This window comes from Amblyomma maculatum, chromosome 11 (assembly GCF_055883805.1).
Source record: "Amblyomma maculatum isolate TAMU_Amacu chromosome 11, ASM5588380v1, whole genome shotgun sequence".
NCBI lineage: Eukaryota > Metazoa > Arthropoda > Arachnida > Ixodida > Ixodidae > Amblyomma > Amblyomma maculatum.
The window spans coordinates 124,935,658-125,079,836 of NC_139354.1; the positions used below are offsets into that span (position 1 = coordinate 124,935,658).

A 144,179-nucleotide genomic window follows, 5' to 3' on the forward strand; every position below is an offset into this window, starting at 1 on the left:
TGGCAGCAGCAGCATTCACTGGTATTGGCTGTGGTGCATGGGGTGGCGTAGTAGGATTGGAGACGAGGTCCACATTCGTGAATTCTTGGCGGACGACAGCCTGTATCATAGCTATTGTTGGCTCTGGAGGAGGTGATGTAAGTGTAGCAGGAGTCAAGGCCTCTATTTCCCTACGGACGATAGTAGTGAGGTTGTTCTGACTTGAAGGCTGCTGCAAAGTGGGCAGATCGTCACATGAGGATGTAGTCGACGTGCTGGGAAGGCGCTGAAACCGATGGACGATGTGGCACCGCTTCGCCTGTTCGAAACGGAGACAGACTTGTAGGACTGAGTCCACCGTAGAGCAGTCTTTGCAGAGAAGTATGTTGAATGCAGCATCAGCGATACCCTTATGTATATGGCCCCCTTTATCATCTTCGGTCAGAGGGGTTCACCTTTCGACACAGGGCGAGAATGTCCTGTATGTAGGCGAGGTATGATTCGGTTGACGATTGAGCACGAGTTGCCAGGTCTTTTTTGGCTGCTAGAGCTCGCCCAATCGGCTTGCCGAACAAGTCCTAAGTCTTTGCAGATGTCACAAGTAGGCATCTCCTGTTCATGGTTGGTAAACCAGGTCTTCGCCGTTCCCGCTAGGTAGAAGATGAGGTTGGCAAGCATTATGCTAGCATCCCACCTCCACCAAAATGTTACGGGGGTAGTTCAGCTTGAGGTTTGAGAGAGCGGAGACGGGAGACAAGGCTTTCACAGAACAGGCCTTTCCTGCAGGCACCAGCCGACACTGCTCGAACGTCGTCGTCTTCGCCCAAAACTACTCAGATTCTTCTTTTTACTTCTTATGCGCATATCAGCGCATGCATCGCCTAAGATTAATAGTAATAAAAAGTGAAATCATATTTGGCCGTCACATGACACAGCAAGCGGTGGTATTTAGCATCAGTTTCTACCCTACGGCTTTGATTGAAATAGCGGTTTCTGCCTGTTGAGACGACTGAGGAAGGTGCTACGAAGAACGCGGAACATTCGGACCACTTCGCTCTGCGGACGAGTACGAGTACCAGTCGCCACTCGTCGGCATGGAACGAAACCACATAACTACAAGACAAAAAAAAGTGCGGGCACCAGCAGCAGTGCTCCCGCGGTGTCCGCGGGAAGATCAGAAGGTAATGGGTTGGTTGTGACGCCAACAAGGAACGGCGTTATAGTTACGCTTTCGCTTTGCATATTGAAAAATCTCAACCGGCTTTCACAGAAAAGGCTCACTGAACGAGAGAGAACAGGCTTTTCAAAAGAATCACCGTTCCAGCTATCTAGCAGATCTTCATCCATAGAAGAAAAGCAAAAGAACCACCTCACTCGCTCTCCAAAAGAGCAGCGCACTCCGCTCAAAAGACAGCTGAGGGCGAAGACATTACCGCCAATCTTGCGAAAAACGGCAGGAGGTTTCTTTCTAGCATCTGTAATAGATGGCGCGGAAGTCGCACCCATCTGTGACAGAAGGGTTCACTGAACGCGAGAACAAGCAACCAGCTCTCCGAAAGATCCGACTGCTGCGATGGCTCTGACCGCTCCGGCTCTTACCGCTCCGGCTCCGGCGGATCCGGCTCCGACTTTGGGGTGCCAAATGGCTCACCAGCTCTTTGAAAGCAGCGGCGCCGATGATCCGACTCGATCCGGAGTGACCAATACCTCTTAATGAGGCTTGGGAATAATATAGGTAAAGCAAATGTCCTGTCAAAAATTAAAAAAAATGTGTATCAGTTTAAAAAGAACCTTCTTGTGCACCTTAATCGAGATGCAGGCTATATACACCACCGCATGTTAGGCTATACTATAGCTTCCGTTTATTAATTACTATTAAAAGGGACTCCGATCAAGACATTCGCGAATAAATCGCAGGATTGTTCTTATCATTTTGTTTCAGAAAATCGAATACAATTGGCTCAGGAGGCCACTCAGTAAAAATCGAGAAGAGCCGAACCAGGATATGCTACTAATGAGAGCGTAGGCATCATTTCTTTACACAAGGTCACGATAGGAAGATAACCCAAACAAAGTTCAACAAGAAAAATGCATTAGGACAGACTGTCTTTGATACAAAAGTAATCTTTTTAACAGACTAGAAAGAGTTAACTCTTTTCCGCTTATTAATAGAAAAGAAATTTCGTCCGTAGTGCAAAACTGTGTTTTAAACGCAAATGTTTTACGGAAAAAAAAACACCACGAAAATACAACATAGACAATACACGTCCATAATGCAATGCGAACTATATATAATACATCATTATCTGTTCAGTTCAGTCGTTCAGTCGTGTCCGACTATTCGTGACCCTATGGACCATATCACGCCACGTTTTCCGGTCTCTCACGATTTTCCTAACATCACGTAACTTCATCTGCAGTGCCTCCAGGATGCCATCTAACCATCGCGTTCGCTGCCTACCCCTTGTCTGGTGACCCTCAACCTTTCCCAACATCAAATCTTTCTCCACCAACACCTCTCTTCTCATCACATCACCAAATAAATTGAGCTTTAACTTTAAAATTTGACCCTCCAATGAGCAGTCAGGGTTTTATGGTCGACAATATTGACTAATTTGATCTTCTGGCAGTCCAAGGAACTCTTAAGAGCCTCCACCAGCACCACAGTTCAAACGCGTCAGTTATTCGGCGGTCAACCTTCTTCGCAGTCCAACCCTCGCATCCATACAATACAACTGGAAAGACCGTAGAACGAGTTATACGGATCTTGGTAGGCAGTCAAGTGTCTATGCTCTTTACTAGGTGGTCAAGGATAGCCATTGCTCTCTTTCCCAGAAGCAGGCGTCTCCTAATTTTATGGCTGCACTCTCCTTCCAGGGTAATCTTGGAGCCCAAGAAAAGAAGATATGTGACAGCTTCCACTTATCCTTTGATTCTCTAGGACTTGATAGGGCGAGACGCCATGATCTTTGTCTTTTTAATGTTCAGTTTAAGCCCAAACTTCTCACTTTCTTCTTGCACGCGCATCGGAAGTCTCTTGAGTTCCTCTTCACTTTCTGCCATTAAAGTGGTATCATCCGCATATCTAAGGTTGTTGATACGTTTTCCAGCATTCTTCACTTCAGCTGAAGACTCGTCTAGACCAGCCTTCCTCATGATGCCATCAGCATATAGGTTAAATGGGCAGGACGACAGTATGCAGCCTTGTCTCACTCCTTTCTTAATTGGAAACCAATCAGTAAGACCATGCCCAGTTCTGACTGTGGCTTCTTGCCCTCCATACAGGTTTCTGAGGAGAGAGATGAGGTGAATTGGAACTCCCGTCTCTTGGAGAGCTTGTCAAGAGGTTTTTTTTTTTTTTTTCGGAAAACCTCTTGCTTTTTCCGTGATCCAGCTAAGGTTGGCAATCTGGTCTCTAGTTCCTCTGCCCTTCCGAAACCCAGCTTGCACGTCCGGAAGCTCCCGATCAACATACTGCTGCAGCCTACTTTTGAGGATTTTCAACGCCACCTTGTTAGCATGCGAAATAAGCGCAATCGTGTGGTAGTTGGAACAATCTTTGGCACTGCGATGGGGATGTAAACTGACCTTCTCCCATCCTGTGGCCACTGCAGGGTTGTCCAAATTTGCTGACATAATGTATACAGAACGTTAACAGCGTCATAATTAAGATTTTGAAGCAACTCAGCTGGAATGCCATCAATTCCGCTAGGTTTGTTCTTAGCAAGGCTGGTTAATGCCCTTTCAACTCCACTCTTCAGGATGCCCGGCTCGAGATCAGTAATCACAACCGCCTTAGGTTGGGTTTGCACATCTGAGTCCCTCTTGTACAGTTCTTCTGTGTATTCCTGCCACCTCTTCTTTATCCCTGAGGCTTCAGTGAGGTCCCTTCCTCGTTTGTCCTTTATCACGCCCAGCTTAGCACAGAAGCTTCCTTTGAGATATTTGATAGTCTACGGAGCTCTCGTGTTCCTGAATTGGCTGTTGTCCTCAAGTGCTTGGCACTGTAAATTCAGGAAGGCATTCTTATCTCTCCTTGCTATTTTCTGAAAATCTGCAATGAGAACCTTCTCTTTCCCCATAACTTTTGCCATCCTCCTTTCCTCAGCTATTTGCAAAGCCTCTTCAGATAACCAGTTTACTTTCTTGCATTTCTTTTGCTTTAGAACTACCTTAGTAGCAGCTTCATGTATTATATCACGAGCAACAGCCCACATCTCTTCAGGCTCTCTGTCTTCTAGATCTAATCTTCAAATCGATTCCTCACTTCCACGGCATAGTCTGATGGGATTTGATCAAGATCATTCCTGAAAGGCCTTCTAGTTTTCTGCGTTTTCCTCAATCGAAGCCTAAATTTTGCAACAAGAAACTGGTGCTGGGTGCCAGAATCGGCCCCAGGCCTTGTTTTTACTGCTTGTATAGCGCTTCTGCGCTTCTCCATTTCTGCCGGCAGAGAGCATAATCGGCCTGATTCCTGTACAGACCTTCCGGTGAAGCCCATGTGTACAGGCGCCTCTTTTGCTGTTGAAAATGAGCATTCGCTGTGGTCAGGTAGTTTTCTTGAGAAGACTCTACTAGCCTTTTCCCAGCTTCATTTGGCTCTCCAAGACCTAACTTGGCTGTGATTCCGGATATTTCTTCAATCCCGAACTTAGAATTCCAGGCTCCTATGAGAAAAAGAATGTCTGATAGTGGAGTGTGGTCTAAAAGGCATTGCAGGCCAGCATAAAATCTATCAACACCAGCTTCTTCAGCAGCAGTGTTTGGTACATAGACTTGGATAACTGTTATGTTGAAAGGGTGACCTTGAATCCAAAGTGAAATCATTCGGTCGTTTTTGGGGTTGTACCCTAGGACTGCTTTGCCCATTCTTCTGTTTGCTATGAGAGCGACCCCATTCCTTTTTCTGGATTAGTGCCCACAATAAAAGACACAATGGCCGCCGGAATTGAAATAATAAGTAAATCTTGTCTCCACCGGGATAAGAGCTTCCACCCCTTTTATACACAGCCGAAAGCTTTAACGTGTGTCACGCCCCATTTTTTTCTTTATTACCTGTTAAGAATGAAAAATAGAGTCACGCAAAGTCAAAGTGTATTACCAAGGAGAGCTTTAGCAGAACGTAAGGCTTCAAAAAGTTTCAAAAGCGCTTTAGGTTAGCCAGCTCGATGAAAAGTGGCATCCATCAGGTTTCTCACTTTGGGCAATATAGATGGAGTTGAGGTAGTTAAAACTTTCAATGAAATACTCCCGCGCGGAGTGAGCATCCAGGTCCGCGCGTATCCGTCGGAGCGGTATCAGCGGCCGTATCTGGCCGCAATAATAGGAATACTGCTGCAATGACAGACGATTATCGGATTATTCTGCCAAGTTTGTCTTCAGGTCAGTTGATTATGAACACGTTGTTATAGGACACGACTGTGAGAGCTAGGCCTTATAGAAAGAAGGTTTCAGGGATGCGCTGGCGAGTGTGAATCTGCTTCCGGAGGTGTTGGCCGCGGGAGCACATCAAATGAACCATATGTGCGGGCAATTAATTTTATAAATTCCGATGAACTAAAGCGATTGTTTGGCTGTGAGTAACTGAAGGTGAAAAATCGACGCTGTGTTGTTATAGACCCGTCAAACAAAGACGTGTGTCTCAAGATGTATTGCCTTTTGCACAATGTGCCCGATGACGACGTGCGGGCCGCGTTTCTCCCATTTGGAAAAGTGACTGAGGTGGCCAAGGAACGCTGCACGTGCATAGTGTGTCAGACAAACGATCCATAACACGCATGGTGATTCTGCAGCTAAAGACGGGTGTGAATAACCATGACGTTCTCACGAGGTGAGAGTCGCAAGGGAGCTAGCCCTCGTGTTTGTGACCGGTAGAGCACCGCCCTCCCTGCGCTGCCACAACACGCATATTCGGCGGGGTTGCCGTCTTCCACGCTGTGCAGTCTGTCGCCGTTTCGGGCATGAAGAAACGCAGTGTGTGCGCAGCTGCGCAAGCGTTATAGGGTCCTTGAAGAGTCACGACTCGTTAAAGCTCCTGTTAAATAAGGCCGATGCGGAGGAAGCACCAACTCCAGGCCTGGAGACGCTCTTGACGAACGTGGCTTCGGCAGCGGAAATCAGTGTAACTATGCCGCTCCCTTTTTCGCACGGCGATGCAAGTGGACACTCATGGGCCTCCTGTGGAATCTGGTGGGACGGCAGCGGTCGCCCAGAGGAAGCGCCTCTACAACTCGGGTGACGCAAGCAGCCAGGCCAGCGTGCTGTACTCGCCTGCTAATAATGGCCCTTCGGCCGACGACGATGGGTTCGTGCCGGCGCTTAGCAAGAACGCAAAACGAAGACTAATCCGACGACAAGATTTGTCCTCATCAAGCACGTCCCCGGTCATGAATACGTGAGGCCCTCCGACACACACTGTCTTGTTTGATCCAGAGACGCCAACAGATAATCTGAATCAACTCAATAGGCAAGTCACATCTGTGTTCCTTGAAAGCCTCGTCCCTGGAAAGATAAAATACGTTAGAGTGAATCCTCACAAAAACATAATTGCCATTGATGTCATGGAGCGGAGCGCATTGAAGGGATTGACCGCCGTCAACAAACTCGCTGACATCAGTGTGCGCTCCCATATTCTTCAGGACAGGGGCAGTCCAACCTTCACATACTATCGCATGTGAAGGTTGGACATTTTCGACATCCGGTCCGGCCTTTTGTGCTCAAGCCACTTCAATGCAGAAAGTGTATGAAGATCGGGCACCTAAGTGCGGTCTGCATAAATTCTGTGGTGTGTCCTAGATGCTCCGAGTCGCATAGCGGCGACATTTGCCGTGCGATTGTTTCAAGTGCACCAACTGCCATGGCCCTCATGACTCCTCCTCAAAAGACTACCCCCGCTTAAAGACAGAACGGGCAGCGCTGAACGAAATGGTGCGTGATCAATCTACACACAGAGAGGCCGCTGCTAAGGTGCGACGGCGTCGTTCGCGTCGCCGAAGATCATCGAAGAAAGGAGTTAATTTCAATAACAAGGCCTCGAGTACTCCTGCATCTTGTCCTACTCATATGGCTGCAGTTTTAAATCAAGGGCCCTCGACGTGCGGCGAATCTGGAGGCGGTGCCTCAGACGTTAACTGGCCACCGCTACCAAAACCTTCCACATCCGCTGGGGCAGGAAACTTGCCGCGAACCGAATGTCCTGCTCTTACTGCCGAACTGGAGAAAAGCATGATATATTTCATCAATTCCTCACTGCTGTTCTGTAATTTCTGTTCCTTGCCTTGAACATTACTATAAGAATAGTCACTTTATTTTCTTTGTTTGCCATGTTGAGTGCATACTGTAGATGATTGTTGGCCGCTAATTAACTGTTCTAGTTTTTAATTTGCTGTTTCCTTTGTATATTTGGGCTCTTTCTGTGCTTCATAAATTTCATGTTTTTTATATAAGCCTGTTCGCCTTGATCTCACACGTCTTGTTGCTCTGCTTTTACTGGGCCTCGGGCGTCGTTGTAGCTGTCGTTGTAGCTTTTCGCCCGAGGCCCATTTCGTGCATATTACTGGAAATATATGTTTTTCATTTATTTTTTTTTTTTCAAAAAAAAAAATTCAGGCTCTTCCTTAGAGCCACCGTTTCGAAACACGCTCACATGTTTACACATCTACGTGCTGTGATAGGTGGACAAACGCCTAGCACTAAGACAAGTAAAATCATTGTTATTCAATGAAGTTGTCCACAAAATCCTCAACGCATAGGTAGCGTATGTCCTTGCTTTTCAGTAGGCCATATTTCAAGAATTTTTTTACGATTGTTCCAACACAATATCATACCAAGGTGGAAGCCACTTTATTCAAAGACACAAAAAAAAAACATTTTTTTTTTATAAAATGGCACCTCACAGAGCGTGGCTTCTATTTTGTACATTTAGACACCCGAGCATTCAGGATATCCGAGAAAGAATATTTTTAGCTGCCAGTTGTTTTAGGTTAATAGTTGCTATCTATATTTTGCTTTAAAAATAGGAATAAAAATTTAAACATTTTCATTTTCACCATTTCGGAATTTTAGCGCTCATGTCAGGCAAGAACTTCAAAAGTTTCGTTTTTACCCATCTGATAAATTCAGCTCGCGTGTCAAACACGGGTGGTCAACTTATGTAACAAACTAAGAATACTGAGGGAAAAGTAGGAACCGATCGTGTCATAACCATTTTTACCGAAATGTGAATGAAGAAAGCAATGTATAAAATACAAAACAGTTCGAAAGTCGCTGAAGTACACTTTGTAGGTTCCAGATTGTGCAAACAAAAAAAATATCAGATTCTCCTTAGCGTCTATTTTATGCACAGTTGATAACAATACAACAGTCAAAAGTAACAAACTAGTGCGTTTTTCGCGGTAAAATTTGAAAACATCCCACTGCTACGCTGTTTTTTCTTCCTCAGTGGTTCTTACTGAATTACACGCATCTCAACGCAGCTGGAAATTGGCGTTCAAAATTAAACAAGACAACGGTGCTTGTTCATAAGAAAACCTCGGCTGCTGAAGTATTTAACCTCGTCCTATATTTAGTTTATTGGTTTGCACCAGAAAATTATAGAAGCGGCTAAGTGAATTCGATAATGGAGCGCATGAAGAGTTAGCCTTATGACTACTTTCAAGCAAGCACATAACTGTGCAGCAATTATCAACCCATGCTTGCTTGCCTTGTTCTTTTGGGAACAGTGTAAACAAAGATGTTTATTATAGATTATCAGATCCCGGAACAGAACATATATCACTTAGGAAGGAAAAAGCGGACCTGGATTGAGCTACCTGCGCGCTAAGCCGTGACGAGGGCGAAGTGATCGCACTCGCGTGAGGTGTGCTCGAGCTGTCTCTGGTCTGGGTGATTAACCCTCGGCTGTTCTACGCTACCCCTCTACATCTACGACTGCGCTTCGTCTAGTTTGTGACATCTGGTGGAAGTCACCTGGGTATCCTCGGATGATGTTCGATTCTTCCTCAGAGAGCCGAGGCACAAGTCCAGTGCCTGTTGTGAGAACCGCCGATCATCGTGTCAGCCGCAGGCGCCGCAGCTATTCTCAGGAATCGACACTCCTGCCACAAGGAAGTGAACCCATGGCTGTGCCACGGCAGAAAGGTCAAACAGCATCCTGTGCAATCCTGCTTCTTTTATGAGCCGGCAATACCCCCGGATACAGAAGCGTTTTCTCACCGCCTACTCTGAGGATGCCCAAGACTGGCTTGATCAGTTCGAGCGCGTCGCGCGGTTCGATGGAAGGAATGCCAGTTCTTAGATGCGGAACGTATACTTCAGCTTAGAAGATTCCGGTCAGATGTGGTATGAAAACTGCCAGGCGAGTTTTCTGACGTAGCTACACTTTCGTCGCAAGCTGTTGTAGACTTACACCAGCAGCGACCGCCTTGAACGGACAGAGCATGAATTGAGCGCTCGCATTCAGCGCCCAATTGAGAACGTTGAAGAAGTGATGCTCCTCCGTATCCGAGCGGACCCGACCATGACTGAGGAGAAAAAGCTTAGACAGCTGATGAGAGGCAAGAAAGAGCAGTTATACGGCGGTCTTGTATAAACCTCGACCTTAACAGTTGCTGAGGTTCTCTCCAAGGCATGGTAAGGCGCTCAAGCAGCGGTACAATTTCTACGACCGGCAGCTGAATCCTTACACGCATCTGCACCCCCTGGGTCCTGTTTCAGGGGCCAACACACTCTTCATTCGGGACCTAGTGCGTTCTGTGTTCCGTGGGGAGCTTCAGAAACCTCATGGGAGGTTTCCTGTGAAATCTCAGGCCAGCGTGATTTTGGGATAATTTTAGCAGGGGCTCGGACCACCCGTTGCTCAAGTAGAGCCAGCAACGTATGCGGATAGGGTGCGCCGTCCGGCTCATCTCCCCTGCGCCGCTCACCTACGCACCATTGCATGCTTCTTCGGTAGTCGCAGTGCACTCCAGTGGCCGGTTCCCTACTGGAATGCTCGACGGCATGTACCTAGGAAGACTGATATTTGGCGTGTGCAAGATATACGTCCCCGGTGTTACCAATGCGGCGAGGCCTCGCACATACTCCGGCAGTGCCCATATCGGCCCTTCGGGTACAGGGCTTTTCGGCGAATAGTCCCCGTTAACGGCTTGGCGACCAACCTCAGGAGATTGAGGAATACGTCGCCCGCCAGCGTAGTTCACCACCTCCTCCACGACGACATTCACAATCGCCTTCAGCCCGCCATTCTTTGCCTCGTGAGCACAGCGTGGGGTCCCGAGACCGCACCGATAAAACTAGAACAGGCTACCTTTGAGGTGAGGCCGCTGATGTATTACTGAGAAGCTTCCATCGACGCACCAACCCACCATTTCCGAGTCGACCACGATGCTGGTGACGCCGATGACGAAGGTGATGACGACGACGAAGATGGCGCCGGCGAAGATCAGGACGATAATGCCGGCGAATGAGACGACGACGCTGGCGACTGGGTCTGGCAAGACTAAGGTTCCTCTTTACATTCCCTTGATGATGACTCTAAAGAGGTTAGCTTATTATTAGGTAATGGTGCCTACAACTTGATCATTTGCAGTAAGTGGCTAAGGTGTAGAAGAAAGTTATAATGTTGTGGGCAGGGGCGCAGATACTTTCGGCTGGTGGCCACGTGGTTACGTTGCTCGGTATGTGTACGGCCAATATTACAGTGAGCTCATGCACGTTCGTGGCATCGATTCCAATTCGGCCTGAATGCTCAAGAGACCTCATTCTCGGTTTTGACTTTGTTCAGAAATTGGTGCGACTATAGACGTTAGACATCTATTTAATATATTTTCAACTTAATTCGCTGAAGACACTATAACAGTGCCTCCACGGACGAGCATTGTGGTTTGGGTAACTTGCGATGCGCCACATTGCGGAACATGTTGCTGAGACAAATATCTCTCTTTTGCTCATCGTGAGTATTTGCCTAGAAGAGGGCTCGCGTTTTTGTGACGGTCGTACTCAAGCCCTCCTCCATAATTTTAGTATTAAACACCGCCATTTATTTTGGGTGCCGCCATAGCGCACTTTGACCCTCAGTGAGAGGTGGCTGAGTGTTTTGCATCTGTAGAAAACACGCCTGGTAGAGTCGACGAAGAGGCCGTACGCACCGTCCACATAAACGAACGTCTCCCGCCCACAGAAAGGCAACAATTTCAAAATTGTTGCTGCAGTTTAAGGTATGATTTACCTCGTCTCCTAATGTATCTCAGACGCTCATTATTAAGCAGTGGATAATTATGCACGATGGAGCACACACAGTACATCTGCAGCCTCATCGCGTATCTCCCAGACAGAGGGAGGCCATCCAAAGGCAAGTGAAGAAAATGCTCAATGATGACATAATCCAGCTATAAAATAGTCTCTTGTCGACATCTATGGTTATTGTAAAAAGGATGGCACGCGGCGATTCAGTGTGGATTACAAGAAATTTACCAATGTAACAAAAAGATGTTTATTCGCTACCACGTATAGATGACTCGCTCCATGGACTGCGCCAAGCAATTTACTTCCCTGCAGGTAGACCTGCGCAATGGATATTGGCAAATTGAAGTTGACGAGAGGGACCGAGAGAAAACTGCCTTTGGCAGTCCGAATGACCGTAATGAAGTTCGTGTGGTCCCCTTCGGACTCTTCTGTGCTCCGAAAACGTCCCAGAGAATGATAGAGACCCTGATCAGCGGTCTTGAATGCCAAAATGTTCGGGATACCTCGACGATTTAATCACTTTTTCAACCAAGTTGGCGGAAAATCTACAGTGGCTGAGAATAGCGTTAAAAGCCATCCGTCAGCTCATTTTCTATGAAGCCGCAAAATGCCATTTTGGTCTTACTAAATTGAAATTTCTCGGGCACATTGTCAGCGCTGAGGGAATTCAGACAGGCCTGAAGAAAAGTGCCGTTGAAGTCTTTCCGGTTTCCATTGATAAGAAAGCCATTCAACAATTTCTAAGCCTTTGTTCGTATTACCGGCATTTCATAATAAATTTGCGAAGCTGACCAGTCCTCTGAAGCACTTGCCTCGAGTTGAGGAACCATTTATGGGGCACCAAGCAGCAAACTTTTTTTTTTACCCAAGCTTGCCTTAAGGCATATCATAGAAACTCGTGTAAATTACTTTCGGTAAGCAACTGAAGCAGTCTCCCACTCTTGGCGTTGTCGGTGAGCCATTTAGAAAAGTCCTCTTTCCTTGTTGTGGTTAGTCCCACTTCGAGCAAAATCTGTGTCTTGATGCCCTTGTCCCTGCACAAGTCCACAGCAGGTGGCGAACATCCACTTCTGCAGCTGGTATGGAACACTTCGGGCATGTGCTTGGTCCGATGTCTGCTTGAGATTCCCATCGGCATGTTACCGACGGGGTAAGAGCCGCCCCAGCTCTTATCCTTCTAAGGGAAACCTCCTACAATCTCGTTAAGTTACGAGGGAGTGGGAATGTACACGGGGGAATGACGGAATGTGTACTTTTCCTTAAAGAGGATGCCAAGATGGGAACAGCGGAGCGGGCACCAAAATGGAGCCTGGTTGGGGGCGTATTAGTCTTTGGAACTTCGTGTGTGAGATTGTTAACTTTTCTCTAGTCAGCGTTCTCAGCATCGCCTTGTGTCCAATGTATCTGGATGCGTACCTTTGTCTTTTTATTTAGTGCGTGGATTTCCTGGGTTACACATTTCGCCTTTTTTACTTTCCTCAGTTGTTTTATGGCGGCTAAGGAGTCTGTATAGATGTGGGCTTCTGTTATGGAATCTATTTTATTTATGGCCTCCATAGCATCACGGATTGCATAGAGTTCCATCCCAAGCCGGTCCGGGTATTCTGAAACATATTCTTTATGTACCTTTAGGTCACTGTGTGTTGGACTAGTAGCTGCTGTTCTATCGCCATTTTCTATAATTGATGCTTCCGTATATGCAATGCAGGTACCGGGACGTGCATCAACCAGAGGTCGAGATGCCAGCTTTTCTTTGCGACGAAGCCGAGTGGTCTTGTTCGTGGTTCGTGGTAATAGTCGTGAGTTCCCATGGAGGGGGGGGGGTCAGCCACTGCTGTTGTTTGAACTGCCACTTCGTTTTACAAGGATACTATGGGCATAACGTACTTTTGCTTCATATCCCTTGTTGCCTGTCGTTGTTTGCTGTTCAATTATTGAGCAGCAAACAGCTTTTGATGATCTACAATGTCGGCTACAGTAATCTCCCTTACTAGCCTATTTCGATGATTATGTCGCCATCGCAATTTACGTGGTTGCCAGCAATGTCGGTATTGGAGCGGTTGTTGTTTAGCGTGCGTACGTTGTTGAAAAAGTGATCGATTATGTCAGCCGTGCACTTTCACACGCAGAGTGTAGCTTGGGAATAAATGTTTGGCCGTAATATGGGGGGCCACCACAAAATTGCGCCCCTATCTGTACAGCAGGCAGTTCCAGATTATTACACAACAGCACTAATTGTGCTGGTTGACAATCTTGAAGGACCCATGTGTCCTGGTAGCACGTTGGGCTTTACCTTTATATGAATTTGACTTCACCATAGTTTATAAGTGTGGTCGCAAAAATAGTGATGTTGAAAGCTTGTGGTGTGCAGCTGTACAACCTTACAAAGACAACGCAGAAAACGATGCATTCCTTGGTACGGTCACATTGTCTGACATCATCGTCGAAAAACGTGCGGACAAGCAGTTAAAGCTGCTCACAGAGCTTCTAGAAGGTTAAGATCCATCGATACCCTCCCAACTGGCTCGCGGGCTGCCATCCCTCTGTTTTTGAGAAAACTCCGCCTCCAGTGGTAAGAGTTACCTACTAGTAATAGCCACCATCCACAAGAAGATCCTCATTGGCTGCCACGGCTAGCTCACCTTCGTGCACCTTTTAATCACACGAACACTTGCAGAGCCTGGCGGAATCACTATTGGTACAAGCTTGCTTCATGTGTGAAGCAATACGATCGGACCTGTCGTGAGTGCCAGCGTCGGAAGACGCCGCCTCTCAAACTGCCTGGCATGTTGCAGTCAATATTGGCTTCTCAAACACCATTCAACAAGGAACATGCACCTTCTTGCACCACTTCCTATGACGCCGGGAGAAATCAAATGAGTATAGTTAACGACGGTTTATCTGACGCTTTACGCCAAAACGCAGGCTCTCCCTCAAGGCACAACATTCGCGTTCGAAGTTATGCCCTTCTCTATACGAGGACCTGTGCTGTGACACGGTGCTCCGTCGTCATGATTACTGATCTGTGCAAGACATTCACATATCAGCTTGTCCATGACCTCTTCGAGGTGAATCAAACCAGCCATCGAGCTACCACGGCATACTATCCCAAAAAGAGAGGGCTCATGAACGACTGAATGAAACACTGGCCAACGTAATTTTGATGTACGTGAATGTGGAGCACAAAACATTGGACAAAACTCTCTTACGTCACATTCGCGTACAGCATTGTGGTTCAGTTAATAACCAGCTTTCCTTCATTTCGACTAGTCTGTGGAAGAGAAGTGCGGATGATGCTGGACGTCATGATCCCGTGCGCGAAGGATGACACCAAACATAGGTTCCTTCATCGAAACAGCGTGGCCTGCACATCTGAACTTAAAAGGCGCGGACTCCAGATGTTACATCCTGCACATCATGGAAGCTACCTTCAATCCAGGCGATAGTGTGTGGATGTGGACCCCGTCCATAAAAAATGATTGTCCGAAAAACTGCTACAGCGATATGTCGGGCTTCGTGAGGCACTCTGTGTTGTTGCCAACGTAGAATATGAAGTTACAAGTGGAGCTGTGGCTCTAAGTCATCGGCAACCAGAGAGTGACATTGTGCATGTAATGCTTCTTAAGCCACGTGAGAGCTATGACGCTCCACTTTAAACTGCATTCGAGTTCTGCGTTTTATTTTATTTTTGCTTTTTACCACTGTAATCGTGCTCATGCTCTTCGTGCACTGTATAACGTGGCATTCTCTTTAATATTTCTACATTTTGTTTCTTTTTGAGTATTTCTTTGCCCGATTAAACCTCGGACGTTTTACTGTGGCCCTCTAGGTTTTTACTGCACAAACGAGGACGGGAAGACGGGTGTTGGAAAGACTGGCATATAGCACACACCTACAGGATTATAACAAGACAACAGAGGTATTGCGGGAAGTCAGAAATTGGTACCGAGTTCGGCCCATACCAAGAAACATGGACCCCCGCCTACACCCGGGAAGGAGACAGGCACGGGCAGAGTATTATGAAAAAAACAATCGGCCAACAAGAAACGTCAAGGTTCACCGACGCAGCCTTATACGAAACCAACGCAAAGAGGGTGATAGCCACGGTCACAGACTGCGAAGGACGGGAGGTAGTTAGCGCCTCGATCCAAAACTGTACGGTCACGGAGGCAGAGGAAGCGGCTATCGCACTGGCCATTAGGGAAGGAAGAGAAACGGGAGAGAGTCTGACGATACTGTCGGACTCTCAATCCGCGTGCAGAAATTTTCAACGGGGTAAATTATCTAAGGTAGCGCACCAAATCCTTACTTCCACAAGCGAGCCAAGAAAACAATACACTCAAACACTAGTGTGGATTCCGGGGCATTCAGGGATCACGGGAAATTTGTACGCAGAAAGGGTAGCCCGAGGATATTCAACCTACCGTGCGCCCAACAGTCTCGCGGCAGAGGACTTGATTCCGCTTGACCCTGACTACACCACAATACTACAACACTACAGAGGCTTGCGGAATGTATATCCGGAGCCGCATAAAAAGCTCAGCAACGAGGAGGCCATATATCTGAGGCGGCTACAGACGGGCACCTTCCTTAATTTACACATATTACAGATGATGCATCCCACGACATTCAGAGACGAGTGCCCGTGGTGCGGGAAGACCCCTAGCATGTACCACATAACATGGGAATGCAGCTCACATCAACTACAAAAAATTGAAAACCCAAATGAAAGACAGCGGGAGGCTTTGCTGGCCAGCTCTGACCCGGAGGCTCAGCTCTACCTGGTCACAAGAGCTCGCGAACTGGCGAAAGCCAGTGGTGCCCTGGACTGGGGGCGCCAACCGCTCGTCAGCCTCGGCTGAAGAGGCGAAGAAAAAGATCCCCGAGCTGGTAATAAAGTTCACTCACTCACTCACTCACTCACTCACTCACTCACTCACTCACTCACTCACTCATTCTGGTCTGTGATAAAACTCACTGTGTAGGCATCTATCAAAACGTAATCGCCACAATACCATATTGAAGGACGTATCCCTTGGCTATTTGGTTATATTTCACCGTTAAAGAACAAACAGCAAACAGCCTAGATTAAACACGCAGATTATGAAGAAAGCGACCAATATAGGGTTTTAATAATATTTGTATAGAACACCAGAATTATAGCATAATAATGCAGCACTATTATTATATCAGTGTTATGTAGGAGAGCTAAGAATAATTTCGATCGTCGTATTTACACGAACTTTGCATTCTACTTAAGTGCTAGAATGCTTAATAATGAACCTTACCTCTGGAATAACAAGTGCTGTGAATAGAAGATCAAAAATGCAAGGCGCGAAACCTTACTCACAAGACCACAACATAAAGGTATGAAAAGGGGGGTTTTGTGGTTCCTTGTATACTTTAATGGTATAGCATGCTTGAAAATTATTTATTTATTGGAATAAATTGAAACATAAATAAGCGCGATCGCACTGGCATGTATCAGCGAAAAAAAAAACGCGCTTCGTATGTCAAGACGTAAATTAACCACGAGGCAAGCTAAGAAACTCAAATACCTGAAACATTACCTCCCTTCTCATAGCACTTCGTGAGAATGCGTAGGCCGTAAGTTAGTGAATTCTGTTGGTGCTTGGTATGAAATTAAATTTGGCACTAAAGTAAAATTAAAGCTTTCGGCAATGTTGATTAGACAATTAGACAAGCGTTTTGGTTTATCCATCATGTCTTCAGAAACAGATTTATGGCTGAGATGTTGTGCAGAGGAAATAAATTTTCCCTATTATTCTGAATATAAATTTAAATACATAGACTACAGCTGCGTAAGAGGTAGTGCCAGCCTGTTCAGAAATGGTTGTGTCGGCAAACTGTCTCGAAGGGGTATCGCTGATGCTGGTGCTTCTGACGTGGCTACGAACAAATTATGGAGGAAGGATCAATAACGAAGTTCACATGCCGGAAGGAAGTCTTGCCACAGTTTGAATCACAGTGTTTAGAGGCAGCAACCGTGTGTTCCGCCTGATGCGGTGACTGCTGCAAAAACAAGAACATGGAATACCTGATTGCTTATAGAAAATCGTAAAGTGTATTTCGTACAATAGCTGCTGAAGCCGGCACAAAAGGCGTGCTCCGAAGAAAAAGCAACATATTATGTAATATTCACTTCGGCTACATCAATAAAAGGGCTACCTGCTGTTTTATCGAAACAAAATTTCAGTAATGATGTGCCGTTTCTCTGCACGCTCACGCAGTGGAATTAATGTAGTATGATAACATTAGGAAAGGTGAAAGCAATGTGATCATACAACATGGAACAATCGTGCTTGTGTCCTGAGATTGCTTTTGCATACAGACTTTTATTGATATTTTAAAATGGTATGAAACTTCGCGTTTGTCGAATTACGCCTGATTTTAGGCAAATTTGAGCCATGACACAAAGCGCAAAGCAGCCATATTTATTTACAAAGGGAATAAAATACTATTTTTGCTGCTGCACAGGTTTCTTCTTTTTAGTTCTAAATACTGCTTTCAGCATCTTCACAATGCATTTTTCTCTCGCAGTGTCCACGGCAGCACCAGCCAAGCGGTCGTTCTTCGTCTTCTAACCTCTAGAATTAAAACAATGGTATTAAAACTTAGTTTCTCATCCTAAATATGCAATAAAGTTGTATAGTTCTCATTGGATGAGTGCTTATTGCCTGTTTTATCAAAAGAGATAAGAGATAATTCGGAATTTGCTTTAGCTGTTTCCCGTTTTGTGAAGCGTTAGGTGTACTGCAAAGAAACTGCTTATATTATCCTCTACATATCGTAAAGCCCTGTAGAGATGTAATCGACCTTAATCACTGTAACCGTCGGCCATGTTAAGTGTGCTGTATATAAAACCCACTCGAAAGAATCACTGAATTGTATTAAACGTTAGGACAAAATATTCACTAGTTCTTTCATTGACGTCTGAAGTTTTCATTGTATTGTATCTTCCCGTCGTCCTATGGCCTTCTCTGCAGCACTTTTTAGTAATCTGCAGTCCTGTAGTACTCTTCTGTTGCAACTACTGAAAATTTTCTGGTTAATATAGACATTTGTGTTGTCAAGACAGGTTAACTGCCAAAAACAGCATAAAAATTCTATCATTTTGACAGAAATTTTTTCTTGCTACATGGACCGGTCGAACACTGTATTTTCAATATATTGAGTGGAAGTATAAACGAAGGTTACAAGTTGAAGAAAAAGAATTCAAGTATTAAGAAGAACATGTAAAATAAAATAACGGATCAGCTCAATTATCTTTGCATAGCTACTGAAGAGAGGAAACGTATCCTAAATTTAATAATATATATATATATATATATATATATATACAATAATCACACAATTATAAAGTAAAATTAAGGTCTCGTTATTATAGAATTTAAATGGGGCAGCAGTCTACGAGTATGTATATATATATATATATATATATATATAAATGTATATGAAGGAAAGAAGCCAACAGTCGGGGATGCCAAGGAAAGCGTTCAGGATGGTACTTTGTCTTTTCTTTTCATTTTTTTATGTTTACTTGAATAATCACAGAAATTGGTAATGTAAACTGTTTAGGGGAACGATAGTTAAACACGAAGCAGAAGAAAAAACAACGTGTTGATGGTGGGAACCGAACCCACGACCTCCGAATATCGCGTCTGGTGCTCTTCCAACTGAGCTACATCGTCCGCTGTCCCCCTGCTACTTTCTTGAGTATTAATGTTGTCTGTATACGAACCTCGAGAGTGTTCACCAGCGCCACCCTCAATCACAGCAGCAGACATGGAACGTCCTTTGTTACCGCCAGCGTCATACAGAACGTGATCAAGAGCGAGGGCGAAAGCTGTGCTAGAACCCACTTACGCTACCTATGGCTTCAAGACTGCCAGAACCGAGACCCCCGTAAGCTACAAGCAAATCAATTAAGGGGAAATGAGGGTACTCGTTATAATACATGAAGGAAAGAAGCCAACAGTCGGCGAGGCCAAGGAAAGTTTCGAGGATGGTACTTTGTCTTTTTTTAATGTTTACTTGAATAATCACAGAAATTGGTAATGTAATCTGTTTAGGGGGAAGATAATTTAACACAAAGTAGAAGAAAAGACAACGTGCCGATGGTGGGAACCGAACCCACGACCTCCGAATATATATATATATATATATATATATTGTAAAACAGGTATTGGGCTCCGATATGTTCAGCGTCTGATGCTTTGAAGACAACGACAATCATGTTCAACGCGCGTGACGGTCAGGAAAGAAGACAAAAACGAAGCTCTCTCTCCGACGCTCGGGCGTGCGCTTACAGAAGTGCAACGACTGATCGCAGAACGTTCCATTGACTGTTGACGGCGTAGCGCCCTCTTTAAGGACTCCTATTACAAGTGATGGAGGTGACAGCAATCCCCTCAACCTGGAGCTTCGCAGCCGAGCGTTGCCTACCACTTCCGCGATGCTTGAGACCGCCAACCAACCGCCAACCCCATCGCCTGTCATCTGTCCCGGTGCAGCGCGTCAGCGCGACCCAGCAATCTTCAGCGGCACCGATGACACGGATGTAGAAGACTGGTTGGCGTCGTATGAGCGCGTAAGTGCGTACAACAAATGGGACGACAACGTGAAGCTCACAAACGTCATTTTTTATTTGAGCGATGTGGCCAATGTATGGTTTCGCAACCATGAGAGTGACATCCCTACCTGGGCGGCTCTCAAGACCAGCCTGACAGAAGTTTTTGGCCGTCCCGCTATACGTAAGCTTCGAGCCGAGCAACGCTTGCAAAGTCGGGCACGACAAACCGGCGAGAACTTCACCAGTTTCATAGAAGATGTCGTCGACCTCTGCAAGCGCGTCAACCCTACCATGAGCGACGCCGAGAAGATCGGGCACAGTATGCAAGGTATTGATGATGACGCCTTCCATATGCTCGTCGCCAAAAATTCCCAAACTGTGTCCGATGTAATCAACATCATCATCATCATCAGCCTGATTATACCCACTGCAGGGCGAAGGCCTCTCCCATATTTCTCCACTTAACCCGGTTCTGTGCTAGCTGCATCGACTTGACCCCTGCGAACTATTTAATGTCATCCGCCCACCTAACTTTCTGCCTCCCCCTGCTACGCTTTCCTTCCCTTGGAATCCAGTTTGTTACCCTAAGCGACCATCGGTTATCCTCTCTTCGCACTACATGTCCTGGCCATGTCCATTTCTTCTTCTTAATTTCCACTAGAATGTCGGTAACTTGAGTTATTTCTCTGACCCACTCTGCACGCTTTCGATCTCTTAATGTTCCTCCTACCATTTTTCGTTCCATAGCCCTCTGGGTTGTCCTCAACTAAAGTAGAACTCTCTTGGTTAGCCTCCACATTTCAGCCCCATAGGTGAGTACAGGCAAGATGCAACTGTTGTATACTTTCCTCTTGAGCGATACCGGTAAGCTGCTAGTGATAATCTGCGAGTGCTTCCCAAATGCGCTCCATCCCAATCTTATTCTTCTTGATATTTCCTTTTCATGGTCCGGATCTGCGGTTACTACCTGCCCTAAGTAGATATATTCGCCTACTATTTCCAGTATTTCGCTACCTAATGTAAACTGCTGTTCCTTCCCGAGGCGGTTGAACATTACCTTAGTCTTCTGCATATTGATTTTCAAGCCTACCTTTCTACTTTTTCTGTCTAGGTCATCAATCATTATTTGCAGTTCATCCCCCGAGTTGCTTAGCAAGGCAATGTCATCAGCAAATCGCAGATTGCTGAGGTATTGTCCATCTACCCTTATCCCTAACTGCTCTCATTCCAAGGCTCTGAATACTTCCTCTAAACAAGCTGCGAATAGTACTGGGGAGATTGTGTCTCCTTGCCTAACACCTTTCTTTATGGGAATTTTGTTGCTTTCTTTATGTAGAACTATGGTTGCTGTGCAGCCACTATATATATCTTCCAGCACTTTCACGTACGGATCGTCTACCCCCTGATTTCGTAATGCCTGCATCACCGCCGAGGTTTCAACTGAGTCAAATGCTTTTTCGCAATCAATGAATGCTATGTATAAGGGCTGGTTATATTCCGAGCATTTTTCTATCGCCTAATTGATGGTATGGATATGATCGATAGTAGAGTACCGATCATATTCATACCATCAATCGGCTTTTGCCAAAGCTTCAATGAGCTGCACAAAAGGCGGCTTTCCACACGACGTGCTGGCCTTCAGCAGGCCACCCTTTCCAGCTTGGCTCTCTCCGGGTACGGTGCCCTGGATTATCAGTCGCTCATTCAGCAGATTCAACAGTTTGTGCGTGAAGAAGTCGCACGCCAGCTTTCTTTGTCTGCCTGCCCCCCAGCACCTGCACCTGCGGCGCCGCTCAATTCCACCCTGCAGCGTGTTATACAAGACCAGGTCGCTGAGGTTCTGCCTTCATCTCCTCAGCAGCCCCTGGTGGCGGCTCCTCTCACGTACGCTGATGTTTTGGTGCGGCCACCACCCCCTGTCACCCCTGTATATAGCCGGCCTCCCCTCCTATACGAGCCTCAGGGACATCAGCAACCTCAGCAGCCTACAATCCCCCCTTATCGTCCGGTTCTCCGCCGTCGATTACAGCCACAGCCTTCCAACCCCTGGCGCACACAAGACAACCGACCCATTTGCTACGCCTGTGGAGTCGCCGGTCATGTGGCTCGTTTGTGCCCCAATCGTAGCCCTCGTCCCTACAACTATACACGTGAGCCGATGTACAATCTTACCCCGTCCCCCCGCCCGTGTTCCTTGAGCCTCCTCCGCAGTCCTCTTCAAATTACGATCGCCGATCCCACCGCTCGCCTTCTCCAGGCCGTCGTTCCCGTTCTCCAATGCTTCGCCGCCAATCAGCCGGTCACACGGAAAACTAACGGCCGCAGTTCCTGAGGCAAGAACTGCGCCATCAGGGACTAACACAAGACCTGTTTCATTACCAGCCAACATTATTACCGTATTCATTGAGGGCGTTCCTGTCGAAGCATTTGTAGACACTGGCGCAGCCGTACCAGTTCTTAATTACGCCCTCTGTCGCAAGCTCAAAAAGGTAATGACTCCGCTGCCTGCTGTTTCTCTTCGCACCGCCAGCGCTCAGGACATTCGACAATTAGCCGCCTGCACCGCCCGCCTTGTCATCGACGACGTTCAATACACAATAGAATTCCTCGTCCTTGCCCGCTCATCACACGACGTCATCCTTGGTTGGGACTTCCTCTCCAATCATAACGCCATAATAGACTGCGCCCGTGCTCAAGTTGAGTCATCACCCCTCAGTGAAACTTCTTTCGACGCGTCCGCTGCTGCTGCCGCTACCGTGCACGTTGCAGAGGACACCGACGTTCCGCCTTTCTCCTCAGTGCTCGTGCCTCTTTATTGTTCTGTTCTTTCCGACGCCACTGTTATCTACACACCCTCGTTACGATGCGCTGACCAAAAAGCCGTGTTGCTGCCCCATGCTGTGCTAACAATTTTTCGCAGCTCAAGTGCTATTTTTGTTTGTAACCCGTGCGCCTGCCCAACTACTTTGCTCCGTGGCCAGTCACTGGGTAGCGTTGCTTTGCTCGATTCCACTCCCACCTATCCCTTCGTCGATAACACTGCCGGCCTTCACATCAGCGCCATAACGCCTCTTCCTGTCGCCACCCCATCTTCCCTCGAAGTTTCCACCGGTCCATCGACGCTGGCCTGACGCCCTTACAACGAGCCCAGCTTGTCGCCATCCTACAACGTTTCGCGGCTCCGTTCGACTCCCAGCAACCTTCGTTGGGGCGCACAACTGCCGTTACTCACCACATTGATACCGGCATGCATGCCCCTTTGCGCCAGCGTCCGTACCGTGTTTCAGCCGCCGAGCGCCGCATTATTGACGAACAGGTGACTGACATGCTCCAGCGCAACGTGATTCAACAGTCGTACAGCCCTTGGGCGTCTCCGGTCGTCCTGGTCAAGAAAAAAGACGGTTCCATCCGATTCTGTATAGACTACCGCCGACTGGACAAGATTACGCGCAAGGACGTTTATCCTCTCCCTCGTATCGATGACGCTCTTGACTGCCTACAGGGAGCTGAGTTCTTTTCTTCAATAGACCTGCGTTCCGGCTATTGGCAGGTGCCGATGGTAGAGGCCGATCGCCCAAAAAGCGCTTTCGTCACACCCGATGGGCTCTATGAGTTTAATGTCATGCCATTCGGACTATGCAATGCCCCACCACATTCGAACGCATGATGGACAACCTACTTAGAGGGCTCAAATGGCACACTTGCCTTTGTTACCTGGACGACGTTGTCATCTTTTCCCCAGATTTTCCATCTCAGCTCCAGCGCCTTGAGACAGTTCTGCGATGCCTGACCGACGCTGGCCTCCAATTAAATTTAAAGAAGTGTCGTTTCGGAGCACGACAGCTAACAATTCTCGGGCATGTCGTCTCCAAGGACGGCGTTCTTCCCGATCCGGCAAAACTGTGCGCTGTGGCAGAATTTCCCAAGCCAACTAATGTGAAAGAACTCCGCAGCTTCGTCGGCCTCTGCTCGTACTTCCGCCGCTTCGTTCGCAATTTCGCCACAATCATCAACCCTCTCACCAAGCTTCTGTCCAGCCACGATCTTTCAGCCTGGTCACCACGCTGTGATGATGCCTTCGCGACAATCCGCCACCTTCTGACGACTCCGCAAATCCTGCGTCATTTCGACCCTTTTTCTCCCACGGAAATCCACACTGATGCCTCGGCGCAGTACTTGCTCAGCGGAAGTCTGGCTTTGGTGAGTACGTTGTCGCTTACGCCAGTCGGACCCTAACAAAAGCTGAAGCAAACTATTCCGTCACCGAGAAAGAGTGTCTCGCTATCATCTGGGCAATAGCAAAATTTCGCCCCTACTTGTATGGCCGTTCTTTTGATGTCGTCACCGATCATCACTCCCTCGGCTGGCTGTCTTCTCTGAAAGATCCTTCTGGTCGACTGGCCCGTTGGGCTCTGAGGCTCCAAGAATACAATATTAACGTCATCTATCGCTCTGGCCGTAAACATGTCGATGCTGATGCTCTCTCACGTTCTCCATTGCCGTCTGAAGCCACTCCTGCTATATCCGTCCTACATCCCACCGACATGCCCACCGATATGCCCACCGATATGACTTCCGAGCAACGCAAATACGCATGGATCGCTTCACTCCTGGATGTTTTACCTGGCCGCGCTTCACGTTCTCCTTGCCGCGCTCTCCGTCGCCAGTCTCACCATTTCGCCATCAGAGACGAGCTCCTCTACCGTAGGAATTACCTTCCGGATGGTAGAAAGTGGCTTCTTGTAATTCCGACCCATCTGCGCTCTGTGATTTGCTCCCATTACCACGACAATCCCCAGTGTACCCACGCAGGCTTCCTTCACTCGCCTGCGACAGCGGTACTAATGGCGTGGGATGTACCGTTATGTTCGTCGGTTCGTCCAGTCCTGCCAAGAGTGTCAGCGCCGAAAACACTCACCTCGCCAGCCCGCCGCTCCTCTGCAGCCGCTGACCTGCCCAGCTCATCCCTTCGAGCGCGTTGGAATCGACCTGTACGGCCCGCTTCCTAGCACATCAACAGGCAATCGCTGGATCATCGTTGCAATTGATCATCTCACACGCTACGCCGAAACGGCGTCTTTGCCATCTGCTACAGCCCAAGACATTGCCTCCTTCATCCTCAATAACATCATTCTTCGCCACGGGGCTCCCAAAGAATTGCTAAGTGACAGAGGTCCTGCCTTCCTTTCTGAAGTTGTCGAAGCTGTTCTGAGAGAATGCAAAATCGTTCATCGCGACACCTCCGCGTACCATCCGCAAACAAATGGAATGGTTGAGCGTTTCAACCGCACCATGGGCGACACGCTGGCAATGTATGTCGCTTCCGACCACTCCAACTGGGACCGCGTTCTTCCATTTATCACATTCGCTTATAACTCGGCCACTCAAGCAACCACAGGATTCTCGCCATACTTCCTTCTCTACGGTCGTGAGCCCTCTTGTACCATGGACACCATTCTCCCTTACCGACCGGATTCTTCCGAATTCACGACTGTTTCACAAGCTGCAACTTATGCCGAAGAATGCCGCCAGCTTGCCCGGTCCTTCACTTCTAACGCCCAGCAACTGCAGAAAACCACCCGAGATCAATCTGCACTTCTTCCTACTTACCGTACAGACTCTTTGGTCTGGCTATGGGTGCCTTCCTCCAGTCCCAGCCTTTCATCCAAACTTCTGAGCAAGTATCAGGGCCCCTACCGTATTGTCAAGCAAACATCCCCCGTCAACTACCTCATCGAACCCCTTACGCCATCCACTGACCACCGTCACCGCAATCGTGAAATAGTACACAGTAACCGCCTGAAGCCTTACTACGACCCTGCCATCGTCACATCGCCATAATCCGCCAGGATGGCGTCTTTTCGCCCGGGGGAAGTTGTAAAACAGGTATCGGGCTCCGATATGTTCAGCGCCTGATGCTTTGAAGACAACGACAATCATGTTCAACGCGCGTGACGGTCAGGAAAGAAGACAACAACGAAGCTCTCTCTCCGACGCTCGGGCGTGCGCGTACAGAAGTGCAACGACTGATCGCAGAACGTTCCATTGACTGTTGACGGCGTAGCGCCCTGTTTATGGACTCCTATTACAATATATATATATATATATATATATATATATATATATATATATATATATATATATTAATATAAACCTACTTGAAGGAGAAAGTATAATAGCGACAAAATAGTTATTTTACCGCCTTCTCAGTTACGCTGGACGCTTGAAAGAAATCTTTTGTCTATATAGCCAATGCTGAAAGTGAAGGGCGGGAAAATGCTGTATATCAATACATGATCTCGAGAGATTTACCAAACGCTTCATCACAAGTCCAGGAGACATACTATCAGACTATCTAGACTTTAAATGGCTTTGTTCAGTAGAGCAACTATTTAGCGTTCAAATATGTTACACTGCTAAATATTTGACCAATATGTTACACAGTGCCGTCTATTTCTGGATATCTTCTTACGAAGACAATATAGTGTTATAAAACCATAATGATTGCCAAACTATGCAAAACAGAGCTTGCGCTTGATAAACAAGGGTTGGTCGTGCTGTGCCCTAAAAATATTTCAGTTCTATTCTCTAGGTCAAGTTCACAAAAATTAATGCCGTTAAGGTACATGCTCAGATGCTAGGAAATAAGCTTTGAATGTCGCGGCAATCATCTGTCTTTCTACTGAGGCCTTTCATATCAATAATACATTTTCTGTTCGTCAGCAGTAGGTAAGCTTCTACTTTACAAACGAGGCAGAGCAGAATAACATGTATTCTACTGCGCTCACATTCATCCGCAATGACACGACGGCTCGAAGAGCTATGACATGATTCTTTTCAACAAAAACGCGTGGAGAGCTGCATGCATCTGCACCGGCATACTGTGTGGCTTATTTGCACGCTGCTGCTTTGATTTGACGACAGTTTTGATGGTGAACTTTACTACATATTATAACACAATGTTTCCAATCTCCCATTAGTCATGCCATCGCCAGCCGCGCCAAACGAAATGTTTAATTTTGGTTCACGCGTGGAAATTGAATGTACTTTCTGGCTGCAGAAAAAATCTAATACGGGAATGATTTTAATATGAACACTTTCAAGAAGGAGTCAGCGATCGTTGGCTCTTTAGCGTTTGCATGCCGTAAAGTACACCTCATTTTCTTACAACAGAAGGCTTAGTAGTATAATGGTGGCCATAGTTTTGCCAATCTTGAGGCCACAGAGAGCGTAAACGTCAAGCCGCAGTGCTTCTGCCCACCTCAGTACCACCGCATGTGACATCAGTAGGATTACAGGATTTGCGGCACATGCAGATATGGGGAGTTTGCAGGAGGTGATGATTCTCAAGGTTAGGATATACGAAATAAAATACCTAGCATTGATAGCTCAGTTTGTAGAGCACCGGCAGAGAAATATGAAATAAAATCGTAGGTGCAGAGTCCCACAAAGGTATGTGATTTACTTATAATATATATATATATATATATATATACACATATACATAGAGAGTAATTGCTTCACAGGAAAGGAAAGGCGCGGTATCTCTCGCACATCATACATATATATATATATATATATATATATATATATATATATATATATATATATATATATATATGAAGGAAAGAAGCCAACAGTCGGCGAGGACAAGGAAAGCGTTGGGGATGGTACTTTTGTCTTTTTTTTTTAATGTTTGCTTAGATAATCACGGAAATTAGTAATGTAATCTGTTTAGGGGCAAAGATAATTAAACACAAAGTAGAAGAAAAAACAACGTGCCGATGGTGGGGACCGAACCCACGGCCTCCGAATATCGCATCCGGTGCTCTTCCAACAGAGCTACATCGGCCGCTGTCCCCCCTGCTACTTGCTTGGGTATTTATGTTGTCTGTATACGAACCTTGAGAGTGTTCACCAGCGCCGCCCTCAGCCATAGCGGCGGACGTAGCACGTCCTTTGTTACCGACTGTTGGCTTCTTTCCTTCATGTATTATAACGAGCACCCTCATTTCCCCTTAATTGATCTGCCTATATATATATATATATATATATATATAGATATTTTATTAGACTCGACGTTTCGATCGGAGACCGATCTTTCGGTCTCCGATCGAAACGTCGAGTCTAATAAAATGTTTCTTGAAATGAAGCGTACCCTTCGCTCTATTATTTTTTAAGCGGCCAAGTACGTTAAATGTTCTCGCATCCTATATATATATATATATATATATATATATATATATATATATATATATAGTAGAATTGGTTCACAGAAAAGAAAGGCGCGGTATCTCTCGCCCTTGTTCTGTAGACAACTGAACCGCGCCGTAAGGAAAAGAAGGAAGGTGGTGGAAGTGATAGCGGAAAGAGAACAAGGCGTGCCATAGTGGAGGGCACCGGAGTAATTTCGGCCACTTTAAGATCTTTAACGCGCACTGACATCGCACAGCACACGGATGCCACTTCGTTTTTGCTCCATCAAAACGCAGTCGCCTGTGGTCGGGATCGAACATGGGTACTCTGGCACAGTAGTCGGGCGGCTTACCACTGCACCACCGCGTATCTTTAACAATGGCCAGCTTTCATTTCGCAAACAATTACACGAACACACTAGATGCGCATCGCGCATACATAATAGCAAAAAACTTCGAGCATATTTCATATGGTGCCGCTGGCCAATGCCTCTCCTCCTATGATCAAGTTTAAATAATTTCATGCTTTATACGGTTCGAAACTATGGAACTATAACTTCCTACTTAAAGGTAACAAAAGTTGGGCAGTATTTCCTTTGTTGAAACGACCAGAATGTGGGTAGAACTCTTACTGATATATATTGTCACAGAGTTTGGTTAGAATAAACCAGCGAACAACTATGTATGTTCTGTTTTATGTTCACTCACCTCGGTTACATATAGGCAAACTTGAGCTGATTTTTTTTTGCATGCAACAATAAATTCTAAGTTGCATTGCAGGATTTTCTAATGCTGGCTGACACAGGTGGCCTCTGCAATAAATCCCTGCAATTTTGTTCAGATACATGCAATCTTAATAACTGCCAGTATAATTATGTTGTTGCCCAAAATAATGTATCTCTATCTTCCCTCAGGGCACAGGTTTGCTATAATCTGTAAATGCCTTTGCAGCGCATTTAGATAAAGCTCTAACATACTTTCTTGTTGGTAGAAACAATTCATATCTTTTCAGTAAACTTAAGCGCATTGTGCCTACAGCAGTTATTCCGTTATTTTAAATCTAAGTACTTACGTGACAAGAAGTGTTGCTCGTGTAATAACCATAGAACCATGTGTTGCCTCTCTGACAGTAATAATTGCAATAAAACAGCACCATTTTCTGCAAACAAAAACGGCAGAAATATTTCGAATTGGTTAATATTTTACAATACTCTCATAATAATTCAGTTGCCCGTAAGGCTGCATTAGCGGAAATTATGTGAAGAAGGAAGTCAGATTTGTGTGTTACGTTCCGTGAGAGGATTGCTTATCTAATTTATTCTGTAATTTTGTGTCGTTATTTGTTGTCCAAATAAATTTGAGAGTTAAAATCTTTTTCCGAGGTACAGGAAAAGCGTCATGTTACACATGAAGTTCTGATATGCATTTATCAAATTGCAGTTTTTAGTGGACATTTTATTGCTGGTGCCTCAATAAATGTAGTCAAAAGCGCAGTGGAGATGGCTGCGCTGGTTACACGGTGTTCCAAACTTCGAGTTGCGGACTTCTCTACACCGGCCTTTTTTCTGTGCAGAAGGTCCAAAAATACTGTGGCCAAATTATCTAGACGAGTTTACATAACCGAGGATGCGATAAACTGCTGTGAGCTTTCCTGGCCTTAACTGAGTTCCGGGATCAGCCAGGGAGGCCAATTCAGTGGGCAGCTAAGCTTCAAACTTTTCAAATTGTTTTCTGAGATTCAGCTTTAAATATTCGGGGAGGGGCATCGCACTGCATGCATTTGTAGTACCCACGCCATTGCCGAACTTGATAGCCAGATGGCACACGTTAAGGTAAGAAGTGCTGCCACGTGGTGAATAAAGAAACAGGAGAGAGGGTTGCCGGCGGGCTTTCAAATTAACCCCCACAAACGTCGTAAACAGTGCAAACGGTGTGTACCTGAAGAAACATTATTTCCAACGGCGCTGCCTTCTACCGTTTTCCCAGTATCATGTGACCTGATTAAAATACCCGCTCACATATATATAAGGCTTTATTAGGATCAGGGAATTCTCACTCATATCAGAATTTTCAGTCAGCTGTTAGAACTAATTTTAATGATATCGGAAACTATAAGCGTTGTTTTGCCAACTGGATACACAAAAAAATGCAATTTTAAACTTAAACGGCTTTCAAATAGAATCTTTTATCTTGCATTTGGCGCATTTTTTTACCTGCCAAACCAAGCAAACAATACGTTCATGCGGACTACAGTTCTTAACGTATTTACGCACGCTCCCAAAACATTGGGAATGGTAATTTGTGTTAAACTGATTATAATGACAGAGAACAGGATTTTGCACCTTGCCTGCTCTAACTTGAAGTAAATTCTGTTTTCACATTATAATTGATACAAACGTTTTGCGGTTATGCGCTCACAGGACTGCGTTACACCTCTTCATGGAGCGCAATCCTGAAGCAGCAGTGTCAATCTGCGAAGCGTTAAGTCTATTTGCCCTTACTTATAATTGGCGAAAGCATTACTCGCTGTGGGCCATCCTCTGAGATGCTCGGATATCAAGCCTGAATAACCGGGATGAAATCTCAGTGGTTGGAATCCCCGCGGATGATTTTTTTGTAATATGAAAGCACTACCGTTCTCTCATCGGGGCCACAATTTTTTGTATTGGCTGGCAAGTTTAAAAGAAAAGTCGGAGAGACTCGCATTGTAAAGCCACCTTATCGCAGATAGTTTGAATTACGTTCGTGAAATCACATTCTTGTGACTTCAAGAAGCAGTTTAACCAATCAGAGCCACGCCACAAACAACATCGCAGATTATTTTTGATGGGCGATTGGAAGCGTATGAGTGCTTTTGTACTGAAGTGAGCGCAGTCTCTTGCTTAGGTGACAACGTGACAGTTGCTAGCCAATATAATTAAAAATCGTTCAGCGCTGACGGTTTTCTTTTAGAAATATCCGTAGCAAACTTTCTTCTCGATCCCTTGAACCCCCCGTACAACCTTCAGTGTCGTGGCTGTGAAACAAGTCACCTTAGTCACCTTAAGGTCTATCATGACTACATCATGTTATCTATGCCTTTGAGCGCAGGGATGGCTCATTTCTCTGCAGTTTCCATTACAACATGATGCTTGTATACGCAGCGCAGCAAAGCTGCAACTGATCGCCAGCTTCTGGTACTTTAGGGAATGGCGCCCGCTTTCAGTGAAATTCTCTGAGAACTGATCTAAGAATATAATCTTACCTGAATAATTATGTACTACAATACCCCTGCTTGCAGCCTCCTGTATGATGCCAGGGAAGGAACGCTCCAATTTTTCCACCTCGTAAGAACATTCAGAAGGGCCCTTCACAGAATTGCTTAATTTATGTGTCCCTAAGCGCAAAATATGTCATTCCAGAAGCACCGCGTAACCATGAGAGTTGCTCTTTCAAGTAGACCACTAGGTGAAGATAGCCAATTATAGAGCAGAAATAATTGAGTAGTTGCAAAGTTTGAAGGGTGTTCGAGAAACAATTTTAGAGAATTCAGAAACGTGTAACTAAATTTGCAATAAAAAAGTGTTAAATCATTATAAACCGCTTCCGTGGAGTCATATGCCTACAAAAAGACGAGTTTTGGTGAATTTATTGCATCGTATCCCATACAGTGTGTTTATGAGTGTGGAAGCGCGAGGAAAATGTGTTTTGAGGAATCTTTGACAAAGTCCCAAGTTTAGAGATATATAGCGACTACTTAAACTTCCTTTAAGAAATTTGTGGATGTTTCTCTGATGTGCTGAAGTGCAATAATTGCAAATGTTATGAAAACTCAAAACAGTTTGATCATCCTAGCTCCATTTGTAGATCACTTATGGTCATACTGTTATACCTCGAACATTCGTCTTAGATAGAAGAGGAGAGTGACCTGCTATTTTCAAGCGACGGTTTAAGAATTATTTCTCCAGAGAAGATAATGTTCTGGGAAGTTTCAATGGAAGCTCTACGGCTGATTTTTCTATCCGTGCATGCCTCACTAGACGTACGCTCCAGTGTCACAATTCAAATAGTTATGGCTACATATATCATTTCCCCAAAACTGTTCCTTTTAATATACGCAAAAGCTACGACGGCACTAAGCGAATAAATAGTGTTCTGTTTATTCAGTCATTGCAAATGTTGTGGAAAAGATGCCTGATCTTTTCTGTCACAGTTGTGCGGCAACGTGCCTTTCATTTGAAGCAAGTGAAATGTCGGGGATAAAAGAACCAAAAATAAAATTCTCACCCCGAAGAACGGTTTTTCAGGGCACTTGTTGTATTTAGCCGAAAAAAAGGACTGCTGTGCTTGTATTTGGTACCGTGTCGTCATCTGTAAAATAAATTTATCAAACTGAATGTGTTGTAATGTGTAAGAAAACAAATTATCCATCTCAGTAGCACTGTTCATATGAAGGCTTTCACGGATTATAGCTGCTCTATGGAATCTAATTTATGTACCGTATTCATTACCCTGCTTATTGCCTCAAATATTTGTTTTATTTTTGTGAAACCAAAAAATGCCTTTTACACCTTAATCAGCAGGTCATGGTCATGAACACGCCATCAAAATGGTTGTTGGTTGCTTTGTGGTGTTTAATGTCCCAAAGCGACTCAGGCTATAGAGATGTAGAGGAGGACTCCAGAAAGTTCGCCAAAATAAGGTTCTTTAACATGCTATGGCATGGCACAGCAAAAAGGCACCTTGCTTTTTGATTCATCGAAAAGTGGCAGCCACGGCCGTTTTTCGATCCTCATCCTTCGGTACAGCAGTGGAGCACACAAACCAGTGTAGTACTACGTCAGGCTATATGAAAATCTGTACAATCATATGATTTCCGCTTACACAACGGAGCCCACCCGAGCTTCATATAAAAGTGTTTCTGAGTAAGTAAGAAATAAGAGTTACTTCATCAAATATGACCACAAGATAAACGAAGGTTGGTATTTGCGAAGCTTTCTGTATTTTTTGTCGATGTTGAAAGCTACCAGAAGGCATCTAAAATATTTGCTTCCACATTATGGCGGGTTGTTTCTTTTTCTTTTCATTGTCGTGTCCTCTAGCTTGAAATGCAGCGCTGTCCAAAGTTTGTTGATGCAGAGGAGACCTATTAAGTGCTCATTCTTTTCTCAGGTTCTTCTCTACGACATTTTACCCGAGAAAAGTTTCCCTGGGTCGCTGCACGGTAAATAGTGTAGCGATCTATTAAATACGTGCTTAAGTAAAGGACGGGCGTTTGCAATTCTGCAAGGATTTATGCGAAGAGTTTCTATTAACGTTTTTATAGCATAGCCTTCATAGCACTCTAATTCACAGCACTCTTTATTGGGCTGACTTGCTCCCGCAAAAGAACTAAGGAACTCGACGACGGTGATTAACAGCCAATCTGCAAGCTGGTCATGGAACTGAGAATGCCCGTTTTATTCGTCAGCAGCTAATTTAAAAGCACATTAAAGAACATCTCAATAAAATTACTGACAGTGCCTAGCATAAGCTGGAACATTGCAGAAACACAAGCGCGTGGCAGGAATACTTCGAGATACATCGCGAAGTATCCCCATCAAAAAAGATCATTGGAACCAATTGTAAATTTGCAATTGGAACCATTTGGTTTTCCAACTGGAACCAATTGTGTTTTCAGACACAACCCATTGCAGCCAATTGGTGAGACCAACTGCACACAGTTTGATCTATGGTTCACGCCAACTGCGTGTAATGGGTCCAATAGGATATACCAATGGGATCCAATTGGCCACACCCATTGCATAAAAAGGGTCCAATACTGATTGGGACAAAAGGAAGACTTACTGACGATTTGCATCTTCACTAGGAATGTGGAAACTGATAATTACATGCCGGATGAAAATGAAGAAGTACAGGCAAGCACACATCTCACGTAAGAACGTTGCTGCACAGTAATACACTACATACACCCAGCAAACACACTTCTGCTCCTTCTTATATACACTACTCATCCTAATGCTGGGGCCAGTGACTTTTGTCATTTGGGCGCAATTATTTTATTGAATTTTGGTTGCAGCGATAGTGCAAATGATGAATTTAGTTTAACAGGTTAAGCTGCTCGTAGTTGTCATAGTGAACAGAACATTACATTTGCTTTCTTGCTGAAATTTGCGAATGTTCCCATGGATGCACACAGTGCAGTTGGACAGACAAATTGGACTCAATTGGTGAGACCTATTGAAAGCAATAATTTGACCAATTGGGCTATGCAGTTGGAAAAAATTCGTTGAACTGAGTTTTCATTTAGAACATGAACTTATTAGTAGTATAGTTATGCACGAATGACACTCTTCGGAGTTTGCACAAGTAGCAGATCTAATTGGCTTGTCCAGTTGGAACCAATTGGACTGTTAGAATTCCAAATGGAACCAACTGAACTATTCATTTGGAATAATACTTCCAAATGGACTTTCCAATGGGTTCCAGGATTCCAATCAGAACCCATTGGAGAGTCCAATTGCACTACCCATTTGGAAAGAAAGTTTCAAATGAAACCCACCGAATCCAATTGGTACGCATTGAGATTTGGTTCAAATGGCTTTTTTTACTGTGATCTACCGGCACAAAATAATAATAAAGCCATGCCTCGCGACAACGAGCATGAGCGAAAAATATGGAATTTGATCCGTGCACTAGAATCAAAGTCATAAGGCTGTACGCCGGCGGCCGTCTAAAAATGCAAAATAAGCATTTGAATGGTTAACGGCATAACTCTTTCCTTACAAAAACGTCCCCTCGATGTTCCAAAATAAACAAAGAAAGGTAAACAAACTTTACAAACTTCAAACATCACAGATCATTAACGTGCATAATAAGGCTTACAATGCGTATGATTTCTTGGAGCACGCGTCGCAGTTATGATGCTGTCGTACCATTGGAAAAGATTTCACAGTCCAGTTGTTCGACATGCGAAGCATTTTGTACCACCAAATGTACGGACGTAGGAAATTTTTACTTAGTTCGCGACGGTGAATTGGCGTCCATACCGAGACCTGGTCTCCCGGCTTGTACTCTGCGTCGCCTCGTCGCAGGTTGTATTGTCGGGCGTCAGTGTGTTGACCTTTAATGCACAGCCATACCAGTCGTCGAGTTCCTCTTCACCCTGAAGGTAAGGGGACGAATTTCATGTTCTTCTCGTCTCTTGCGTGCGACAAACCTCCGTCGAGCGTGGTAATAGAATCAATGTCATACACAAGCTAGGACGGTGTCGCCCTGGTCGTCTCCTGGATGGCTGTGGTATGCGCGAAAGTCATGTAAGGCAGGATTGAGTCCCACGTCTTTTGTTCAGCAGTGACGTACATGGTGATTTATGTCTAAAATATTTTTTATTAGATGCTCGGTAAGTCCTTTTATTTGGGAGTGGTATGCAGTTTTAAGTGGATGGTTTATACGACTATAACTCAAGATAGATTGTGTCAGCTGTGCCATAAATACTGTTCCCCTGTCCGTGGTAAGCACTTTTGGGGCGCCGTGTCCAAAGAGAGTTGTTCGACAAAAACCGAAGACTTGCGCTGCTGAACCGTTCAGCATGTCTTTTGCTTCAACGTAGATCGTCATGTAGTCAGTGGCCACATTGATCAACTTGTTTCCCGTCGATGTAGTTAGGAAGGGTCCGAAGAGCTCCATCCCGATTTGTTGAAAGGGCGTGGTAGAAGGTGGTATCGGGATCAGTATCGCGGCAGGCGTCGTCTGGAATGCCTTGTGTCGCTGGAACTCGCGGCACGTTTTGACGTACGAGAAGACGTCGGCAAGCTAACCGTGGCCAATAATGCGTATTCCGAATTCGGTGAAACGTGCGTGCAAAAGCCGAGAAGTCCTGCCGTTGGCTCATTGTGAAGCGCCTGTAGAATTTAATTTCTGAGGTTTGCAGATAAAACAAGATGGTGTGCTATCCTGTTGGATGGAAAGTTCTTCACAATTAAGTCATTGTCTTACGCGAAGAATGAGACCTAACGCCTGGACACAGCAGAAGGCGACGCAATATTTCGTTCTAGGTAATCGACCAGATTTCGCAATACAGTGTCCGAACCTTGCTCTTGTGCGAACATGTTGGCGCTTACCGATCCCAAGAAGGCGTCATCGTCGTTTTCGTTTGTGCAAGCACCGATGGAGGCTCGGAATGAGTTGTCTACATCGGAATTCTTGCAGCCAGATTTGGACATCACCGTGATGTCAAATTCTTGAAGACGCATGCACCATCGCGCAAGGCGAACAGAGGGGCTTTCAAAGTGTCGAGCCAGCACAGTGCGTGGTTACCAGACGTATGAAATTTTACTATTCAGTAGACGGGTGCCGTTTAGAAGAACCGGTTTCTGTGGACTTGGACGTAAGGGACAAAGCTCTATATGTTGCTGTAGTGATTACATCAGGGCCTCGTGACAGCGTGCAAACATTTCAGTAACCTATAATATTCGCTGCAAACATGACATGATGCGTGTACGAAGTTCATGAAAACAAGGCGCAAAATTTTAAATACAGGTCACCACATGCGTAATTAATTCTGCTTTTAGAGCGAATAGTTTGGCGCAATTAAAATATTTTAGGAGGTGTCTGATCACGCGACACACTGGTTACAAGAGGGATTCACACTAAATCATCACACTTTGTGCACTGTAAAAAAGGATCTAATTTACGTAAAAACCAGCCGGTAATGCGTTGCCGAAAAAATTTTCGTATGCGAATTACGAACCATATGTCAAGAACATACGACAATTCCTGTGTGGTTGGTAATGAGAGGTTTCGTGTAGGGCTCACGGAACGAAATTGTTTCTCCGAAGACCGATGCTTCAATTTTGTTTCGTATGACGATTTCTGTATGCTTGGTACTGAAATGCTTTGTACAGCATGCAATAGAGAAACTGTTTTTCTGCAGACAGATGCTTCGGTTTTCTGGTTAATGAAGATTACATAATGTGTATGTGTATTACCTCCGTAACAGTCATTTGAGCTGAAGCAGGAATGACCCGAGTATTAACATGCTCACTACATAGTTGGCCACCAGTGAGTCACATAATTTATTCATGCTTTGTAGCCACAAATACACGGTATTATAATTAGTATGTAGGAGATTTTATCGATAGGTATACGAAAGGACCTCAATACATTCTGCCAAAAGCTTCATCATATGATCAAGTATTGTGGCAACATGTCATCAGTAAATGACGTAACCCACCAATGGCCCAAGATGCAGTGCAGATGTTAAAATGCAGGCCGTTTCTGGCACAGCTCAAATCACTTTATTACAGATGCAATACACATGCATTGTGAAAAAGGCTGACCGCCGAAGAATTGACACGTTTGAATTGTGGTGCTGGCGAAGACTCTTGAGAGTTCCTTGGACTGCCAGAAGATCAAATCAGTCGATATTGTCAACCATAAACCCTGACTGCTCATTGGAGGGTCAAATTCTAAAGTTAAAGCTCAGCTACTTTGGTCATTTGATGAGAAGAGAGGAGTCGCTGGAGAAAGATTTGATGTTGGGAAAAGTTGAGGGTCGCCGGAGAAGGGGTAGGCAGCGAACGCGATGGTTAGATGGCATCCTCGAGGCACTGCAGATGAAGTTATGTGATGTTAGGAAGATAGTGAGAGACCGGAAAGCGTGGCGTGACATGGTCCATAGGGTCACGAAGAGTCGGACACGACTGAACGACTGAACTGAATATACATACACATTATGTAACCTCCAGCAACTAAGAGGAAGCACCTGTCCTTCCAAAAGATGCGTGTACAGGATAAGTATCACATGGCATATCCAAGAGCATGCAAATGAGGAATAACATGGTGAAATTGTGAAATAACAAACGTATTTATTACTAAAGACGGCATGCAATAGATGTCTGTTGTGTACGTCTTGTACTCTTCCACATTGCCAGGCTAGAAAAGAGCAGAAAAAATGCTATTGTTGGTTTCATGATTCCATAAATGCATTGTAAAAACAGTGCTATGATATCCAGGGCAATAAAAACTAGCACATATAACTCACTAGGTAAATATGAAAGAGTCCTCACTATGTGACCGTTTAAACCCTCTATATCAATATGGCTTGAAGGCATATTTGGATATTGCACCAATACATATAGTAGGGAGTATGTCATTCTCTACACAAGGAGTGTATTATTAGCAGACAATAAGAGAAATGAATCCATGATAATGCCTGACCAAAGCACATATCAAAGCTTAGCTAAAGTCAATCAAGAACATGGCTAACAGGTTTTGCGAAATAAATGTAAAGAATATCAATCCGCAATGAAAAATTAAGGTGGGAAACTTGTGAATGTTTTTGAACAGCAGGTAACGAATTAGTATTCTGTAACAAATTTTTGGTAGATAATCAAGTCCTCGTTGCATCACACTAAATGAATAATTGGGGCACATATATACTAAAAGTGGCATTTTATTCCTGAAGGACTGTTCGTTAACACTACCTACCGCTGTTGACCGAGGCCAACAGATGTTGCACTCGGAAAATCTGCTATTGTTATTTCCCAAATAATTTGCTTGCAGCTCCCAAAGTACTTTGTGGTCACAACATTGGCATGGGTGTGGAAATATTGAACAGCATTGTATTGTGGCCTCTTAAGCCTTCGCATTCAAACTTATCTAGAAAACGTTTGACTGTGAGGCAAGAACAGGCTCGGCAGATTTCATGCCCCTAGTTGGCATGCAACCTTTTCTTGGCAGTTGGCAACCTAGTTGGCATGCAGTATACAAAGCAAGGCATAAGCCGCTGTAAAAGCATATAGTACAGCAATGACAGCAGTCACACGTGCTCATCTGAGGAGGCTAATTTGTTTCAGACAAAACACATTTATCCTAAGAATTCATTATATCAAAAGCTTCGATCATTTGTGGTCAAGGTTAGCTTTGGCACCAGCCAGAATTCTAGGCTTTGTACAGAGGTTTTTTTTCTTTTTTAGGAAGTGCCAGCTCATATTTTTATTGCCTAGTCATGTTCATACAGCCTGCCGCTGATGCACTTGCCTATTTGTACAATGTGTATACAACCGTAGCTCAAAAAATACTGTGCACAAATTTATTGATGTATTTCAACCTACCATTTTTCTGTTCACATATATCTCGTTTCTTTGTCAAAATGGGACAGATTACCAGCAGTTTAGTAGTTGACGAAAGCACCTTGACATTATATCTATTGTGCATCTTCATATTACGGGATATTTGATGCAGATAAAGATTTATTTCACGCACTGTCTTCAGACTGCAAGGCTAAGATCAGGTTGGTTTCTTTTATCTTTTAGAGAAGACATGTTGCCACTGCAGATGACGTTGGAGCGTAACCTGCTTCCTCGAGAAGTTCAAGCTGGCCTTCAAAGCTTATTCAAGGAATGTGAACAAAAAAGCCATGTGTATGACAGCTTCCAATAAAACAAGATAAAATGTAGAACAGTTGCCAATTTTCTTTCCACAATGCTGACCAAAACCTTTCTACATATGAATGACAATTTCAAAACCAGAATAAATATCTGCTGAAAAAAAGTTTATCCTGGTCTTTCAAGAAAACACATCTTCTGCAATGTCAGTGTGTCTACAGCAGAAGGTATAAGAAACCAACAAGGAGGGTCCAAACAATGCATCTGTAAGACGCTGCACGAAACTAGTATTTATCTGTATTACATTTCCGACAACATAAAGATGAGCCACAGATGGTGTCTTTTTTCCACATCTAATCAGCTGTTTAGAATTCCTACCCTCGTACACAAGAAGTGAGAGATGTGAAAAGGAAATTAGGAACTGTACATTGAATGCTCTGCCAATTTTGTGCACAAACTTGTTCTTACCTGTGGCTGCATATACATTCGACAAATGAGAAGGTAAATTTGACAGCAGACTGCATGCACGCGAAAGAATAAAAACATTGAAAGACAGCACCTTCTATAATGGGTATTCAGGTGACGTCACAGTTGACGTCAGCAAGCAGTTGACGCCATATTTGCGTCCTGTTCTGACTAGTAGTACTAGTACGGGGCGGCGGTTAGCTTAGCTGTTCGTGCGCGTCCGTTTGCTTCTCATGACAGCACCATTGTTATAAAAACTCAATCGGTATTATGAGTGACTGTTTGATTTATCGGCAAAGTGTGCGCGATGCGGACAGACACCTGTACGAAACAAAACTCTTGTACCGACCCGTGTGCAGTCGATATGCGCAACTGCACGGTAAGCGTCGGCCTGTGCCCACGCATAGATATGTGCGCCATTCATTAATTCCTTGCCCTACGGACGAGCTTCGTCACAAGAAACCAATCGCAACCTACTGACCACTCGAAAAATGGAACTACGTTACAAGCGGCTGGGTTAAGAGCCGCGGTTGTAGCAGACGAACTCGCTCTTTGTGCAATTACGTGCGTGCCATCCAGCGTTTATACCAACTAAACCGCTGAGTGTTTGTAGCTGATATTCTGCATAGAAATGGCGTTTGGTAGTCAGTATATTTTATACAAAACTTGCGTGGTGTACTTGCCTCAAGCGATCAGAGGAAGTCGGATGTTTGCATCATCTGTGGCGGTAAGGAAGCAAAAAAAAAACCGCTGCTACAGGCCACAGCGATGACACCGGGGGCGCCAACTCGTTGCCTTGCGGGCTCGAAATAACTTTTCGCAACAAAACTCTTGAAATACTGCGCAGTTTTAGCCAAGCTAAACTTGATTTGTTATTAGAGATAAATAAGTTTGTAAAGTTCTTCAAACCTTCTGCAAAACAACTCTGCCCGCCTACGTTCCTTCGCGAATCTGCATGCGGTCTGCTTTGATTAGCAGCCGACACAGACGATGCGAACATCCGACTTCTTCTGATTGAATGAGGCAAGTACGACGAACACAAAGTTTAGCGAGCCCTCTAGAAAATATTTTTTTGCAGCAAAACACGACGAGGAGGTGTTGGCGGCGCGCTGCATGCATGCGCATGACTGGAAGCGATACAGCGCTGCTCTTGTACCGGGAAGGTATCTTCCGAGTGCGTGAAGGATAGTCGTGCATGGATAGTGACAAGAGCTGGCTGCTAGGGCACACCCGGAAGATTCCAGTCCAGCCCATTTTGACATACATTTCTCATATTCCATGATACTTGTGTGGTTGAGCCCCGTGCCAGCCATACGAGACGTCGCATCTCGGTGAGGTATCTCGTTCGAGTGTTGTTCGTGTGTACTTCCTGACCCTAAAATGCCGAGGTCGTTCGCGCAGCTCTTCAACTTCCGTTGTTTACACTGTGCACGCGTCTATTACAGTCTATGATAGCTCAATACACAACATACAACTGCGGATGCCGCTGCTTGTAGAACCGCACGACAGCACCTGATACGTACGTTCGCCCTGTTCTTTGTGTGGACACAAAAATGGGCGACCGTGCCTCAATTACCCACAATGCACCGCGCATAGCGCGTCAGTGAATACCCCCTATACAGAGGCTAAAATTCTGCCACATGGAAAAAAAAGCTTTAGCAAGAACTAGTTGAGATCATATAACGAAATGTCGTGAGAAATTCAGCACTGCTTCAGCTATACTTCTGAGCGAAGACCTGAGAGAGCCACACTTGACCTTACTGAAGTCGCTCCGCGTTCCAACCGCTCAATTACTGAGGGCACGCAGAATAAATACCTAAGTAAATATGCGTTTGCATTGACCTTTTTAACGTTTGTTTTGCTTGACACAGCTTCAGCGTAAGCTACTTTTCAATTTATCTTGCTGGGACACTTTTTAGCCAGCTGAAGGCAATTTTCTTGTTGCCACTTTTGAATAATTTTTTTTTCGCACTTTCTGATAGCAATTCTGCTAGAATGGCCATTCCATATTTTACTGTCACCGGCTTTTTGGGTAGTTCCTGAATTTTTAAATAATGCTGCCGCTCCTTAATTTGGGGTATCTTATCTCAAACAGATTGTATCCAGGTTTTTTGCACCCAGCAACAGGCTGCCAATTTTAATGAACCAGGAGATCATCTTTTGCCATATTTGTGACTTGTGTGCTCCAGTAAAGTAGCTGCTTCCTAAGAAAAATATAATTGAAATCTGTGCTTTGCATGTGCAACATGTGTCTCGTTGTCCTTGCCTTTTTTGCAGTAGTATCGAGCTTCTAGAAAGAATGGATGGGCTAAAAGAAAAACCATATTTTCAAATCTGTGGAAGATATATTAGGAATCGTTAAGCTAGGATCATTCTGTATGAAACGTAGCTGCAAATAAAGGTTTTTAGATGGACTTAAGGGAGCTGTCTTTCGAGTTCATGGTTTCAGTTGGCTGTCCCATGACAGCTCAACCAAGAGACATACGGCATGTCCACCAACGCAATAAAGGCATGAGAGTCGGGAAAATCTGTGGTAACATCAGAATGGCCATAGACACAAGACATTAAAGCCACAAATTGGATTACTAATCTGAACGCAACTGGAGCAAGGTAGGTAACAAACCTATGTTAAAGAAGTCTACTGCATGGCCACATTCATTGTAGGGGCATACCCCATTAGTCCCAGAAGAGCGCTAGCTTGTGTAGGTGGGGCAGACTCCAAGCGGTGAATCTGGTTGCAGGGAATGCATTCCACCTTCAGATGCTTTGTCGATGGCCACTGGGAGCAGCAAAGCAGCCATACCGAGATAAGTGGCGGTGAGGTTAAGGGTGCTAACCAGCTGCAGCTAGGCGAGGCTTCAAAGCAGAACCTGCATCCAAAAGGATGACTGCATCTTGCCTCAAAGTAGAATACGTTTATAAAGAGCTGCTATTTAGTCACATTTTAAACAATTAGTTATACATTTATCCTTAGACACAGCACAAGATATTAGGCATCGTAGATAACAGGTGGTCAGGACCATGCTAAAATTAGTCATTCAGGACATGATGTTATAGTATATCACACACACGCGTCTTTTTTTGTTTTGCTTTTTAATGTTTTGTAAATTTTTATTTTAAAATTTTTTATTTCTACAGCAATACTTACATAACCAAACATTTTCTTTCTATTCTGTGACGATGATGACTTTGAAAGCATTTTTCATTTATTCAATGATTTCTTTTGTCAATTACTAAATTTTATTAATAGCACCATCAAGCATAGCTTCTCATTCCATAAATTTTGACACCTCTGAACTCTCTTTATTTTCAACTTAATTCAGCAATTATTTAGAATGATTTCATTACCTTGTTATCAACGACAAAACAAAATGTAATCAATTTACTAGGACCACAAATTGCCATGATATGGTTTTTTACGCAACGCCCGATAATTTCTGACGTACTACACCGACCACTACTGCACGCTGACGGCTTTTCGATGAACAGAGCAGTTTCAGCAGTCGCCTAAAATACCATTTGCTGTATTCGTCTATAAGGAAGCAATTTGCACTAGTGAAAAAACTTCTAAAAAGGGCTTTGACCCAACCTTTTTCCTTTAATTATTTAGCCGCAAGCCCTTTGAAGCCACCATGAGCAATAATAAAGGTAGAGGCACATTCATAATTCCCCAAAATTGCAGGCCTTTGTGTATTGACAGAAAAGATAATTGCTAAATATGTGTTGAAAACTTCCTGTGCACAAGAAAGTGGGTCTCATGAAACATATGCCATAAATCGGAGAAGAATGAATGGTGTGCAGTTATGCATCTACTGACCAAGAAAATAAAAAGAGTAGCAAGGAAACGCTAACTGAATATGTAAGTCATTCGCAGTCCCAGGATATGTCTACCATCTCTAAAATCTGCCACTGGAGCTGTAATCAAGGCTGCTTCTGGTGTGAAAGATAATGAACATTAATTCGTTTACCCTTATATCTGGACGTGGCAGTAAGTGATTCTCTTTTCAGATGTTTTGCATGCATACAAAACCATTCTCCTTCGCATACTATTCATGAGTAAATTGATAAACCTCAGTTTCAACTCTGTGATCTTCTTTGTTTTCTGGCTTCGCACGTCTTTGTTCACACTTTTATAAGCCTTAAGAGCATCAAGGGGGTCAAATTACAAATGTATTAGGCCTTGCTGCTATGCATCGGAAGTCCATAAATAGCAGTCTTACAGCCAATGTTATCATTGAAGGGTACGTTAACAAGAGGAATAACAATGTTTTGCAGAAACACATGTACTATGTATAAATATTTCAAAAAATAAATCCAGGTAGCGATTTCTAGTTAGAAAAGCAAAATGTGTGGTGAGCCAGCGGTTAAGTTTCCAAAGGAAAAAAGTTCAGACGCATCTTTTGAGTTTGCAAAGTGATTCATAATTGCAGGTAAGCGGCTTCCTCTTACTGAACTGCTGACAGAAAACCACAGCGGAACGTTTCTTATGCTTAGTTCTTGCCCGCAAAAAAGTTAGAGAAATGAAAAGAATAAAATGGAGAGTTCCTTTTATCTGCGATTCGCTTTGCTCTGCATAATTGAAAACCAACTTAACTGGTATACTATTGATCACAGGCGATATGTCGGCACCCACAGTTACTACAAAATGGGTAACGAAGAAAGCTTTTCTCAAAAAGAAAGCAACATTAAGCCTCATGAAACGCTGTCAAAAACAGCTTCAAATTATTGTGAATGCCCAAGCCTGTTCACTTCGAACTGAAGTTTAAGTATAAAAGCAACCACTGTGTTTTGCTATAATCATGGCAAGTCTGATTTGGTATTACGGTGGCATAAAGAAGAAAAACAGTATTTTTTAATAATTGAAAACGGGAACAATACTTAAAAGTTATCTCACTTGTCCACTCTTTCATAGATCTACCTGTGAGCTGAATGACAGGCCCCACATCGCAGCTTTAAACTGTTTAAGGGCACAAGGTGACACCTATGTACAATAGATTCAATGTGTTTTGTTGAAACAACACCACACAATGCAACCTCACGCATGCACATATTTGACACTTTCGTTAAATTTAACGTCTATATGGCCACATATAGTGAAACTTATTACCATAATTTGGCCTCCAGATAAAAGAAAGTATAGAGGGCTGAAGCTATTTCAACAGCATCAATCAATAGTATGTACTGCCTAGCATATTGGTTCTTGATAAAGAAGAATACAGCACAGTAGCAGCAGGGACAAGAAAGACAGATGCAAACACAGGCGCTCACTAATACCGCTGTCATACGTGCAGTTTCCATGCCCATTGAATTGATGAAGATTGAACTCAATGGGGATCGGCCACTTCCACACGGCGGTTTTCAATGACGCTTGAACGCAATCAGTATTAACTCGAGTTTCAAGAATAACCACTCGAATGCCAAGGAACTGTTAGAGCAGCCCCGCACTAACCCTAAGATGAAAAACAAATGACAAAATTATTAAAAATCAAAATGTTTTCTGGAATCATTTATTGACACTAGAATAAACACTTCGTCAGCTAGTTTTTCGGGAGTCAAAACAATCGCTCTAAATAATGTACGGTGTTCACGTGTAAAGTGACGATTTTCGTATATGGAGCGTGGCACACTGCAACATTTCGCTCATGTTCGCCTTTTAACATGCTTTGCGACAGCTAAGACCAAGAAGAGCCCCATATGTGCCTTCAACGGTACCAAATGCAAATGCAGCGAAGACAACCACCGAGCTGAGTCAGCATCCTGGCACAAAACGGATGAGGCAAATGCAAATTTTTCGTCGTCGTTCCGGCATTGCTCGTCTGCAGTGCATAAGGGTTATGCGGTGCTGTGAGGTATTTACCTACCCTTCTTTGAATTAACGTTAATTTAAATAAAGCACTTAGTGGGATATCCGCCTTGTTTTATACTGTTTCACTTCATAATTTTACTAAATGTTGTTACCCACGGCTCGATTTGTCGGATAACACGCTCACTACGCTATGACCACTAAAATTCGCTGTGTTTAAGTGGTGCATCTCAATGACCAAGGAAAATGTCAATCGCCATTCACTCAATGGACAGTGAGATTGCCTGTGCGACAGAGGTATACCATGTGTGTCAGCAGGAATTCTTTCTTGGGGCAGGGGGGCTGCTTTGGTTCAAATGTGTGGGGGAGGAGGGGGGCAAACGCCCCTTTTGCACCCTTCTGTGGACGCCCACAGGTGCTCAGAAACAACTCTTCTCCTCAGGTGCAAGGATGATGTGCTGACACACTTATCAAAGAAATTTGAAAAGGCCTGAGCTTTTGCTTATTACTCATGTGGGGCTATCACAGCACTTGTACAGAACAGCTGTTCTTCCAAAGGCAAGTGTGCAGTTCTTACACATGCGGTAAATTTGGCTGAGCTCACCCAAGATGACCTCTTTCAGATCCTTCTAGTCTCCTGCAGCCTGGTCTTTAGACACCTTCCTCTGGCTGGTATGGATATTTCCACATGACAAGAGAATGAAATACACTTTTTTTGCAGTTTAGCTGATATGGGAAACGTTTGGCCACACAGACGGGTTGTAAATTACCTTTTTTGGACATTAGTTCATGCTTTCTTTCCAATTCTTTTTAGGCTGTGTGATACAGTATGGAGACACAGTAAGAAAGAGTACTGATTGGGTTGGAAGGACAGCCTCAGTTCGCAAGCCGAGCCAACATTTCGACAAGAAGGCTTGTCTTCATCTGCACCCAGACGAAGAAAAGGCCTCTTGTCAAAACGTTGGCTCGGCTTGCAAACTGAGGCTTCTCCTCAACCACTGTTCAGTTATTTTTTTTTACTGTGTAGGCATCTTCTTTCATTCTGCCCAGTCTGTATATACAATATCATAGACACCTTCCTTTGACCGTGCTTTCCTTTGGGTTGCTTTCTGATAGCAGAGAGCTCTATTCTAGAGCAATTAAAACGTTCACTAGATACATGGCTTCTTTAAAATGGCGCGGTTGGCTCTGAAACGCATCTTCTTGTTTGCGTGCGCATGATGTTTCATTACAACTCATGAAACAAGAACTTATTATCGGTCTCTTTACTAATTTTCAATGTGCCGAGCCATGCACAAGAACTGGCTTCTTGCCCCTTAGCTCCTAGGCTCAGCATACATGTTTGGGACCGAAATGCAAGCACAAACCCAGAAACCTAATGTGGCCATCAGCTTTGCACTGGATAGTTACTTTTAACGTTTGAATGCAGAAGTGAACACGGTTACAACGTGGGGCACTGATGTCTCAAAACAACCTTTGATATCATTCAGAACTGCAAGGACGGCCTCAATAACCCTAACGACCATGGCACACATCGCACTCGGTGCACTGATCCTGAAACTTGCAGTATCGGAGAGGCATATATATGACTCAGCAGTGGCGCGACACATGAACTAATACAAGTTCCACTTCGCTGAGAGAAAATAAGACGTTCACACTGTATGAACAAAGATAGAGATTTTTCAGAGTTGCTATCAACATACATGAACTCCACCTTTGAGAAGTGAGGTTTCGAAGAACCGAATATCTATTACTCAAGAAACCTCAGATGCCGATCGAAACTCAGGTGAGGTAAGCAAACACTGCTGCAAGTGTAAGAACTGAACACCAGCCGTTTAAAAAACAGCTGTTCTGCACTAATGTTGTGACACCAACATAAGACTGATGGCAGAAGCTCAGGCGATGTCAAAAGTTTCAAGTGTATTACCATGCCGTCTATGTATTTAGTGGAAAAGGGTTATTCCTAAATGTCTATGAACCTGTTCATTTATTACAGGGAAGGATTGGGGGAAACAAATAATCATAAAACATTTGCAATACGTGTTTCCTGTTTCTTCTCTTTGTATTGTCTTCGAACTGGTGGCTCTATAAGCTTGTTTAAGTCTACAAACAGCATCGTTAGATGTTTTGTTCGCATCAGTCTTCCTGGCCTCTATCACTACTGCACTGTATTATTCTGTATCAAGAAAACATTTTAAGAAAAAGAGAAAGGTAACTCAACATTTTATGCGACCCATAAAAACAAAGGTAGAACAAAAGAAATGAGATGTCTACCGCATGAAAGAGCTTTAAGCAACGGTTGTAGGGGAGCCTGAGTTCGCAAGCCGAGTCAGCATTTCGACAATGGCGACTTGTCTTAGTTTTGGCAGCATGATCATCATGCTGAGCAAAATCTCTCAATGCCTGTCCAAAACCACAGTAAGCACAAAATCGGTAACCAAGCCGGCGCAATCAAATTGTCAGAACCTACAGTCCAGGCAACCGGACACAAGATGAGCATAAAAGAAGTGCTCATGCGATGAAAAACATAAATCCAGACGCAGAGAAATGTACCTTTCTTTGTAATAGCAACAGGATCGCAATCCTAGCTTGGAAGGATCCAGCAGTCAAATAAGACTGCTAATAACGTGCATGCATTTAAAGTTCTCTGAGTACCTATGTCTACAAAGTACTAAAGTTATCTTGATCACCAACTATAAATTGAAGCTAGAACAGGTGTACATGTACCCATACGAACGAATATACAAGAATAACGGAACTAGCACGTGCCGAAATGCGTAGAACAAGAAACAGACTTGAGCAAAGTACTGCATAACTTCAAGCATTTCAATTTAAAAAACAAATCTGCCTCTTGCTGAAGGTGAAGTCACAAAAAGCATTGCACACACACGGTAGCATTTTTTTAATACAAAACGACGGGGTCTATACTAATGCTGCAGCCTTTCTGCACGACGCATTCTCGCATCAAATCGCCGAGACTTTAACCCACAGCTCACTTGACCCCTCTACGGCAGTTGAAATGAAGCGCCTACAACAGTATCTAGAGGCTGTAAAGACACATCAGCCGTACGATACAATAAGTTGACTCTCTAACTTGTCTTACTTCGCAATCTGCACAAGTACTTTAAATTGAGATTGTAAACATTGCTTACCACTATAGACAAGTGCGTAGTCATGCAGACAGCAGTTCGCCTTTATCCAGGTTCAGCAAAAATACTGCTGCATATCTGGCAGATGCAACTTGCAGACGCATTAAATAGAACTGTCCAGGCCTCCTCCTTCCTATCCTTTCAAACTGGGCACAGGGCTCCTATCCTTTAGCCAGAGCACAGCACAATGAAGCACACACACTGAGAAGTTAGTAAAACTAGAAATGGCCCTTTACGTGCAATATCGCATTACGAGAGCACTACACGAGCGAACGTCCTACTACAGTTGTGCTCGCAGGCTGAACACAGCACATCTTCATTACGGTTCATAATTTAATAAGCGGTTCGAACAAACATTGAAGTTCGTAACATCCGGCACAGCGATCAATGGTAAATACGAGGCATTGAATAAAGTGACGGGGCCCAGCACTTCAACAACGGCATTGAAGAAATGAAAAACACAAAGTTCATGTAGTTTCGGTTCCGATTTCACTGGGATAAAATACATTCAGACAATTTGCTTTACATTATACCTTTACACTTGGGAAGAATATCGCATCAATGCATATAAGAGCCCCACTGATTACAACCTATGCTTACCAGGATCGTCAGTGCATGACGCTTTTCGCAGTACGCCGCGGTTATAGCCTCTTCGCAAATGGCCCCGTCACATCTTGTAGATACTTCACTGCGCGAAAAATTAAGTTACGACCGTGCGGTGAAGCTTCCTAAAGAATGCCCCTTTTGCACCCTTCTGCCGGCGCCCAAGATGAATAACAGCCCCTTCATCCCAGTCTAACATATCCTGCTCACTGGTGTTTAAAACAACTGTTCTCCTCAGGTGCTCGGGCGGTGTGCTGACTTGATTATCAAGAAAATTTGAAAAGGCCTGAGGTTTTTCTATTACTCTTGTGGGGGTGTCATAGCACTTGTACAGAACAGCCGTTCTTTCAAGGGCAAGTGTGCAGATCTTACACATGCTGCAAGTTTGTCTGAGCCCACGAAGTTGACTTCTTTCAGATCCTTCTAGTCTCTTGCAGCCTAGTGTTTAGACACCTTCCTCTGGCTGATATAGATATTTCCACATGACAAGGGAACAAACATTTTTTTGCAGGTTAGCTGACACGGGCACTGTATGGATACACAGACGGGTTCTATAATTGTCTCAGGAATATCTTTTCTGGACAGCATCAGTTCATGCTTTCTTTCCATTCTTTTTTAGGTGGTGTGATACAGTATGTAGACACAATATGTAAGCAGTGAACAAGGTTTGAGGGAGAGCCTCAGTTCGCAATTCGAGCCAACATTTCGATAAGAAGACTTGTCTTCATCTGCATCCAGACGAATACAAGTCCTCTTGTCAAAACGTTGCTTCGTCTTGCGAACTGAGGCTTCTCCTCAACCCCTGTTTAGAGCTTTTTTTACTGTGTGGCCATTTTCTTTCTCTCGTTCTGCCCAGCTTGTAAAGACGGTATCATAGACACCTTCACTTGACACTTATTTGCTTTGAGTTGCTTCCTGATAGCAGAACACTCTCTGCTACACATTTAAAAGTTTCGCTGTTTACCTGGCTCCTTTTAAAACGGCCCATTTGGCTCTGAAATCCATCTTCCTGTTGGTGTGCGCATGATTTTTCAAGACTGCTCATGAAACAAGAACTTACTAACGGTGTATTTACTAATTTCGAATGTGACGAGAAATGCACAAGAACAGGCTTGTTGCCCCTTAGCTCTTAGGCTCAGCATAAATATTTATGGCTGAAATGCATGCACAAAACCAGACAATGTGGAAATGTGGGCACTGTGGGCACTGAATGATTACTTTTGCCTTTTGAAGGTAGAGAGTAAACATGTCTCGAAACACCCTCTTATTTCTCAAAGTGTCTCTTATGTTCATATTTAACCAGCCAAAGGACGAGACACAGGAAAGAAGAGGACAGGACAAGGCTGAACGTTTCGGAAGGAGTACTCGTTGTTTCCTTCTGTTCAATAAACATTCAGTTGCTAGTTCAGCCTTGTGCTGCCCTCTTCTTTCCTGTTTCTCGTTCTCTGGCTGGTGAAATAGGAACCATTAACAACATGTTCAGTCGTCAACCTTGTCTCTTATATGTCACACATTTATGTCTCAAAGCACCCTCTGACATTATTCAGAACTGCAAGGATGGCATCCATAAACCTAAAGACCCTGGCTTATATCACAGTCGGTTCACTAATCCTGAAACTTGCAGTCTCAAACATATTGCCGTGACACCTTCAAAACAGTATTTGTTGTTTTTTAACGGCCCCCGTCATACAGCCTTATCGCTCTGATTCTGGATCGCGTAGCAGTTCCGTATTCTTTGTTTGTCAATGCTCGATGTCGCGAGTCACACCTTTATCAGTTTTGTTGTAGCGCAAGATGCACCGAGATATATCCCGAAGATTCCGGGCACTCGTGTATCTTTCTACAATGTTTCAGCCTCTGCTGGTAGCTGTTTGCAACGTTATCTAGATTGTTCTGAGCAGCCTTTAAATTGAGCGTTGACGAGTGCGACGGGCATTCTTTGTTCGACGATCGACCAGCACGTTTGTTGCTATCGCCGCCGCCGAGTTGCTTAGTTCTTTTGCGGGCGCAAGTCAGCCCAATAAAGAGTTTCTTTAGTGCAATCATCGACCCTTCATTTGTGTCGTCGACCTCGTCACCACTACGTGACATCTTGTGGAGGACTGCCTTTGATCCTTTAAGCGAAGACCCAAGTCGTGTTCCTGTCGCCTTTGAAGACCAGCCTACAGGTCACCGAGCCAGCCGCCGACTTCATGGCCTACAAACCGAACGCGGTCTGCTGCCTGACCCCATTCGATGTCGGAAAGCATCGACGCTGACAATCGCCCAGCCTACTACAGCAGCGGTTGTTTTTGTTCAACCCGGTGAGCCCCCCTGCTTCCACGGATGACCGGATGAAGAGGCTGGAGACTGGATGGACCTTTTCGACCGTGTGGCAGAATTCAACGGTTGGAACGACGCTGCGAACCTCAGGCAGGTCTATTTTGTTCAAGGGCATGGCCGAGTTTGGTTTGAAAATCGGGAGCCTTCTTTTAGGGATTGGGGGATATTCGGAGCACAGTTCTTGATGGCCTTTATAGGTTCTGTCCGAAAGGAAAGAGCTCACGCCCTCCTTCAGTCAAGACTTCAACTTACTGACGAGCCTGTCCTGGCATACGTTGAGGAGATGAAGCGCCTCTTTCGCCGCACCGACCCTAACATGACCGAAGGTGAGAGAGTAAAATTTTTAATGCGTGGCGTCAAAGAATCGCTTTTTGCAAGTCTTGTCTGAAATCCGCCAACAACCGTGGCGGAATTTGAAACGAAGGCGTCTACTATCGAGAAGACGTTGGCCACCCGGATGCGCCACTACGAGCGACCACTTCAGCCGGACTGCTCAACCCACTACCCCAACGCATCTGCAAGCGGAGAGAACATTCGTGACCTCATCCAGGAGATCGTGCGAGAGGAGCTCCGCCGAATGCTACCATCATCGCAACAACCCCAAGTGGCGACGCTCGCGGACGTCGTCCGTGAAGAAGTTCAGCGTGCGCTGGGCGTTCCTAAGGGTACAACTCCGACGGCTCCATAGCATGAATCAGTAGCGATGACTATGCAGCTGCATTATGTCGTCCTGCACCCCGACGGGACCTCCCAAGCCGACGCGACCTGCCAAGCCCTCGTCGCTGCCGTCCTGCTTCCGAGGGCCGCCCCTTGGCCACCGCCCCTCAGGTCTACCAACGATCTCCGGGCCCCAGGGGATGCGACGCCTGGAGGACATCTAACGGCCGACCGCTCTGATTCCATTGTGGTGAGGCAGGACACATCCGCCGTCACTGCCTGTACAGGCGGATCGGCCTCCATGGTTTCGCTGTCGATCCAAGACCCCGTCCTGGCGAGCGACCACAGGAAATCAATGACCTCCTGCGTAGCGGAGAGCACTCGTCGCCAAAGCGTCTGTCACGCTCCCCATCACCGTACAATGCCCGATTTGCGTCGCCTGGCCGCGGTTACGTGCAAGGACGGTCTCCTAGCCCCCGTAGGGGAAACTAAAGGCAGCAACCTTTGGAGGTAAGGTTGCTCAACAGCGAAAAGAAGATCCTCCGCCGCCGACGACAACTAACAACGACGCAACCATTTCATCGCCGCTCCACACGATGAAATCGGCGACAACACGACTAGAGTGCAAGCCGACACCGCCGCCCAGCAAAGTAACAACGGTATGTCCCGGCCATGACCTGAAGAAACGACGGAGCCGAGATCGGACACCAAGGCCCACGTGCAATGCGATGACAACCTTGACGTCGCCGCCTACTTGCAACGTGCAGAGGAAGCCCGACGACTCGCACGGCTGCGTATCAAATACCAACAGCGCACCAACAACCGACGAAACACTTACGAAGGCGCTACGCAGGTGCAATCCAGGAGAACAAGTGTGGGTTTCGACACCAATTCGCCGTCGCGGACTTAGTGAAAAGTTGTTGCGTCGATACTTTCGGCCGTACAAAATCATTCGCCGCGTCTTACCACTGGACTATGAGGTCATTCCCGACGAAACGTCAGCATCACAACGGCAACGCGCACGCCCAGAAATTGTACATGCTGTACGACTGAGGCCATATTACGTGCGTTAAAGAATCTGTGGTGTTTAAACTTCGGAGTGTTTATGTTTAAGTTGCTTTGTTTTGGAACATCGAGGCGATGTTTTTTTTTTATTAAGGGGGGAGTAATGCCGCGAAACCTTCAAAACAGTATTTGTTGTTTTTAACGGCCGCCGGCATACGGCCTTATCACTCTGATTCTAGGTCGCGTAGCAGGTCGTATTCTTTGTTTGTTAAATGCTGTGACACCAACACAAGATTGATGGCAGAAGCTCAGACCATTTCAAATTTTTAAAGTGTATTACCATTCCGACCATGCACTTGAGAGGAAAAGGGTTGTTCCAAATGCCCATGAAACGGTTAAACATTACAGGGAAAGTCTGGAGCAACACATTATTCATGTAACAGTTGGATGACATGTTTGTTCTTTCTTTTCTTCGTATTGTCTTGGAACTGGTGGCTCTATAAGCCGGTTCAAGTCTATAAACAGCCTTATTAGTTGTTTTGTTCGCATCAGTCTTTCTTGCTCCTATCACTGCTGCATTATATTAATCTCTTTCAAACAATAATTTTAACAAAAAGGGAAAGGTAAATCAACATTTTATGTGATCCATTAAAAGAAATAGATAAATGAAAGGGAAATCAGGGTGCTCGTTATAATACATGAAGAAAAAAGCCAGCAGTCGGCGAGGCCAAGTAAATCATTGGGGATTGTAATTTATGTCTTTTTTTATTTTTACTTCGATAATCACATAAATTAGTAACCTAATCTGTCCATCCTAGCATATCTTTCACGCGCACATATTCCAGACAGCTATCCCTCTACGAATGCGGTTTCATAATCACCGAGCTGATGTCCGCTCTTTGCCCAACCTTCCTTTTTTCAAAACATATCAACCAGAAACAGCACTCATTCGACTCAGTCAAACTAACAGTTCTTCAGGGGGGATTCAATAATACACGGGAGCGGGAGCAGCGAGAGTCATACTTTATTTACAAGTTTAGGACAATTAATACTGGGATAAATGAAAACATTGGGGCAATGTCGTCCTTACGAGCCTTGCAAGTTTAATGCTATGCACATATATCAATCATTATCCCTTTACAGTTTTTCCTCGTTTTTTTTTCCTTCCCCTTCTTCCCCATTTTTTTTTCCGCTTCTTTGATACCCTCCACATCCCACTTCTTGTAAAAAACTTCTTCAAGCTGGGCGCTCACATCTTTTAGCGAAAACCTCAAAGTATTTCACCATTCTACTGTCCCACATATTAATTTTTTTTTCTTCTTATTCTTTCTTTGAGGTTCATCTCTCGTCGCGAGTTGCTCGAACTTTACTCGCCGCTGTCAGGTTCTTCTAACCAGCAATGTCCACCTGGTTCTTTCATCACGCTGGGCGCTCCCATCTTTTAGTGAGAACAAGAAAAATAATTTTCTCACCATCTGCAGCAAACACGTTCTCCCTCCTTTTTTCTTCTTCTTCTTCTTCTTCTTTCTTTCTTTTTTTTTTCAAGGTTGTTGCGCGGCTGCCTGTATTGTGTATTGTATACAGATGACTCCCGGCGGCCGGTGCCTTGGGTTGATGACCCTTTGGGCCTAGCCTGCTCGCCGCACCTGTGTGTGTATGTGTGTGTTGTGCGTGTCCAGCTGATTCACCTGTATGTGCCCATATTCTGTTTGTATCACCCCTTGCCAACGCTATAAGAAAACGAACAAGAATCATGTAACCTCAGTCTTGAGAAAGGCAGGGCTCCTGCCCAAACGTCGACTACAAATAAACTTGGAAACAGTATGAAGCGATTTTTCACTTGTATGTAACCTCTAGCAACCAAGTACGTCTATTTACTTATGCTATATATATATATATATATATATATATATATATATATATATATATATATATATATATATATATATATATATATATATACACGCACACATACATTAGGCAGAATATCACGCTTACCTATGTCATCGTTACGTTCGCATTCTCCATTGATGCAAAAACCGGCGACTCCTGGCTTGTTTCCGTTGTAAAATGTCTGCAAACGTGAGGTAGTTGTTAAATATACAATTTACTATCGCTCAAAATACTCTCAGTTCATAGGTTTACTTGCAGTGAGTGCTGAAACAGCCGATATCTGGAGTCTGCGACTGAAAGATTTTATCCGTGAGATGCATGAAGAAAGCTTCATACACAAATGCAAAGTATCGTCGTCCAATATTTTGAAATTTGTAGGCTTATTGCGTTGGCCAGAAACCTATAAAAAGCAGCAAGGGGAGTAACCGACTACGCTAATAATTTATGGTTTGAATGCATGAATTGTAAGATAATAAGAGCAGGGATAGTACCTGAATGTATGCTATTAGTCTTATATGACACTGTTGGAAAGGTATATTTTCCAATAATAAAAAGCTGGGAATGACTCTAGGGGTGGATGAAAAAGCACTCACTGAGACATATTTTGTTCACCAAAATTAGGTACATGTCGTCATACAAGCCATACGGTAGCTCGAAAATTCATGTTTTGGCCACTCCACGAACCCCAAATAATGGTATACTGGGATTTCTGTGTGGCCTTCAGCAGTAACTATTACAATTTATTAAATCGGAAAGCACTATCGTCGCAGTTACCACAACAATAATCTGCAAAAATGTATCTCAAAATACGGCATTCAATAGAATAAATTTTCGGGGCTCCATCCAAGGCCTTCTTCAAGACATGCGGACGCGCAATGCGTATCCTTGGTACCAATATTTTTCTCGCACATAGTATTTATAACATCCGGTTATGTGCAAAAAGGGTATATGTGAGACTATCATAAAGCATCACTTGAATCTTAGTAGCACCGAGACTTTGTTACTTATGGTTCAATAAAAACATAAGCACCGAAGAGCCATTGGTAACAAGCAAATGAAATGAAGAAGATACATTAATACATCTAAAATGTATCGAACGAGGGGGCGGACTCGGCGAGGAGCCGGTACATAATTTCGAATTTGAATTTGAAGGAAGATATACATAACATTCATTATCTGTGAGTGCGCTGAAAAGAGCCCGACGATGTAAAACATACAAATTTGATTACGAATTGAAAAGAATAAATTTAAAAAAAGGAACGATGAGCGGAGTAAATTTGACTCTCAGCACCTAAATACATCCCAAACTTTATTCCGTCGCATTCCTCAATATGACAGTTTTTGGTAAACTTGGCACGGTCTTTTGAAACCAATCAGAGGGCCTGAGCAGAGTTTAGTCGCTGACTCAATACTGGGTGAACGCATGATCACAGAAACATAAATATTAGAGGCAGTGACTAATTTACCACGTAATCGTTCCAAAATGTCCAGGCGCTCGCTTCAAGCCTCAATTAAATGTGGGAATGCACTTTCCAAATCAAGTGTTTCGATAAGCGTCATCTATCTCAAAAACGTAAAGGCGCTCGCATGCGAGTCTCCTCGTTCTAAATCACTCCGGTGGCATCTTGCGTTCAGCGCTTAAGCAACATTTAGCACATGACCAGGGTGGTCAGCTTGCGTTTAATCATCCGAAAGAGAGAGCCGTACGTGCATTACGTTGTTCACCAAAAACGATGAAGATTTCAGAGCAAGTTTGTTGTTCATTTTGTTTTGGTCTCTAGGGTATAAATGCAGTGAAGCGACGTAAGCTTCGAGGGAATGGCTGTGAAAGTTTTGACAACCTAGTCGTCTGTAACGCGCACTATTACAAGGCAGTGAGTTGGCTTCTTGCGTTTCGTCTTGAAAAAAAATGCGCACACCCCTGCTGGGATGAAAAGAGAGAAACACTCCTGGTATGATTTTTCGGGTCATCACAATTCAAATTTCAATGGTGTCGTCAGTGCCACAATTGCTCATTCCACTCTACCTTTGAGGTGAAGTGATTCAAGAAGCAGCACGCGTCATACAAGAGCACGACTGTATTGCTCTAGTAAATTTTGACTACTCTAGTCGTGTTGCCTGACACACACACACAATATAAATTAGGATACAACTTAAATATTTCACGCTAACTGAAATTCCTGTGTAATGGGACAGCGCCCAAGTGAAGTAAGGTATATTCTAACTGCGATGCTGCTTACTCATAATGAAGTTCGTTTTTGAAATTCTGGTTGTGGCAAATTTTAAAATTATTGTCAGGGCATGCGTTCACTCATGTGTTTTTCGCTGAAATATTTTCTGGACATTTCAGCTACGAAGCGTTCCGTGAGATGGAGAAGTACTCACAATGCAAGGCGTGTAGTTCCTGTAGGACATTTCTTTATGAGAACCATCCGGGCATTTTGGACGGCAACTGGGAGCATATCCTTCCTTAAAATAAGCGACACTTTATGACATTGCAGAGTTCAGAGTATGCAAAATAATATAATTTAAAGAACTACGATATGAGATCGTTTTAAGCATGTTTTACACGTGTACCAAATTTAATAATCTGCATTTATATATGCCATTACAATAAGCACGTTCCGAATAAATCAACTTAATAATACGAGATTGTTGGTAAACGCGTTATGTGAAAGCCAAAATTTATAAATTTACGAGTCTCCGTATATCCGGTACTTCATAAAGTCGAACTAACAACTCGCTGTGTCACCTTGTTCAATGAACGCGTTGAAATTCGCGCAATGTCTCCAGTGACTTCGGCATGCAATGTGATATTAATGAAGGTGGAAGAAGATGTGTTAGATTTCTAGAATAATGGTGGTGCCTAATTGAGGAAAGATGCTGTGCAGTGGAATACTGAGCTAGTCTGTCTGCATTTTCAATGAGCAAGATTTACTTATGTGGGATGACAGAAGCGTTTTGTGGTGCATGTTAATGTTGTGCAAGAAAAATAAAACAGCCAATAAAATTGGTCGTAGAAAAGAGAGGCGTATTCGCTACAACTTGTACTTGGCTTAACATATCCGATTAAAAACGCATCTACTTGGTGCCCCTTATGCCTAAAAGAAGTCATTGCGAGACATGTAATCCGCTACTAATTTTTTAAGGATTGATAGCCACGGAGTGTTAAGCCCGTCGTATAAAACTTATTCGCAAAAAGCAACGGCTTTTTGTTTTTACAGATTAGGTTGTTATTGCAGCACAGCCCGAGTCCACCACCCGCTGGTAGTCCTCAAAACTCACCAATCTAAGATCCTGAAACTTTGCCTTCAGACATAAGTGCAACAACATGCTCAAGGGAGCCGCAATTCTACTTGCACAAAAGAATCCCCAGGTCAGACGGGAGTTATGAGCAGCATTTTAAATTATTTATCGACTGATAACGGTCGGTTTAAGCGTCCTATCGGTATTCTTCTCCGATAGGAAATGTTGGGCCATTTGTACAGATAGGAGGAGTGATTTGACGCCTGTGAGACGCTTGGTAAGCTGCTAGGCGTTTTTGTTGTCTTTCACTTTTAACTGCAATATTATATTCTGGTTATGTATGTAGACAAGGACCTAAACGAACATGCAGCTTACAGAAATGAAAAATAACTGAAAATTTGAACGTTTCGCCTAGTGTACCTTTTGTATTTGTTAGCGCAGCCTTAGACTATAACCTCTTGAGGAATAATGGTAAACTGTAAGTCTCCACTTCGGAGTACCTGCGTGCTTGATGTACCAACTCTTAATTGGTCCGTTGAACTCAGGGCGATTATTGGAGCATTTCTGTGTTTTCTCATATTTACCAGTAACCCCCAGAACATGCAACAAACATCCTTCTTAAACAATTCGATATCATCCAGCAAATCCAGAGTTTATACAGTGATAACCAATGCACACCCTGTATTGGTCGCAGACGCGTAAAGAACATATGTAACTACATAATTCACTTCATAGATTACATAGCGCTAAAATTGGTTATCGCGCCTGAAGTAAAGGCCCTGCAAAGCTTGAAAACACGTGGAGTCCATGTGTTTCGCAAAAAGCACTACATCAGCGTTGCAGCATTCAATCAATAACTGCGACGGCGACTCCTTAAACAATATATACCTTCCAAAATGGCGCATCAATAAAAGCAATACATAAGACGGGCTAAGGCGAACCTCCTTCGGTTCAACAGCCACAGCGCCCATAGGAAGTTCCTTCCAAATGTTCCATTATGAAAGCATGTAATTCTAATGAAGCACTCGTAAATGCAAATATTTTTCAAGGAGACTTGCAAAAGACTCGTGAACGTGAACAGCGTAAATTTCATTTTATTCACATATTTAATACTGCTCATGAAAGCCCTAACGAGAACCCTTTACTTCAAATATTTTCCCCAAACCGAACAACCAGTTTTGAAATAGTCTGCCGCCTGTTATTTACTTATTTTTATGACCGTGCCTAACTACCAATACTCGTGACCTTTAACTCAACCTCTATTGCAGAGGACATTTGGAATCCTTTCAATGGTCTACGCTGCAACGGCTGTACACTTTGGTACATTATTTTCCTTTCAAAGAACAGAGACAGAAAGGCGGCGATGGGAGGGTGAGTTTTGAAAATTACACACATCGTCGCAGCAAACACATTCTGTGGTCCACTCTTATTTTGAAGACCTGTTTAAAGATAGGAAACAGGACAGCTTCACAATTCGCGCGACTTGGATGGGGCATATTCACAAAAACTGACTGCCGAGGTAGCAATCGCTGCTATCTGAAATCACTGATGCCTATTTACTGTGTTAACGCGCTATGAAGCTATCCTTTTCTTTCATGCATAGGCCGCATTCCGTACAACAATTGTTTGATCTTATGCACCAACCGGGGAAGAGACATCCTCATTTGTGTTCGTTTCCTTTTATCTTGTCCATATATTTGCCTCAAGGGCGTGCCTCAGTCGATAACCCCAGCTTCCTGCCACTTTGTGTTTGTTCCTTTCTTAAGAAACCCCTATTTGCAGCCTCCTCTATTGTTTTGTAGGTTTTGTATGTCTCACTACTTAAAAAGGCAATCCTCAGCTATGAAAGCCAGTCTTGATGAAAATCGATCTGTTCGAAGCGTCGGCAATAAATGTGGTCTCTAAGGAGTGCTAGTCTCTCCTAAATATAAGCATATATATTATTTGTACTTTTGTTATTGGTTCGGTGTAGGTTTTGTTCACATTTGATAGTAAAAATAATAAGACACCTCACTCTTGAATATCTGACTTGGTCCAAACTTTGGCGGATAATTTAGGAAAGCCCCCCTTAGCAGACGGGTGGGTTCGCTTATCGAAAGCTCATTGGTCTTTCTTTATTACCTAAAATGAACCTGGACTTGCTTTACCAGCTTCAGAATTTCCTTGTTTATTGTGACATGATTTTCTTCTTAGACACTGAGCGGAGGCCGTAGTGACGTTCATTTTACCTGAGCTGCGTGTCGCCGAATAGGAAGACATAGTACTTGTTACAATAAATGGCAGTTTAATAAAATAAGCTGTATTACCTTTCAATTCTGTTTTATAAATGTGCTATATTTGTTTAAACAAATCATTACCAACATTAAAAAAAAGGATAGAGCTTTCTCAAATTTTCTCGTTACCGGATTTAGAAATTTTGTCCTGTTGTGTAAGAGAAAGCGTGTTTAGCAACCTCTGACTTTGAGTGCATTGCCACCAGCGATTCCATTTAGGAGTAAAATCGGCTCGGTTCATCTGAAATAGCCTTGGATATTATCCTCATTGTACGACTATTATTCTTACGTCTGTGGCAACTTGATGTTAGGTTATTAGGCGAACGTGATTGCGCTTGGCACACGTAGCAGGAAACGCGGGGATATGTGGAAGAATAGTTGTCGACCTGGAGCGCAATCGGTTACTGTTCCGTGCCCCCTACTCTCCCCAGTGCATGGGTTTCAGTTATCGTATGTCGCACATAACTCTTGGGTTTCCCAAAAGGCAGGCAAATTTCGGATTTGTTCAGTGACTTATGATCACTTTGATGTGTTCGTGTGTTTCCACGTACATCGCCACCTGTCCGGAGCCATCGGTGCCGCACTATTCGGGTTTTTTTTTTTGTGATTGTCCGAACCCAGGGACACTCCAGCTGTCAACGCTAGGCAACTGTCACGATTTCGTTATATTCGCGCCATCTTCTTGTAGATCGCGGGGCACAGTCGATGCGGTAGAACGTGCAGGAAGGAGAGAACAGGGCCACTGCGGAGAGTGAGACCTGTTCGAATATAAAGACTTTGTTACTTTCTGGTTTTTAGTTACTTTCTGTTTTTGTTTACTGCCGTTGGTTTTAGGCGCCACACCATCATGATTTGAGAATTAAATTTCTTTTCAATAACACGATTGGATCCCACGCATTCATCGCCCCTACTTCTTTATTCTGGAAAATTTTAAAAAGGCAGGAAAAAGCCGGAATGTGAAGATTGCGACCAGACCAGATGCGCTCTAGTGAAATGTTAGTTGCAGAGGAGTTGTTGGGGTACGCGGAGTCTCTGGCTAAGCTTCGGGCATTTTAGGCGGCGTTTTTGACCATCATGAAATTGTAGATACGCTGTGTAAATAGCAGTATAAATATTTCGACCTTCCTGCTAGTGTCGTGCTAGGTGTTGTCACCGACATCCACCACTACTGAGCAGGACTTCATCCTTATAGTTATTTTTAAACTTGAAACTCACCTCTCTATACACATCGTCGCATGGTGTATATGGCTTGCGGGTAGAAGAAGCTACAGATGGCAGAAAAGTAGGAAGTATAGAACAATGTAAAAATGCGTATAACAAATTGCTGCATTATTCGTTTAGCATATTTCGTATCATGCTGTGACTGCCATTACCCGTGAAACAGAAAATATTATTTTCTAAGAATTGTAAACTTTTTCAGCAAGGAGTCAGTGTTACTTTTTGAGTCCTTTATCTCTTTTGCAAATTCTTAACCTCATTTTCCCGTAGCTGTGAAGGCTATGATGCATATAATAGTAAATCTTAAAGTTTCTTTAGTGTAATACGCGCGCTCTAGGTGCCCGATTTTACGATATATCCAAACAACAGATCCTTAAAGCAATCCTCAGTATTAGATAGCTTTAGTATACCATCACAAGATAACGCGCACTCTGCAGAAATGCGTAAGCGCGCAACAAATAAATATCAGAATTCATCTAGATTACTGTTGCACGGCCGTTAAACCTCGTATTACTTCTAAAGTGTTGTAACATAGTCGCTGCTGCAGCATATATATATATATGTTGTCGACCGGACGCCACGCACTTTCGGCCCACGGACGGAATTCGCGAGACCCTCTCCGGGGTCCCGCCTCGGACTCGACGGGGGGTGCACACCCTCTCCCACAGACATCTGGTGGGAGAGGGTGTGCCGAGAGGGACCGAGTGGACCGTGCCGCCACCGAAACGGACCCTTTTCGGGCAGTGTGTGTTCTGTACGCCGTGCGAGCGAGTGTTGTAAACGAAGGGACAATAAATCTGTTCCGTTGTTTTGTTTTTGACGACTGTGTCGACTACAGAACTTTTCTCAGAAGTGGGATTTCAACCAACTACCTTCCTCAACGAGTGCCTCTAAATTTATTCGACCACGAATAGCCACGATGATGCTACGTTCGAAGACAACGAATGGAGGACTGCAGAGCGAGGTATCACGACCGGCTCACTCGACGAACGAGAGCGTACAGAACGAAGGCGAGACACAGCCCAACGTCGAAAGGGGATCCATGAACGCTGCGACGGCAAGCAGCCACGACTTGGACAGCCCCAACGAAGCAGTGCCCGTTCCCAGTACCTTCGAATTCTAGGCGCTGATGCAGGCGGCGATCCAGACGGCGGTAGGAGAGGAATCGCAGTGAGCAGCCAAACTAATGCAATCGGCTCAATCGCCACCACACCACCCGTCGGCAAGTGCATCGGGCGTCGCGGATGGACGATTTGCGACGGCGAGCGCGCAACTGGTGCCAATATTCGATCCATCTTTGCAGAATCAGCCAACGGTCGAGACGTGGCTCAACAAAGTGGACAATCTGGCTGCAGCCTACAGTTGGAGCGACTAGCAGACCACTTGCTTCGCCCTCACGAAGCTCCAGGGCGTCGCAAAAACGTGGTGTGATGGGCTCACAGATGTCCAACGAACTTGGGCCGACTGGAAAGCTGAAATGAACAGGGCGTTTCCTTCGGCATCCAGTTTCCAACGCACATTCCGGGACATGGAATCACGAACGAAGGAGCGACACGAAAGTGTTGAAGCGTACTTCTACGACAAGCTGGCCAAAGCAAGGCGTTGCAACATCGGTGAAGCGGCTTGAATCGAGTACGTCATCACTGGACTCTACGATGAAGATCTGGTGCGGACCCTCAGCGTTCTAGACTACGCAAGCCCAGATGAGTTGCTCCAGTGCGTGAAACTGCTCTGCGATAGAACGGACACCATGAAGCAGACGAGACCCAAGACGCCTTATCAGCCGTTGGATGCTCGACGGTCACACCGCGTCCAAGAGGGCAACGACTGCATAGCGGCAACTGCTCAATGTCCACCTCGCACCAGAGGCAAAGCGGCAAAGGCATCCGGATGGAAATATAACGAAAAAGGCGAGCCACTTCGTTTTAATTGCTCTTCATACGGACATTTATCGGCAGCATGCCCAAAACCTCAACGCAAACCGCGATGCACAAATTGTGGAAAATCAGGCCACGAGACCAAAGATTGCTATTCAAAGAAAGTCTCGACAACTAGCAACGGGTGAAACCAGCAATCCTTGCGCAAGAGAGCAACGATACAGTGGGCAGCATGGTGCCAAATCAGAAGTATGTCATGAGTGCCAACGGGAACGGGAAGCCGATTAAAGCATACGTCGACATGGGAAGCCAGTGCATAACGATGCGGGAGAGCGAAGCAGAAAAGTTGAAACTCTCATACGAACCTCTAAGCCGTCCCTTTACGATCAGCGGGTACGGATTGGGAAAAACGACGCCAATGGGCAGTTTTGAAGCGAAATTGATGGTGGACCAGGCTACAGCCGACGTCCAGATCCACATTGTCCAGGACGATGTACAAGCTGTCCCACTGCTTGTCGGGCAACCCTTTACCGAACAGCCGCACATAACGGTGGTGCGCCGCAAAAATACAGTGCGCATTTTCGAGGAGCATGACGAATCGGAGGATGAGGACGGGACTCTGGCCAACTAAGCTGTACCAGCCATACCACCGCGCCGAGTGAACTTGTTGGCAAAGGAGGCTGTTGTCATAACTCCGAATTACGTCGGCTTCGTTGCACTGGGCACTGACAACGTTACTCACAGTGACATCTTCGTCCACGGAAAGCTGTACGAGCCACGCGGCCAATACGTACCAAGCTGTGTGCTGAGGGAAAACGAAGGATGCGAGCTATACCTACCTGTAGCGAATGTCTCAGAGTCTCCGCTGATCATCGCGCAAAACCGGAAAGTCGCAAGGGGAACATTGTGCATGAAAGAAGAATATTCGGAACTCTTCGTTCTCGTAAGCTGCAACGAAAAAAAGCCGACAAAGGCAATCGCTGGAGCTTCAATGCGCCATGTTGATGCACTAAGCAGGGCGCAAACCTCGGAAGCAGAAGCGATTGATGTTGCGAGAAGCATTACTATCTTTGTAACGGAGCTCACCGACGACGACTGGTTGACGCTTGCACAGAAAACGGACTCAAAGTTACAGTCTATCGCAGACACCATGAAGGGATCCTCGAAGACGAATGAAGCGCACCGCATAAGAAAGGAGTATGCCCTGGTAGAAGGCGTGCTATTCAGATCATCCAAGGAGCGCTTGTTATGGGTGGTGGCACGAGCGGCACGTTGGCAAATTGTGAGACGGTGTCACGACGATGTGGGACACTTCGCAGTTTACAAAACTATTGCCTTGCTAGAAAGCAAATATTGGTTCCCAAGGATGCTACATTACGTAAAACGGCACATCTCATGCCGCTTGGAATGTTTGTATCGAAAAGCTCCTTCCGGAAGAAAAGCCGGGAAGGCTGCACAGCATCGAAAAAGTGGCCGTGCCTTTCGATACGACCCATATGGACCACTTGGGCCCATTTATCCGCAGCACTAGCCGCAATACGCACGTCGTTGTGGCAGTGGATGGCTTTACGAAGTTTGTGACCATTCGCGCTGTGAGAACCACCGCGTAAAGCTATGCAAATGGTTTTCTCCGAGACCTTGTTGCCACTTTCGGGGCTCAACGAAGACTGATCACCGACCAGAGAACCGCTTACACCAGCCGACAGTTCGGGAAGTACTGCAAGTCACTCAACATAATTCACGTGAAGAACGAAACGTGCACGCCTAGAGCCAACGGGCAGGTCGAGAGGTACAACCGAATGATAACGCCCGCCATTGCCAGTCTATCAAAACGAGGTGACGGAAAGGACTAGGACGAAACTCTAACGTAGGTGCAATGGGGAATCAACAACACCGTAAATCGAGCTACGAAAGCGACGCCATTCAGTCTGCTTTTCAACTTCCACCCACGAAACGTGATAAGAGACCCAGTTGATGACGCCATCGCACTGGAGCTTGACGCCAGCCTACTTAGGCTAAGGAAGACGGCAACTGACAATATTCGTCAGGACCAGAAGAAATAGAGAGAGAGTTTCAACAAGCGATGAAAGACAGCGCCCAGCTACCAACCAGGCGCATGATGTTGATCGAGAGGGAGCCAGTTTCAACGGGAGTGTCGCGCAAGCTCTGCCCAAAGTACAGGGGACCGTACATGCTCGTGGAAACGCTTCCGAACGACCGATACAAAGTGCAAGACTTCCCCGAAGTACAGCGTATCCGCCGATTCTACGAAGGCGTCGTGGCGGCGGACCGGATGAGGCGCTTCACAATGGGAACCGCGGCCAGCGGCGATTCCTCTTCAGAGGACACCGAAAGCGACGAGGGCCAAGCGGCCTACGAGTAAAAAAAAAAGAGAAAACGCAAGACCCCATTCCAACCGAGGGTGGTTGAGAAGAAAAGTATGGCCGAATGTTGTCGACCAGACGCCACGCACTTTCGGCCCACGGAAGGAATTCGCGCAGACCCTCTCCGGGGTCCCGCCTCGGACACGACGGGGGGTGCTCTCCTCTGCGCTGCGAAGTAGCTCTCTGGTTACTCGGCCTTTCCGACCCCGGACATCTGGTAGGAGAGGGTGTGCCGAGAGGGACCGAGTGGACCGTACCGCCACCGAAACGGACCCTTTTCGGGCAGTGTGTGTTCTGTACGCCGTGCGAGCGAGTGTTGTAAACGAAGGGACAATAAATCTGTTCCGTTGTTTTGTTTTTGACGACTGTGTCGACTATATATATATATATATATATATATATATATATATATATATATATATATTGTAAGGTCGGGCTTCGCGGATAAGGTTTTGTTCCAGACCTGGAGCCCTGTTCGCACACTGTAGCGAACCACACTCCGCGATGCGATGACGAAAGGCATCTACAAGAGAGAGCAGGATGAAGATGGAGTAGCACGTTCACCCGTGTAAAAGATGAATCACCACACAGTGCTCACACTATTTCACCCGCGCAGTTGAAGCGGCAAGCTTGGCAGCAATTAGTCCACAGCATTTCGGCGAATAAAAGTCTTCATACGTGAAACGGGGACCACTTCAGTGCCACAGTAACGACGTTCAGGAAGACGGTAAACAGGGAAACACGATAGTTGACCTGGGAGGTTTTTGTAAGAAGAGAGTAAGGACCAATGTAACGAGGCTGGAACTTATCACAAAAGCCAGGAGTGCGCAATTGGTCCGAATTAACATCTCGTCGCCTGGACGAAACGAAACTTGGCGATGGGTCGCATCATAGCGGCACTTGCGGTCTTCCTGGCCAGCTGCAAATAATGATTGATGACCTAGGCAGAAAAAGTAGAAAGGTAGGCTTGAAAATCAATATGCAGAAGATTAAGGTAATGTTCAACAGCCTCGGGAAGGAACAGCAGTTTACATTAGGTAGAGAAATACTGGAAGTAGTAGGCGATTATGTCTACTTAGGACAGGTAGTAACCGCAGATCCGGACCATGAAAAGGAAATAACAAGAAGAATAAGATTGGGATGGAGCGCATTTGGCAAGCACTCGCAGATTATGACTAGCAGCTTACCGGTATCGCTCAAGAGGAAAGTATACAATAGTTGCATTTTGCCTGTACTCACTTATGTGGCTGAAACGTGGAGGCTAACCAAGAGAGTTCTACTTAAGAGTAGGACAACCCAGAGGGCTATGGAACGAGAAATGGTAGGGGTAACATTAAGAGATAGAAAGCGTGCAGAGTGGGTCAGAGAAATAACTCAAGTTACCGACAATCTTGTGGAAATTAAGAAGAAATGGACATGGGCAGGACATGTAGTGCGAAGCGAGGATAACCGATGGTCGCTGAGGGTAACAAACTGGATTCCAAGGGAAGGAAAGCGTAGCAGGGGGCAGCAGAAAGTTAGGTGGGCGGATGAGGTTAAGACGTTCGCAGGGGTCAAGTGGATGCAGCTAGCACAGAACCGGGTTAAGTGGAGAAATATGGCAGAGGCCTTCGCCCTGCAGTGGGTATAATCAGGCTGAGGATGATGATGATGATGGCCAGCTGCAGTGTTAATGCGAGCAAGCCGGCGAGGTGCGGCCACTCGGAAAATGAACTGGTCAGGAAGAGAGGATGAGGAACTGGTATGTGTAGGAAGGAAAGAAGCATCAAGAAGGGTAGCGGTACAACGGCAGTAAATGCGAAAAACCGGGGTGTAACTTCTGGTGCGCTGTACTGCCATATTGTAGGCGAATGTAGCAAAAGAAATTATTACGTCTGTTTCGGTAGTTCTGGTCGAAGTACATAAACAACATGTCATAAAGCGTGCGGTGTAACCGCTCCCTGCAGATGATAACTTATGGTCAATTTGTGATGTATGGTTGAGGCCTCAAGAACATCAGCTACAATTGTCGACAGAAATGCCCGACCACGGTCACTGAGAAGCGCTTGAGGAGCCCCATGGCGCAGTACGAGGGATTCCAACACGAAGGTCGCAACCTCAGATGCTGAGCCATTAGGCAGGGCAGCGGTCTTAGCGTACCGTGATAGGTGGCCGACGGCGGTGACAATCCAGCAATTACATCGTGCGGACAATGGAAGTTGCCTTTATAAGTATATGCCAACAACGGCGAAAGAAGTAGCAGGGCAGGTTAGCGGCTGTAGCGGGCTAGCAGGAGGTGAAGTCGGCCCTTTGCAGCGCTGGTATGGCAGACAAAAGGCGACGTAGTTTGCCACGCTTGAGGCGAGGTCTGGCCAGAAGAAACGGGTTTTCACGGTGTGCTAAGTTTTGTGAAAGCCTAAGTAATCGGCTGTAACATCACCGGGAAGAGCCGCCAGGATATGGGTGCGAAGCGCTCTCAGGTAACGGGGCCCAACGTGTGCGCGACGGATGGGGCGTAGGCACTCCAAATCAGGGTGCAAGGACGAGACCTGGGCGTACGTTGACACATGACAGGTGGAAGGAGCATTCGGTGTTGCGGGGGGGGGGGGGGGGGGGGAGAAGCCATTTAGTCCAGCTCTTTCTTGACAATGCTACGCAGGCCGGCACTTGAAGAATGTGGCTCAGATGCAGGGTGGCACAAATTACCTTGAGCTGAAAGCTCATCACCATTTATTGTGCGAATAAGCGCATGGAGGCCAGAGTAGGCAGTGGAACCAGAGGAAGTGGGATCAGCCTGCAGGCGTATTGACTGTAGCTCGTTAAGACGTTGACAAGTCTATATGAGGGCGTCGACGGTGGTAGGGTTCTGCACAGCCAGGACGGTAAAGTCGAGTGGCCCAATACCTTTAAGGACGTGCCGAACCCGCTCAGCCTCTGGCATGGTGTCATTTATGCGCCGGCAAACTGCAACAACGTCTTCTATATAAGCAGTATAGGTCTCATTGGACCGCTGAAGTAGGGCTTCTAGCTTCTTCTTGGCGGATTTCGTGAGAACAGTAGGAGCGCGGAAAATCTGTCGTAACTTTAGTTTAAAGGTATCCCAGTCCGGAATCGTCGATTCATGGTTTAAAAACCACGCTTTGGCCACATCCGTCAAGTAAAACGTCGCATTATTAGTTTAAAAGAATAGTCCCACCGGTTGAAATGGCTGACTCGGTCGTAGCTGTCCAGCCAGTAATCAGCGTCGTCGCCGAGGAGACTGGCGAACATCTGCGGGTCGCGCTGACGGCTGCTGACAGTCCAAGTGGCCAGGGGAGCTGGGGTGGAGTTTGAAAAACCCGGAACAGCAGCGTGGCCCTCTTGCGTCATGACGATGGGGGTCGGGGTCAAACGGCGGCCAGAAGGGAGCGCCAGGTAGATGCGAGTGACGAAGCAGCGAGGAAATTAGGGCGCACCCCCACCTATATATATATATATATATATATATATATATATATATATATATATATATATATATATATATATATATATATATATATATGAATAGAAGTTGTACATGAGATTGCAAAATGCATTGACGAAAGAATACACGTAGATATCATCTTTGCCGATTTTAGGAGAGCGTTTGACAGAATATCCCACCGAAAGGTATTGTTAAAACTTAGCAACCTGTTTAAAAATATTATGGTAATAAAATGGGCTGGGGCATACCTAACCTACAGAAAGCAGTTTGTTTCTCTTGATAATGTAGCCAGCGCTTGTACAAATGTAAGATCAGGCGTTCCGCAAGGGTCTGTGATACGTCCTTTGCTTTTTTCTTTGTTTATCTGCAATATGAGCGTCGTTTTTTAACCAGATATAAGGATTAAACACTATGCAGACGATACTATTGTCGCGGACAACATGGCAACACGTGAACGACAGGGCTAAGCTGTAGGAGCAGGCAGCGTTGAGAACACAGCGCGCGAGCCGACTTTAGTGTTCTCTTCCAGGCGCAGCAAGTACATAGGGACATCAGGTGCCATTACTCCACCTCTTAAAAAAAATCGGAGGCGGAGCGCGAGCGATGGGCAATGCTAGCAAATACAAAGATCAGCACATGGACAGAATAGATAGCGGAGGCGGGTAAGGTGTCCTGCGCGAGAACGAAACAAGAGCATAGCACACTACCGCGTGAAATAGGGCTTCATGCGGGCAACGTGCGCGACCTCGGAGCGTGGTTGCCTACGCGAGGGCTGCACAGTACCCACTGGAAGAACTTCGCATGTCACTTCCGTGACACGGCGCAGAACTACGTAAGGTCCGAAGTAACGGGAAATCAGTTTGTCACACAAGCCGGGCCGAAGCACCGTGGTCCACACCCAAACTTTCTCTCAGGATGGTATGTGACGGGTCGATGACGGAGGTGTCAGCGGTGTGCAACCGTGCCCTGCTGTTGTTTAATGTGAGTGCGGGCAAGTTGACGTGTTTCCGCAGCCCGCTGAGCAAACTGCTCGGCATCTGGCGTGAGTGGATGATTATTTGTGCATGCAGCTCGGAAGCATGGCATCCAACATCGTCTGAACGTCACGTCCGTAGACAAGGCGAAATGGTGTAAAACGCATCTTCTCTTTGGTGGCCTAGTTGAAGGCATATGTGATGTAGGGGAGAATCTCATCCCACGTTTTGTGCTGCTAGTTTATGTACAGCCTTTGTCCTTTGGCCCAGGGGGTCTGCTTTCGAGCTGTATAGTGGTGCTGACTTAGCATTAGTGGCGGTCGTTCCCACTGCAGAGGAAAGGACAAAAAGACTTCTTACCATAATAATATTGGGAACACTGGAAATGCATTAAAAGTCGCAAAAGTGGCTCAGAAGCAGACCCCTTGAGCTCTACGCTTCTGACAAAGACTACATTGCGATCATGTCGGCGATGGCTTTGTTGAGTCGCTCCATAAGGCCATTCTTCTGCGGGTAGTATGCAGTAATTTTCGGTGGTTGGTGTGAAGCTCGAACACGTCGTGCATCAGCTCTGGCGTAAACGCGATACCTTTATCGGTGACGAATAGGGACGGTGGGCCATGACGCAATACGATTTGCTGCATAAAGAACTGAGCGATCTCAACTGATGTGCCACGCTGCATTGCCTTGGTTTCCGCATACCGTGTGGAATAGTCGGTGGCTAATATATTCCATTTGTTAACCGTCGATGACAGCCGAAATGGCCCCAGGGGTCAAACTTGGTCAAACTGTGTCCGAGGTGGATTTATAGGTTGTAGCCAGCCCACAGGCTTGAGAGGAGGCCCCTTTCGACGTTGACACTCGTGGCAGCCTCTGGCGTAGCGATGGACATCGTCAAAAGGTTTGGGCCAATAATATTCTTGACCAACTCGAGCGAGTGTGCGTGCAAAGCCTAAGATGCCGGAGATGGGCTCATCGTGGCACGCAAAAAGGATATCGGCTAGAAGTTCAGCCGGCATGATGAGGAGGTGCGCTCGGTCAACAGTGCTGGAGTTTGTCTTGAATATAACGCCATTCCGAAGACAGAATGCAGACAGGTTCCTTCCAAACTGGTGGGGACGTCAGCAGCGCGACTCTCCAGGTGGTCAATGACAGGTTGAAGGTCTGGGTCATCTCGCTGTCGGAGCATTATGTCTAAGGCATTCAATAGTCCAAGAAAACATCTGTCACTCATGACGTTATCGACAAATCTGACGGCTGCCGTCAGCATCTTCGTACTTCTGAGCAATTTTGTACACAATGGAGTAATCAAATTCTTGGAGGCGAAGGCTCCATCGTGCTAGGCGCCCCACTTGGTCGCGGAGATTGGCCAGCCAGCACAAAGAATGGTAGTCAGTAAAGACTTTAGCGCGCAGCCACATAGGTAAGTCCTCAATGTTATAGTTGCCAAGACAACACCGAGGAATTCCTTTTCTGTAGGGGAATATTTGGTTTCAGTGCGGGAGAGCGTGCGGCTGGCATACGCGATGACCCTTTCTACGCCAGCTTGGTGTTGAACGAGCACAGCGCTAAGGCTGATGTTGCTGGCGTCGGTGTGGACTTCGATGGCAGCGTCTTCCTCAAAGTGCTCAAGAACAGGGGTAGTTTTCAGTCGTCTGCTTAGCTCCGCAAAAGCTTCCTGTTGCTCGGCTGCCCGCACGAACTGTGCTACGCTCCAGCCACATTTTAGCGCATGATGGACCACATCCTCCACGGGCTGAAATGGCAGATATGTATCTGCTACCTAGATGATGATGTCATCTTATCGAAGGACTTTCCATCTCGTCTTCGCTCCGAAAGTGGTCTTCGATGTCTGAGCGACACAGGCGTGCAGCTAAACTTGAAGAAGTGTCGATTTGGTTTTCGTCAGCGGGTGATACTCGGCCTCGTCGTGTCCAAGGACAGAGTCCTGCCGGACCCTGCCCAAATTCGTGCAGTTACGGAATTTCCCAGGCCAAGCTCATTGAATGAACTGAGCAGCTTTATTGGGCTTTTCTCGCATTTTCGCCGCTTCGTCACACCTTTTGCCGAAATTATTCTCCGCTTGACCCAGCTTCTTGCTTGAAGCCCCGACTTGTCGGCTTTATCTCTTTAATGTTATGAAGCTTTTACTACGATCTGCCGATTTTTGACATCCCCACAGATACTACGTCACTTCGACTCGTGAGCTCCTACCAAGCTCCACACGTACACCAGAGGCATCGGTATCGGTCTCGTTCTCGCTCAGCGCAAATCTGGTTTCACTGAGTACGTCGTAGATTGCGCCACTCTTGCACCTGACCAAAGCAGAGACCAACTATACAGTAACAGAAAAAGAATGTCTGGTGATTGTTTGGGGATATCACTAACTTTCGTCCTTACATGGTCGGCCATTCAATGCCATCACCGATCATCACGCTCTGTGCTGGATTCCGTCTCTAAAAGATCCTTCCAGCTGTCTCGTCCACTGGGCGCTCTGTTTACAAGACTATGACATTTGTGTCCTTTTTCGCTTTGGGCACGAGCATTCCGACGCAGGCGCCCTTTCACGCGCCCCTGTCACTTCTGACCCTGAACCACACGCTGTCGCCGGTCTCGCTCCTTTCTCCATTGAAACCATGAATATGGCGTCTGAGCAGCCCAAATAAAGATCCCCGGATTCTTTCACTCATGAACGTTCTGGCCAACCAATCACAGTGCCACTCGTTTCGAGCTCTGCGACGTCAAGCCCATAACTTTACTGTCCTTTACATCCTCTTTTACCACAGAAACTAACTCCCTTATGTCCGAAAATGGCTGCTCGTTATTGCCCGACATCTTCGATCTTTCATTTGCGTGAGCTTCCACAATATTCTATAGTGCGCCCATGCTGGATTCCCGAAAAAATATACTAGTCTGCGTCATCCCTACTTCTGGCACGGTATGCATCATTTTATTAGCCCGAACGTGCGCTCTTGTATCAACTGTCAGCGTCGCAAGTATCCACCGCTTCCTCCAGCTCCCCTGCAGCCTCTACTGTGTCCACTTCGGCCATTTGCACATGTTGGAATCGACATTTACGAGCCTATTCTTTCCTCTTCTGCCGGCAACAGGTGGATCATTGTTACCTTCGACCACCTCACCATGAAACTGCCACTTTACCAGCTAGCTGCAACTGCTCTTTACGTCGGTGGTTTCATCCTTGAGAACCTTATCCTGCGTCATGGTGCGCCGCAGGAATTACTTAGTGACCGTGGTCGCGTATTTATGTCTGATTGTCGTAGAAGCCCTTCTTCAGGCGTGCAGTGTTGTTCATCGTACGACGTCTTCCCACTATCCCATGGCAAACAGAATGGTCGAGCGATTTAATCGCACCCTTGGAGACATGATGGCTATGTATGTTTCATCCACCCACTCAAATTGGGATCATGTGTTACCATTCATAACCTACGCCTACAATTCTCCTATGCAAGCGACTTCTGTATTTTCTGTATTTCTGTACGGCCGCGAACCTTCTTTCACAATCGACACGATCATACCCTACCGTCCTGACGTCTCCAAATTGATACCCTTTTCTCAAGCCGCTACCTATGCTGAAGAGTGTCGTCAGAAGTCACGTCAAATCACAACTCGAAACCAGTAATGCTAGAAAAACAACGCACCCGATCCTCATTTCTGCCGCCTGCCTATCATCCAGAATCGTTGTTGTGGCTATGGGTGCCCTCTTCTAATTCAGGCCAGTCGCCCAAGTTTCTGAGTCGATATCAAGAACCTATCGTGTGCTTAAGCAAACGTCTCTGGTTAAATACCTTATCGAGACCCTCACACCATCACCAGACCACCGCGAATGAGGACATGACATTGTCCACCTCGACCACAAACCGCCTCAAACCGTACCGTGAGACTGCCTTCGTGACCTCCGCTTAATCCGCCAGGATGGCGTCTTTTATTTATTTATTTATTTAATTATTTGAGCATGCTGCAAGCCAACGTTGGCTCAAGCAGGAGGGGCATAGAGCTAAAAATAAACCTATAAAAGCATCAGCCATGACAGCCGCAAGTCAATAACAGGAAACAAAATCAGCAGGCTCTAAAAAACAATACTAGGAAACATACAATCAATTCTCCAGCTCATTTACAAAACGCTTTGATGTATGTAGACCCGAATGAAGACTATTCCATTCCGCGACAGTGGTCGGGGAAAAATGCCTAAATCCACTAGTTCTTGCGAAAATTGGAGCTAATGAACCCTCATGTACATGTCGTGTTCTCCTAGTGCTCGCCAATTTCACACAATCAGGAAGATCTACCTTCAGATTTCCAGTCAAGTAATTATGGAGCAATATTAGGCGGGCAATGTTTCTTCGTTTTGCTAAGAACTGTAAACTACTCTTGTGAATTAATGCAGTTGGAGAGTCTTTCCTTCTATATTTGGCGTAAATAAAACGAACTGCTTTCCGCTTGACACGTTCCGGTTGAGCAATGTCTTTCTTGTTATGCGGGCCCCAAACGGCTACCGCATATTCAAGCCGGGACTTAACAGATGCCTTGTTTGCAGTGATTCTTGTTAAGGGGGAGTATTGTAAGAGAGATCCTTCACCTATGAAAAAGCCGCATAAGAGGAAAACCGAGACGTCGCGCAAAAGAGGATGAAGTTATGAAGACAAAAAAGCGGACGACGCTCGAGCTGTCGCTGTTAACGCTGGCCTTAATAGCAACCAAGATAAGATATATTGCTGTGCGAACCATCTAAACCGCTTCATACAATATATATATATATAATTTCGTTATGCTCATTCCGCTGCGTCGCGTTGCGGTGTGCATGTGAAAGAGAAGAACAAAGTGGATGCGCGAGGACTAGTTCTGGGAACAATCTTACTGTGACTGTTCCTGACTTTCATGCATTCCCCGCATATTTTTTAGATATTACAGCCATTCTCCGTAACAACCTGCTGGAGGTGCGGGTAGTCCTGCACGGGGTCGAACATGGAAGAAACAGACACTTGGCAGGGGTCCTGTCTGGCATAGCAGCCATGGCAAGCCACCACAGAAAAGGTCCCTCTTCGCTCAACTGGAGCTGCAACTCAGGCCGCGAGCATCAAATACCCGCCAGTTCCTGGTCGTATCAGCGTGACCCCCCGAACATTTTCTAATTTGGCCGATGAGAATGTAGATGACTGGTTGACACACTACAAGCGAGTCAGCAAGTAGAATGATGCAATTCGGCCATTGAACTCGTGATTGTTGTCTTTTTTTGCCCGGCACAGGTCTTTGGTTCGAGAACCATGAAGACGATCTCTTTACATGAGACGTTTGTGGTAGAGGTAAGAAACTGTTTCGGAGGATCCGCATTGAAAAGCCGCTAGGCGGAACAGATCATTTCCCTACGATCACTGTTGCCTGGAGAAACCTGCAGGACATGCGCCGAAGAAATCCTGAAGTTCTGCCGCATCATGAACAGACGCATGCCTAAGGAAGATAATGTTGGCCATGTTTTAAAGGGGTTCGCTGAAGATGTTTATCATTTTCTTATCACAAAATAAAGCTAGATAATATCTTGGAAGTTATTCATTACTGCTGTACACTTGAAGCACAAAAATGCGGTGTATTTTACCTATATTCAGACTCCTCGCTAACGTCCCAACAGGATCCAGCGTTGCCTACTGCGTCCATGACGATCTCGGCTCTCTGTTCAGCAGACCTGTAAGTGAGGAGCTGGCCAAGCACCTGTAAGGCGTCGACATTCGAGTTTCATATTCAGAATGCACGGTTCAGCCATAACAGGCTGACCACTCAGCCTCGTGGGCGTGGCAACCAGAACTTCCGCGTTACTCCTACGGTAATTAGCGCACCTCTGCACCTCTTGAGCACCCGGTTTTCTCCACATTCGCAAGTGCGTTATGCAGCTCCCATTGTCTATCAACCACCGTCGAATTCCCCCTTCCTCCGACCCCTTCACTTTTCGTGAGTCGCCCGTTTGTGACAACCGCAGCAGCTATGGGCACATTGTGCGGTTTTGTCAGTGCCGGCGACAGCAGACCTTACGTTCTTGGACCTGCGCTTGGACAGGTTTCCCGGGGAATGACATCATTAAGTGGAGTCAAGCTAGACAACAACTACCTCGTTCTGGTGCCTTTTGCAGTGTCTCTCCGGCTTCTGAGCGCAGCTTTACACCACTACCCCCACGCCAAGAGCGGCCCCTGACACCACGTCGACGGTCGCCTGGCATAATTCGGCAAAACTAGCAGGAGAGGCCGATAGAGGTGAGGTCGCGGAACGGCCATCCTAGCAAATTCCTCTGTCTGCTGTGATGTTGAAAAACAAAGTGCGTGATACTGTATATGGTGTAAATACGTTTGCTTTAGTGGATACTGGTGCCACAATGTCAGTTTTGAGACTCCGTTTCAAAACTCGCTTGGATCGACAGTAATGTTTGCTTGGGACCGAAGTTCTAGCTTTCGCGCTGTTGGGGGAGAACATTTGCATCCTGTGGGTCTTTGCCGCGTGTCAGTTGCCACTGCTGGGGAAACGCTTCGAGTGGAATTTGCAGTGTTAGCACGAGCCACATTTGATGTTATTCTCAGCATTGATTTCCTGCTTGATTCTGAAACAACGGTCGATTGCGCAGCATTCGGTATTTCTCTGCGCTGCAATATTCTGCCTGCTTTTGTAGAGGACACACCTAACCGTAGTGACGGCGCATTTTGTCTCTAACGATATAGCGGCCTGTAAGGCTGCAATGTTTTGTGCCGGTTCACAGCTCATCCGAGCCAGCAGGCATCCATTCTTTGTTTGTTGAAGCTTTCATGAACAATGCCGCAAAGAAACGATTATTAATATCCGTGCCGTCATTGAGCTCGTAGATGGTTGTGCCCACTTGTAGACCGTGAACAATTCTTCAAAACCCATTTTTTACTATTCGTCTTCTAGTTGGTTGCATTTGACGGCCACAAGTTCTTTACTACTTGGTCTGTGTCTCCTCAACCGCACTAGCGGGCGGATCCTGGCTACAGCAACAATATAATACGGGTGGCAAACAAATCACATTCTTCATCCGACCCAGAAGAGTTATGTCAAGTTCTGGAACCTTACGCCTCTGTGTTTGGCTTTGCCCAAAAAGTTGAGTTTTCTGTTCCGCCAACTCACGCTTGTCACATACTTTTCAAACTGGTAAGACGATCCTGATAATACGAACGCCCTAGTGAGTATTTCCAACCGAGCGCAGAGAAAGTAACGAGCAGGTGCAGGACATCTGCAAGGAAGGTGTGTAAGGGATTCCTTAAGTTGACGGATAGCCCCGTCATCTTTGTGAAGCACACCTCGTCAAGCGTTTGTGTTGACTGTAGTCGGTTAAAGGCACTTTAAAAAAACACGGACGCTTACCCTATTCTACGTATCGACAATTCATTTGATTGCCTTCAGACCGCCTTAAATTTCTACTCACTGCGCTCTGGCTATTGGCGCATCCGGATGCATCCATTGGACAGAGAGAAGACTGCGTTTGTGAAATCGGACAGACTTTATGAATTTAATGTGATGCTCTTTATACTCTGAAATACAGCAGTGACGTTCAAGCTACGTACGGGTGCAATTCGGCGTGGTTTAAAGTGGGCGATTTGCATGAGCTACCTAGAGGACGTCATCATTTTTGGCTGGATATTTTGGGAGTATAATCAGCGGCTTATTCTTGTTCTGGATTGTATTCGAAACGCCGGACTAAATTCGAGCTCCAAAAGTCTCACTTCGGTGAACGGCAAACATTGTTGATTGGATATTTAGTGCATCACAAAGATATTTGTCCCTACCCCAATAAGATTGCTGCTTCGCACGCTATGTTCATATTTCCAGCGTTTCATTTCCTGCGAAAAGACTCTTCATTTGTTTTGTCCACGGCAAAGGGAGACATCATTCCAACAGCTGAAGTTTCTACTCTCATCTCGCCCTATTTTACGCCGTTTCGATCCGCTATTTGTAACGCCGCAGCTTCAACGTAAATACTGACCATTACTCCCTGTTTTGGCTTGTGTGGCTGTGCGACCGCTTCAGTCAACTAGCACGATCCTCAATGCGTCTACAGGCATATGACTTTCTGTGTCCTATAGGAACGGTGACTGTTCGCCCAGATTTCCTCATCCATGCACGGCAATAGGTGATGATGATCTCGACAACTGCCTGGCCTATATTTCCACGAGAAATGTCAACACCACACACTTACTCCGTTGTTGGACAAGGCGCGCAAGTCAGCAACTACATCTTTTGTTATTCGAGATGGTCTACACTTCAGAAAAAAAACTACTCCACTGATGGTGCCCGTCTGCTGCTTGCCGTCCCGACTTCTCTTCGCAGTGCCGTCCTATATTCGATGCATGACGACGTCACTTCAGGTTATCTTAATTTTTCCCCCAGTCTCACTAGGGTCCGACAAATTTTATTGACCAAGGTAGTACACGACAGCGAAGCGTTATGTAGCAAATTGTGTCTTATTCCAATGTCTTAAGTGAAGAACAGTGCCACTGGCTGGCCTTCGTCGACCTGCCAAGCCCCCTGGATCTCCTTTCGAGAAAATTGGGATTTGTCTGATTGGTCCTTACCCTGATTGTCTCACGGCCATCGCTGGCATATCAGAGCTATTAAATACTTGACCCGGTATGTGGAGACTTCTGTACTCTTTTTTGCCAAAGCAGCCTACGTGTCGAACATTTTATTGCAAAAATTGTTCCTCACCACGGTGCGCCCTTAGTGATCATCGGTGATAGCGGTTCACAGTTCACTGCTGATATCCTGGAAACACATTTGCAGCTCTGTTGCTCTCAATACCCTCATTCTACTCCCTATCACCCTCAGTCAAACGGCCTCACCAAGCGTTTAAACTGGACTCTCATCAACATGATGTCGATGTACGTAGCATCAGATCACAACAACTGGGACGCCGTGTTGACATTTGCGAGTTACGCCTATAGCACAGCTAAGCATGAAGTGAACGGATACTTTCCTTTTTCCTTCTTTACCCGCTTACTACCACCCTTTCTGGACACCAGTCTTCCATTCTCCATGTACGATGACCTATCGGTATCGCAATCCCTCAGTCTCCCTGAAGAAGTGCGTCGTCCTGCTCGTTTGCAAACCATCACCTCCCAGAAACCATGCAAAGGCCTGATATGATGCAGCGCATGCTGCAGTAACTTACAAGCCCAGAGAATTGGTTTAATTTGGGCACCATTGCGACACCATGGACTGTATTAAAAGTTCCTGTGACAATATGCCGGACCTTTTGTTGTTTTAGCTCAGCTGAGCGAAGTAACCTACGTTGTAGCTAAAGTGTCATCGACAAATCGCTGCTCGCGGAAGGCTCATCTGGCTCACGTGGCCCGATTGAAATGCCGCAATCACAGATCTAATTGAGTTGCTCCAGGATGAGCTTCATTTGTCCCGGGGACAACTGTTATGCCAATTACGCTGCGCCGCGCGGCGTTGTGCATGTGAAATAGAAGAACGATGTGGATGAGCAAGGACTGGTTCTGGTACAAGCCTTACTTTGAGTGTATCTGGCTTTCATACATGTCCTGCATAAATTGCAAATATTACATTCATTCCCCATAACAACTCCCATACCAATATATATATATATGTGCGTGTGTGTGAGACCGAAGTATGGAAATAATAATATTATATACGCGAGCGAAATTGTCTAGCAATATATCTGCTAATAAAAGTAGCTGAATAAAAAGTGCCAACACTCGCGCCATCTGCATAAAAATTGCTAAGTACAAAAGCTCTAGAAAAATTACATTAACAACACATGTATTAGTGATAAATATATAGTTCTTTGAACGAAGACAGCCTTATTGATTATTTAATTACAGAAACAGTGCCAAGTGCATTCAAACCTTATCCTGTTACCACTCCACCGGCACTTCTAGGTTTCTAGCAGTTAGAAAGAGCACCAAGGTGAAGTGGGGCGCAATATGGGGCATCGGCAGGACAGAAAAAAAAGTTTGTGGAAACAGCTCTATTTAAGAGCTTACACACTGCCGGCGTGCGAATATCGAATATAGCGAAAACAGTTGCGTCAGTGTTACGGTAAAAATGCCAACCACTCCCGCGGTGTCACTTTACCGCCATGTTTTGTCGCTAACGCGGCTACCGCAAAGCTTGGTCTAAACAATTGTGTGCGCAAACCCCATTTCTCTGCGGACGTCCTCGGCATGCGCAATTTCCATCTCTTATTCCGCCAAACTCTCTAATCTAGACCATTCTTGTACGATCAGCTGGAGATCATTATTGCGCGATAACCATTGCGCAGCGCTAATATTTTCGGCTTTATGTATTCTATTGATTTCCTTTTCATGTAACTAATATGGGCGTCAATGTTCCCTCGGAAAAAGGTGACATCACCTAGAGTTGATTCTGTTCTCAAGAAAACGGAAACACATTAACACACCGCGCTATGAGAAATTCCTTGGAGTACATCATTATCGGAATGACGCCATACAATTAAACAAAGAAAAGAAACAAAGAAAAGAAAAAGAATTTCGAAGGCTCTTCCACAGAATATTTTAAGATATTTTTTTTTATAGGACCAACACGTGCGATGAAAAAAACGTTATCAAAAGTGCCGAACTTTCACAAAGCAGCTTCAGTGTCACCGCAGTTAACGAAGTGTATTTCATATTTCCTCATGAATGAATGGCACTTTGCTTCCGTGCAACCGGTCAGGAAATGAATGTATCAAAAAATAAAATGTGCATTGTAAGAAAATATTTGAAGCGCACACAGTTGGGACCTCTTTTTGCAACATGCAGATAGCCAATGACCTTTTGTACATTTTAATTTTCGTATATGATGACTAATGTGACCAATATTCATTTGCCTTGGCCACGGCGTGATTCATTCGCAGGGGACATTCGTGAATATTAGCGAATATAATATACATGAGTACATATGCAGTTTTTCTTCCTTCGTAATTTTAACCCCGATGTGGGCAGGGTACACTGCTCTATCAAGCATGTTGATGAAGAAGACCAAACGGAAGATGCATAATATACATGGTCCCTAGAACGTACCGCACCTAAGCTAAATATGGCACTCTGAATATTTCAGATCCTAATATTCTCATGCCTGCTTGCCTTGGATTGTAGTATTTCGCTATAGCTTTTGCTGAAGTTACTTTTATACCTGTTGAAAATGAAATACTATTATATTCTCCGGCATGTTTGCTTTGCTTTTGTAGGCGTTTGATCCTACACTTTTGCTCCACGGGTAAACATTTTTTCAATATACAATTTCTAGGCATCTTGTCAGGCGAACGTGGACTTTTGTGGAAGATTGTACCTTGATGAAGAATATTTTCAGATATCTCAAAACAAGAGAACCATTGAATTAGGGGTACATATGGAATTGATTTGCCTCTTCCTCCTTGTACAAGAATAACTAAACGCAGCAACGAAAGTATGACTGATTTCCTAATTCAAACGTACACATTATCTCTAATGCAAGATTTAGGCATTAAACGAGAAAAAGGTTGAACTGTTATTGCCCTTGCTTTTAATAGTCTTACACTTTACGAAACAACAGCTGAAATGAAGGGCAATGAAACAGTGATAATATATCTTACAAACCATTGTATACACGGCAAACCCCTCCTTTGCACCTTCCTAGAGTACGTATAGCTCGGCCAGTCTGAAAGTACAAAATATTCATAAGTCATTTAACGGGATTATTACAATTCACGGCTTCACAATGTGGGCCTGCTGCAGATTTAGAATAAAGCATATTTCGACAAAGTGCAATTGAGCGCGCTTCGAAAGAATTAATGTTGTGAAGACACAGAATGAGGTCAGAGAAGATATTACAAGTGTTCATAATAAGCAAACGTGCGTTTATTTTTATCAAATATTGAGCGCCCTTCGAAAGAATTAATGTTGTGAAGACACAGAATGAGGTCAGAGAAGATATTACAAGTGTTCATAATAAGCAAACGTGCGTTTATTTTTATCAAATATTACGTAATACTACTACATTGTACATATATTACTTGTTCATGTAAAGCTACGCCCATAATTCTGGGCTTAGGCAGCGAGAGCAATGCGAAATTGAAGATATTCAAATTCACAGCAGAAATGCACGTTTTTCAAGAGCTATTTAGTATAGCTGTTCCTATCTGTGATGTCGCACAATAATGCCGTTCATACTTATCAACTCTGACTATATTCTAAGTTGTTCATCGGAAAATATTTTCCTCATTCTCTCATCGGCCTACCACGCCACGCCATTGCTAACGATATCTTCATTCTCGTCTAGAACACCACTCTTTCCTCTTTCCACGCGTATTGCCTTGCTAAGCGTGAATGTATCGACGCCTTTGATGGCATCGCTGCTACCACATTTTGCCAGAACGTTGTTTCCTTGTGGCCCTGTATGAGCTCTTTTCTCCTATTGTTGCCTATAACCAAGTGGCTTCCTTTTAAGTGAGCACTTATCTGTACTAACCCGATCACCTCAACCAGGGAACTGCTCACATTGCTGTAGCCTCGCAACTCTTCTCACACTTGCTTGCTTTCGCATTCTTGGCTCCAAACTCAAAGTTGTATGCTACAGGTGAAATTAGCCTTTCTCATTCTGCCGGCAATTTCTCCACCGTAGCATCACTTTTGTCTGGTTTTTAATTCTAATAACTGTGAAATTTGCCCCACTATAACCCACAGTTATTTATAATAGTACATATTCGAATCCAGCAGTCCCTATTTATGTACACATTCACTCACAGAATAACATAGTCTACTCCAGAAGTCACCATCCTATGCACACCTTCACTCACAATAAAACACTTCATTCCAGCGGTCACCATCTATACACACATTCACTCCCATTATTACATAGCCCACTCCAGAAGTAACCATTTAGACACACATTCCCCTCACAGTAGAACCTAGTCCATTCCAGTTGTCACTATCTAGAGTCAAGATCAGTGTACTGCAGAAGTTGTAAATGAAGGCGCGAAGCCTCCATTCTGCATGTCTGGTTTCCACTCGGGTGGGAAATGTCTTGAAGTGCACTATGAAAGGTCCCTATCTTCTTGAAAGAAGCGAGCATCACACACCTTTCTGCCTTGTTCTTCGGATAGCACGTAATATATTATTCTATATTACCGCACACACCACATACAGAACATAGCGGAGACGATATCAGGCCCATTGTATGCCTCTAGGCAGGAATGCGAGCAGAGCCCGTGCGAATTCGATGTATTAGAGTTGCTTGATGTCTTCTCAGTCTTTCTGTCACACATGACTGTTGAGGAGCACTACACAGGGTACTAAAATGGCGGTGTAATGTTTCTGTGGAGTCTTTCTCATCTCGTAGGATTTTTTTAAGAAAGTACCTGACAGTGCTTTAAGGGCGAGACTGCCTGCCACCACGTTACCTCCGAAAGCTATATGTGATGGCACCCATTGGAAATTTAAAATAAAGCCCCTGCTGTGCGTATTCTGCACCAAGCATAGAGAGCTTACAGACAAAGCATCAGTACGAAAACAACGCTCTAACCTTTGAACGGCAGATTTTTAATCTGTAAGGATGACAACAGGTTGAGCCGGACAGGACGCTAGCTTCCGTAATGCCACCTCAATAGCAATAAAATCGGCCGTTTTCGTTGATCCGACCTCAGTAAAGCGTGCATACCGCGTATTGTCCATAGAATGTATGTAATAAGCCACTGAGCTGGATTTTCTCTTTGTCTACAGAATCATCAATGAAAACGAGCAGATGGCAGGCATACTCTCTTTCCAAATGTTCAAGTACGAGCGAAGGCGTTGCCGCTACAGGAGAACTGCGCTTCGCGCTCACATGGGGAGGTATGACCTTACAGTCGAGGGTCAGAAATTACCAACGTTGTCTGAATCGTCTCCTTTGCCTTCCAACATTAATTTCCAGGGAAGTAACAGTATTAAGTGCCAAGTAGGATCTCGACTCAGACCTCTTGAGGATCCGTTGAAGAAGGGATTGCCCGGCTACCATCTCTCCGAGGCAGCCAAGTTGCATTAGCAGTCTCTGTTAAGCGACAATGCTAAGAGGTTTTGATATTGACTTATGAAGTACTGCATTGTTCGTTGCCACCTGTTAGAACTCCAATAGCTCTTCTTGGTCCCTTTCTATGCAAACCTTCGAGACGATCAAGCTGTGATGCCGAGGGGGAAATTAAAGGTAATTGGTACAATATGCGGCTGATCACCAGCACTTCATGAAGTTTGAAATTGAAGACAGATAGTTTACCAATTGGTGACTTCAACTTCTACGTCTCATTGAGACGCGAAGATAGAGTTGAGACAATCGTGGTGACAGCTTTTCGCCATTGTAGACGGAGATTGATAATAAACGCGTGCGATAGAACTGCCGAATGGAAGAGTGAGCAAGATCTATCTTCAACCGGGCATGGCGTCTTCCTACACCTGTAAACAGAACAAAGCCATATTTTTATACTGAAAGAGATGTTCCCCACAGCTTGAAGGTAAGCTTGTACCAAAAGTAGAGCCGGTCGAGCTATCAGGGCTAATCGCTTGTGTAGGTAGCCAATTATTCAAATAGAACTGTCGTCAGCATATATTGACATGCGCACTTGCCTGCAATGTTTTGCAATGAATCGGGAAGGCCATCCATTACGACGTTAAAGAACAGACGGCATATTGAAAGTCCATCTCTAGTTTTGTGTCCGGTAGCACTGCCTTTCACACTGCCCCCATTATCGCGTTGACCATACCCATCATGCTCTGCTTTATGCCGAGCGCGTTGCTAAGTATCTCTTCATTGGAGACTGCAGTTTCAATGGGATGGCCATTCGTATATTTACCAGCTCAACGTTTGTCCATAGTTCGGGACCAAGGTAGTAATTGCGGGTGTCCATAGTGAGGTTAAAGTTCTCAGCAGCTGCCATTGCCTGCTTCGAGTCCAGGGACACCAAGGAGTACTGCGTGCGCGTTTTCAGGTTGAACATGGTACTGTCGTCTACTTCGATGTAGAGGTGGGGCTTGTTTTCACGAGCGCAATTTCCAAACGTGCTGGTCTCACCACTGCCGCCACCTATGTGTTCACATGCGGTCCTCTCCCATGGTGAAGATGGCATGCCTAGGTTGCTCACTGAACAAGCAAAAAAATTCTGGCAACCATTGGATGCGAGTTTGCAGGTCAGAACTCCTCTTACCTTTCTTGATTAGGTCTTCTCGCAAGTGACTTTCGTCTCAACCTCTCCTTGTTCAGATCGTTCCAGCAGTTGCGCCAGTAAACGGTAGCTATATCCCTGATCAGCAGAAAGCCAGTGCTTGTCACCTCAGCACCAACGAGGCTGCCAAATACCGGAGCACGATGGTCTTGGCCTGTCGTGCTCTGAGGATGGAGTAGGGGACGAATGCAATGCAGTTGCTCGTGGTGTCCAAAGGGGGTCTGGTGCGTCGTCAAGCAGCAACGAATAGTGGGATGCGCTGAAATGTAAGATGGCCGCATCCAGCTCGTCGTATGGCTGGCATCCATAGGTAGGACAGGCGAGTTGGCAGAGAATGTCGGGCGGTAGAATGTGTCCCAGGACTGCATGTTTAAAAGGCTGGATGGTAATGTCGTTTGAAATCATCGCAACTTCAAATTCAGCGAATGATTCTCCGACGCCTACAGGCCGGAACGCCAGGAAATGCCGGATCAAATGCCGAGTTCAGGCATGGTGTCATCTTTGAGCGCTGCTGGAGAGAAGGCGCGGTTTTCCAGGTCGCCAATTGCAGTGGGCGGTACCCTACTGAAAAATCTGTAAGGGGCAATAACCTCACATTTTCTCACACAATCTCACTCAATTCACATAAGAAATCACGTACAAGTCGCATATAATTGCATAATTTCTCATAATTTCTTGTACATTATCATAAATTATGTACGATATTTTATAATAATGATGTGCACCGTATGAGACTCTATGCGATTAAATGAGATTTTATGAGGTTATTGCCCCGTAGAACTTTTGGTTTTTCAGTAGGGTAGTAAGGGATGACGCGCCTAAATTGATTACTGAGTAGCTGGACCAGCGACGGCGTCGTCAACGTCCCGCATAGGCAAAAATTCAGACCGTTCTCATTTTTTTCTGGTCGGCTCTGCCTTCTCATCGACACGTGGATGGTACTACAATCAACTTCGTTACATCACCAAACTCTCCTCATGGGCCTTTTTCTTCCCTTCAGCTCTATTATGAACCTTCGCGTTGTCACCCAAACTCAGAATAAATGCTCTAATATCCCTTTACCTTCAGTAGGAATCTATAAGACCCACTATGTTAGAACTACTCGTTCTCTTATGCGGATCTATTCAATTCCATTTCCAATGCATAGCGACTGAAAATTGTGGTTTCTTATCGCTCTGTTTCCATGAACATGTTCGACTAGCATGTGGATGAATTGGAAGGTGAATAATGTAGACTCTGCGGCAACGCAGGGGACAAGCACAGTCCGTAAATCTTAGCAGAATGAGTGTTATGCTACTGCAAATAACTTGTTCTCTTTGAACTTTTTACTTCAGTCATTTCCGCCATGTTTAGCCCCCAAATGGTGAATCCCTTTTATAGGAAAAACAAATTATCAGGTTTAAAATTCTGACGTCATGCGTGATATATGAGGTATGTCGTTTTCGAGGATTTCACAAAAACTTAGATCCCGCTTCGTTCTTTGGTGTACCCTGACATTTCGCAGCGTAATGCGCCAACAGCATTTGCTATCATTGAACTAAAACGGCATCCGAATCGAAACTTTGGCCGTCGGGATCAACAGTCGAGTGTGGTATAACATTCTTGTTGCTCTTGTTCTGTGCTGTGTTGTAGAATTGAGCAGGATGACACGGGCTTCAAACAGCCTTAGCCAAAAGCCGCAATTTACGATTTGAAGTTGGTGCGCAAGAGACACGCATGGAAAATAGCGACGCCATAAACCAACTTTACCTTTTGCAAGGCAGCGAAGTGGCAAGAAGTTGCGGCTGTGAAGGAGCATGGATATCCCTACAAAAGGAAGACTGTATCGTAACATGTACCAAGAGCCGACATGACAGCGCTTTTGACATAGTACACCAGAAAACGGACCAGAGGACGGGATGGTTCAGTGGTGACCACGCCGGCAGAGAAATACCCAGAGAGCCATACGAGGGGTACTAAGTTGTATTTTTCTGCGAAATGCGAAACAATCCAGGCAGTCGCTTCAAATCTCTCGCCTGCAAAGGCTATTGCGCTAAAGTAAAACAAACTTTTGTTTTAGGATGCGCCAAACATTTACGCAAATGTCTACTTATACCTTTTCATAACTAAAATGTTGGGTATTTATTTATAAATGTATTGATATATAGTTTGATTGGTAGCTCTTGAGGCGTGGCTGTCCACCTTTCACACAGGAGCACTATTGTGGGCTACAATAGTTCTTTCAAAGGCATTGTCGTAAGCATTGAAAGCTCTACAGGCTGGTGCGGTTACTTTTACGTGACCAAGCGGGTTATATATATATATATATATATATATATATATATATATATATATATATATATATATATATATATATATATATATATATATATATATATATATATACGCGCTACATTCCTTGACAAAGGCCGGACCCCGGCCGAAACGTCGGAATAAAGTGTTGTTTTTATATATATATATATATATATATATATATATATATAAATATATATATATATATATATATATATATATATATATATATATATATATATATATATATTTATATATTTATATATATATATATATATATATATATATATATATATATATATATATATATATATATATATATATATATAAATATATTGCTTTTGAATGTAAGCTCCTTGCTCGCAACAAAATATGGCGCTGCTCTGTCACATCACTGTACGCGCCCATCCTAAGTTTCCGTACGCACGCAGTTGCTCACTGTACGCGTAATCAAAAATAAGAGAGTGCTACCCACCAAAGTCACTTGTCTAAAAATGAATGAGTAGAATTTTGATCCCACTGGCTTGTTGTGGTTGTTTCTATTTTCAATAATATTTGAAATAGAAATGCTTTATCATTTCCTTTCCAAAAAGCGACCAATAGCCTATGTTACCAAAGTGAATAGCGCTACAGATTCTTTGCACAGCACATTTTTGTCCTTTCTCTTTTTTTTTTCGTTTTAGTCTTTAAACATATTGTATGTTCTTGGAAAGCAAAAGCAAGCGAGCGAAATCGAAATTCACACGGCTCAGCATGGGCTTCTTTAGTTCTTCTGCAAACAAGCTTGGTAATTAAGCCGCACGTGCTGTGTGCTCAGAAATCATGACAATATATCTGAATAATTACGGGAAGCTACCATTAATGGATAGTAGTTATATGAAATGACCTTACAATATGATGCGCATAGTAAGGAAACTCCGACGTCAAAGTTTCAGTCCTTCGTCGTCTCAGGATGAGGCAACAAAGGAACAAAAACTCTTTCATGTTTGCAGTGCTTTCGTGGCCTTGCGCATGCAGCGGCCGTGAGATGTACCGCTTGCACCGTTGTAATGTTCTGGTGACGTTGGTAAATAAAATGCCTTACTTGTCACGTGCAGCGAGGAAGAAGTAAGGCTCTTTTTGAATAATTTAGTTACCTATACTTTCACAGTTCGCACTAATCCAATGCTATATATCAGGTAATTTACATTTCTTACTGCATTTGGAGAGTAAAAGCAAGATACCGCATACAAAACAGTATTTCCAACTAGCATGAGGTTTTTCACCAAGCGAAACAATGCGATTGCTTCAAATGTTGGTCAGGCATACTATAGACATTGGTAGATATTGTCCCGTAGTGATGACAACATTGATAACACTAATGCTTTTTTGTTATTGCGCACGTTTGCCTTCGGCATAATGGTATAAATATTTTGATACAGGCCTGCGGCCCCAATGAATTCCAACAGCTGTCGGTGGTTTGGGCCATGTGTCCAAACTCCTGTGTCATGCTGTCTGGTAAGGCCATAAGAGTGCGTTCTAAAGTGTGCCTTACGGGCCACGCGAAGATCAGGACAAGTTGTTAAGAAGTGGTCTAGTGTGGCCTCCATAGCAGGGGCTGGGCAGAATGGACATCTCAGGGGAGCGGTTTGGGTGGTCCAGGAAGATTTTACAGCGGGCGTCAACGCAACACCCACGCGAATTTTACTCAGTGCCACCTCCTAACGGCGCGTTAAAGCACCAGGGAGGTTTGATCCACAAGGTGGAGTTAAGGCACGCATGGTGTGGCGAAGTTCTTTCGCAGGCACTACGGCGTCTCCTGCGGACAACTTTAACATAGGCAGAGGATATGTCACTTTCTGGGAACAGGACGCATAATCAGTTTATTTGAGACGTGGAGCCCAAAGCACACACACAGGGCAAGGAAATGTTTGCACAATATTACAGATATTGTTGATGTTGTCGAAAGTATTAGATATATTCCGTGATGCTCGGACTGCTTGGCTGGATTCTGTATGTAGGATCAAAATGATCGGGGGTGCAGCATATAGGCCGTCTGCTAATGTAGACAAACCGTCGCGAATGGCAACGAGCTCAGCTATTAGAGAAGGAAGTTGCGTCGCTTCTGTTCTATATGAACGTATCTGGTTCATTTCAGGAAGATGTGGTCAAATGAGGGCAGTATGTATAATCTCATAGTCAGTGCTTGCGTTTACATAAGCTTGAAGCGCCCCTGTAGTGTCTGTGTAATGGTCGGGCTCCGATTCTTGCACCAAATGTTGAACTCAGCGCTTTTTTCGAAGCGGACGGTTATTTGTCATCTATGGACGATTTTATGGAGGGTCCGAAGGCGATGCTTCAAGCAGCGTACAAGACGAACGAAAATAATGTACATATGCAGACGCTGCAGGAATTGCTCACGCTTCAGGTAGCGCGCAGCACTACGCGGCTCGACGAGCTCATCAATGGCGTTCAGCTGGGCCTCCGCTTGGAGTGTGAGAATGGCTGTGAGGCGAGGGAGGGTAGTGATGGCTCGCATTACCTCTCTATTAACTGCTTCTAGGCGGTCCCAATCTCGCAATGTGAGACGTTGAAATTGGACCTGATAGACATGCCCAGGCTGTAATACAGAACGCATAAACGTTCGAGACATGTTGCTGCAAGAGCCGCTTGTTTTTCGGGTAATGCGCTTAAATTGAAGCACGTTACTAGCAGCCTTCTGTATAGCAGATCTAACCAATGGCGCTGCTGAACCAGAACTGTTCAGTTCGACACCGAAGTCGCGCATCGACGAAGGGGTAGTGAGCAGATGCCCGTTCAATGACAGCTGTAATGGTGCTTGTAAAAGCCTGCGTCTACCCCAACGCTTTGTGATAGACATAAAGTTTATCTTTTCTACTGTAAGGACTAGGCCAATTTTCGTGCACTACTCACTAGTCTTGTCAGGAGCAGTCTGAAGGCCTAATTCTTGGCGGCTTAGATCCGTGTGTAGTGACCATACCGTGACGTCGTCTGCATACATCAGATAAATTGTCCGTAATGGTTGCTAGTTGCCAGGCCAAAGGTAGGAGAGCCATGTTAAATATTGGTTCTTGAGGCACTCCCCTTTTTACGCTGAAGTGTAAAACACGTTCTTCATCAATCTGTATAGATATAGAACAGTCTTCTAAGAACATCGTCTTTCTTCGTCCTCGTCCCTTGGCTGGTTTTTATTCTCTTCTAAGAATGATCTTACAAAGTTACATACTTGTGAAGAACATGTGTGTGAGTGGGGAGAATTTGATAAAAGACGAAGGAAAACCACGTTTGGAGGAAGAAGAAGAGGAAAACGTGGAGGTTGGCTCGAGGAGCGCGAGGCACTAGCAGGAGAGAACAGGCGAGCAGCGAAGCCGATCGGTTGTGCACGGAGCTCGGAGCGGTGCGTCTTCTGCCAGGACTGACCCGGGGAGCCAGACCTAGGGCCTACCGGCCGCATCCTGTCCTGTTTCTCCTGCTGCCCCAGGCGATCGGGCCCGGGAGCACCACAGCTTCAGCTCATCGCCGCTGCTTTAAAGGTAGTTCGTCACAGGCACGGGCGTTCGGCGCCGTGCTGGACCCAGGCACGCCGGGGAGACTTGCCTCATCGGCCGTAGAACGGCAACCCGAGGCCTCGTGCCTCCACTGGGCCCCGTCCGGTGGCCTAGTCTTCGCTACGCCTGCCGAGGCCCTACGTCAGCGACCCTACAACGCTTAACCAACCGCAGCGTCTACATCGACTTTCCTACCTACCCAACGAACTGGTGACTGTAGACAATTTTGTGTTTAGTCTTCGTCCTACTTACTCGGCCTACTCTCGTCCCCTTCATGTGTGTATATAAAATTATTCGTTGTTAATTGGTCGGTCCGGTCATTTATTTAGATTGCTGTCTCTGAATAAGCCACAGAACAAGGTGGCCAGATGATTTAAAGAAAAGAACCTCACAATTTTGGCGTCCACGGCAGGACCAGGCCGGCCAAGCAGCATTTTCCCGCGGCTAGAAATTGGAGAAAAATGAGTGCACCGGAGTAGCTCGCGGTAGAGGAACGTATAGGTTTGCAGGGAGTCGAGTTGCGCGAGTGGGTTGAGAAAGAATTGCAAAAGGCAAGGGAAGACAAAGCTGCAGAACGCGAAGATAGAGCTGCAGAACGCGAAGAGAGCTGCAGAACGTAAAGCGAAAGCTGCAGAACATGAAAGAACGAAGCAGCGCTTGGAGCAAGAAAACCAGAATTTGCAGCTACGAGTCCGACTTGCGGAATTGGGAAAAAACGCCCCTAGTTTTGGAAGCGCTGAGCACGGTACCGTACCTGCTCCGTCTTTCTCAATTAGTCCTCTTGGATTGATTCCACTGTTTAATGAGGAAAGGGGCGATTTGGACGCGTATTTGAAGCGTTTTGAACATATCGCCATTGGCCAGGGCTGGCCGAAAGAGAAGTGGGCCAAGGCTTTGAGTCAGTGCCTCGGCGGAGAGGCTCTCAGAGTCTTTGGACGACTCTCTCCTGAGGACTCAGTCAATTACGATGTAGCGAAACTTGCCTTACTTCGGAGGTTCCATTTCACGGCTGAGGGCTACAGAGAGAAGTTTCGTTAAAGCAAGCCGCAAGATGGTGAGAGAGCTTCCCAGTACACCACAAGGCTGTTAAGTTTTTTTGACCGCTGGGTTGAGATGCGAGGACAAGGTTGCACGTTTGAAGTGGTTCGGGACATGATAGCGGCTGAGCAGTTTTTAAACAGCTGTCACAATCGTTTAGTTCTCTTCTTGCGAGAACGTGATTGTAAAACGGTGGACGAGATTGCTGAGGCCGCCGATCACTTTCTTGACGCTCAGCGACAGAATAACCTCGCGGTTTTTAAAGATAGAGCTGAGCAGAATTCCGCGAAACCGCAGGACGCAGCCCCAAACTCAAAGACTAGAATTCGATGCTTCATCTGTGAAAAGATCGGACATAGGTCGGTGAATTGCCGTACAAAATCGAAGCCCCCATATTGCACATTATGTCGCAAATCTGGGCATGAAACCCAGTTGTGTCGATACGGAAATTCAAATGACCGGGAGACGTCTGCTTGCTGCACGTCCTCTCAAAATTCCCACCCTGGTCGTCAGCTGGGAAGAATATGCCCATATGTTCGAGGGGACGATTCGGCTCTTAGTCCATCTCAGATTATTACTCATCTCAGAAATAATTTTTTTCTTGCGTTGTTTGCTTGCCCACTCCCCTCTGTAATGCCTCGGCGCTTGAGGGTATCGAAAATAAATAAATAAACATGCCGGTGGAGCATGGAGAAGTGTTCGGACAAGCAGTGTCTCTGCTGCGCGATACTGGTTCTAATAGCATCGTGGTGCGTCAGGCTTTGGTGCCCGAGGCTGCGTATACTGGTGAACGAGCATCTTTACGTTTAGCGGATGGTTCTGACATCGAAGCGCCTGAGGCGGAGGTTATTATGAAGTCGCCATACTTCACAGGCAAAGCTTTTGCTAGGTACCTGCCGAAGCCATTATATGACGTAGTTATCGGCCACGTTCCGGATGCAAGCGCCCTATTCGCCGACGTTCCGACAGTCTTGACAAGCCAGATAAGCATACTTGCCAGTGATGATGGGTCCACTGGTTCTTTCCTGGCTTTGGTGGCATAAGTTTCAGAGACTGGTTTGTGTGCCCCTCAAGCCGCGCTCCAAATACCTCGGCCGGCTTTTCGCAAGAAGCAAGAGGATGATGCCAGTTTAAACGTGTGTAGTCGCAGATTGAACAAAACCTATCCCGGAAAACGGTAGACGGCCTACACCTTCCATCTTGGTGACGGCATTTTGTACCGGACATATCAAGTTTGTCCTGGAAAAATAATCGAACAAGCGGTCGTTCCAAAGGTTTTGCGCCCTCAGGTCCTCGTGCAGGCACAGGAAAGTGCACTTGCAGGCCACCAGTGTGTCAGAAAAACTACTGCAAGAGTGCTTGGTGGCTTTTATTGGCGAGGTGTGCAAGCAGACATTAAGAGGTTTGTGAGGTCGTGCGATGCACGTCAGAGGACTGTCCCGAAAGGAAAGCTGAGCAACGTTCCATTAGGACGCAAGCCAAACATTTAAACAGTCGTGTCATGCGATGGAGCCTGGTATTGCAAGAATATTAATTCCGTGTTGAACACATCAAAGGCTCCAGTAACGTTGGCGCCGACTATTTAAGCCGGTCTTGAACGAATGATGATTCTTGTCCCAACATTCTTCTGACAGGTCTAGTCATTTTTCTTGTTCAAGTTTTAACGGTACTTACCTACATTAATACAGTTTATTTTTCATTTTTTGTGTGCGCGCGACAGACTCTCAGCAGACAATAGCAATGGTGTGTCCACTCTGTGGTGGGTGCAGTGAGGCGTGCAGCAGTGTTGTGGTGTGCGGTCCTCCAAAAAAGTGCATCAATGTCATGGCCCCAAGTTTTTTTTTTCCGAAAAAAGCTTCTCAAACGGGGGGGGGGGGGGGGGCATATTTGTGAAGAACATTTGTGTGAGTGGGGACAATTTGATAAAAGGCGAAGAAGGAAAACCATGTTTGGAGAAAGAAGAAGAGGAAAACGTGGAGGCTGGCTCGAGGAGTGGGAGGCACGAGCAGGAGAGAACAGGCGAGCAGCGAAGCCGATCGGTTGTGCACGGAGCTCGGAGCAGTGCATCTTCTGCCAGGCCTGACCCGGGGATCCAGATCTGGGGCCTACCGGCCGCATCCTGTCCTGTTCCTCCTGCTGTCCCAGGCGATCGGAGCCGGGAGCACCACAGCTTCAGCTCATAGCCGCTGCTTTAAAGGTAGTTCGTCACAGGCACGGGCGTTCGGCGCCGTGCTGGACCCAGACACGCCGGGGAGACTGGCTTCATCGGCCGTGGAACGGCAACCCGAGGCCTCGTGCCTCCACTGGGCCCCGTCCGATGGCCTAGTCTTTCGCAACGCCTGCCGAGGCCCTACGTCAGCGAACCTACAACGCTTTACCAACCGGAGCGTCCATATCGACTTTCCTACCTACCCAACGAACTGGTGACTGTAGACAATTTGGTCGGTCTGGCCATCTATTTAGATTGCTGTCTCTGAATAAGCCACAAAACGAGGTGGCCAGAAGATTTAAAGAAAAGAACCTCACAATACTCTGGATCGAAAACGTAGCCAGCATAGATCGAATGGCTAGAACAGCTGAGTGGCTGACATTGTCGTAACCCTTGTGTAGGTCCATTGTTAAAATAGTAATGATTTTTCAGGATCTTCCTCCTAATAGTACCATACTTGAAAGGTATTCCAACCCATCTTCAGTGCCCAAATGAGAGCGGAAGTCAATCTGAGCTGGATGGTACCGGTTGTATCCTTCAAGCCACTATGACAGGCGCATAGCTAAGATGCGTTCTAGTAGCTTGCAAAGTGTAGATGTAAGTACTATTAGGCGAAGGTTGTTTAACTTAGTAGGAGGCTTCCCGGGCTTAGGGATTGGCACCACCTCAACATGTTTGCAAGGGGTCAGGACATCTCCAGAGGTCCAAATTGTACTCAGGGCCCCCAGCAGCCACTATAGAGCTAGCTGTTCAATATTTTTAAACACTTCGGATGTCAGGCCTTCCGACCCGAAGCTTTGCGCGGTTTTGTTTGGTCAATAGCTGCAATAAACTCGGCCATTGTGAAATGTCTTTTAATCCCTTCAAGGTCCTTTTTGCTTGCAGGTGAGCCTGCTTCTGACTGGAGATTATTTGGGCAGATGAACGGCGGTGCAATGCGGTCGAAATCCGGAAATAAATTCCTGACCACCATTGATGCAAACTGGCTTCGAGTCTGTCCAGATGCTAAACAGGCATTGCCTGCGGGGTGCTTCGAACGCCTGCCGATTTCCATTGACCGGAATGTGCGCCATATTGATCGAGTAGAAGACGTTGCATTTAGAGATGCGCACCAGTGCTGCCATCGCTGACGAGAAAGGCGCTTCTCATGTCGGTGTGCTTCGGCTGTTAGCCCGTGTAGAGTGACTCGGTGTTCAAAAGTAAGTTCTGTAATAAACGCTAATTCCACCATGCGACGAGCCGCCCAAGGCCGAAGAAGGTGCATGATCCGGAGATGGTCCGTTTTCCTCTACCCAACTGGAATGAGTTGCAGCTTGTAGTGTAGTGCGCAAAGCTTCTTGTGGATCCACAGTTGTGAGCAGGGTGTTGTTTTGTAGCGTTGTGAAAACGTCCCACTCTGACTAAACAGCAGCATCTACGGCGGCGCTGGCAATTTGGGTCTAAACCAATGAGTAATCGATAATGCCTACTTCCTCAACAGTCTAGTTCTCGATCCCACGAAACAGCACATGTACCACACCACCATGTGAGGTCTGGAGAGTTAGGCACTTAACGGGGACCATCCCGACGCCGTGTTGCGGTGCCTAGACAGTTAAGGAGCGCAAATCCTGCATCAGTAAATGCGGCCAACACTACACTTCCCCGCACAGTAGCAGAGGGATAACCCCTAGTTTGATGCGGGGAATTAAGTCACCTCCAACCAAAATAGGACATCCTTGGTATTTGTAACGATGGTGCGCAATCCACCCCAGCTCTATTTTAGGTGCTCCACCTCTGTACGGACGCATGTAGCACGAGACAAGAATTATGTAGGTTCGGGGGAGGCGAACTAGCACAGCCACTACCTCTTGCCATTTGTTGCACCAGAATGAAAGTAAAACCTTAGTTTAGGTGTAACAGTCGGCTACATATATATGGCCGCTTTTCCTGGTGTCTTGGACGTAGCACTGCATCGACAGTCTGGAATGCTCGGGAAAGAGTAGGCAATAAAGCAGGAAAGCAAGGGTAAATCATTTGTTTCTCGTAAACGCAATGCCCACGCAGGAAGTTTACCAATGCGCAGTCGTGTACGGATTTCGCCTGCCTTGTTGACGAAACAGTGGCAGTTCCATTGAAAAACGTAGCTGTTGCTCTTCAAGGTTGGATCTGTTTTTGAAACTGGAAAAGGTTAGCAATTCGCATCTCTTTGAGCTGTTGCAGTTGCTGTGCCACGAAATGGAGAAGTTGCAAAGGAGACAATGTGGCAGGTGCTTGCGGTTTACAAAGGGCAAGCGAACTCTAGTAGGCGATTGAGATGTAGTAGGAGGATGATCAGAAGGGCGAACTGACGATCATGCAAGCAAGGCTCGTCTTTGGGAGAGACGTTGAATCTGCTCCTGAACAACTATAAGTTCTTTGTCCAATTCGACAATTTCATCTGTAGGTTCACCTGGGAGCTCCGAGCATTGGGATCTTCTAGCAGAGCGTGTTTTGCTATGCCGCAATGCTTGATGATATGTTCGCGTCGCGGAGGAACCTTACTTTACAGCGGGTTTTGCAATGGTCTCATCCTCGTCAAATTGAAGCAGTGAAAAACGGTTCGATGTTGGCAAGGGATAATTTGGTGACTCTAATGTTGGCTTCAAGTGATGTTTCTAGGAGCGCATGCGGTGTTTCGCTATCGCGCAGCGCTTTACTGGGCAGTCTTTGGACGTAACGTCATGGTCTTTTTGACATCAAAAGCCACAGCGATACTCTTTGGAATCAGAGTCCTTCGTAGCAACGGGCACTAGATATGGGCAGGAAACTCTCATATGGTCCGGCCGGAAGCATCGATAACAATGCTGCACTCTGGGTGTCTACAGGGGGTTCTGCAAGATTCCCCTATAAAGGGAGATGCGAGCCGGAGGAGACCGAGGCCCTTTCAGCGTAACCAGACATGTACGTCCTTTACCCATGTCGCGTACCTCTACCATCTTGTATGTAGAACAGTCCAATAAAGACGCATGACCTTTAGAGGCGATATCCGGATCGACACCAGACACGACATAACGTCGAAGGTTCGATCCAGATGCAAGATAAGCTTGTATTGTCAACACGGTTGGATCGGGTTTTTCAGAGGTAGGCAGAGTTTTCAATTCCCGGAGCCGATCGATATCGAAAGGAAGCGCACCCGAACGTCTCATTCAGGCGGCACTTCATTTTCCTCCCGTAATAAAGACTAATGAAGAGTCTGTGAGTGCACTGAAGAAACTCTCTATTGGGCTGACGTGCGCCCGCAAAAAAAGAACTAAGCGATTTGGCGGCGATAGCAACAAGAACATAACAAGTACGGATACACATCATCATCATCAAATATGGTGAGGCAACCAAAAAGAGAATAAAATAATATGCCTCTGCCCGTGCCACTCTAGGTATAACAGGCTCAATCCAATCGAATATAAAAGAATTGGTCCCGAAGGACACGCTTGGTCTGCGTTTGCACCCGTAGGCGAAAGAACCCCAAGGTTCCAAAAAAAAATGCGGGAATCTCTACGCAGCGGCCCACAGCCGGATAGCGGGCCCGGGGAGATCCCCTGTGATCTCCCTTGGGAAGTAGAGGGAAGGGATGGGACGAGGTAAAGGGAAATCGGATATAGGGAAAGGGTTATGGGACTGTAGGAGGGATCGGGGCAGCTTAGGGAATTTCTTAAATGATCGTGATTCGATTCGAGCTCCAATTCCTTGGCCTCAGTTGAGGGCGAGCACTCGCTTTAGCCAATGCACGGTCCTCGGCCTTCAAGCGCATTCACATCCACATCACGTTCGCCGGGTCTCCGCCACATGAGACAGGCTGCTGGGCCACATTCGGGTTCCCCGTCTCCCAAGTCAGGCTCCCTCGCCCCGACTGTACTAGGGCTACTGGAGGGGCGCATTTCGCCGTACTAAGATTCTTTCAGCCCTACTCCAAGGTACTGAGAGAGGTGCCCAGAGTCCCCTGTTGTAGACAACCCTCCATTCACCGTTTTCTCTCCAACATAGTATGTTTGACGGTTAATTTCTGGTCCTCCCAGCCAGGTTCACCGTCTGATTATGTCCGCAAAGATACTCGTGCACGCACCTACAGAGGTACGGCACTGAGGGGTCACCACTCCCCTTTTTTGGCCCTGAGTCAGCGAGCCGCGGTTCCCTTAGTACTTCGTGAGCAGCGCCACCTGGCCATTGGCAGCGGGCTGGGCTTTCCCTCGGCCAGCACTACCGCCCAGGACCTAGGGGTTTAGAACCCCCCGCTTCTGCCGCTGCTAGCAAGCCGCGGTTCCTTGCGTACTGTGCGGGCTTAGCCACCTTTAGGTGGCCAGCTGGGCTTTCCCATGGCCTTCCTACCAACCTCGGTTCTGCGGGGGGTTGCCCCCTGGAGGAGTTCCAAGTCAGCGAGCTGCGGTTCCTCTCGTACTACGCGAGCAGCGCCATTGTTCCCTTAATGGCCGGCTGAGCTTTCCCTTGGTCAGTCGTACCGACGCGGTTCCTCACAAGGGGACTTTACTTCCCCTTAAGTGCAAGCATATGAACCAGCCAGCCGCGGTTCCTCACGTACTACGCGGCTGAGCCATTGTCCCCTAACAGCCGGCTGGGCTTTCCCTCGGCCAGCCAACTGACTCATATCATTGCGGGGTCTGACTCCCCTGAGTAGTTCTGCGTGTTCGTTGAAGATACTGACAGTGCGGGACACATGTGCTTTAGCACATTGTGCGACCACCCTCTTTTCCCAAGTTTGTGGCTTAATAGAAACCATGTAGGCTACTTTGACAGCGTCTTTTTCGCCTTTTCGAGCCTAAAGGCAAGTTCCCCAGAACCTGGACTTGGTTCGCCCCAGCCGCGGCCCCGCGAGGACCCGCTCCCTCTGGCAGCGGAAACCAATGTGTCTGCGGCTGGGAGATGCGCTCTCTCGCATCGAGGGGTAATTTTGATCCAACATACGGAGTCAGCTAACTGCATTTCCTTTAGTACTATGCAGCTACGCCACCGTTCCCTAGGTGGCGGGCAGGGCTTTCCCTCGGCCTACATTGGGAATTTTGTTCTGCTTTTAACCGGATTCCACGTGCCCAGTCCGAACCCCTTCAGACTTGCCCCCGTGTTAGGCATCGGTCTACGTGGGCGCGGCACGCTCACAATGCCGCAGGGAGTAAGCTGACAACCTCCCCGGGGATTCGCAACCCCTCAGTATGGGTTCCAGCTGCACCCGTACTGACCGCTGGCCGTTGCAACTGGACAAAGCCTAGCAGCCTTAACCGCTCTGGCCCATCCAGCTGGCGGGAGGGACCGCGTGCAGGTCGCCAGATCGGATTTGCCCCATCGATAAGCATGCTAGAATCACAATAATAAGGCCACATGCCAGCGGCTGTCGAATAAGCACAAAATAAAGATTTAAATAGTTCGTGGCATTACTCCTCCCTTAAAAACATCGCCTCAATATTTTAAAACAAACAGACATGAATTAACATAAACATTGCGAAGCTAATGTCAATAGCCTTTAGCACGAGTAATATGGCTTAAGGCGTACAACATGAACAATTTCTGGATGCACTCGGCGCAGCTAAGATGCTGTCGCGCCATCGGGAGCGACCTCGTAGTTCAATTGTCCTAGTCGGGGAAGCACCTTGTACGGGCAGAAGTACCGGCGTAATGCTTTTCGCTCAGACCACGGCGGCGAATCGGCGTCCAAACCCAGACTTGATCTTCCGGCTTGTATGCAGCATCGCGTCGTGATAAGTTATAATGCCGGGCGTTGGTTCGTTGCTGATCTTTATTGTGCATTCGGGCGAGTCTTCGGGCTTCCTCTGGACGATGAAGGTAGGCAGCGACGTCCAGGTTCTCCTCGTCGGTTATGTGTGGCAGCATTGTGTCGAGCATCGTCATGGGTTCCCCGCCGTAAACAAGGCTTAACGGGGTCGACTTAGTTGTCTCCTGACCCATTATAAGCGAAGATTACGTACGGTAAAATGGCGTCCCATGTGTTGTTCTCCGCGGTCGTCTCACAAAGAATGCCCGTTTACTTGCCAGCGTGGATTTAGAGGCGGCGAGGAAAGCTCTAGGTAAAGCCGAAAACGGTACTAGCATCATCATCATCATCAGCCTGACTATACCCACTGCAGGGCGAAGGCCTCTGCCATATTTCTCCAATTAACCAGGTTCTGTGCTAGCTGCATCCACTTGCATGCATGACCTTGCTAGTAGCATGACCTGGAACAATGTATAGAAATACACACGAGTGGCTGGAATCTTCGGGATACATACCGATGCATCTTTCCTGACAATAGTATCTAGATGTTATGTTTGCGCTCTACGGCGTCGCCTAGTGTCGCATAATGAACTCAGTATATTAGAGAGAGCTGAATAAGCGCCTGTGTTACGTGGGTAATTAAATTAATTTTTTTTTTCGTTTTTCATGGCCGCCACTAAGCGAGGAGGAAGAGGAGGAATCATATATTGAAACAGTAAAATCGGCAAATCAATATATTAGAAAGCAAAACTCACCGAGCACTGTGTTCCATCTGGGTATGGTACATAATTAGAGCCTTTGCTATGAAGACAAATATACTTGCAAGTGTACACAGTTGACTGAAACAGCACATAAACGTTAATTAAAACAAAACGTGGCTAGAAACGCTAAATTGATATTTCATGATATATATCGATATGCTTTTTCAGGTTTCGGAATATTATTTATGTTGGTAATTTTGATCAGTCAAATTAACTCTAAAACCCGCGGTATTATCAATGTGCAAAATACATTTATTTATTTTCATGCCATTTTTCTTTAAACATCGTCCCTTTTTTTTTTTAGAAAACAGACCTATGTGTATATACTAGAAGGCCCTGGGCCTTCTGGAATGAGACAGAATGTATTTTTGTTTAGAAAACCAGAGTAGCAGAATAACAATTTAGATCAATGTGCAGGTGTTACTATGTGCTGGCTATAATTGCAATGTTAAAGTATGTTCAGAATAATTTATAGTACCTTGTCTTGATTTTGAAACTAATTTCTTAATGTTCTAGCAATTGTGAACAGTTTTTCATGAGCACATGCAGATCTCGTTCTACTGACAGATTATTCCCTTACCGGGATCCGGCCTCTGTCACACATAGGTCCAGCTGAGTTCAATACATAATTTTTGCATATGATGCCGGCTGAAAATAGAAGCGAATATTTTTATGGAAAAGAATTGGGGGGGGGGGGGGGGAGGGAGCTTCGTAGCGAGATTCAATCTGTCAACGGATAGCTATGTATGAGCCCAGTGTATTTAGACAGGTATTTATAAGGCTCAACGCTGAGAAGAGATATGCTTTCAAGGGCGAGGAGCTAATGAACCCCGTGATCTCGACCATCGAGCCTTTCAAATGTGCAAAGGCATCACATAATGCATAACCATGTTTCACTTAAACTTCATGCTGACAGCGTAGCTTCGGCCGAAGTTGGACTATCGTCTTGGATTTCAGTAATCGAGTAGCCAATATACTGAGCAACTCCAGTGGCGCAAGAGCCTTTGCGTGTTAATGATTGCATTACCTCCCGACGTACGCACTTGTTATCGTATCAATCACTTTTTGCCCCACGTGGGATAAGGGCTAGTGTGCATATTTGTCCTATTTTACCACAATATTGTAGCTTCTGCGTGTATGGAGCTGTTCCGCAAAGACAAGGCAAAATTGAGCAGGCCGTTGCTCTTAGTCCATCCACATGAAATAAACACCAGTTGGCCAACCTTTTCTCAGTCGTCTACAACAGCGTCTCTCTTAGTCAGAGATGCATTGGGATACAACACCCAATAAGGCAAGCCGAACTAGTTTAAAAAAGTTTGGTTCTTAAATGATTTAGTCGAAAAATTTGATGGGAGTATATTCCATATAAAACTCACCTGGCGAAGTTGAGGATAAATGCTCATTATACAAAGTGAGTGGCTTACATCACAGAGTGCTTTTAATACAGACAGTCTCTTATCGCAGTTGAAACATCGGACACTTGCTCGGAGCTTAAGGCTGAACGCCTATGGGTGGCTCTCAAAAAATTAGGAACATTTGCACTCACAACTGGAAAAGCTAACTACTGATTGCGCTCACACTCAAAACTGCTAGTACTCATAACAACTCAGTGCTATTTTATTTATTTTCAGTAACCCTGCAGTGCCAAAACAATATAGCAGGGAAGCATTATAGGCTTAAAGTTACCAGCAGATAAACAAGAAACCACACAAAAGAAAAAGGGGGGGGGGGGGGTAAACAAAGGAGCACTGAATCAAGATGAAAAAAAACGTGCATGAGGAGCAACAGTGCATTCGGTCGACAAACAGTGGTTTGAAGGAAAAGTAAAATCATAAAATCACTGATTAGCCATAAAAATACATCTCGGTGTACACTCACAACATCAGCTGGCAACATGTTCCATTCACAAATAGTACATGGAAAAAATGAGTGCTTTTTGTTGTTTGTTTTACACACGACTTACAATTTTAAAACTCTGGTCTGTCCAGGTAAAATTATAGTGGGGTGTTTTGAGCTACTCTTCCTTATCAATGCCTGTTGTGTCGCTGTATATTGAGTGCAGAAGTTTGAGCCTTTGCTTCTGACTCGACCTGTAGTGGTTCCAGGCCTATATGTTTCTTTATCTGTTATATAACTATGAGTATATAAATCTTACTGCGCGGGTTTCTAGAGCTTCTAATTTATCAGTCAGATACAGGTGATGCTTATCCCAGACTGCAGGTGCATATTACAGATGAGGCCTTACCGGTGATTTTTGAGCAGTATTTTTAGTAATCTGAAGAGTAGTTTCAATGGTCCTTATGAGTAGTTTGAGCATTTCCGAGCTTGTGTTACGGTCATATTAATATGAAGTACTGAATCACATCTACTCGCCTCCAATCACGTCCAATAACACTTGTAATCATTAACTGGCACTAGCACGCATTTCCACTCATATTCGCAACAAGTCACTCCTTCCTAAATTCATGTCGACTCACACTCAAAACCATTCACATATTCCACTCCAACCACACATTCACTCGCACACTCATGTTCACCGCACACTCACAATCCCAACAACCACTTACTCCCACTTAGACCCATGCCCACTGGCAACCACAACCAGTCAGTCAGATTCACACTAAGATTTTCTCACACAATCACCACTGCTCGATGCGTGAGTACAAATGTGTGCAAAATTATTGACCTAGTGATTAACTGCGCCCACCTATGATTGGAAAAACCTTACTCAGATAGCCATATGCTTAAGCAATAGCGTTAGTGGGACCATTATGCAGAACGTCCGGAGATATCTACATTTTTGGCGAACCTAGCGAAAAATCCTGAGCATGACTTGGGCAGGTGGTTGTTGGCAGAACATGTCCCCTTTTACTGATTCGTTTGTAGATCTCCTATCAAGCGCTGCCCACATGGGTTACTTCATTGAGAATAAAGCTGAGTTGGGAGTCCAATCTTGCAGATTTATTTGGGGATTAATTACACGCTTCTCCTAGGGCGCGCCAAGAAGCATGTTCGTGCGGCTTGGTTTAGGAGGGGCATTATGGGTTGAAGAGGAGAAGATGTCGATCTAGTTGGTTTTCCATAGTTTTTGCAGCACGTAGCCGGACAGGACAAAGACGGAGGAACAGGTAAGACGCACAGGCGCTGAACTGCAACTTTTTTTTTGGTAATCAGCCAGCCATGTCATGTATACCACATTAGAAACGCCCACAAGAGGAACAAAATCTAAACACGCGGCTAAAATTCGGTGCAACAAAAAAAAAACGGTGCAGCGTGTTTAGAGTTTGTCCCTTTTGTGGCCGTTTCTCTGTGGTATATATGACATGGTTGACTGACTACCAAAATAAAGTGGCAGTTCAGCGGGTCTTTGTCCTTGCCCGGCTACGCGCTGCAAAAGCTATGTAATATGGGTGTCTATGTGGGACAGTCTGTACATGAATGTGTAGTGTATGACTGTCTGGTAATCAATCTCTGCGAAATAGTATAATAAAAAAATAATGGCCTATTGAATAAGCCTTTACAAAAGGGCATGAAAGTATTTTCATCACGAACCGCAAAGAAATCGCTGTCGTGTCTTCGAAGTGCAGCTGAAGTGTGCGCCACTTTAAACTCTGTTATATTAATAAGGTAAGACCGATTCGTTTCACTTTGCTGCCTTCAATCAAAAGAACGAATTTGTAGACTCTAGAAATACAGCTCATATCAGCGTTTGGGACAATGTACTGTAAAAAAAATATTTAAATATTGAGGACAAATTGGAAAGTTTAGGTTGTTTTTGTACCACTATTCAGCGCAAATTGAAACATCGAAATCGTTTAAATTAACCACCCTCACTGGCGAATATTCGCTATGACGATAATAATGAAAAATGGCTGGTAACCTTAGGTAAAGGGCTCCACATGTTTGAGAGAATATATGTTCTACGCTATTGGCTTTAATTCCACAAAAATGATTCTTGAATTTCAGTTGGCACTCACACCTGTAACTCGTGTAGCCATATAGATACGCCCCTCAATAAGCGACGAGGTCGCACATCAACATATAGGCAGAAATGGTGCGGTGTGTACGCAGACCATGTGGTTACGGCGGTAAAATGTCAATTAGGAATGTAACCAATTAAGTAGGAATATATGTATAACTAGATCATTTCTAGACAAAGAGGTGTCGCATTTCGAAGAGTATGTAAAAATATTCTGACTTTTTGTTTCTTTTCTTAACGTTCAAGTGGATCTGGCTTGCAGAGGCGATCAGAAAAACATTAGCGCTCATGTTCGCGTGGCTGCCCCTAGGAAAGACTGGCTAAAAACCGACAGTATGTTTTTATTGCGGATCATGCGCTATTGTTCATTGCGGCTTCAGCATTCTCCTTTCGGAGTCAGTTTGGCAGTGGAAGCTTCGCGCATTTATTCGATTTCTCAGTGGGAAACAATCGAATAGGCCACTATCTTGTCGTACCTTTAGGGCGGAGTTCAAATTGCACTGGGCATTGTGACGCAGCTACAGGCACGTGGGTCACGTATTATTTCGCTTTTTACTTCAAGCTCTTCCTGCCTGCTGAGTTCGGGCACCAGACTACTTGGTTCCAGTTTTACCATCGAAATCCCTTCGTCTCCTCCAACCAAGTGCTCTACTGACTGTTGTGCTCTCACTACATATGATCTTCGTTACACTAGTGGATGAATTAGGGACAACGCACTACACATTCGTCCCCTAGACTAGCAAGTAGCGCATAATTCCCCCCAATTATTAACCAATTGGCCCCTGTGTTAGCATTGTTAAATAATCTTTGCCTAAACCCCTCACCCGTTCTACTGATTTGCATCGTTCACGGTCCACTTGGCGACACTATGGCATCCACCGCGACATGGACTGGACGTAAACCTAAAGAGGAGGTGCAATAAAACTTTGGTTGGGCCTAGTTAGTTCATGATTTTCTACGGAACTGAAGAGCGCAAACAGAAGACAATCCACAGAAAAGAAAAGAACACAAGGACAGGCGCTAACTAACAACTACTTTATTCATCATGGCAGCAACGCATATATAGACCTGAGACCACACTTGTGCAAGCAGACAAAGATCCGGCAAGTCATTTGATCCAAGTTAATAACGTCGCGCGCACAGGAGCTTATATTCGGCTTCGTACAAAGAGATGGAAGTATCGCTTATACAGTGTTCACCTTTTTTCTTGATATGAAAGGCTTCAAGTGCCAACCTCATGTGTTTATTTTTGCTTGTGCCAAGAAGTGTCGTCTCATCAAATCGCGGTGCACACTTGCAAGCAAGAATATGGGACACGAGATGAACACCTTTGTCATCTTTCTTAATATTTAGCGCATGCTGCCTGAGCCGATCAATAAAACAGCGGCCAGGCTGCCCGATGTAAGTCTTCCCACAGGAAAGCGGGATGGAATACAGCACTCCAATGGCGCATGTAACATGAGCAGTTCCGTGCCTGATTTGGCAGCCAAGACGTCCATCACCGCACGTGCGAGAGCAGAGCCTCCGTGGAGCGTGCGTGAGGAGCGTGCTGGAACCAGCCAGTGGCACGGTCGCGCCGCTACAGACATGTTGATCACGAATGCTTTCATTTTTTTTACTTCTCACAACAAATGTTCTTCTTCGTGTTACCATAGTAGTGACGTGTTCGTGGGGGTGCTGCTGCGCCCATGGGTAATGTGTTTCGTGCTTGCCTGCACCCTGGAGAGCAAACTAGGTCCTGACATTAAGGATGTGATAGGCGAAATACGAATTTGGCTCAAGACGTTGTTTCAATAAAGCGACAACTAACACACCCAATCAATGAGCCATTTGCTGCTATTATTATGAAGCTTGATACACTCGCTTAACTTAAAAGAGGACATCTAATTTCGACGACAAAGTGGCAAATTTTAACGCATATCGTGCCACCTGACACAACAGGTATACGACCTCGAGAATCGAAGCAGATGATCGCGCCTAATAATTCACAGCCTGACAGAAGAAGAGGATGAAAGGGTTACTGGTCTTGAAAACAATGTGAAGAAAGATGTATTAAATGCTTAGTTTGGTGTAATTATCGCTGCTGCAGAAAGAATACGTCGCAAAACACGTTGTAGGCGCAAAACACGAAAGCAAAACAAACTGGCCAGTAAATTTCAAAATACTTCATTACGGTTACAAGGCAAACATTATAACTAACAGTCGGAGGCTAAAAAAATTTGCGATATCGGTTCCGGAAGAAATATAAATAAAACTTTGTGGAAGATGCGCAAGGAAAATCGAGAATCGAGACAATAGAGAAAAGGTTTCACTGAAGCACGGCAAGATCAAGGTGAACCACGAATTTCGTCTTTGAAATAAAAGTAAAACTGAAGAGGTACCAGCAACAAAAAAATCCGTCAGCCAAAGCAAAGAATGGCATATCCTGAGAAAAAGAAAACATTAGTCGCAGCAAACATAAATGGCAGCAGGATTGCCCTAAGGGCGACTGATTTGGAAGCATTTACAATCTTCCCATTACTATTCACAGCTTGTTTAGAGGAAGTATTCAGAGATTTGGAATGGGAGCAGTTAGGGATAAGGGTAGATGGAGAATACCTCAGTAGTCTGCGATTTGCTGATGACATTGCCTTTCTAAGCAACTCGGGGGATGAACTGCAAATAATGATTGATGACCTAGACAGGAAAAGTAGAAAGGTAGGCTTGAAAATTAATATGCAGAAGACTAAGGTAATGTTCAACAGCCTCGGGAAGGAACAGCAGTTTACATTAGGTAGCGAAATACTGGAAGTAGTAGGCGAATATGTCTACTTAGGACATGTAGTAACCGCAGATCCGGACCATGAAAAGGAAATAACAAGAAGAATAAGATTGGGATGGAGCGCATTTGGCAAGCACTCGCAGGTTATGACTAGCAGCTTACCAGTATCGCTCAAGAAGAAAGTATACAACGGTTGCATCTTGCCTGTACTCACCTTCGGGGCTGAAACATGGAGGCTAACCAAGAGAGTTCTACGTACGTTGAGGACAACCCAGAGGGCTATGGAACGAAAAATGATAGGGGTATCATTAAGAGATAGAAAGCGTGCAGAGTGGGTCAGCGAAATAACTCAAGTTACCGACATTCTAGTGAAAATTAAGAAGAAATGGACATGGGCAGGGCATGTAGTGTGAAGAGAGGATAACCGATGGTCGCTTAGGGTAACAAACTGGATTTCAAGGGAAGGAAAACGTAGCAGGGGGCGGCAGAAAGTTAGGAGGGCGGATGAGAATAAGAAGTTCGCAGGGGTCAAGTGGATGCAGCTAGCACAGAACGGGGTTAAGTGGAGAAATATGGGAGAGGCCTTCGCCCTGCAGTGGGTATAGTCAGGCTGATGATGACGATGATTCTCGAACACCGTCAGGACATCATTACACTCACTGAAACTTGTTTGTCTGTTTATATTTCCAGACATATTATCTTTCCCCCAAGATTGCTAATTACACGTAAAAAAGGAACTACAGGTGGCCGAGGCGTTGCTATTTTCATCAACGATAATATATTCTGCCCACGTTTTCCAGATGATGACGGCGTTGAGCCAATGCTGTGCAAGATAACGCTTATGAGAAAAGCTGCGTTGTTAGGACAATGTAAACCCACCAAACGTAGGCGCTGATACTCTTAAATGTTGCGGCAAGTTTGATATTTTCTGCAGATAGTCAAATTTGTTTTCTCAGAAAAAGACATTCTGCTTTTAGTGGTGAACATTTACGTTATAATTACATTATCTACCGGTCCTGATAATTTCCCAAATCTATTCAATGAATCGTAAGTTAAGGTTAATGGATATAGAATTAGCTCCTACTTCTCTCCAATAAATTTGTGGCTACCAGAGACGTACGTGAAGAATTGAAAATTCAATACACGATTCCAACGGATAAGTCAGCAGACATTCATAACCATGAAACCTACCGCCGAATTTCTGTAAATGTACATAATTCGAGATACTAGAGCATGTGTTTCTCAAGCGCAATGTAACGTAAATTGAACAGGATTAATTACTGATTAAAAATCACCATGGCTTCAGAAAGGGAGTGTCCAAAACATTACAAATGTATGAAACCTTGGACAATTTAGCAGCGACGGTTGACTTACGCGGCCAAAGTTACATGCTGTTTCTTAACAATTTAAAAGCCTTTGACCTTGTACCCCATGCTGTGCTAACAGTGAAGTCGAAATTTGTTCGAAACTAACAAAATAACATTCTGAATAGCAGCCTTTCGTCTGATCGCAAAGAATTTGTCAAGTTTGAAAGATGCTCATCAGATTGCACGAAAGTAATCTCTGGAGTCCCGCATGGCACACTCATAGCACCGATGCTTTTCTTAATTTTGATAATTACATACATAACGGCCTTGACGCTGAGGGAGTAATTACTCAGTGACATCCACCCAAGCGCAGCCATACAGCTACACTACGCTATTTTTATGTTTTCAGATGATTGCATTACGACTAAATTATTAAACGAGATCAACTCACAATATATAATGCGCTAGAAATGACATCGAACTGGTGCGAGCAATTGCAGATGGCACTTAATTTATACAATAGAGTTGCGATTACTCTACCAAGAGAATGAAATCGGTGATATTTACCGAAAGAAGTGAAGATCGAGCAGCGAATGTTGTCAGTGAAATTACGTATTTAGTCATAATCATATCAATCGGCTTAAATTGGGACGAGAATGTTTCTTATGCGACATACCAAGCATTTTTATTGTTTTTCTCTGCTCGGAAAGACATGCCTTAGGCTTCGGCTCGCCGGAAATTGAACTCCTTCGATATACATCGCTTGTGCGATCAGTTATATAAGGGTTCCCATATACAAAAATTTAATTACCGAACTTGAAAACATACATCGCAAGTTCAGCAGATTTTGCTACAACTAGAATCGCCCAATGTTTCTCGCTCTCAACTTCTTAGACAGGGGTCTAAGCAGTATTTGTACCCGAGCAAAGAATACACGGCTGAAGTTTATATATCTTATTAGCAGTGGTGCTCATAAAACAGGCTGTTAGAGATACTCTTCACTCTCAACAAATAAAAAAGAAAAAAATCCAATGTTCCAAGCATTTAGTCGAATATGTAACTACAGCGATACATTTATGTTCTCTTTTTTACTGAGCAAATGGTTTAGCTAATGAAGCATTAATTGTTCATCACTAGATAGCTTCATTTCACAGTAGAGAACTGTTCATTGAATACCTTATATATGTTTAATCTGACCATTGCACAATTATTGTGAAACGTGTCTTCAATGTTGATTGCCTTGTGTCATATTCTTTGTTTTTCGATTTCTTGATACACTCTACCTACAAAAATATATAATGATAGACAATTATGGATGGCCAATATTCTGGCAGTGTTCTGCCCGTATTCTATGGCCCAACCCTCCTGAATCCTCCGCAAGGAGTCTAGCAGTTTGTACAAAGTAAATAAATAAATACCTAGGACATAATTTATTTCCCAGAGGTACCTTTAAACCTCGCATATAGGATTTAGCCTGAATGATATCTCGTCTGAGTGTGTTCAGTTTTCACGAGGATATGCAACTTCGGCGTGTATTCTGTGAAGGAAATGTTAGCTAAATATGCTTAAGTGATGATTACCTCGGGTGTAAGAACAAAGTGCAGGAAAGAAGACGCTCCTGAGACCCACTAAGAGGGTTCACATGACAGGGTCATTTTGCTGAATTATCCGTTAATTTTACCTTGCACTCAGAACATACGTTTTGAGAAATAAAGAATACTTAGCGCCGCAAAACATACTTGTTAAAAGTGTAAACAGCGTCTTCCTCATGCCTAAAAAAACTAGCTATATTCATTACTGTAATCACAGAAAACAAACAACAAATAGGAAACATGATGCACTCGACTTCAAAGAATCAGTTAAGAGAAAACTGCACTGAACCCTGTTAATGTCAAGCGATCATAATAGGGTTGGTTTGATTTTTGGGGTTTAATATCCCAAAGCCACTCGGGTTATGAAGACGCAACAAAGACATGCTCCGAACATTCTGGCATCCTCAGCTCCCTTCACGCGTACTGACATAACACAGCACACGGTCACGCTGGTTTTCGTGATATATTCGCTAGGCAAGAAATGTATATGTTGTTAGAGATAAAATATGAGTTTTACGTTCGCTCCTAACAAACGAATTAGGAACCATGTTTGTCTCGCTTGCGTTCATGAACCTTAAAAGGACTAGGTATTCAATCTTTGAGGATTTATAAATCCATTTTTATTTTCTGTGAAGAAAATAACCCATGCTTTAAATATCAATGTGTTTCTGTGGCACTTACCACAACACATTTTTCTGGTTGGCCGAGAAATTGCAAAAATGTATAGCAAATAACTTATTGTTTCTTGTATATAATAACTTACAACGCGATTTTTTCACATGCTCTCGGCACAAATCTTTTTATAATTACCAAGAACGGAATAGAAAAATACGTTATTCTCGCCACGCCTAATTCACCGAAAACGGTCCCCACGAGGCAACTTAGCACTGCCGTAGAGTAAAGAGAATATTATTGAATGCCCCTCTTTCTCTAGCTTTGCCATGCGTTGCCCAACGTAGTCTTCTTTTTACTTTGCATTCAACAAGATCAGGCCGGCACGAAGAAGAAGAAATTCGACCTGAAACTTCGGAGCTTTACTAGAGATAAGTTGCCACTGAGCTGTAAAAATTGGGGTGGTGTTCATCAATTTCCAATTCAGCAATACCGCTAATATCAATTTTAGTAGTGAAATAACTGAAACCAACACGTGAAGTAATAAATAGGTATTCGTAGGAACGTGTTTCAAGGCGCCTGGAATGCCGTAGAACCTCGTGAAACGAAGCCAACCTTGAAACATTTGATTAAGAAACAGCAAATACATTAATACGGATTGACAATTGTCACACAAGATATGCAAATGGTGCTGAAAATAGTCTTACCGCTAAGGATACTGTATAAGAATAGATGTAAATGCAAGAATTTCATCCTTCGGAACACTCCCGCACCTATCATGCACATTTACTACGTTCTGGACCGAACAAAATGCGTATGTTCAAGCTGAGCGTTTACATATGATCTCCCACCAAGCGTAAAATAAGATCTGGAGAGCGCCTAATCTATTTTACGCTGTTTCTCTTTGTTCGCGGCTTTTCGGAGATCACAGCAGAAGGACTTGCGTTGAATCTTGATTCATCGCCCTATTGTTATATTCAAGAGATATGGATCCACGAAAACAGCTGGTGACTCGAGACATTTTGCAGATAAGTATACAATGCACATGCATTCTGCCTTTTTTTCACATTCATGATGCCGATGACTAGTTTGGTTTGTGACATGTTCGAAAACAACGCTCCATATTTGTGGTGGTATTATATAGTACATCCATATTTTCGAGAACATCTGCACGAATCTTTCGTGAATAAAGAATGTAACTAAGAAAACTTTACTGTCCTAACAAATAACCGCTCGGTCAACTAGTAGCCGTTGTTATCAGCTTTTCTTCGTAGTTGGAAACTGGCGGTGCATCTATGTGCTGAGAAATAAATATGATCAAATACTTAGTTTATGTTTTTACAATAGAGGTTTACTAGGCAAGATATGTGTACGACAACGCGTACAACGCACACCCACGCAAAGCAGCGAATGGTATCACTGTGTCCAGAAAAGGGGGCCTCATGTTTGGACCAATGCTGAGTGATAAACAATTAGTACCCTCGGTAGCCGCACCACACCACCTCCGACCACGCTTCCTGCTGAGCGAACCTCCGTGCGCAACCGAATAGGGGAAATTAGGAATTGTCATTTCCAGTCTTCCATGTCCCTTTCACTGGCATACAGTTAGCCTCATAATTGTTATGTACATTCTTACGTGCGGCTTGTAAGATTAAAAATCCTGAGCTCCTCTTTTCGGGACATGTTGGGGCAGCACAGCTTACGTGAAAGAAATTTCTGGAAAATTTCTGTCCTGACTACTGGGCACCGCGGTGGGGGACTGGCACTATGGTGGAAACATATAGACTAATTTGGAAATTCTGGAAAATAAGATATTGAGCAAAAAGGTTGATCTCTCGCAGGAGGTGCTGGCAACTATCACCACTTATTGTCATCTGCGCCCACGTCTTGTTAGCTCCTGTATCCTGATCCCGCTTAGCCGTATTACAAGTCATATATTCATGGACGTGCATATTCAAAGCACAATCCCAAGGCAACGAGGACACACCTTAGGTTTCAACATCGAGACTGTCCACTGAGACTCGTCATAATCGCAAAGCTTTCCCGAGCCCAGCCTGCGTGGACGTCCAGAATGCGCTATTACAAAGATTTTTGACGAAGACACCTTTGAAGACGCTGAAAACATGTCGCAGTACTATGTGACGGTTCTCGCTGTAAATATTCCTCAAGCAGTCGAAGGCTTCAAAGCATCTACATCAGTCTTGATAATGCGCTTGTACGTGGCTCGAGAACCGCGGAGAGCAGCTGTCTTAATATAATAAGCGGCATTGCGTGACTACGTACGGTTGCTCGGATCACTGCGAAGCGGTCGAACGCATTCGTCAAACCCGAGTCCAGATACATAAAAAGATTGTCGTAGCGAACGGAGTATTGGTGACGTGCAGTAGTATCTACGAGTATAAGAAGCTTAACCTTTTCGTGGATGTCGTCAGGAAGAAGCTCTAAACTGGCCTGCTTTTAGTCTCTCCGAAAGTTTTTACAGAATTCTTTGCGGAGCTTTTCATCATAAAGAAAGCGCCCCAGCAGCATGGTCCAGGGTATAATCTCGCGTTTGAAGCCATCTCCGCGTCTGGCAAGTTACCATCGCACAGCATCGACTCGACTGTATGTTCAATTGTATGCGACAAATTCTGGCAGCTGCATTGCACATGCCAACCGGCTCATAACTCCACTCTAAGAGTTATTTGCGAACAGGTGAAACAAGCGCTCCAGCTGTCATACCGAGGTGATGAACCTCGCGCTGCTCCTCCCCTTACACTGCATGAGTATCACCGCTCCACAGACGCCGACGCTCGGAGGTACTCTCCTTTTGCTTCAGTGTCTTCCATTGCTTCTATCTTGTACACAACGCTTCAAGCCCTCACGCTTCATTCCGTTGCAGACTCTTGGCCGTTTACAGGAAAAGCTGACTAGCTCGTATTTATCATCGATTATCTCACTGCTGTCAGTGTTGGGAAAAGGGTCACTTCTATTCAGGAAGGTTTGTATTGATTCTGCTTGACATGACGCCAATGTCCTACTGTACATTTTTCCACCTGTTGTCCTCGCCTCGAGCATAGTGAAAGCGGCCCTAGGAGACGTTTTCTGTGAAGAGGGCCGGATACCATCTCGTTGGTAGCAACATTGATATAATTAGTCCAACCTCAAGCTTCGCGGTCAACCACGAGCTCTTCGCAGGCGAGGCATCCCACCCATGGAAGAAAGCTGAAACCAGTCAGTTTCGGGGGTAGGCTTGCCGTGAGGGAGAACCCTCATCGACACGGACACGGAATGTCTACACAAGAACGGTAGCAAATTTGGCGTTTACCAAGTATATCAGGACGACACCATCACAACATTATTGCAACGATGAAGACTTACTGGAGGAACTACACTGATAATGACGCTGAGCACTCAGTTAGGAACGTGAAATTTACAATCTGCTCTCTTTTGATATACTCCTAACACTCGACTTGCACCACGGTCGAGTCTTAATGGATATTGGGACCAATTAATTTGATTTCACCTCAGTTTCCGAGGTTCTCACTCTCCTTGCGGATCCGCACTTTCGCACTGCGGTCAACTCTTCCTTTAGTCATGGGCAAGGAAACTGTTCAAATTCAGGGACCATCGTTTGTGTTCAGCTGCCTTGTATGGAAAAAGTGTTAGCTTGAACCGATTCTCGGCGCAGGTTTCCTCCGCGGACACGAGACAATTACCCGCGTCTGAGATTGCATCGTCTCTTTTTCCACGGGAAAGGGGGCAACGAAGTGCACGAAGCGGCCATATCATAACCTATGAGCTCCACAGAAAGTGGTAAGCTGCCACCGTAAAACAGCGCCTCCGTTAACGTCACGTGTGATCCACCTCGCAATTGCCAATTAAAAACAACAACTACCATTTCGTTAGGCTCGAAGCACAGTCGAAGTAAATATGGTGATGTAACTGCACAAACACCCGACACAGGTACCCTCTGCCACATTTACGCAAGAACGTCGTCTATTTTCCGTGGTGCTGCCGTTGCTTTTGACGAACTAATATTTTGTGGTTCCGAGCGATTTTCCCAAGACACCTTGCACCGTCAACGCATGTTGAAGATTTCAACCTCCGCTCCGAGCACAAGCCAGTTAACCTGAACAGCTTTCAATTTTATTCTAATTTATAGAATGTTTACCTCGCTATTCAATGGGCATCATACTATTAATCCAAAGCACAAAATCTGGACTTTCGCTTAAGGGTGCGAAATTGGGTGCTTCTAGGTTATTTGAGTTGATGAACTATGGCGCTTCTGCCATTGAATTTGCTCTCGCACTTGGACACCCACCACAACTGTTTGTGTTATAATCCTTCAAAGTGTCTGGAGCGATAGAACCTTCAGATCCCAAAACTCGAGGTCCTAATAATCTGTATGTCAGAACAAAATCGCGAAAACACCACACTATCTCTGCTACTTGCAGAAGTTCCTACATCCGGCACCGACGACTCTTGCAGCTCAATCAGAGCTGTACATGTTTCTGGTGGTTCTCTTTTATTGTAAAACTCTCAAGACATAAAAATAAAGTAAATAAATGTGAGAAAGCCGGCACCGATTCAGTTTATTGCTGACAAAAAAAAAGTGGAAATACGACTAATGGGGCAGACGCTCACCCCATAAAATTTTTAGAAAACCAATTAGACAAAAGAAAATAATTGCACAAATTAAACTGGGAAACGGGGACAGAGAGGCCCCGTTATTAAAGAAAAGAGCAAAAAAAGACACAATGCTAGATTCATTGCTCGACGTGTTCTTGTAGGTGGCCTGAGGGAGGGAAGGCGGGGGAAAATGTTGGAAAGAAAAGGAGTAAAAAAGGAAAACAAGCGGAATAAAAAACTAAGGGGGAAGATGTATGCGTTGAAGAACGGAGAATAATAGATTAAAAAAAAATAGCAAAGTAAAGAGTGGGTCAGAGAAAAGTAAAGCAGGAGAAGTAAATGTTCGGAAAGGGTAAATGATTCGCAACCAGTGAAACGAATGAAAACCAAATAGAAAAGTGCCATGGCAGAAACAAAGTAAGAAAAAAATCGCGAAAACTGTCCCTCCAACAGCCATCGATAACAAATATATAAAGAACAAGAATGAAAAGAAAATATTACTTGGGGTATAACCGCTGCCGGCAATAATTGGCCATTTGGGGCCCCGACAACCTACGACAAGTAGCAGACTGGCACGTATGCCTAGAAACCGCCGGGGCGTGACTGGACGCGATTCACAGGTGGGAGTAAAAATGAAACGCGAAGAGCAATGTTAATAAGCAGCACACCAGATCGAAGGGAAGCGACTAGAGAAAGCCAGGCTTTATGGGAAACAATTTGGATAGCCAGGAAGCAGCTTTGCTATGTCCGCGGTGAGAGGAGCGGTTTTTAGGTCAATGGCTACACTATAAGAAAAAAACCGGCTGAAGTGAGGAGTAACGACCACTTTGGCCCTCAAATCGGGCCGTTACTCCGCGAGAGGAGCATCTGCGGCGAGAAGGGTGGCGTGTGAAAATTTGGAGGATCAATGCTTAGTCCTGGCTCGGAAAATACTAAAAAGAGGAGAAACGGGAAGACGAACTGTTCACTTGATCCCTGGCTCTCCTTCCCGCCTCTCTCGGCGCGCGTTTTAGGTGCAGAAAATGTGTTTCTGGCTCGATGGACAGAACGTCCATACTATGTTGCTGGAATTAGCGTTTTGACGCTGGATGCGTCGCTGGCATCCGTGATGCAATTGGAGAAATGCTTTATGTGTGCTGGGGCCGCACTGGTCCCAGTATCGCTTTGGAAATAGTCGGAAGTCAGGAAACTGGGAGGCGAGAAATAATGCTCATATGAAAAATAGGCTTCAAGTAAGCACGTTTTTGCTACGAAGTCGCAGCGCACCTGTAAGAAAACAAAGGCAGTATCATTTTTCTGGTTTCGATAGCTCGTTTTGAGCGTTTTGAAAGGGTCCACTATCACCGCGCCTCTGATATCTCAATATCTGATGACACACGGACAATTATTGTACAACTGGACCTGGAATTGAATATTATGGGCTACCAGGCATAAAAAACTTTACAGGTGACCTTGAGGACATTCTAACACCATGATTACTGCCAAAATGTTCAATGCGGGCTCAACAGCAGGCTCCAAACAGAGCCTACGCATTAGCGAGCGTAGCCTGCACCGCGGCACACTATAAACCGCAGAAAGAAAACAATTAAACGAGGAAGAGAGTAGTTTTCCAAGCAATGGGCCCATGCGAGAAAAAAGCAACAACATACAGCACTTGTAATGCATAATATTTTGCGTGTTTCTCAAGATTTCGCACACGTTCTTGATCTGCGTATAAATCAGCCGAGTTCTCGGTCATTGCAATGCTTTCCAATATGTTTACATACAAATAAGATTTAGTTACCAGCAAAATAGTGTCTTCGCTGCTGCGCTTGGCAGTTTTGAAGCTTCGTCGCACTTTTTTTCTTGAAGGTTTGTGCAACAGTTGAGTGTTCTGCGAAACTTACGCCAACGGTAGCATAGCATAGCTGAATGAAGAGCTGGCTCTAATAAATTTGCTACCATTGTCAAACTCCAGATTTTAAATGTTTCTAGTCCCCAAAATAGTGCGCATAGGCATCCAGAACATTCGTAGCAAGTAGTGAGAACAGGCAGCAAGCACCAGTCAGGAAGTTGTAATTGTTAGAGCGGCAGCAAAAGCCTATACACTTCAAAACACGAAATCCCAACCTTATAAACCGGGTCATGGCATAACATGCACAAGAGTTTCAAATTACCAAAGTTCTCGGCGTGGCCGAGTGGTTAATGTAGCAAGCAATTGAGTATAAGATGCTGAGTTGGAAGCGCGCTAGTTAAAGACGTTTCATTTTTTAATTTTTTTTAATGTTCTTGAGATGCTTCGTTACTATTTAGCTTTTCATTTTTATCTCAGGCATTTTTTTTTCTCCGTGCGAACTTTGCCACATGTGCTCTCCACAGGATCATTTTCGTGGATCAAATGTTAGTATCTTGAGCATCTGCAAGGAGCAACCGTTCCCTCTCCTACAGTTAATCCTTTGAAGACTAAGCGTTTATCCCCATGCAATTGGTCCCCAGAAGGATTAATTGTTGTGGCAAACCAGTTAGCCCCCAAAAGGACAAACCTCACTACCCCTTGTAGTCCATTTTTTCTTAGAGTGTAGACATGAAGGTGAAGAGCGAAGGGCGAAACAAATGAGGTATGAGGAAACTTGGCTGTAGCCTGTTAGGAGTGGTTAAACAAAACGGGCCAGAGGAAAAGAGAGAGGGCGACGGATAATGAAGGGCACAAAACCGCCAAGAGGATGTCAGTGTTATCCGCAGTCCAGGTGGGTGTCCGGAGCCCGAAGACACTATTGCGCATGTTTGCGCGTACAGCCATGACGGCCGCGATATGCCAGTTGTTGAAACCAGAGAGGCTGCCACGTCTGCAAGCTAGTTGCCCAAGACACCACAATGGCCAAGGCCATAACAGAAGAAGGCTGGATAATGGAGCGCTTATTCCCTGGGATACGGATGTTTTGTAGAAAGAGAATAGATCGCTTGAAAGAGAGAAAAGTTTCAGAATATACCTGCAAGTTAAAAGGAGAGGGAGCACGCTGAGGTAACAAGGCCTCATGAAACGCAACAGCGTCCGCCCACAAGGCAAGAAGGAATCGGGTTATGCTCCGCAGCGCGCCACACGACGAGAATATGACATAGGCAGCGAGTGCAGACGGGAGGTATAGAAACCGTCCAGCAATATATAAAGACCGAGAAGGGAGGACTGAACGGGAAATGAAGAAGGAAATAGATGGGGAAAGGGGAAAATGGAGATTACTGAGGAACCATCCCACCAGGGATCAAAATGGACAATATGCGATTGTTCACAAGTGTGACCTCCTGAAGTGATGGGATCTGTACCATTTGAGTCTATATTCAGTACAAAGGCGATCCATCTCTAAGGAGAGATGAGGTACCCGGGAGAGCATCCGAAGCGCAAGCATATGCGTTGTGCTGAATATTACCGTAATCGCGGGAGAACAACACGCTTTACAGAAATGACCTCCCGAAGACGGGAATGAACGGGGTGAAACCACCAAGCGGGTGCGGTAAAGGTAAGTGAGGGCTGTAAGGCGCGAAAATCAAGTCTGCGTTGAGAAGAGGGAGGCATGAAATGGAGCAATAGCTTTTTCAGAATTTCAGTCAGCTATAATCCTAGGTGTTTCATAGAGTGTACCCCACGTCGACTTCAGGATAGTCTTTCTGCATGCCACGTAGAACGATGTCTGGCTAGTTGGCATAGTTTCGCAGGATTGTAAGAATACGACCGATGTTCGACTGGCCCTAAGTAGCCACTGCTGTTACATACTATACAGGTAGCTGTGACACTATTGGTGTAAGAAGGTACCGTTAACCAATCATGCACACTCCTTAATCCCGTTATACATCAGAGCACACTGCTCAGCCATTTTCTTATTCCCTAAGATGGCAACCTTTGGTGAATCGTCCCCAGAGACTATTCTACTCACTACGGCGAGACAAAAGCGTGGGCAGACCATTGCCGCTGTGAATGTGATATTGAGAGCGTAGTACAAAATTCTCGAAGTGATGAACCAGAGTAGCAATTAATTTTCGATCTTGACCGCGCCAGCTGTGTTTGAATATAGAGGCGGAACGTAAAGGGCGTCAAGGGCCAATGCCTCCGCGGTTTGCTCCGGCAGCGCGCTCGGAGCTGATCACAGATGCCACGGCTGTACACTGTCCGCGCGTATAATATATATATATATATATATATATATATATATATATATATATATATATATATATATATAAGTAATGAAGGCCCGCAGCACTGCTTGGGCGCCGCTCATTTCACTCCGTGGGGTTTGTATATATATATATATATATATATATATATATATATATATATATATATATATATATATATATATACCGGCCCCACGGAGTGAAATGAGCGGCGCCCAAGCAGTGCTGCGGGCCTTCATTACTTTAATTCCTGAGTATAACAGAACCTGTCGGTAGAACCTGCGCTCGGAACCTGTCGTCAGAGAGTGTTTGACCACACCCACACATTCGGCCTCGTCCGAATTTAACCAAGAATGGTGTCTAACATAAATTTAATATCGGCAATTAAGAGGTGACCTCCAATTGTGGGCGCTCCCCCCCCCCCTCCACACAAAACTTGGCCACCTGGTCCCCTGAAATTTGGCCTCGCGTAAATTGGTTGAGCGAAAGCACAGGACAAGTTCACTTTCACTTCATGTACAAGAAAAAAGTTATTAAAACAACAAACCATAGTGCAATGAGGGTAAACTAGCAAGACGGAGTTTGGAAAATACAGCTACGTGTTTCGTTTTTGTGTTCATGTCTTGAGGAGTGCGGGCTTGAATAATGGAATAATATGCAAGTAAAAAGATCAATCTAGCTGATTAGAAATACAGGGTAAGCTTTTAGGAGGTGCAAGATGCGCATAATTTAATACATCCCAAAAAGGGTACCGTATCATCTGACAACAATATTACGTAGTGTCTATGGTACCTACCCCAGTTTTGCTTCCCCGCGTTATTAGCAGCTGACATAATTTCACAGTTGCAATTTCCTTTGAGTTAAGACCCGTTTGTGCTCATCTCTCTCTCATAGAGCAATGCATGAACTGAAGTTATACATTAGCAACTGTTACTGAGGTCAGGGTCGCAAATATATGTCCTACGTGTAAAGGCAAAGGTAAAGGTACACCCATGGCTATTATAAGCAACGTGTATTTCGGTCACCGCTCCGCTGGACAGGCCGCCATTGGAAACTGACCCTGGCAACGTTTAATGCTAGAACCCTTGCTAGTGAAGCTAGTTTAGCAGTGCTGTTAGAGGAACTAGAGGGCATGAAATGGGATGTCATAGGGCTTAGTGAGGTTAGGAGGCCGAATGAGGCATATACTGTACTGAAGGATGGGCATGTACTGTGTTATCGAGGTTTACCAGAAAGGCGACAACTAGGGGTAGGTTTCCTTGTCAATAAGTATATAGCGGGTAATATAGATGAATTCTATAGTATTAATGAGAGGGTTGCAGGCATCGTAATTAGGCTTAATAAGCGGTATAAACTGAAGGTTGTACAGGCCTATGCACCTACATGTAGTTATGATGACCAGGCAGTTGAAAGCTTCTATGAAGATGTAGAATCGGCAATGCGAAAAGTAAAGACGCAGTATACTGTACTAATGGGAGACTCCAATGCCAAGGTAGGGAAAAAACAGGCAGGAGACAAGGCAGTAGGTGACTATGGCATTGGTTCTAGGAATAGCAGGGGGGAGTTACTAGTTGAGTTTGCAGAGCGCAATAACTTACGAATCATGAATACCTTCTTCAGCAAACGGAAGAACCGGAAATGGACATGGAAAAGTCCTAACGGAGAGACTAAAAATGAAATCGACTTCATAATGTGTTCAACCCCCGCCATTGTGCAGGATGTAGAGGTAATCGGGAAAGTTCGATGTAGTGACCACAGGATAGTGAGGTCCCGAATTAGCCTAAATCTGAAGAAGGAACGCTATAGATTAGTAAGAAAGAAACCCATCAACGAATTAGCAGTGAGGGGGAGGGCAGAAGAGTTCAGGATCTCGCTAAAGAATAGGTATTCAGCTCTAACTGAGGATGGCGACATTACCCTAGATGCAATGAACAATAATTTCAGAGGTATCATTACTGAGTGCGCGGTAGAAGTAGGCGGTAGGATAGTTAGAGAGGATACCGGTAAGCTGTCTAAGGAGACGAAAGATTTGATTAAGAAACGATAGAGTATGAAAGCTTCCAATCCAACAGACCAGATCGAATTGGCCGAGATATCAAAGCTAATCAATAAGCGCAAGGTGGCCGATATAAGGAAGTATAACATGGAGAAAATTGAGCATGCTGTAAAGAACGGGGGAAGCCTTAAAGCGGTAAAGAAGAAATTGGGCATAGGCAAAAACCAAATGTAAGCGATAAGGGACAAGGCGGGCAACATCATCACTAATATGGACAAGATAGTCAAAGTAGCCGAGGAGTTCTATACAGATCTCTACAGTAGCCAAAGTAGTCAGGACCATAATGAGATTGGCGGTAGGGAAAAACAGTCAGACGTTCCACCAGTAACGAAGGACGAGGTCAAGAAAGCACTAGAAACTATGAAAAGGGGGAAATCAGCTGGAGAGGATCAGATAACTACAGATTTGCTGAAGGACGGGGGGGATATCGTGCTAGAAAAACTGGCCACCCTGTATACGCAGTGCCTGGTGTCATCGACGGTACCAGAAGCATGGAAGAATGCAAACATTATCCTCATTCACAAGAAAGGGGACTCTAAGGACCTTAAAAATTACAGACCAATCAGCTTACTGTCTGTTACGTATAAGGTATTTACTAAGGTAATCGCTAATAGAATCAGGACAACCTTAGACTGCAATCAAGCAAAGGATCAAGCAGGGTTTCGGAAACGGTACTCTACTATCGATCATATCCATACCATCAATCAGGTGATAGAAAAATGCTCGGAATATAACCAGCCCTTATACATAGCATTCATTGATTACGAAAAAGCATTTGACTCAGTTGAAACCTCAGCGGTGATGCAGGCATTGCGAAATCAGGGGGTAGACGAGCCATACGTGAAAGTGCTGGAAGATATATATAGTGGCTGCACAGCAACCATAGTTCTACATAAAGAAAGCAACAAAATTCCCATAAAGAAAGGTGTTAGGCAAGGAGACACAATCTCCCCAGTACTATTCACAGCTTGTTTAGAGGAAGTATTCAGAGACTTGCAATGGGAGCAGTTAGGGATAAGGGTAGATGGAGAATACCTCAGTAATCTGCGATTTGCTGATGACATTGCCTTGTTAAGCAACTCGGGGGATGAACTGCAAATAATGATTGATGACCTAGACAGAAAAAGTAGAAAGGTAGGCTTGAAAATCAATATGCAGAAGACTAAGGTAATGTTCAACAGCCTCGGGAAGGAACAGCAGTTTACATTAGGTAGCGAAATACTGGAAATAGTAGGCGAATATGTGTACTTAGGACAGATAGTAACCGCAGATCCGGACCATGAAAAGGAAATATCAAGAAGAATAAGATTGGGATGGAGCGCATTTGGCAAGCACTCGCAGATTATGACTAGCAGCTTACCAGTATCGCTCAAGAGGAAAGTATACAACAGTTGCATCTTGCCTGTACTCACCTATGGGGCTGAAACATGGAGGCTAACCAAGAGAGTTCTACTTAAGTTGAGGACAACCCAGAGGGCTATGGAACGAAAAATGGTAGGGGTAACATTAAGAGATAGAAAGCGTGCAGAGTGGGTCAGAGAAATAACTCAAGTTACCGACATTCTAGTGGAAATTAAGAAGAAGGAATGGACATGGGCAGGTCATGTAGTGCGAAGAGAGGACAACCGATGGTCGCTTAGGGTAACAAACTGGATTCCAAGGGAAGGAAAGCGTAGCAGGGGGAGGCAGAAAGTTAGGTGGGCGGATGAGATTAAGAAGTTCGCAGGGGTCAAGTGGATGCAGCTAGCACAGAACCGGGTTAAGTGGAGAAATATGGGAGAGGCCTTCGCCCTGCAGTGGGTATAATCAGGCTGATGATGATGATGATGATTTCGGTCATATTGGCAGGTGTTGTAGTGCCCCAACTAACAAGTCAGATGTCGGGTAAGCAGTAGGAGGAGAGGCATGTGTCGCGACGTTTCGTTCATATTCCCCAAGGCTCTTCAAGTAGCGCGTATCAGCAAGAAAAATTCATCAACTCAATGGAAGGATGGAAAGGGGGCAAACAGGCTACAAACTCACATCCCGTTGTAAGCACTAAATGGTCCGAGAATTCGCAAAGCCATACAGTCCTCTTCGTCTTGCAACAACACAAAAAGATAATACACAAAGAAAAGTCAGAGTCAAGGAAAAGTGAGAATGCGTGGCATGAGGCGCAGCTGGGCGCGAGTGAAACGAGGCTCGGAAAGGTCATTATATATATTTTTTTATTTGATACTGTGAATCCCATCAGGGATTGTAACAGGAAGGGCTGTGAGCATATTATACTACAGCATAAAAGCATACACAATAATACATGGTGTCGAGTGTTACAGGCAGCTTACAACAATCGAATAACACAGATAATATCACTTATATTAATTACATGATTACGGATGATACAGCGAGGGGATCAGTATTAGTTGTAATTGACAGTCAAGGCACAATCAAGGTTTGAAATACTAAAAAAGAGAAAATCGACTATAATGAATTCACAACTTGACTCAGGCACGACAGGCAAGAAAAAATACCAAGAGAACAAGGAAGCATAAAAACAAGGAATACAATTGTTACCGCAATGGGTATAATTCATCTGCAACAAGGGAACAAAACTCAGCTAAGGACGTGGTGTTAGTAATGCGCGTGTGTAGATTGTTCCATTCTCGTGTTGCCCTTGGAAAAAATGAGTGTTTGAAAATATCAGTATGAAATGAGGATTCGCCTAATGTATGCGTAAGGTTATAACGAGTTAATCTGTTCGAGGACGTCGGCATGTACTTTGTAATAGGCAGTTTTGGTTGATTGTGTATTATCTGGTATATGATTTTAAGTTTTGCAAGATAGGCTCTGTTTTCTAAGGTTAGTAATTCTGCATGTTTAAGTAATTCTGTTGGTGAGTCTGTAATGGAGTGTTTATTGTATATAAATCTTAGTGCCTTTCTTTGTACTGCCTCCAGTTTTTTAATGAGCTGTTTAGTAAACGGGAACCAAACGGTATTAGCGTACTCTAGTACCGGTCTGACAAGTGTTTTATATGCAAGTAACTTTGTTTCAGGTGGTGCTAGTTTAAGACGCCTGTTAATAAAGAATAGCTGTTTTAGGGCGGTTGACGTGATGTTAACGTGAGAGTTCCACCGGAAGTCAGAAGTTAGTGTCACACCAAGATACTTGTGCTCATGAATAGATCCAAGGGGAATGTTGTTAAGGGTGTACTGAAATGCTGATGAATGCTTTTTTCTTGTTATAGATAAAAGAACAGACTTTTTTAAATTGATATTCATTTGCCAGTCCTGGCACCACTGGTATACTGCTGTTATGGCGTTGTTTAAGGTTAGATGATCATCAATGGAGTTAATTTCCTGATAGAGAACGCAATCATCAGCTAGGAGCTAGGACACTTCCTTGGGGTACACCTGATGAAACAGTAGTTAAAGCGGATTTCTCGTTAATTTCAACAAATTGTGTGCGATTACTAAGATAATTTTTAATCCAGTCTAGAACATGACCAGTTCCCAAAGTTAGCTCGAGTTTTACCAAACGTTTTGTGTGTGATACGCGGTCAAATGCTTTAGAAAAGTCTAGAAATATGAGGTCTATTTGTTTCTGGTTATCATTGCTCAAGGATGTATCATGTGTTAATTCAATTAACTGAGTAATGGTGGATAGGCCCTTACGAAAACCATGTTGGCAGCGGGTTAAAATATCATTTACTTCTAGGAAGGCATTTATGTGTTTCAAGATAATATGCTCTAGTAGCTTGCATACTGTGCTGGTTAATGATATTGGTCTGAAATTCGAGGGGTCAGATTTATTTCCCGATTTGTGTACAGGGGTTATTTTTGCTGATTTCCATTCCCTGGGAAGGGTGCAAGTGGATAATGATTTGTTAAAGAGTAGATAAAGGAATTTGGCCCCCCACTCAGCATATCGATGCAGAAATATGTTAGGAATGTTATCTGGCCCTGGTCCTTTCTTAGTGTCTAAATTTAGTAATAGATTTAATACTCGATTTTCTGTTATAATTATAGGTTCCATCTTCATACCTGTGCTAGAGTTCATTGTGGGAAGTTTTCCATTATCACTTGTAAAAATGGAGCAGAAGTAGTTGTTCAGAGTAATCGCAGTATGTTTGTTATCTTCGGTAGATGTTGGTCTTTCATCTCGTTTTTTAGGGTTTAAATAACGCCAGAATTTTTGGGGAGCATTCTTCAGGAAATTGGGAAGTGTTTTTGTAAATTAGTATGATTTGGCTCTCTTTATCTTTGATTTCAAGTCGTCAATGGCGGAAGTTAATTTTTGTGCTGTGCGTTGCGACGGATGGCTTTTTTGGTTTCTTCTGAGCCGGCGAACATTTCTTTTTGCGTGGATAACGGTTCGAGTTATCCAGGGGTTGTGTTTGTGCGTTTTCTTAGTCTTCAATGGGACGTAGTTAGCGATGCAATGTGACACAACTGATTTGAACCGTTGCCATAAAATTTCTATGTGCTTGCATCATGTGAGAGTTCATTGAATGACGACAGTTCATGAGAGTGTATCAATGATGCTTGTATCGTCTGCTCTGCTGTAGTCTTTGTATGTTTTTGTTGATTTCGAAGGCAGCGAATCGTGATATGGTACCGCACATAATACTAGTTTGTGGTCCGACAGGCCAGATGACACTTCAATATTAGCTTTATGACTGAGAAAATGATCACTTAGAAATACTAGATCTAAAATGTTACAGCTGGATCCTTGTACGCGAGTGGGTTCAGTTACTATCTGGGTTAGATTAAAAGAGAGCATGATGTCTAATAAGGTATCTGCGCAAGGTGAGTGGTGGTGTAGTGTGTGCCAGTTGATATCGGGTAGATTGAAATCGCCAAATAGTATCACCTTGTTTCCCTTCACATACTGCTGCATATACACGTGCAATGATTGTAGACCATTCAAATCAGAAGAAGGACTACGGTAAATGCATCCCACAATGAAGGTGCCATTAGTAAGGCAAAGTTTGCAAAAAACGGCTTCAACTCCTTCGACCTCAGGCAGTGTAACGAAAGGGATTTCTTTTTTTATCAGTAAAGCAACGCCTCCGCCTCGAGTTAAACAATCTTTGCGAACAATGACATAGTTTGGGGGAGTAATTTCTAAATATTTGATGTCTTTGTTTAGCCAGGTTTCTGTTATTCCTATAAATGCCGGTTCGTAAGCTATCAATATTGATTCGAGGGGACCGAGTTTACCAATGACACTTCGAGCATTAATATTAGCGAAGCTTATTTTGGACGTTGTGTGCGGCGCGGACGGAGGGCCCGTGCACCGATGTCCTGGTTTTTTGTGTCGTTTGAATTTGACGTTACGGGTGACACGTCATTCTTTTCCTCGTCCCAAAAATAAAGGCAACTATTAATCTTTAGTTTGTCGTACACCAATGACACCTTACCACCGGAATCCTTCCTTGGTTTTCCATATTCCCACAATTTCTTCCTAATGTTTCGAACACGCGGTGAAAAGTCCTCGCTAATGGTGTAGGCACTATCTTTGAGTTTGCGACAGTTGTGCAAAATTTTAGTTTTCTCTCGGAAGTCTAACAATTTAAAGATTACTGGCCTAGTTTTGTTTGCCATTGGTTTTCCTAGCCTATGTATACGTTCAATAGCCACTTCATCTAGTTGCAAGGTATGCTTAATGACATTTTCATTTACTGCGCGTTCCAGTGATTCGTAATTTTCTTCCTCGTCTTCCGGTATGCCGTACACAATAAGGTTCGATCTTCTAGACCGATTCTCTAGATCGTCTAATCTTAGCTCTAAGGAAGTTACAGTTTTTTGCAAGCTAGCGACTTGTTCAGTGCAGGCTGAAACATTCTTTTCAAGGCATGCTAAGCGTTCTACTTTATTATCGATAGATGTCAGTCGTTCTTCTTTTATTGTCTTTATGTCTGCGGCGATTTGAGTAAGTTGTTCGGCAAGATATGACAAGTCGGGCCCGGGATTGGTCTCTACATCACCGGAAAGCAATAGTAAATATGCAAGATACACTATGTCAATGAGAGAATCGAGAAGTACCGTAGGGCACGGCAGCACGACGAGACAATGCTCACTGGAGCGAAAACATTTTCCATAGCGCCTTCTTACCTGCGGAAAGAAGACGAACGGATGAGACATCTGCGTACAAGCCCTGCTGTCGTGCCCTTTGGTAACTGGTGGCTCGCTGTCGGCTTTTATGTCCCGAGAAGTGTGAAGCGCCACGGTGGATGGCTTGAAGAGTGTCCTGTCGCTGGAAGTAGACGATGTTGGGTTCCCATCCGCGGGATGCAAGATAGGAGACGGCAAAAAGCTGCTGTTCTGTAGCACATGCGCGTGGTAGATCACGAAAGCCTGATATACTTCTCGATGTCCCGCTGGTATCAGCAGCAGGCTGGCGATGATCTGCGGAAAGAAGACGAACGGATGAGCCATCTGCGTACAAGCCTTGCTGCCGTGCCTTTGGTAACTGGTAGCTCGCTGTCGGCTTTTATGTCCCGAGAAGTGTGAAGCGCCACGGTGGATGGCTTGAAGAGTGTCCTGTCGCTGGAAGTAGACGATGTTGGGTTCCCATCCGCGGGATACAAGATAGGAGACGGCAAAAAGCTGCTGTTCTGTAGCACATGCACGTGGTAGATCACGAAAGGCTGATATACTTCTTGATGTCCCGCTGGTATCAGCAGCAGGCTGGCGATGATCTGCGGAAAGAAGACGAACGGATGAGCCATCTGCGTACAAGCACTGCTGCCGTGCGCCTTCACATGGACAAAATAGCGCCTCGCACGGTGGACACTGAACTCTTCGGACACTAGAACTCATCTGGGTAAGGGGTAGATCTTGAATCAATATGGGGAATAAACGGAATTGTTCTGTCAGAATTAAAGCATACGTGGCGTGCGCCTTCCCCCCATCCCCGAAGCCAGTGCAGGTATCTTCAGGGCAGAGGCGACAAAATTTGGAGATCAAAGTTTTGGGCTAACTCGCTTGACAAGCGATACAGTGCTAAGACAATAGTGGGCGGAGATCATTGTCGTGTACAGAATTTGTGATTTTTAATTTTATCCGGCCTAAATTTTACCCTGTACACTATGCCTATGACTCCTCCGTTTTATTTTATCTTACAGTACACTCACTGTCTCCCTTTTTCTTCCAGCTTTTTCTTCTCCTTCCTTGATTGTTAAGTTGCTGGGCCCTTGTGGAGGAGGGGAGCACTCTAAAACAGCCGGCTCTCTTCTTCTGTTTGTCTTTTCTTTCTATTTGTTAACTTTGTTGTCAGGGTTTTTTATGAGGAGGCGTCCGGGCGCCCGTTGAACTTGAAATATTAGAGGAAACTTTATTTGCCCGGGAGTTAGGGGCAGATACCTTGGGAGGTGGTGGTCGGACCGTGAGACAGAATAGGCATCACGGCGCTAGACGCGGGAATTAGGACTCTCGGTGAAAACAACCTACGCCGCATCTGCCGCTCGAACCACTTAAGGGGCTTGCAAATGTGCACGCTGCAGTGGCCTGTGCGACCGGAGGAGTGTGCTGGTTGCTGTTGCAGCTGCGTGGGACACCCTGGGTCATCTTACGGGTAGAAAAACGTTGTTTCAGTTTCAGACAGATCCGTACAAGTCAGGCGTGCTGGCGATGCAGAGACTACCGAGAGCGAAACCGTCTCCGCGTCGTCGTTTAACCTGTCCGCTCAGACCAACAACGAGCGAAGGGTTATGTCTTCCCTGCTCAGCGCATTACCGATGACCGGCACCGACGCAACCGTAAGCTGTCAAAACAAAGCACGAAAACGGATGGTTGCTCGGGAAGCGCGATGTTTACAAACAAGCGGTTTCGTGTTTCTGGCTGCGCTTGCGCGAGCCGGGGGTGCCGTTTCTAATGAGATGCCTTCTGTTGTGACCGGACTTCCGGCCAGACTTCAGTAGCTGATAATGGAGGCCGTTGTAGCCGGAGTTCAGGCCAGGCATCAGCAGCTCACAATGGAGGCGTACTTAGCGGACGCCGGCGAGCGACCGCGAACAAAAGCAGCGAAGCGACGGCGACAACAGGGCACCTATTCTTGTGCTTAATGGGCACGAGACGCGTCGCTGAGCAGCATTGACCCCGCTCGCCGAATTCTACAGACAAGCAGGTGGCCCCCTTGGAATTTCGCGGGGTGAATGACCACCCACAATAGGCGACTTCTCGGACCATTTTGCCCTGGTACCGAAACTCCAGCGCCCGCACAAAATGGTCATCGACATCAGAAGATTTGCCTCGCCAAGGGAAGATGTGCAAGGAGGTTCACCCTCGGCAATGGGCGGCACCTCGAGTGATCCCTTGCCCCCACTGATTGGATAGCATCGATGAACTTTGTTTCCCCAGCTAGGGAACTGGGGATACCAAACCATATTTAACTGACGGACTTTGTTTGTACATATAGCTCCGTTTTCCTCTCATGACTTGTACCTTCTTCAGTATTTAAAAAGTGTATATACACTTTACTTTTTGCCTCTCCTCCCTGGTGGTGGTGGTGGTAATAACTTTATTAAAACAGAGGAGTTTGGGGCATGCATGCCCCTGGGCCCCCGCACGGCCCCACTACACTCAAACGTTCATGTTTCTATGGTTCATGACGTCGGCAGCCCAGTCTGTGGCGATCTTCTGCCGAACCGGGTCCTCAGAGTGCAGCAGGGTCTCCCAGTCCTCCCAGGTGGTAAGGTGCTCTAGACCCCGCGGGGGAGGATCCGCCGGGCATTGGAACAGGATGTGGGCGAGGGTGGCGTTGGGGTTATTACAAAGGGTACAGGAGGGATTGGTGAGGGTGTGGTGGTGGCGAGACGCACTATAAGGAGACGGGAGGGTGCGCGTTTGTAGTCGTCGCCAGAGCGTCTGGTGGTAGTTGTCTAAAGATGGGTGAGGTGGGGGATAGAGTAGTCGCTCGGCCCGATAGGCCTGCGTTAGCTCACTGAAGGAGTGCATGCGATCACGCGTGAATCCCGGATCGGAGGCCGCCGGCGCCCGGTTTAAATAACCTCGGGCTAACGCATTGGCGGCCTCGTTACCGGGATTCCCGGAGTGCGCAGGCACCCATATCAGCTCCACATAGCGGGGTGGGTTAGTGGCGGGCGAGTTCAGTATGCTGAATGCAGAAATGTGAACTCTACCACGCGCAAAATTTAGTAGAGCAGTTTTCGAGTCGGAAATTATGTAGCGTGCTTCCGTGTGTGCAAGCGCGTAGGCGATGGCTGCTTCCTCGGCTGCCTCCGAGGAGGTGACCGAGGGGAGGGGGACAGTAGCAACAGGCTGCAGGAAGGAATTTGTGACGGCCAATACCGCTCCCTCATTCGTGCATGCGGCGTCCACCCATACGGCGTCCGTTTCGGAGCCGTAGTATTTGTGGAGCGCCGCTGCTCGGGCTCGGCGGCGTTGCTCGTTATACTGGGGGTGCATGTTGCGAGGGAGAGGCTTGATGAGAAGGTCTTGGTGGAGGGGGCGAGGTATGGGAAGGAGGGTAGGGTCATTCGCTGGGACACGAATGTCTAAAGTCTCCAGGATATGGCGACCGGTGGAGGTCTTGGTGAGACGCAAGTATTGGGCTTGGCGATGGGCCTCCACAAGCTCCCCAACTGTGTTGTGGAGGCCAAGCTGTAGAAGGCGTTCTGTGGAGGTATTAATTGGGAGATGTAGGGCCGTCTTGAACGCCGTGCGCAACATGACGTCCAAGGCGTCCGTTTCCTGCCTGTTGAGTCGGAGATAGGGGACTGTGTATAAAAAACGGCTGAGGACGAAGGCGTGAATTAGACGACATAGGTCGTTCTCCTTCATGCCTCTGTGATGGCCCGAAACTCGTCGGATGAGGTGCGATATCGCGCCTGTCACCCGCTTTAGTTTCTTGAGAGTTAATGTGTTTTTGCCGTTGTTCTGGATGTGAAGTCCCAGAACCCGGAGCGTATTCACCTCTGGGACGGGACGGCCATCGACTTCGATAACAATCGGTGTGGTGGGGCATCCGCGGGTCGTGGGTCGAAGTATAAGTAGCTCAGACTTCTCTGGGGAGCATGAGAGTCCGATGCTCTGGGCGTATTCTTGTGTGAGGGATGCGGCGCTTTGCAAGGTACCCTCTATGTCGCCATCACTACCGTGTGTGGTCCACAGTGTGATGTCGTCCGCATAAAGGGTATGTCTAAGATGAGGTATCGTGGACAGTTTCCGGGCGAGTGGAATGAGCGTGGCGTTGAATAGGAAAGGAGAGAGGACGGATCCCTGTGGAGTACCGACGCTCCTGAGGGTGTAGGGTTGGGAGGTAAGGGGGCCGAAATGAACCTCAGCCATGCGGTCCGTTAAAAAAGCCCGGACATAAGTGTACATCCGTACACCTATGTTCAGAGGAGAAAGAGCAGTCATGATCGCCTGATGTTCGACGCGATCAAAAGCTTTGGACAGATCCAAAGCCAGGACTGCCTTTGTGTGGCCCGGGACAGCCGGGTCGAAGATGTCGTGGGTGAGCTGCAGCATGGCGTCCTGAGCGGAGAGATGGGGGCGGAATCCCACCATGCTGTGTGGGTAAAGGTCGTTGTCCGCCATGTGAAGTGTCAATCTCGCAAGTGCCACGTGCTCGAAAAGTTTCCCGAGACACGAGGTGAGCGAGATTGGTCGCAGGTTTTCTAGTTTAAGAGGCTTGTTCGGTTTTGGTATAAATATTACCTTGGCGTGTCGCCAGGACTGGGGGAGGGTGCCCTACGACCAGCATTTGTTGAAGTAATCTGTAATCTGTGTGATTGATTTGTCATCAAGATTGCGGAGTATAGAATTGGAGATTTTGTCCAGTCCCGATGCTGAATTTGTGCGGAGCGTCAGAAGGGCCGCTCTTACCTCCGTTTCCGAAATATCAGCGTCTAATTCCGGGTTAGGTTTTCCTGAGTAGGGGGGCATGGAGTCGGATGTGCCGGGTGAGGTGTATGTTCGCTGAAGTGTGTCAATGAGAGCGTCCGGGTCGCTATTGTGTGTGTGTAAGAGGCGTGTAACATGGTGTTGTGTAGCGGATTTGGACTGTGTTGGATCTATGAGATGTCTCAGAAGTTGCCAAGCTCGCTTGGTGGACAGTTTTCCGGCGAGTCCGTCGCAAACTTGCCTCCAATTACACCGGCAGACCTCCTCTGCGTGTTGTTGTATCTGCATCTGCAGTCCGGCCAATCGCTTTTTAAGCGTTCTATTTAACTTGTTGCGTTTCCAACGCTCGAGTAAGCTGTGGTACGCCTCCCAGAGGTGGGCGAGGCGGGAATCTAGAGTGGGGGTGTCTTGTGTGGTTGTAATTAGCCGGGTATTGAGTTGGACATCGGTCATAAGTGATTCTACCCACTCGTCGATGTCCGTGATAGTTGTGTTTGTGTCGTCCTTCCGCAATGCGCGGATGGCGTCCCAGTTCACCAGTTTGTGGGTGATATGTGTGTGGCGGGATTGTTTAAAGGGGAGCGAGATGTTAATGATGTAGTGATCGCTTCCCAGTGTGTGTTGTGTTCTTGCCCAGGTGACGCCACCGAGGAAGCGACTTAGCGTCAGGTCCGGACTGGTGTCCATGCTGACGCTGGTGCCGATCCGCGTGGGTGTGTGGAAATTGTTGTGTGTAGTTAGGCGCAGCTCCTGGACTAAGGACCAGAGACATCGACCACGGCCCGTAGTGTAACTGTACCCCCAGTCGGTGTGTTGGCAGTTGAAGTCCCCTCCGATGAGGAGAGGGTGCTTGCCAGCGAGTCGGTGGAGGTCCCGCAAGAGCGTCACCAGGGAAGACATTGGATGAGATGGGGGGTGGTATATATTGGCAATGAAGATGGAGGGCACTGTGTGTGGGTGATGCATTATTTCCGTGATAACGCAGGGTGTCTCTGACGTAATAGTGTGTGTTTGGTGGGTGATTGAACGGTGAATAAGAGTGGACACCCTGGGTTTGTCCGTGGTATCTGAGTGGTGGGGCATAAAACTAGACAGTGATGCTCTAGTGGCCGTATCCTGGAGAAGAATGATTTGGGGCGGCGGGGTGAGGATGGGAATGAGTAATTGGAAAGGCGCACGCTTGCCCCGGAAGCCGCGGCAATTCCACTGGAGAATGGGTAAATTAAGTTGCTGCCCCGCCATAGTGGAGAGATTGGGAGCCAAGTGCACTAGGCGTTGAAGAGGGTGGTGGTTGCGAGGGATGAAGAGGAGGTAGTTGGAGATTGATGTGCTTCAGGATAACGGTTTGTGTGTGCTCTAAGGTTTGAATTCGGGTGTCTATGCTGGTCATTCTCATGTCGAGTGTATGAACCAAGCGTGAGAACATCGAGTCAATTTTGTTCTCGAGTTGGGTGAAGAGGGAGTCGATTTTGGAATCTATCCGGGCTTCTAAAGCCTTTAGCTTTGATTCAAATTTTGCCTCAACTTGCTCAAGAGCATCATGTGTGACAGGTGGGGGTTCTGACGCACGTTTCTTTTTGGGCGGTGGTTGCGTGGCTGGGGATGTTGGAGAAAAGGCGGGAGGTACAGCTTGGGAAGGGAGGGTGGATGAGGAGGGTTGGTGTGGGGTCTGTATAAGGGAGGAAAGGCGGCTTACCTCTTCCCGCAGGGCCCTGAGCTCCTTGTCGCGTGATTCTTCCTGATGTGGCTGGGTTGGCGGGGTTTGTTTAGAGATGCCTTCAGCTGCTCGGTCGGCCCATGACATCTTTTGTGGGTCCTTTGCGCGTTCTCCTTTGCGAAGCGACGTGGATCGAGTGGCGTTGAGTGCTATCTTCCGAGTAGCGTCTCCGGGCGGCTTGTCCTTACGAGAGAGGTGTTGAGCTGCAGGGTTGGTTGCAGGTCTTCGCCCTTTAGCCCTGCATCTCCCCGTACCCGTCATGTGCGCTTCTCCGCATAAAATACATTCCGGAGTGCAGGAAGGGATAGTCTCCTTGGGATGTGGTTTCCCACACCTCGGGCAGTTATTCGTACGTGGCAGCGTGCACACATCTGTCCTGTGGCCTGGCTGTCTGCAGTTGATACAAGCGTCCATGTGGCCTCTGTAAGGGGTGCACCTGTGGAGTCCCCCGCCGTAAAGAACTGTGCGAGGAACCGGTCCTTCTCTAAAAGTAATTAATATTGATCGAGTGGCACCCATGCGTCGAGCGTCCACTATTGGGGCACGGGGATTGCTGTTCACGAGATCCTCCAGTAGCTCCCTGGGGGTTTCATTCCAGTAAGCGTTCGAGATTACTCCTCTCACCGCGCCGTCCGGGGGAGCGATGTAGGCTGCTACGGCGTAGTCGGTGTCTTGGTAATTAATTTTGGTGATTTGTACCAGCATAAGTGCGTCGTTCTGGTGTGGCGTGCTCATTGTACACGTGTTATTGGTGGGATGAACACGCAGCTGGGTGCGGGTGGGCTCCTCGAGTGAAGCGGTGGCGTTCAAGATTGAGACGCGCAGCTGTCGTGGCGGTACTGAGGTGAGGTGAAGCCCTCCACGGGATCGGAAAATCACCTTGTAATCTTCAATCGGTAGTGGCGGCTGCTGTCGTGACCTTTGTGCGGCAGCGCGGGCGGCGCGCAGCTGCTCGGATGCCTGGGCCTTGTTAGTATTTGGGGTGGAAGATGATGCCGCTCTAGCGTCTGTGGTAGGCTTGTCTGCCTGATCGGTCTGCATAGCGGAGATCTGGTGAATCTGCTGTTGCTCCTGGGTGCGGGCGGGAACGCTGAGGATGTGAGTCCAGTCCCGCGGATTGAAGTCCCGAGGGTCAATAGCTTCGCCTGGCACTTGCACCTTCATGATGGCGTTGTACTTGGAGGTCGCGTTCGGAGTAGGCCTAGCTCCCAGCGGAGCGAGGCCTAGCTCGGGCGACGCGGTGGCTCAAGGCGAAATGGGCCGTGGGGGCCCGAAAACTGGCCAGATCGGGCCGAAAATTGGTATGGGCGTGGCGCTCACCTTCACAGGGCTCTTGTTGGTGAAAAATAGGCCACTGGTTCGGGCTACTGGCGAATTTCGCCGTCTTCGCACGGAGCCGACGTGAAGCGCGTCCGCACTCCACGCAAGGCGGAACCGGAATCTCCTCCCTGGCTGTCTTCCGCGTCGATGTATCGTCGCCTCCTGAGCCCGCTGCGGTGAAGCTCGCCCCCTGAACTCGGCTCACATCAACTGGTTGGCTGCGGTGGCATCGTCCACCCTTGGTCCTGGCATCGGAAATGGTGAGCGCTTGACTTTCTCTGAGAATTTGCTAGGTTTGATAACTCAGGGACTTTATCAAAACTAGTAGATTTCATTTTGTGCTTTTGAAGCAGCAGTGTTTTAGGAAAGTCTTCGTTCAAAAGTGGCCATGGACATCAGCAAGTCAAAGAAACAGGAGTTGATTTTGCTTTGCGAAGAGCTTGGTATTCAGATGGGGAAAAGCCATAGAAAGCCACAGCTTATTGAGGTTATTCAGGAGTGTGGGGGGGATGGCAATAAAGTTTCGGAGACTTGGGATTTTATTCAGCAGAAGGCCAGGGAGGCTAAACAAGCAGAGGAGAGGAAAATTGCACTCAGGCAGTTAGAGCTTCAAATTGCTGAGGCAACGCGCGCCGAAATAATTCTAACAATCAGGCTATTCCGACGGGCGCAACAATAAAAATGAAAGATCTCCTGCAGCCCTAAGAGACAAACGAGGACATTGGGCTCTTCCTCGTAAATTTTGAAAGGATCTGTGAAAAGGAAAGAATTCATCGGGACATCTGGCCCCAGAAAATAATAAACGTACTTCCTTGTGAAGCGGCTGAAGCAATTGCCAGATTGTCGAAAGAGGATGCGGAAAGGTACGATAAAGTTAAGGCAGTTCTTAAAAAGTACCGGCTATCAGCTGATGCATTCCGGCGCCGCTTTCGAGAGGCAGCGCGGAAGCAAGGCGAGACGTTTCAGGACTTTTCGTACAAATTGAAAGCAGATCTGATGGAATGGCTGAAAGGTGAAGAGGCTTATGACAGTCGCGATAGCGTCATTGAGGTAATCTGCCTTGAACAGTATTACGGTAGTCTGAGGGAGGAAATGCGCCAATTGGTGCAGAGGCCCTGAAAAAAGAGTTTGGTACGCATGGCAGAATTAGCTGACGAGTTCGCGACCCGTCGAGAATCGGAGAAAGCACGCATCAGATCCAGTGCGAAAGTCGGTAGGGATAATCGGGCGCACTCTCACACACAGGGAAAAGAATGGGAATTGCGTCGTCTAATATCCCTGTTGCCCAACAAAAAGGTGCAGTAAGCAGCTCGAAGGAAGACGCAAGGAAAGAAAAGGTTTTCGAATCTAAGAAGCCGGTCGTCTGCTTCCGCTGCCAGCAGCCTGGGCACGTGGAGGCCGGCTGCCGTAACCCAAAAGTGGTGTTTCTGTTTCTGGATAACGAAGACGACAACTTGCGATTGTTGCAGCCTTATCTTAGGGATCTGATCGTAAATGGCAAACCATGCAAAGTTCTCCGCGACTCCGCTGCTACAATGAACGTCATCCACCTTGAATATGTTAGGGCTGGAGACTTCACGGGTGAATGCGCCTGGATACGACAGGTGGTTGAGGAGAATAGCGTATGTCTGCCGATTGCCCGTGTCGAAATCGAGGGACCGTTCGGTATGCTTCACACTGAGGCAGCCGTCTCTCAAAACACACCCAAGCAGTATCCCTACATATTTTCCAATCGCTCGGACATGCTGCTCAGGGAAAAGGGGCTGAGTTTTGGAGACCAAACTGTCCAGGCTCCCACACGTGCGAAGGCGCAAGAAATCGCAGCGCCGACGAAGCTAGAGGAAAAGGGTAAGCATGAAACTGTAAGCCAAATGCAGGATCACGGTGGCGAGCAGCAACAGGATTTACTCACTAATAGCGCTGATCTAGAAAGCACCGATAGCGGTGCTGGCTGCACTGACTGTTCCGAATTATGTGCAGCTGCTCAATCTGGGCCAGGAGAGGAAGTCAGTACGAATCTGGTGCTGCCGCATTCAGAAGGTTTTCTCAAGCTCCTTCGGGTGGACCGAGAAATGTTTGTCGCTGAGCAAGAAAGAGATCAGTCTCTGCAAAACTTGGACGACCAAAGAGAAACGGTTGTGTCACGCAAAAACATCGCTTTCCAGCTCCAGTCTGGCCTATGGTATCGCCAGTATAAGGAGAGGAAAGGAGTAGAACACGTTCAGCTTGTTGTCCCGTCTAAGTATAGGGCTCACGTTCTCGCCCTCTCGCATGGAAAAGGTTGGGCCTGTCACATGGGTATAAAAAAAACTAAAGACAGGCTGCTGAGAGAATTCTACTGGCCAGGATGTTTTAAAGACGTCGAAAAATTTGTTCAGACATGCGGCACTTGCCAGAGAATTGGCAAACCACACGAGACAAGAAAGGCACCTATGAAATTAGTGCCCATAATCACAGAGCCCTTCCGGCGTGTTGTTGTAGATGTAGTGGGACCGTTGCCTCTAACTACGTCAGGTTGCAGATATATTTTGACTATAATATGTCCGGCCACCAAATTCCCGGAAGCCGTCCCACTTAAGAAAGTAAGCTCGGTAGAGGTGGTCGAAGCGCTGCTTTTTGTGTTTTCTCGAGGGGGTTTTCTGGCCGAAGTGCAGAGTGATCAGGGCAGCGTCTTTACCAGCGCTCTGACAACTACCTTCCTTGAGGGATGTGGTATTCGCATTATACACAGTTCCGTGCGGCACCCACAGAGCAACAGTGTAGAGGCCTGGCACTACGTGTTGAAGAGAGTGCTGAGGGCTTTGTGCCATGAAAACAAAAGAGATTGGGAGGCTTCCTTGCTAGCTACCATGTTTGCGTTGAGGTCCGTGCCACATGACGCCACCGGCTTCAGCCCAGCAGATATAGTCTACGGCCGTTCTATGAGGTCCCCGCTTCAGATGCCCCGCGAGGCATGGGAAGGGCGCGGAGAGGACCCCACAGTGGTTGAGTATGTGTTGCAGCTACTAGAACGTCTTCAGGCATGTCGCGAGCTAGTGGAGACCAACATGAAATCAGCTCAGGGCAAGGCGAATCTATATTACGACTGGAACGCTCGAAAACAAACTTTTGCTGTTGGAGACAAAGTGCTCGTACTGACTGCGACGCGGAAGAACAAACTAGATGTTTTATGGGAGGGTCCCGCAGAGGTTGTACAGAAGATGTCGGACACTATGTTATTAGAATGCCGGGAAGACGCAAAGAGGTGAGGATCTACCCCATCAATTTAATGAAACCGTACTGACAGAGGAAAGCCGTTGTGCAGCTCGCTCTAAATGTTCCTGAAGAGATGGATAATGATTTTTTTTCCAGAAGTACAACTAGATTCCGCACTCAAAATACTTTGGCAGAAAATTTAATGCGACGCCAAACTGGAAGATAAACAGAAAGAAGAGCTAGAAACGCTTCTGCGAGAGTTCAGAGATTGCTTCGTTGACCGGCCCGGCAGGACTAACTGGATCGAACATGATATAGAGCTGACTTGCGACAGGCCCATCCGGTGCAGGCCTTATCTGGTTTCACCCCGGCAGAAGGAAATATTGGCAACTGAGATTCAGCGGATGTCAGACATGGGGCTGATTGTACCATCCGAGAGTGAATACACGTCCCCCATCATATTGGTTGAGGCGCCAGGTAACGACCCTCGTCCATGTATCGACTACCGCCTTCTCAATGAGATCACACGTGATCAGAGCTACCCGATTCCGAATCTTGAGGAAAGGGTTGAGGCCATAAGTGGTGCTCATTATATATCCACGCTGGACCTCACTAGGGGGTATTGGCAGGTGCCTCTGGCCGAGAAAGCGAGCCGAATCGCCACTTTTATTTCCCCTCTAGGAACGTTTCGTCCTCTCGTCCTTACTTTTGGCCTAAAAAACGCGCCCTTTTGTTTTTCCCGTCTCATGGACCGTGTGCTGCAGGGTCTGGGGGACTATGCTCTTCCATATTTAGATGACATAGCTGTCTTTTCTAAGAGCTGGGAGGAACACCTCTGTCATTTGAGGGATGTACTAACACGGTTAACTGAGGCAGGCTTGACTGTGAGAGCGGAGAAATGCAAGTTGGGAAAAGCTCAAGTGTCTTACTTGAGTCACATTGTCGGACGCGGTTATCGGCACCCGCTAGACTAAAAGTGGCTGCAATATCAAAATTTCCCAGGACATGTGTCATCAAGAGAGATATTCGGTCATTCTTCGGACTAACCGGATACTATCAACATTATATCCGCAATTTTACTGAAATCGCCAGCCCCCTTACCGACAGTTTGCGAAAAACTGAACCTGTCAAATTTGAATGGAATTCGGACAAAGCACGCTCTTTTCTGGCCCTGAAAGCGGCTCTGGCCTGTCAGCCTGTTTTGAGAACTCCAGACTACACGCGTCAGTTTGTACTACAATGCAACGCGAGTGACCGCGGTATGGGGGCCGTCCTCAGCCAGCAAGATGACAATGGGGAGGAACACCCTGTTCTATTTGTAAGTAGGAAGTTCACCCTACGCGAGCAGGCCTATAGTGATGAGAAAAAGAATGCGCCTGTCTCGTGAGGGCAATTCAGAAGCTGCAGTGTTATTTGGAAGGGTCTCCGTTTCTTGTAAAAACTAACTGTTGTCCTTTGACTTGGCTTCGTAATATGTCGGCCAAAAATAGCAAGCTGCTTCGTTGGAGTCTAGCCTTACAGAAGCACGCATTTGGCGTGCGTTATAGAAAGGGGCGCGATAATGGTAACGCTGATGGCCTACTCTGAAGTTTCCCTAGGTAAAGCTCTCTGGTTGGGCTCCCAGATGTTAACTGGCTACGCATATCATATATTTTTCTTTTTTTTCTTGAGTAGCCGTTTTTTTTGTTGTTGTTGCTGATGCTGTTCTTACTATAGTTTACCTACCGCTCCACCTTGGTATATGTTTTCACAGGAAGTGGCCTTCTATGGCATCTTTCATGTTACGACATGGATCAAACATTTAGCTAGCATATTTGCCAAAAAAAATCCTGTTTTTTCCTTGTCTCTCAGACATGGTCACTTTTGGAAGAAAACTTGAAATTCTCTGGACGAATTTTATTTTGTTTTCTTTACTTTGAAATGGCAATCATTGTTATGAAGGCAGCCTAGCACTTCTGACAGTTTGTTTTGCGCTCGCTGCTTGCTGTGGTTTGGGCTTTGAGTGGCTGAGTCTGCTAGTGCTGTTCAAAAAGGAAGCAGGAACCAGATGACCAGGTTTGACGTGACCAGACCGACCAGGCTGAACCAACTCCAGTCTCTACGGTGTGCAGCGTTGGCTGCTAACACTACGAGACCTCTTCGGGCGGCGGACGGGCTATTGTGACCGGGGTTCCGGCCAGGCTACAGTAGCTGACAATGGAGCCTGTTGTAGCTGAAGTTCCGGCCAGGCTTCAGCAATTCACAATGGAGGCGCACTTAGCGGACGCCGTCGAGCGACCGCGAACAAAAGCAGCGAAGCGACAGCGACAACAGGGCACCTATTCTTGTGCTTAATAGGCACGTGACGCGTCGCCGAGCATCATTGACCTCGCTCGCCGAATTCTCGAGGCAAGCAGCTGACCCCCTTGGAATTTAGCGGGGTGAATGACAACCCACAATAGGCGACTTCTCGGACCATTTCGCCCTGGTACTGAAACTCCATCGCCCGCACAAAATCGTCATCGACATCAGAAGATTTGCCCTCGCCACCGGAAGATGTGCAAGGAGGTTCACCCTCGGCAGTGGGCGGCACCTCGAGTGATCCCTTGCCCCCAATGATTGGATAGCATCGATGAACTTTGTTTCCCCAGCTAGGGAACTGGGGATACCAAACCATATTTAACTGACGGATTTTGTTTGTACATATAGCTCCGTTTTCCTCTCATGACTTGTACCTTCTTCAGCATTTAAAAGTGTGATATTAACTTTACTTTTTGACTCTCCTCTCTGGCTGTCTTCCGCCTCGAAGCATCGTCGCCTCCTGAGCACGCTGCGGTGAAGCTCGCCCCCTCAACTCGACACACATCACTTCGTAGTATCCGAGCGGAAAGGCGTGAACCGCTCCGTCGACTCTCGCGTGAACATAAATATCCCAGCGGCGCTCTCGCCGAGCCGGCCCAGACGCGGGAGAAGAGTAAGGCACGTCCGGTGCTGTCGGTTCTAAAGTTGACGGAAACATCGCCGCAGCACACGGCGCTTGTGTTGATGAGCGTGGTAGCAATAAATTCGCTTCTTTTTCCCGCTCTGCTTACGACCAGCGGCGTCCGGACACTACCCTCGTATTTCTTGCTGCCGTGTGTGCCCTTGCGCGTGTATGCATTGCTGGTGAAAGTGAAAGTGGCGTTCATGTGTCTTTGCTAATTTGGTTTGTCTCGCTCCTAATTTTGAGAGCGTATCTGTGCCTCGTCTTCACAGGGGGAAAGGGCGAACGATTGGTGGGAAGCACGCGGTGCGCGCGAAGGTCCAACCTCGGGGGTGCCGATGCTGCATTGACTATTTAAAATGTGGCTTTGTCATTCTGATTGGCTCGAATAAACTCTTTTCCTCCGATTGGCCAAGAGGTTAGTCTTCAGGATGTTGAAAATGTATACTTAAGATGGGTGTTTGGGCGTGCAAAATGATAAAGACGGAGAGACGGAGAGACTGACTGCTGACTTACGACTGGGGGCAGGAACCCGCGAACTCACTGTGTTCGCGAAAGCAAAATGTGCTTTTGACCAGTTAAATAAAGTGCCCGTAGCGCTCGAAAAGTTGTCCCGTCCGTTTCCTGCAACGTGTCCCCGGATCAACGGACCATCTCGAACACCACATCATCCATATATTAAGAAAGCTAACTGGCGCAGTCGGCCGGATGATCTGGCGGCTTTCAGCGGACAAGGATATCGGTGCTACGGGGCACGAGCTGAGGAGGACGACACCCTTAAAAGAGGTCCTGCAGTCACGGTTTGGACGGCGGGGCATCCTGGTGAGCGGCCTCACCGCTACAGCTGAACACCACAACGCCTGGGCGTTCGGTGGAAACAAGAAACGTCTTCTAGAAGACTTCCGTAGTTCGAAGAAGCGAAGAGGTGGAGCTTGGAAGGAGACCACCAGACCCTGGTGGAGGTAGAAGACTAAAGTTGAGGTGCCCCGTGGATCGATGCGACCGACCTCAAAGAATCGGCGAAAGTAGAGGCCTCAGAATCCAAGGCTTCACGACAGCGCCGACAACTTAGTGAGTTTCTCCGCTCTCACTTTACTTGCCTCAGCGCATTCGTGTGAGCCGCAGGGTTGATGTAAAGCATCTCGTGATGGCTTGCATTTTGTTGGTGGGCGGATTATGATGGTACACACGACGCTTGGTATGCGCCGATGTCAGAGACTGAGCGAGCTAAGGAAAACGAGGAAAAGGATAGAAGCGAAGCGCATATCAGCGATCTGCTGCGGCAGTTAGCCATAGCCGAGGAAGCGCTCAGACAGGAAAGGAAACGGTTTGATGAAGAGCGCTCATGGATAGCGGCGCGTGAGCTACCGGAGCCAGTGCAGATTCATGCCCACACTACTGTAAATTGCCCTTATCAAACGATGATCGAGTCAGTTTGTGAGGTTTGCAGCAGCAGGGGCATTAAGTCCGTTCTTGCAGAGAACGTAAAAGAGGAATGCCAGATTCCTGCAGAAAGTGCTGTTATTTCCAGTGATCCGGAGAGCGCAGTTGAAGGTTGCGTCGAGGAGCCTCTGTTTGTGGAAACAA

At 45.8% G+C, this 144,179-nt stretch overlaps 2 protein-coding genes across 6 annotated transcripts; both read right to left on the minus strand.

Annotated features, from left to right (window-relative positions):
• Window positions 1-17,694: 17,694 nt before the first annotated feature.
• LOC146174904 (uncharacterized) lies at window positions 17,695-112,560 on the minus strand. Of its 5 annotated transcripts, XM_084583264.1 has the most exons (12): window positions 112,443-112,560; window positions 108,439-108,503; window positions 102,065-102,132; window positions 101,479-101,562; window positions 87,649-87,705; window positions 82,307-82,367; window positions 62,012-62,061; window positions 57,663-57,746; window positions 55,383-55,458; window positions 32,278-32,361; window positions 29,084-29,170; window positions 17,695-17,831 (listed from the first exon to the last, which is right to left on the minus strand). In XM_084583264.1, exons 3-10 carry the CDS (start codon window positions 102,086-102,088, stop codon window positions 32,312-32,314), a joined length of 486 nt encoding a protein of 161 aa, XP_084439390.1. In that variant the 5' UTR covers window positions 102,089-102,132; window positions 108,439-108,503; window positions 112,443-112,560; the 3' UTR covers window positions 17,695-17,831; window positions 29,084-29,170; window positions 32,278-32,311. The 5 variants fall into 5 exon arrangements, with proteins under 5 accessions (XP_084439390.1, XP_084439386.1, XP_084439389.1 ...); XM_084583260.1 differs by lacking the exon at window positions 108,439-108,503 and having other exon boundaries at window positions 112,443-112,554; XM_084583263.1 differs by lacking the exons at window positions 87,649-87,705; window positions 108,439-108,503 and having other exon boundaries at window positions 112,443-112,554.
• A 7,307-nt stretch (window positions 112,561-119,867) lies between these two features.
• On the minus strand, window positions 119,868-136,279 carry LOC146174905 (uncharacterized). The gene is given in 5 exon segments (XM_084585483.1): window positions 119,868-119,873; window positions 128,644-129,146; window positions 131,352-133,764; window positions 135,095-135,145; window positions 135,740-136,279. Coding segments are annotated over 5 exon segments (3,513 nt in total).
• Window positions 136,280-144,179: the final 7,900 nt, after the last annotated feature.

Excerpts from the sequence above, each read along its gene's own strand:
- LOC146174904 (XM_084583260.1), bottom strand. The coding sequence starts at position 112,521 with ATGTGCATGATAGGTGCGGGAGTGTTCCGAAGGATGAAATTCTTGCAT. Across the intron at positions 102,133-112,442 it reads CTTATACAGTATCCTTAGCG|CCGGCATCATATGCAAAAAT; the intron begins GTAAGACTATTT and ends TTCTATTTTCAG. Across the intron at positions 55,459-57,662 it reads GGAACTACACGCCTTGCATT|ACATTTTACAACGGAAACAA; the intron begins GTGAGTACTTCT and ends TCACGTTTGCAG.